The 105,190-nt window shown below is 41.5% G+C and overlaps 9 protein-coding genes across 12 annotated transcripts; 6 read left to right on the forward strand and 3 right to left on the reverse strand.

Annotated features, from left to right (window-relative positions):
* The first annotated feature begins 42,254 nt into the window (after positions 1-42,254).
* nudcd2 (NudC domain containing 2) lies at positions 42,255-44,704 on the forward strand. 2 transcript variants are annotated; one of them, XM_018756519.2, is made up of 5 exons: positions 42,255-42,604; positions 43,129-43,167; positions 43,246-43,294; positions 43,767-43,918; positions 44,192-44,704. In XM_018756519.2, exons 1-5 carry the CDS (start codon positions 42,416-42,418, stop codon positions 44,273-44,275), a joined length of 513 nt encoding a protein of 170 aa, XP_018612035.1. In that variant the 5' UTR covers positions 42,255-42,415; the 3' UTR covers positions 44,276-44,704. The 2 variants fall into 2 exon arrangements, with proteins under 2 accessions (XP_018612035.1, XP_018612036.1); XM_018756520.2 differs by lacking the exon at positions 43,129-43,167.
* Positions 44,705-45,281: 577 nt separating this feature from the next.
* ccng1 (cyclin G1) lies at positions 45,282-47,935 on the reverse strand. Its single transcript, XM_018756518.1, has 6 exons — positions 47,687-47,935; positions 46,795-47,058; positions 46,393-46,646; positions 46,211-46,289; positions 45,761-45,859; positions 45,282-45,547 (listed from the first exon to the last, which is right to left on the reverse strand). The coding sequence occupies exons 2-6, from the start codon at positions 47,056-47,058 to the stop codon at positions 45,356-45,358; spliced, it is 888 nt and encodes a 295-aa protein (XP_018612034.1). The 5' UTR covers positions 47,687-47,935; the 3' UTR covers positions 45,282-45,355.
* Positions 47,936-50,308: 2,373 nt separating this feature from the next.
* On the forward strand, positions 50,309-53,189 carry LOC114912101 (cyclin-I-like). The gene is made up of 5 exons (XM_029257234.1): positions 50,309-50,632; positions 51,368-51,528; positions 51,678-51,812; positions 52,646-52,720; positions 53,000-53,189. Exons 2-5 carry the CDS (start codon positions 51,418-51,420, stop codon positions 53,174-53,176), a joined length of 498 nt encoding a protein of 165 aa, XP_029113067.1. The 5' UTR covers positions 50,309-50,632; positions 51,368-51,417; the 3' UTR covers positions 53,177-53,189.
* A 1,281-nt stretch (positions 53,190-54,470) lies between these two features.
* On the reverse strand, positions 54,471-71,486 carry LOC108936830 (septin-8-A-like). 3 transcript variants are annotated; one of them, XM_018756429.2, is made up of 10 exons: positions 71,326-71,486; positions 67,450-67,564; positions 67,106-67,301; positions 65,343-65,529; positions 64,427-64,588; positions 63,504-63,600; positions 61,931-62,099; positions 61,538-61,670; positions 61,098-61,288; positions 54,471-54,672 (listed from the first exon to the last, which is right to left on the reverse strand). In XM_018756429.2, exons 1-10 carry the CDS (start codon positions 71,353-71,355, stop codon positions 54,507-54,509), a joined length of 1,446 nt encoding a protein of 481 aa, XP_018611945.1. In that variant the 5' UTR covers positions 71,356-71,486; the 3' UTR covers positions 54,471-54,506. The 3 variants fall into 3 exon arrangements, with proteins under 3 accessions (XP_018611945.1, XP_018611946.1, XP_018611947.1); XM_018756430.2 differs by lacking the exon at positions 54,471-54,672 and adding an exon at positions 55,898-56,594 and having other exon boundaries at positions 71,326-71,485; XM_018756431.2 differs by lacking the exon at positions 54,471-54,672 and adding an exon at positions 59,433-59,490 and having other exon boundaries at positions 71,326-71,485.
* On the forward strand, positions 54,694-55,743 carry LOC108936831 (cyclin-I-like). Its single transcript, XM_018756432.1, has one exon. The coding sequence runs from the start codon at positions 54,886-54,888 to the stop codon at positions 55,162-55,164; it is 279 nt and encodes a 92-aa protein (XP_018611948.1). The 5' UTR covers positions 54,694-54,885; the 3' UTR covers positions 55,165-55,743.
* Positions 71,487-72,919: 1,433 nt separating the features above from the next.
* On the forward strand, positions 72,920-75,107 carry sowahab (sosondowah ankyrin repeat domain family member Ab). Its single transcript, XM_018756427.1, has one exon. The coding sequence runs from the start codon at positions 72,983-72,985 to the stop codon at positions 74,540-74,542; it is 1,560 nt and encodes a 519-aa protein (XP_018611943.1). The 5' UTR covers positions 72,920-72,982; the 3' UTR covers positions 74,543-75,107.
* Positions 75,108-78,448: 3,341 nt separating this feature from the next.
* LOC108936778 (protein Shroom3-like) lies at positions 78,449-95,955 on the reverse strand. Its single transcript, XM_018756342.2, has 9 exons — positions 95,938-95,955; positions 84,141-84,956; positions 82,714-83,951; positions 82,197-82,246; positions 81,451-81,981; positions 80,453-81,010; positions 80,154-80,268; positions 79,588-79,860; positions 78,449-78,975 (listed from the first exon to the last, which is right to left on the reverse strand). The coding sequence occupies exons 2-9, from the start codon at positions 84,883-84,885 to the stop codon at positions 78,721-78,723; spliced, it is 3,765 nt and encodes a 1,254-aa protein (XP_018611858.2). The 5' UTR covers positions 84,886-84,956; positions 95,938-95,955; the 3' UTR covers positions 78,449-78,720.
* A 1,484-nt stretch (positions 95,956-97,439) lies between these two features.
* gdf9 (growth differentiation factor 9) lies at positions 97,440-100,131 on the forward strand. Its single transcript, XM_018756326.2, has 2 exons — positions 97,440-98,165; positions 98,430-100,131. Exons 1-2 carry the CDS (start codon positions 97,787-97,789, stop codon positions 99,362-99,364), a joined length of 1,314 nt encoding a protein of 437 aa, XP_018611842.1. The 5' UTR covers positions 97,440-97,786; the 3' UTR covers positions 99,365-100,131.
* A 753-nt stretch (positions 100,132-100,884) lies between these two features.
* On the forward strand, positions 100,885-103,057 carry uqcrq (ubiquinol-cytochrome c reductase, complex III subunit VII). Its single transcript, XM_018756451.2, has 3 exons — positions 100,885-101,104; positions 101,710-101,885; positions 102,626-103,057. Exons 2-3 carry the CDS (start codon positions 101,732-101,734, stop codon positions 102,718-102,720), a joined length of 249 nt encoding a protein of 82 aa, XP_018611967.1. The 5' UTR covers positions 100,885-101,104; positions 101,710-101,731; the 3' UTR covers positions 102,721-103,057.
* Positions 103,058-105,190: the final 2,133 nt, after the last annotated feature.

Genomic DNA, 105,190 nt, shown 5'->3' on the forward strand with positions numbered 1-105,190 from the left:
CCATATTCATCACTGGCACCCCAGATATTGAATTACCTGTCTTCTTCTTTCAGATTAATGATTTTCATACATACATCCATGTCCCTAACTCCAGCTCAACTATTGCCTAATCAATCACTGCAAAAATCTTTACTGTACGGTATTCTTTCTGACACGCGCCAATCATAAGTTCATATTTTTCTTGGCAAATTTCACTCAGTATTTGCCATAGCAATATTGTTTTTCAGCAGTTCCTGAGAAATCGTGGAGACATTTTATTGCTTTAACCCATATGAATTACAATACCATTTTATTTCCTGGGAACATTATCTCCTCCTCTCTGTGACACACTTACATCTTAATTGAATAAAAGCACCTTCAAGCTGCAGTGCAGTTGTTTTCTTTGGAGACATGTACTACATTTGGCAAATCAATATTTACTCCTTCCGCCAGCCTTATTGTGACCATACAGGACTCCTGCATGATGACACTATAGATAACACCATTATTTGCAGTCCCAGTATGACCCTGGTGACAAGCAGGCCACTCTCAAAGGTCAGACGGTCCTGTTCCACCATATAAAACAGCCTCCACATTTAAGTACTGCCAGTGAAAGGATATAAATCACTTCACTGCATTATTAGGTTTCAGCTGTGAATCAGTTCACTGTTCCTTTATTGCTGTTAAGCATTTTATAGTTATGTTGTCTCGGCATATCATTTTCCCTCACGGCACACTGAGCAACACTAACATGTTTTTTTCCCATTTCAGAGGTGAGTCTAGGAACAAACTGCCCTAAGCGGGGTAGCATAGTGGCACAGTGAGTAGCACTGCTGTCTCACAGTTCCTGGGTTGTGCGAGAGGGTGTGGGTTCAACCCCTGCTCAACCTGTGTGGAGTTTGCATGTTGTTTGTGTGGGTTTCCTCCTGGTGCTCTGGTTTCCTCTCACAATCCAAAGACAGGCTGTTCAGGTTCAACCACAGAGAGAGTGTGTTCCACTGATGTATGGATGAGTGATGTAGTGTATCTAGCAGTGTAAGTCACCTTGGTGAATAAGATGTGTGGGCTGGTAACACTACATAGTGTTACATCTAGTTATTTAGCAGTCGCTTTTCAAATGCTAAGCAGTGCTAGATACATTCTACACAGAGTTCATTAGAAGCCGCTTTGGAGAAAAGTGTTAGCTAAATAAATAAATAAATGTAAGTGTAGCAGGGGAAAAACACTCTTGCTATTTCAGTTCAAAAGGCTTGTGAGCTTGTGAAAGTGATTTACCATACAATTAATTAAACTTCCTTTCACACACTTGTTTGCCTCATTGATGAGTGTTAACACAGTAGCGCAGGCAAAATTGCTCCAACTATTGCTACAGCTACTATTATGAGCAGTATTATAACTAGCATGTGCTGAAACTACTACCAGTACAACAATGACTTTTTCATTATAAAATATTGTAATACTCATCTTAGTGTCATCAGTTTTGGCTCTTGGCGAGCTCATAGAATACTTCTGGGATATTCTGCCCTCCACCTGAGACTATGATGTTGAAAGGGGTGTGTCCATATTTACTGTCATTGAGTTCATCCATCCAACCATTGCTGCTGGTCCAAAGTAATGACAACCTCCGTCACATTGTACTTGCTTCTGGGATACTGCTACATGCTATTGTTTTCCTAGTGAGAAGCACTATAGAATTATCTTCCATGATCTTAACACCATCAGGTTTTGTGGTGGATTGTGTTGAAATGTCCCGAGATCCTATTTAATAAAATTTCCAGTTGATCTGTTCACAACCCCAGATCAATGACTGAGAAGGTCAATTTTAATTAGGGTGGATGTAACAGAAAATTCTGGGTTAATCTTTTTCTGTCGACAACCCAAAGTTGTTCAGTTTACACACTCACTTCTGTTGTAATGTCAATGTGTTTCACCCACATGTATAACATAGGCTGTCAGATGTGATGTCTCTGATGGCATATTAGATTAACTGAAGAAAAAATAAACTTTCATTTTACAGGTTCTGTAACAGAGGATTTTTGTGGTTGTGCTGTGTAACTACTCCTTTATTCTCACTGAAACTTGTTTGCACAAAAACACAAAAAAATATATATATATTTTGTCCTTTAAAAGCCTTTTTTTCAGTAGAGTAATATTGTGCAGCAGTTCTTGAAAGTCTGTAACCCTGTCAGTGTGAAAAGTTTGAGAACCCTGAGGGCTCATTAATTTTATTTTCTTTTTTTACATCCCAGATGTTGCCTATCAATTCCAGGGACAAACATCCCATTATCTCATCGCCATACTGCCGAAAATCACAACAAAATGTGTCTGCAGAAGGTGTGGAGAAGAACTACATTAAATAACTGGTGAAATGAAAGGTTATAAAATCTTTTCCAGTGCGGTCAAAATCTTCATCAGCTGAGCAATTTTCAGAGTTGGTCATTTACTGACTTATTACAAAGTTTTAAATAAATAACACCATTATAGACAAAAAATGCATTTAAAAGCCAGCAGATAGATGGGTAATTAAAGATGAAGACTGGAAAGCTGAAGATTGCTGGGTCTTGCTTTTGTATCTTTTTAAAGGTGCTTTACGTAAATGTCTATGCTGAAATACCCAGCTGTGGCCAGATGGACTAAAGTGTCAAATAATTAAGAAAAATAATGCACAATGTCATACTCTAATGTATTTATGAACAATTACATACTACACAGATGAGTTGGTTGGTTTGTTTGTTTGCTTGGTTGCTTGCTGGTTTGGTTTAAGCAGTTGCTTAACATAAGTGCTGGTGCCTCCTGGGTTTTTTGGGTCAGACACGGGTCGAAATCTGGTTCAGTTCATGCAAAGTTTACATGTTCCCCCGGTGTTCCCTTGACTTTTCGCCTTGTAATCCAGTTTCCTCCCTCAGTCCAAGGACATGTGTGTCAGGTGAACCGGTGACTCTAAATTACCCTTTGTGTGTGGAAATGTGAGTGAATGTATACATGATTGGCCTGCGATGGATTGGTGTCCCATCCAAGATTTATTCTGCTTCACTCCCTCTGTTTCCAGGATGGATGGATGGATGGATGGATGGATGGGGTTTTTTTACCCCATTGCAATTACTATTAAATTGATGACAGTCTGAACAAAGTAATAACATGAGATTGTTAAGCAAAACATGAGAGAAAAGTAAGATACAGCATTATTTGTACAAGTTACTCTTTTTTTCAAACATCATTATTATCTATGCTGGTTCTGCTCCAACCAACACTAAACAACATTACCCTACACAGCATGACTTCACTGACAGTACTTTGTCCATTATTATCACATTCTTTTATACATCAAGTACAAACACATATTATTGATGTGGCCACCCGCTGAGCCTGAGTTCATAATGGAAGATTTAGTTATCCAGATGTAAGCTTTTGTAGAGTCAAACCTGATGATATACTGGTTTACAGCTTCAGAAAGATGAAGACGAATGATGTCTGACTCTGCTTCTCAGCAAGGAAACTGGGGATAAACTATTTTATAAAACATATGCAATTTGCATATATTTAATGTTGTCAAGGCTATTTATTTCTACATTGTTATTCTAATGCAGTATTTGCACGGACCCCTCTGTTTTCTTAGAACAGTCATAGCAAAATATAAAAAGAAATATGTACCATACATATGGAAGTAGGTTGCATGGCGGTTAGAGATTAGTAATAGAAAGATTGCAGGTAGCACTCTACTATACATAATGTGACAAACACACACACACACCCTCTGAAACCACTTGTCCCATGCGGGGTTGCAGGGAGCCGGATCATAACCCGGCAACACAGGGCGTGAAGCTGGAGGGGGAGGGGACACACCCAGGATGGGACGCCAGACCATCACAAGGAACCCCAAGCAGGACTCAAACCCCAGACCCACCAGAGAGCAGGACCCAGTCAAACCCACTGTGCCACCGCACCACCACGCCCTCCACTTACATAATGTGAATAGATTCAAGAAGTAGTCATTTATATTTGCTGCTGAAGTTTGAAACTGGACGTTTTGAATGCCAATCTATATGAAAGTCTCACTATTCCGCAAAGCCATTCAAGCTTTCGGAGTTAACAACACTTTACATGGAGCTGGAATCTTTTAAAAGCTGCTCTCCAAAGTTCAAAGGAATACGTTGTTGAAAATATTTAATGTACAGTATCTGTGAGAGCTGTGTTACTGTGAATCATTTTATGTCCTACTGGGTATGTACCTGATTTACGTAACTGACCTTTGGAAGTTATGGAAAACAGAAGAAGCACAGAAACACATTACTACCATGTGCTAGTGATGGATATACAGTATCTCCCAGCTGGATTGTTGTAAAGCGTGCTGAAACCTTTAGGAGATATTAATCAATTATTATCGTAGCGTGTTTTTCTTACTTGACATTGCAGCATGCCCTCTAACAAATGAACATTTTCAACTCTTCAATGAGACCTGTTTATGTAAGCGTGGTGAATTCAGGACGTCATACTATACATGTCAGGTCTATAATTAACAGTATGACGTTCTGCAGCCTGCTCTGCTCCACTCGGTTTTTTAAAGCTATTGTAGGTACCTCGTGGAGAACTTACAAAGGTTGCCTTTAAGAAAAACCCTCCAAGAATTCTAAATGAGACATTATTAGCCCTAAATTTGACTTGCCAAAGCGTTCCCATGTATCTCCTCTAATCGTGTCTCTGCAGTGGCTTCCCATAGCTGCCCAGATCAAATTTAAGACCCTGGTTATGGCCTACAAATGCATCAATAGAACTGCTCCCAGTTATTAACAAGACTTGATGAACCGCTACACCCCAACCAGACCGCTACGCTCTTTCACATCTGCCCGCTTGGTGGTCCTACGCACGAAAGGTAAAGCACGGAGGTTCTCGGTCCTGGTTCTGTTGTGGTGGACCCCCCCCCACTCAAAACTGCTGAATCTTTGTCCACATTTAAAAAGGGTCTGAAAACTTACCTTTTCCAGACTCACTTTGCCCATGATCTCTTAAATTTATCTAAGGTGTAAATGTTTATGTACCATAACTTTATGATCATGCCCAGATAAGCCTTTACACAGCTACTCCTGTAACGAACGTAAATGTTTGTGTATCTCAAAAAAAAAAAAATGAGTAGGGAAGTGATCAGGAATCGTCAATATTCTGAGTTTTATGCAGCTACTGATGTGATGAACATGGTTTATATGGTGGAAAGAAACAAACTAACTGTACTCAAGAATCACACGTCTGCAACTACATCGCTCTTCCTCCTAATGTAATGCAGAAATTGTATTTTCTATTAGCTGTACGTCGCTTTGGAGAAAAGCGTCTTCTAAATGAACAAATGTAAATGATTAAATAAATTTTGCACTGGGGCAGTTATTTCTGGGTCATTTAAGAAAAGTCTTAATGGCACATGTGACACACTGAATGTGCAACAGTCTGAAAGCAAAAATATACATGCAAATCTGCTGCTTCTGAGCGATTCCTTTGATTCATGTGCTACTTACTGAGGAATTTTAAGAAGAATCAGATGGGAGTAAAATCATCCCTGCATTTTCTTCAGGTTCCATGATTCTGGACAAAAATCAACAAATACATTTGCAGAAGTAATCATGACAGAAATCCTAGCAGAGAAAAATCTGTCCTTGGACTGACTGTTTAGTGTTCTGGTGGGCAGTTTGTGCTGTTGCTGTCAGGCATCTCCTGAAAAAACATCCGGCATCTCTAAGTGGCAGGACTGTGAGCTGTGATTAGCACAGCCTCCCAACAGCAGCCATTCAGTCTGAACCCCTTGTCATATATAGTACTTGAAGAAAGCTGCCAGAATTCAGTCAATTCACTTACTATAAGCATGACAGCAGACACACTATGACATGACTGGTGGTGAATTCCAGGCTACATGATGACAAATGGTCATGGCTGGCCAACTTCTGTGCTGCACAATAAATCCAGCAAAGAACTGCTAATTGTCACATGTTAAATGTGTATGGAGGATTGTGCTTAGAATTGGTCTCCTTGTTAAGACTTCAGAAAATGATGTATGGTATTAATCTTACTCTAGAGCTGCTCAAGGCGCTTCATTCTGCTCATCTATAAGTGTACTGGTTTTCATTTTAAGCAATGGAAACCACTCATGCTTGCGACTAACCAGGCTCGTGATGTATGTAAAATATATGACCTAATTCAGTCATCATTTAACTATCATTGATCAGCATAAATGCTTGTGAATTTCATACATGTAGTGACATGCATGAGTATGCATGAGACATAAGTAAAGACATTCTGGATATAGGGAGCCATTTTCATAATGCGTCGACTCCCATTTCTTAAAAAATTCTTAATATTTCTATATTCCATCCATTCTCTATTTTAAATAGGCATTAAGTACAGTACTGCTATCCATAAAGAGAAAAGTCGAGAGATGGTGAAACACGAGCAGAGAAGATGACGCACTTTAGGGAAGGGAAGGCGCTTCCATAAAGGGTTGGGATGACAGCCATGGTCACGCTTCAGCACGATACACAATGCCTCTTGATGCCAAAGGCTTCTCAGCAGTGATGCACAAGAAGAAATCGTTCACAGCTAATTGGGACCTCAGAGTGGACACCAGAGCTACAGTAGTGAGGGCCTGGTGACTATATTAGAGCGGGGATTTGGCCCCTGTCTGTTGCACACACACTGCGAACCCCTGGTATACTCCAGCTCCAGCTCCAACTCGAGCTCCAGCCTGTTCCGCCACGGCTCCCCCTTTGCTCTCCCCTTCCCTGGAGGAAGCTTCCTGCCACAGAACAGAACACATTGCTGGCCGTTTCTGTTCTCTGTGAATGTCTTATTTTCTGTGCCGTTCCAGTAGCTTGTTAAATCACTGCTGGATCAAGTGCACCGATAGCCAGAGAACGCAATTACATTTCACTTCTGTCGGCGGAAGAAAACATCTGGGACCTACAATGAATTATATGCAGTATGTTCGTGTGTTTCAGGTCTTATACAAAAGTGCCCCAACACAGTGCTGTTCGCCCTGTAATATGTGAAAAGTGGAATGATAATAACCTCTGCAAAAGGGAGAAATAGGAACATAAACTCTACATCCTCTTGAAATAACTCTGCAACCTGGTAACAACTTGAAAGGCTTCACTTTGCATGAGGTCAGTATACATCGCATTTTACATACATAGCGTTGCTATGCATGATAGGTTCTCCCAGATTCTTACCGAAAATTAGGACTAATCCAGAAAATTTAAAGCACATTTTTCAAAGAAGGCATTTTTATGCGAAAAGGTGGCAGGAGAAATATGTTTCTCTGAAATTTGTCTGCATTTAATGTCAATTTCTGACAGAAAAAATAATAAACAGAACTTATTACATCACATTTTGAAAGCAAAGCGGTATGTTGTTCTTTAACTTCATTGGACATAAAATGTTTAGAATTCTTTACTGGATGACTAAATCATGATTCCAGTGTAGGACTGGGGAGATTAAAAGACGTGGGAATGGTACTTTGTGCTACAGACTAATCTGCAATACATTTTTTTTTTGTGTTTAGTTGTTGCTGATTTGTAATTTTAATGTCTTAGAGTCGGGGGTGCGGTGGCGCAGTGGGTTGGACCGCAGTCCTCCTCTTCGGTGGGTCTGGGGTTCGAATCCCGCTTGGGGTGCCTTGCGACGGACTGGCGTCCCATCCTGGGTGTGTCCCCTCCCCCTCCGGCCTTACGCCCTGTGTTACCGGGTAGGCTCCGGTTCCCCGTGACCCCGTGTGGGACAAGCGGTTCTGAAAATGTGTGTGTGTGTGTGTGTGTCTTAGAGTCATACAAAACACAATCCCATGGAAACGTACTACAAAGAGAGCAACTATTTTGATGTCATTCTGTTTTGGTCATGAGCAAATAATACAAACATGAAGCTGAGAAAATTATTCCCAAAACCGAACATTATTACCTGTAATTAAAGTATATACTAATGTTGCTTACAGTTTGATAATAAATTGCTTCTGTAATCAGGTTGCAATCAAGCTGCAATCAGTATGTAAGAGGGTTCTGACAGGGCTCTGATCAGTCGGAATGACTTGAGCATCAGCATGAGTCTGAAAACGTGCAAATCATTGGACCTCCTAATTCTGGAATAAAGCTCTCTCTCCCCTTCCTGATGAAAAAGAATTCTCTTTGGGATCCAATAACAGTACTTATTATAGGAACCATATTGTTTCTGCACAGAGCTGTGCAATTCTCACAGCAGCAGAGTTACTGGAGCATAAGACTGCCTCGAAAAAACATGACAGACACTATTTTTTACTTTCTACTTAAGCTCATTAGGCCAGGCCAGTGCTATTTAGACTTGGCAATCTGTATTATGCACAACAATGGATGGATGGATGGATGGAGCTGTATTAAGGCTCAACTGCAGCTTCTTGCCTGTCAATTTAATTGCTACAGATGCTCAACCACACAATAGCTCACATGTTAGAGCCACAATGGTACCATGTTAGGATTAAGGTTACAGTTATTTGCTATTTCATGTATCCAACAGAACAAAAGCATAGTAAGCATAAGAGTTATCTTCATGACCCTGAGTAAATTTAGCACAATCCCAACCAATACTGTAATAATTTCTTTACCAAGGTGTGAGCTGCATTTAAGGAGCCCCAGTAAGCTCCCATTGCTCAGAGCATGCTATCACCCTTCTCCTCTTTGTCCAGCACCAGCTGATGCACTATTTTGTTACATTGGAAAAAAAAAATTGTAGATCCATCCTTTTCTCCCTCATACCTTCTCACTTCCCAGATCAGAGGCATTCTGGCATGTTACACAACAGATCCATGTGAAAATAAAATAGTTTTAGTCCATATTTATTACATTATCTTTTTTTACTTAGCAGACTCTCAAGCAAGTATGACATTTGACACGTTTATTTTGTAGAGTACTTTGCTCAAGGGGGCTACAGCAGGAGTGGGGTTGGAAATCCTAAGCCTCCAAGTCTTTAACCATTACTTTACTCAGTAATAGTAAGATGTCAACCATTAAGTGCTACCTGTTCTGATTGTATTTTTCACAGATGCACCATGTCTCACTAAACATTACTTTTGTGTTTTCATGTGAAATTTAGGGTTTCCAAAGGCTCGCCTATCTATCTGAACCTTCAAATAAGACATAAATGGACCACTTCAAGTCAAAGTGATTTATTGGCACATAGGTAGTAAAACAGAAAACAGGGATGTCATAAAACCCTGACTGCAGCACAATGGTTCATACAGATGTGGTGGAAAGACCTCCCCCTCCACTCAGAACTGCTGACTGTTTCTCAACATTGAAGAAGAGTGTCAAAATTCATGTGTTTTGCACTCACTTCTGCTCCTATCTTTTCTGTGCTCGGTAAAGGATTACTATGTTATCTGTTTAATAATTTTAAAAAACCCACTACTCTAGCTTCTCGTGTTATATATAATTGTTTACACCGTGGAATGCAACAAATTGACTGTACTTGGGAATCCCGTGTCTGCTGCCAAATCTGATGGTGTAATGAACTTTTTGTATTGTTCTCAGAGAGCTACATCACTTGGAGAAAAGCGTCTGGTAAATAATGTAAATAAATAAATAAAGAAATAAATGTAAATACAAATGTAAATTGTGCCAGTCCGTTTACCTTGTGTTTTTCCTGAAGTGTTGCAAATGAATATCAGGCTCTACATCTCTAAGTCAGGTCACATATAACACGTTGCAGTGTTCTATAGCCTACCGCTGTGGCAGAGCAGAGCTCTGACAGAGCTCTAATAATAGAGCTGAGGGAGACTGGCGGGGGAACAATCTGTCAGACAGGAGCCAAGTCACTCGTCTCATTTCCAAACAGGTCTCACCAGATTGTAGGAGCTGAACAATTGCAAGCTCTTGGATACTTGCAAGTCAAGTAGCTCAGAAACTAAACCATTTCAGTGAATTTTGTATCAAAACTACATTGCGAAGAATAACTTTGCAATGTATAGTTTTTGGAAGACCACCTGGAAAGCTCTTTTTTTTCCTACAGACAAATATACCAAACTCCCGCTATAGAAATTGTCAGTGTTTTTAACAAAGAATTTATTTATCTAGAGTTGTCAGACTTTCTTTTTTGAACCTCTATAGCACAGTATTAAATGGAAAAGTCCTAATTCTCGGTGCCGTGGTGTCTCCCACTATTTTCTTCAGCAGTATGAAAATTCTCATGCCATACAATGGGCAAAAGTTAGCCAACTTGATTTTTTGACAAGGTAATACAATGTGTAATGGATAGGTACTGATATCTAAATCATATTTTTCACTGGTGGATCTCTACTTTGGCCCTGAAATTGACTGACTTAGGGTGACTTAGATACAATTTCTGTATAAGACTACAGTGATTAAATCAAGGAGTGGAATCTGTCATGGCAGTGAGAAGAATGCCACAGTTTTGCAAAGACAAATTTGCTTGCTTTTGAAATCTTCTGTGAAGCAGCAGGGGGTGTGAACACAGAAGTGTGAGGAACACTATTCAGCAAATACAGTGCATTCACACACACACACACACACACACACATTTTCAGAACCGCTTGTCCCAGAGGGGGTCATGGGGAACTGGAGCCTACCCAGTAACACAGGGCATAAGGCCAGAGGGGGAAGGGGACACACCCAGGACAGGACACCAGTCCGCCATAAGGCACCCCAAGCAGGATTCGAACCCCAGACCTACTGGAGAGCAGGACTGTGGTCCAACCCACTGCGCCACCACACCCCCTACGGTGCATTCACATTTATTCATTTAGCTGATGCTTTTTAACAAAGTGACTTACAATGTTAAGCTACCTACAGTTATTAACCCCTTCATATAACTGGGCAGTTTAGGGTAAGTAGTTTTCTCAAGGCTATTGTAACTAGAGCTGCTATCCAAACCTGCAACCTTTGCATCCAAAGCTTTATTTCAAGTAACATGGAAAAAAGTTTGTAGGTTATCCGAAGACAAGTAAAAACTAAGAAAATGACTGTATCTACCATGAGGGGGGCATGGTGGTGCAGTGGGTTGGATCAGGTCCTGCTCTCCAGTGGGTCTGGGGTTCGAGTCCCGCTTGGGGTGCCTTGCGGCGGACTGGTGTCCTGTCCTGGGTGTGTCCCCTCCCCCCTGGCCTTACGCCCTGTGTTGCCGGGTAGGCTCCGGTTCCCCGCGACCCTGTATATGACAAGCGGTTCTGAAAATGTATGTGTGTGTGTATCTACCATTCATTGCCCTGTATACAGTAATAGTGACAAACACAGCGAAGGCCTGGAGGTACAGTTCTATAGAAATCATATATAAATAATTAAGTAACAAAATGGACAGTACATAAATGAATATATGCAAACCAAAATATATCAAAAAAATTAATTATGAAAGCAGCAACTGACTTTTTTTGTTTTTTTGTCAAAATAGTACAATTGATGATGTAATATGGATGTGACACCAGCTTGTACAGTTCACTCTATTGCACTTTAAATGTCACAGAAGCCCAGAGAACACCCATTGCATCATTCCATTTTTTATTTGCTTTTTTAATTTTCATGTTCCAGTAAAATGCCCCCCTTAAGGCTAAGGTTTCCAGCATGAAGGCCTGATTGAATTCTGTTTCCAGCAGTGAAGTTTCACCAAAGGCTGTCTATGATAGTGTTCATTATTTTAAATCCTGATAATCATATATCGGGAAGGCTCATGCAAGGCATAAAGTGAATTTTTCAGTGTTGCACCTAGGACATTCAAATGTATTTATCAGTATAGCCTAATGAATATATCTGCTACCCTTTTATTGAGATTAAAATTGGGATGAATGAAAACTGTCTCTAAATTCAGAAAAAAAAAATCTGTTTTTTCTCCATGTTATTGGAGGTAGATTTAATAATGTAGACCATAGCAGATTAGATAAGGTAGGTAGCTAGCTATTAAATTGCTACTTCTTGCCTATTAAACTGAAGGGTTTAAAAATAATCTTTCCATAAACAGAATTTAGGCACAATTTCTATTTTCAAGTACTCATACATACTCTCTTTCTGTGAAAAGTTTGGATAAAGTTTTGCCGTAAATTTGTCCACAGAAGGGTATTGTAGTGTCTTGCTGTCAGGTATGCAGAACACTCATCTTGCCATGTTATAACAAATTCATAACGCTGCAACAAAGATATAATAAGACCCAGAATCTATGATCATACTATTGCAATTCTTAAGCCTTTGCATTGTCTCCCAAGAAATTGCAGGATGGACATTAAAATCTTGCCGCTTCCTTACAAGTGATCATGACCCCATCTGATGATGTGTCACACGGCCACCAGAGAGCACACTCCCCAGAATTATAGAAGGTTCCCACAACAACTAATCCGTAATCCCTAATCAGATCAGTCTATAAATTGACATCAGAACAACCCAGGCATGTGAAGTCTCGAGTTCAACATAGTTCTACCCTATAAGAAAAACGTTCCTGAGTCATCTGTCCTTATTGGTCTTCTCCGTGTTGACCTGTTCCTGGGTACGCTGGAATATGTATGTTTGTCAGAAGATTTGTTTGCACCTAAAGACTTGCAGCAAAAATCAGAGTAAATAAACTTTGCACTTGGATCCACCACCAACCCTTTGTGGTCATGGCATTACAGAAGATTTTAGCCCCTTATTATTTATAAGAACTCATTAGCATGTACAAGCTAGAACTCACTGTTCAGTGCAGGATGCAGGCTTTCTTGTAATTCCTAGAATAAATAATCAAACATTGGCTGTAAAGCCTTCAGTTATACTGCCCTTAAAGGATAAAATAGTCAATGCCAGTTCAGATGGTCCATTCAAATTTAGATTTAATGCCCATTAATTTTTCTCAACATCCCTCAAGTAAAACTGTTGATGATGCTGTCAATTCCAGAACCTAATGTCTGTCGAACTGTTTTTCAGCCTCTTTGTACGCTGTTCATGCTATTCTGCAACTGTATTTGTGTTAATCATCTGTGCTTTCGTTCTTCAGTTATCTCAAGCACTCATACGCCATCATAAATTTCACCAAGGTAAGCTTGAACGCCCTCACATTTTCTACTTTGTGACCCAGTGAAGACCACCTTTTGACCAGGCAGGGGACATCCAGATAACAACCAACATTTTTTCTAAGGTTTTTTGTTATTTCTGTAGAGATAGCATGCCCTGAAGGCTTGGGCTGCCAGTTGGCCTTAGAATAACACAGAATTGCTGCTGTTATATTCTGTATATTTCATATGTGTCCAGAAGAAACCTACTGAGCAAAGATGAAAACAGGTCTTACAATATACTGTATAAGGGGATTACAGCCCTGGGAAGTTTCACCATAAAACCACTCTGATATTATTTTTTTTTCTATACGTCAAATTTAGGCCGAGAGCTTGACCCATAATCATACAGTTATGGACTCCCAGATTTGGATTTGTTTTCCAAGGTCATACTACAGTTTTTTCCCCATATACTTTTTATTTCATGAAACCTGGAAATATGGAGAGAAAAGCAAATTATACTTAATTTGATGGGAAAGATGGAGCTTGCATTCTTTTTTAGCCAAAAACTCCTTCAAGGCTGCAAGAATATTGACCTGATATCAGTGAGTGCACTGTCATTAAAGATGTACAGCAGGTCTCATAGCAGGTATGTTATCAAGTCATGGCTACCATACAGAGTCTGTCACCCAGAGACGTATGGCAATAAGACAGGCTAGCAATAATACTGGTTCTCTTTTCAGAGTGACATCCAACCCTCATGTCATTGCTAATGATTTGCTCCTGAGGCTGCATTCCCATGTGCCAAAAGAGGTAATGTCACTCTTGTCACATAGACAGCTCCTGCCCTCCTGTAAAAGCATTCTGAGCACTTCCTTCTGCAGTCAGGGCACCACATCCTTTTTCTAGATCAAACGTGTTATTTGCTAAAACTTCACCTTCCCATTTCTCTGTATCCTCTATACAAGTATGAGTACTACTAGTGTCCAATTTAACAAGGTGGTGATGTGAAAATTCAGTTGAGTCCAGAGAAATTTAAAACAAACATATTAATCTTTACCTGGTCCTGTGCTTTTGCCATGGTTCCCAAACCAGTTTCAGTCCAAAGGAAATAGACATGTTCAATACAAACACCATTACAGTCCTGGTGTTTGTGTTACGCTTTCAAAATATGAAAGCTTTAACTGAATTTCCACATGCCATTTTTTTGAGATCAGAAATGGTGCCACCCCTCACCAAGTACGGCCATGAACGGTGAAAGTCTTAAAAAAAACACTGTTACAATTCTGATGACACACGTAACATTGAAAGTTTTTGTGCCTCTTTCCAGCTAATCATGCTTTGCAAATGATGTTTAAGAAATGTCTGACTTATGTTTGCTGTCTCCTCAACCCCTGCTTCCCACTCCATCTGATTCTGCCGTTATCACTCACTCAGTGGGAGTTCTGTCACTCATTTCTTTAATCTCAAGGTAAACAGCATTTTAGACATCTTTCTGTTAGCCTTATTCCTTTCCTCATTAGATGTAACCCAGAAGATTTTCATCAATATCAGCCCAAAAAAGTCAGCATTGGCTGTTGACTCTTACAAAATCAAATGATGTTGAAAAAAAATTCTCAAAATTCAGATTTTAGAATGAACATGGTTTTATATCAGCATTGCTTTCTACAGCATGAAAGCTAACAATTCCATCACATGGAGAAATCCTTTTTAACAAACAATGTCAAAATTACATGACGTATTGTTTCCCATGTATTTAATTGCTTCACAGTTGGCTTTTTATAAAAGATCAGAACTAATAATTCCAGTCTTCTATAAACGCTTAGCCTTTTGCATCACCTTCCCTGCAGTGTAAGGGATGAAAGCTTAGAGAACAACGCACTGATGACTCGCTGGATGTTAGTGACATCATCTTCAAAACAGTAATACAGAAAAAGTTAGGGTGATTTACAGCTGATAATATCCACACTTTTAAATGGGACATTTAACTTGCAAAAGATACTGCCTGCTGCTTTTATCTAAGGGGTTGTTAAAAAAATCATGCAGAGTCAAAAAGACCTTCATTCAATATAATTACAGAATGGAGCCGAAAATATTACATAAATTATCAACAGCATGGACAGGGTGGAACAACACATTGACTAGCCCTGTTCATAATGGCCACAAAGGGGTATAAAGATAATTGTTCAAAAATACATTGTGTTGTCCCATGCTGAATAATAATGGACAGTGCCCAACTGGCTTCCACAGGAGGGGAAGAGAATGTGTCCATGAGGATCATCTGGCTGAAAACCTTGCCAAAACTATTGCTAAGAGCTTTTAACATGCAAGAGCTATAGTTCCCAGTCTATGAAAATGGTTCAGCTGAGTTTAAATTCATCAAGCGCATGGCCAACTTAGTGCCTAGTATGGCAATTAGTTGTGCATTGTCACGTCCACGCTCGCATCACAATCGACAGCACCTGACACCAATCAAGCACCAGACACCGATCAGTACACGCACCCTTAAAAGACCCTTCTCAACTCCTGCTCCCTTGTGGAGTCTCACTGAGACAACCATCCCGTCTGTGCTATGTCCTGTTCTTCCTCGTCCCTTGCTTCCTGTTGCCGTTCCTCCGCTTCAGACCCTTTGCTTCATCACCTGACCACGTCCATGGATCCCCGCTCTCACTTTGACCCCGATCGACCAACTCTTCGCCTGTCCCCGACAACAAGAACTTGCCTGATCCCTTGGTTCTTGACGAACGATCCTGCACTTGAGTCCAGCCGCCCCCCCGTTTTCAGTTCCGCGTGACAGGCATTAGTATTGCCTAATATGCCTAATTTTTCAAAGTGCAATAGATCAAAAGAATTTTCTTTAAACCTAAAATTACTTCCCTGCTGGACTCAGAGAAGTCAAACATATGGGCCCTGCACTGCTTAGACCAGAACTAAGGAAGTTCTGCTCCATTACACAATGTTACTGCAGAGATGAACTCTAAGAAAACCTAGACAAGAAGTCTCATCTTCTGCACACCTCCCTGGGTGCACAGAGTAGATTCTTCAACAGTAAACTGTTCCACTTTTGCTGTTCCAAAGAGCGCAATGGCCATTAGGCTTTAAAACGAATTTTCTCGTCATGGTTGTACTGACCTCTTATTTATTGACCAAGTGCCCTTGAACTGTCGCTATTACTTTTTATTTATTTGCTGTTTTTCTACTCTTTTATGCTTGTCTAAGTGTTATACTTACTTACTCCTGTGCTGTTCCAATGTCTTCTATCACTGCTTTGTCATATGTATGGTACTGTAGCCTCATACAATTTCTTCAGAATCAATAAAGGTCATATCTATCTAACCTGACTTTCAAACCATAGTTTCTCGTAAGGTGGGGCATATATCCCTTTTAAAACCTCAGTGCTTTCTACGTGTATTGTCAGAGTCATCTATATCACACTTTACAAACACAAGTAGCAAAATGTACTGAGTCCAACACGCAGCACATTGAAACATACGGGCCAAATCATCTTAAACCCTAAACACATTAAATTTAAAGCAAAAGGAGTTTTTCAACGTGGTCTGCATTTTTGAACTCTTACTTATAGTACCATTGAAGAATCCTATTGTATTTTATATTAGAGTGTTGCGTTAGAGAAAAGTGTCTGAAAAATTAGTAAATTTAAATGTAAGATAACAGCTTCAGTCCCAGAAACCATAATGAAAAAAAATGTTTCTTCTACCATTTGCTCCAAAAGTCAACTCAGTCTAGCAGGCAAATAATTGCATCTTTTTTTATACAGGTCAATATATGAAAGGTGTAACGACAGCATAAATTGACATGAAGCATAATCATTTGAACATTGTGGGAATTTCCTTCTTTGTGAGAAACAATAAGATGTCTCCTGAAGATACAGTAATTCCCATTTTTGGAGTATAATGTTTTCCTTTTCTTAGTCTCGATGAGGCTTATGTTCTTGTAGTGTAGATGTATTGTGCTGTATAAAGGAATAGAAAGCACTACCCTCAAGAATAGCTGATAGAGTACACCGTTGAAAAAAATCATGAAATTACTGAATACTCATTCCTCAATCCATCCATTATTATCAATCACTTATACTATGCAGGGTCACGGTGGTCACCGGAAGCATATGGTGTGAATCAGGGTACACCCTGGATGGGATAGCAGCCCATCACAAAGCAATGACACACACATTCACTCATAGTTACACTGCTAGTCCAACACCAGCCACCAGTTCATGTGAAACACATTTCTGGGCTGTGAAAGGAAACTGGAGCTCCAGGAGGAAACCCACAAGAATATGCAGAGAACATAGAAACCCCATACTGGGAGCCAGATTTAAGCCATTAGTGCTACCTGCTACACCACCACATCACCCAGCAACCTGAGCAGAGGAATAGCATTATAGATTCAGTGAACACACACACACACACACACACACACACACACACACACACACACACACACACACCATCTGAACCACTTGTCCCATACAGGGTTGCAGGGAACCGGAGCCTACCCGGCAACACAAGGCGTAAGGCTGGAGGGGGAGGGGACACACCCAGGATGGGACGCCAGTCCACCGCAAGGCACCCCAAGCAGGACTTGAACCCCAGACCCACCAGAGAGAAGGACCCAGTCCAACCCACTGTGCCACCGCACCCCCTGCTCAGTGAAAACATTTTCTGTGAAAATCTGTTTAATCAGATTTTTTTTTTTGAGGAAATGTTTTTCCTCTTTTTTCCACATATGCTGAGAAATTATATGAATAAAATGTATGAATTACAATTCAAAACTGTATTCTTTTTTAATGAAATAATGTATTAATTAACTTTTCCAATTAGACATTGTGAGCAGTGTAAAGACTGAAGACAATGCACTTTACAGAGGTTTGAGAGTGAATATGAAGAGATTCACTGAGGAGACATATGTAAACACCCAAAACCCAGGAATGTCTTAAATTAAAAAAGTCATTCTCTCTCATTCATATTCATTAAACACTTGTCAAAGTCAGGGTCATGGTGCAAAGAAAGAAGAAAAGTCAAAAATCCAAGAAAAAACACAGATAATTAAACCCAGCTAAATTTAAAGCTAGCGGTGGGAAATCCTTCAGGTAATTATCAGGTCTTGGAGAAATTCCTTACTGCTCCTTTCAAGCAGAAACCAGTCTCCTTCCTCCGTGATCTCAGTAAGGACTGTTGAAATAAAGAACGTGACATGCCACTGAACAGGTTAGTCATGCTGCACTGTGGTATGTTGTGGTAACGTACGGAAACGTAGCTAAACTCAACTTGAGAACGGCATATTAAGAATTTCACAGAATTAAGTCATTTTGTTTTTTTTTTCAGAATCTAAGTCAAATAATGATTTCTGTCGTGCTTGTACCGAATCCCTAAAATATTCTGGGAAGTAAGAAAACAGACAAAGAAGCTCAGAATCTGAACAGGTAGAGGTTAAGAGGATAAAACAGCCAACCAATTCTAATAACCGCTTGTCCCGAACGGGTCTCGGTGAGCCAGAACCTATCTTGGAGACATTGGGTGCAAGGCTGAAGGGGTGTGGGGGCCACCCTGGACAGGATGCCAGGCCATCACAGGGCCACAACTTGTTACCCAGGCACACAGCTGGACAAAGGTATCAGAGCAATTGCAGGGCAAGCACCTGGCTCAAGGGCACCACAGCTCAAGCAGGGATCATACCAGCAACCTTTGGAGCCAAAGGCAGCCACTCCAACCACAATGCTACCAGTCACACCACAAGGATAGAACATATACATAAAAATAATTAACAAAAGCACCACTAGGGGTGCAGGAACGGAGAGATCAAAGAACCAGTGTCAGCAGGATGGTACCAGTGGAACCAGTGTAGTTGTGCCAACCTTCCCAGAATCATAGTGACATGTCATTTACATGTCAAGTCTCACCAATTTTGCCTTTCTATACATACCCAAAAATAGTGTGCATGTATAAAAATTGCAAAAAATATCCCAAAAAAATGTGCAAATTAGAGAAATTTCATTGCATTTCTGGCATTTTACATTGATTGATACAGGTTTTAATCAAAGCCCCATTCTGTCCCCCATGAGTGATCAAGGGTTGCATGTGCTCTAAGCATTCAGTCAATGATGTGTTCATTGGTAATAATCCTTGCAGATAAAAATATCTGGAAATGAATAAAAGTAAATGTAAATGTTTTCCAAGTTGGACACTTTCCATGTACATGTATCCTAACTATTGTGTCCAAATATTTTGCCAGTTAACTTAATTTCACAAAAGAGAAATATACAGCATTATTGTATCTTTACGTACTATGTTTTCACCAAGCTACTTTTTCCTGCACCTCTCACTTTTTTTCTATGTTCCGAAGACTGGAGGGCAGAACAGGGGACATCAGTGCAAGGGTAGTGCCTGTGACTTCTATTATACCTTTATGAAGTTAAATATTTCATTTTTCCGTATGGTCGCAACAGAGAGTGAAATGTGGAGAACATCTGGATGTGGTTTACCTCAAGTACCCTTTTCGGATCAAAGATGCCCACCATGTCCCATCCCAGCTTGTCTCACAGGAGCACCATGCCATTCTGCCGTGTGAAGAACTAAAAACCTTTGCCTGGACAGGGTACTCTGGGATTCAATTACAGACTCCAATCACCGCTTTCTCAGCTTGCCAGTTTCAGAAAATATATAATGACAGAAATCCATCACAAGGTGAAAGATGTTGGCATCCAAAGGCGCAGCCTCCCGTGGCAGCAGCTACTCAGGCCTGTCCACATGCTCGCTGTGAAAAGTCGGCTCTCCGATCACTCTGTGAAACCAGCTAGAAAACCAAACAGCACCTTCTTAATAAGTGTCTCTTATTTGCAGGTGACAACAGACAGGGCTTGACGGGGCGCTGGCCCAATGGACCCGTTGTTTTCAAGCTCGCAGAATGACCACAGATGCATATAATGAGCAAGTAACCAGCCTTTCTGAATGTACTGACCTTGCTTTCGCATCCCATACACCAAATGCGCAAAATGTAAATTTTGGAAAAGAAAATCTCACATTTATTCTTGAAGGGTTTCTCTGGGCAAAGTTTCACAGGTGCAGAACACTTTTATTTTTATAGTGTCATTAGTTTTTTATTGTGGGACTATCACATTGGCTGTTTATAGCACACGCCAAGGGGAGATGCAAGAAACCCCCCAGTATACTGTGGTAATCGCCACAACATTTTAACTCTTTCATGACATCTTCTCTATTTCTCAAATAGCAACAGACTCATATAATTGTTTAGGCTTGCAATGCCGTTATACACAGTAATTTTTCTCCGAACAAATTGTTGTTTTGGTGCTGTTATTATACTAAAGCTGAAAAAGGCTTTTTTAAACATTAGCAAGTTATGTTTGATATGTCAGAGGTCACAAATCAAACATTGACGTGAAGTGTAATGAAATGAGAATTCATTATAAGTTTAAATGACTTAAAAGGTTCTAAGTAGTGACATTTGACTAATTTGTAATGATGGATGATTAATTTGCAAACAATTCATAGGTAAAATTTTGCAACGGCAGATTAACATTTGCAAATAACAGACCTGTCGAATGTTTTTTATGTGATTGTCCTCTCCAGTTTAACCATAAGTCAAACACCTCTCATTTACCCATTGAATAAAGGAATATTATGATTGTTAGGTTCTGGTTCACACAAAACGTAATATGGGACATACAATGAGAAAAGTGGCTTTTAAAGTATCTGCCCATTTCATTCTAAAAAGTCTTTTCCAAAATATCAAGTGAAGATGTAGTATTTTTAAATGTTTTCTGGACTGACATGCAGATGTGGTCATGTTTGTTTGGGAAGAATTACGTTGCAGACAGACACACAACGCCAAAAACATAATGAGCCTACGGTGATGCTCGGAATTGCACTTAAAGGGTATGCATGCTCTTTCACGGAGAACTTTAAAGTGTCTCCCCGTGAAGCATGACTCCAAAAGAATGGCAGGCAGCAGTGGTGGATAAGGCATTTCTATCATCTCATCTGCTAATCTCACACGGGCTGGTGCTGTGGCTCTCATTGCTTTGGCTCAAAAATCATTTTCCGCTTTCAGAGGACACTGAAAAATCTACGAGAATGACTCGAAACCAGAGGAAAATTAGGGGTCCAACACTGGGCTCTAGTGTGGCAAATTGTATTCATTAAAAAAAAGGAAACATACAGTAGCATCGAGGTACAGTACAGTACAGTATGTGCAATCCTATCTGTGAAATACACAATATCTACATTACATTTTACTTTTTATTTGCCATATTTGGCGGTTATAGGTATTTGATGACACAAAATTTTCTCAATTTCTGCCCAATAAACACTTGGGTACTCTATTCCAAGACATTAGCTAATTAATAACAGGGTACTTTTCTCATTTTTATCAAAATATCTCCATTGAAAATTCAAAAGTATATACTCAAAAATCGCAGAATCGTAAATATCTTGCATTTTTACGATGATTTGAAGCTTATTGTTCTTTTTACGAGGAGGGTGCGGTGGTGCAGTGGGTTGGACCACAGTCCTGCTCTCCGGTGGGTCTGGGGTTCGAGTCCCGCTTGGGGTGCCTTGCGACGGACTGGCGTCCCGTCCTGGGTGTGTCTCCTCCCCCTCCAGCCTTACGCCCTGTGTTACCGGGTAGGCTCCGTGACCCCGTATGGGACAAGCGGTTCCGAAAGTGTGTGTGTGTGTGTGTGTGTGTGTGTGTGTGTGTGTGTGTGTGTGTGTGTGTGTGTGTGTGTGTGTGTGTGTGTGTGTGTGTGTGTGTGTGTGTGTGTGTGTGTGTGTGTGTGTGTGTGTGTGTGTGTGTGTGTGTGTGTGTGTGTGTTCTTTTTACTTTCAGTTTTTACTTGTTAATATCTGCTTGCCAGTTGTCTAACAAGGAATTTGAGAAATAAATTACAAAAAAATTCTGTCCTTGTGAAAACTGTGTGGTTTTATATTGCCACAAAAAGGAAATGTGGGACATTGGGAGAACATTGTGCATATAAGTGCATTTACATTTTGTTTTAGAGTCCTTCTTTTGCAGAGTCTGTCTACTTTGAAATCCCCTTCCGGAAGTTTAAATCCCAAAGTCCTTGAGAAGGGAAGTGAAAAACAAAAGGAAGTAAGACTTTGTATTTTCATGATTGCCCAGGTTTAAAATTGAGCTACACTGGACCTTGTGGGGCAGACGTCACAGATCTATTTTTATACCTGCAACGTGCAGATCTGATTTACTTTTAGTTTCTGAAGCTAAAGTTGCTAAGTCTAAGCAGCTTAAAACAGGCAAAATTGTACAGTTTCATTAACAAAACAGGCAAATACGCAAAACTGGAATGTTAATGTTGTTTTTCAATTTACTGAATATAAAACTTTATAATGAATACAACCGGTATCAGTTATTTTACACATCTTTTAATCACTTTGCAAACTCTAACAGAAGCAAATCATTATTCAGCCTAATTGTTCATTCTTGTTCTTATTCCCAACATCTTTTTATCTCTGCTTCTCTGAATATTGCCATATATGAGGAAAACAAGATAAGGGAGAGAAGGCCATATTGTGTTTTTACATTCTTCTTTGTAGAGGCAGATCTACCATAATAACATCCAAAACAGTGCAGTTCAGTGATGAGCATTAATTAAAAGCTGATGTGAGGGCAAAGTGGGTATTATGCTATCTTATAAACATATAATCTTCCTTTTCATTTGCAAAATTTCTAAAAACTCAGACATGCAAGCCTTTCTCAAATAAAGCAAACACACACACATTTTCAGAACCGCTTGTCCCTCACGGGGAACCGGAAGCCTACCCGGCAACACAGGGCGTAAGGCCGGAGGGGGAAGGGGACACACCCAGGACGGGACGCCAGTCCGCCGCAAGGCACCCCAAGCGGGACTTGAACCCCAGACCAACCGGAGAGCAGGACTGCGGTCCAACCCACTGCGCCACCGCACCCCCATTCATAAAGCAAACATCCAGTGCTATTTTATTTATTTATGATATATATTTATTTATGTCTAATTAACGAATTATAGCAGTCAGCCAGTTCCTGCAGTGAGACAATTTCACTTAAGAAATGCCACACGCAATGTACATTTCACTTTAAACCAATGTTTATGCTGTTTGCCTTCATGTACTGTTTATAGAGACATAAGACCAGTACAGGGTTCTAGGTTATATTTTTTAAAACTTTTCCTTAACATTATGTGAAAGGAATTGCCTTTTTAAAGCTTTCTGCTTTCAAAAATTACAAACCAAAGGAACCAGGTACCCAAAGAAGAAAAGACTCGTACAGCATGTACTTCACTAGTATTGTATTTCACTGCTGTTTCAGTTTTACTCCCATAAATGCAATAACAGCTAATCATCTCTTAAAGCTTTACATATATATTTGCAAAAGGACCAACAGTTTGTCTTGATTCAGCCCACACAGCTTTTCATTTCAGTCACGTCGGTTTAAAAACTGCAAAATTATATGGCTCACTATTTCCTCTTTGAAGAACCAAAAGAGAGAAAAAAGCATTTAAATTAAAGCAATAAAAAACACCATTCATTTAAGCACAGGAAGTATATTTGGAATTCATCAACTGCAACGTTTTCATAAACGGAAATTAGAACCTTCCATTTAAAGCAGTTCTATTTAGATTCACTTGAACATTTCACAAGCATATCGGCCTTTTTAATTAGCATTCTGACTGTATTACACTTACATTTATCATCCCTGGTATCGAGATTTGCAGAAAGCATTACAGACGTTATAAAGCTCTTCTAATTTGGAAGCAGTTGCTGAAAAATTCTCAGCCTCCAGGTTTGAGTAGTGAAACAACATCGCCCCCTAAAGCCCAAAAATGTAGTATTTTACCTTACATAAGTACGGTACATCAGCCTTGTGTTGGGACTGCATTGGCAAACCATGAGAAATGGTTAAGCATAAACACATGTATACTCACACATACAGTTTTAGGTGTTTTAGGTTTTCACTGTGCTTAGAATTGCTCTGTTCAGCCTGGGAGAGCACGGTGATCAATGAGCAGTAATGCCGTCCCTTTCGGCTGGCTTAGGGAGAGGCATCAGAATCTCGCCAGGCGCGCATTCTGGCTGAATTTCAGCAGCACTCATGACTTGTGCATTAGCAAGCTTCAAAGTACCCTGCCAATTCTATGCTGCTGTTTGAGATGTTCCTGCATCTGCGGCCATATTTTACGAGAGTAATAACCTTTTTTGCAACACTTTATTTTTCTCATTGCATACTGTAATCCTAGTAAAATTGAAATAATCAATGCTAAAACGCTACACTCAAATTATATCTAACTTTGAAGGAGATGCATGTCAGAATATACGAATGAGAACATCTATCAAGGGCGCTATACAACATAAATAAAACTGTTATATCTATGCTACTAATTAATCTGTGTGCCTTTTATTTGTAACTTCCAGGGCAGCTCATTGCAGGGTGGTTAGAGCTGTTGCCTTTGGATCCAAAAACTGCAGGTTCATCTCCCACCTACTGCTGTAGTACCCATGAGCAAGTTACCATAAATTGCTCCAGTAAAAATTACTGAGCTGTATAAATGGGTAAACTGCTTCTCAAAGAAAAAAGAACAACAGATTGTTCCATCTGTTCAAAAATAGATCATGAACTTCAATCATTTTTATGCACTCCCATTTACTACAACCAAAGGATATCAGAGGATTCACCACAGGCCGGTTCCAGGAGTACCAAAGTAGGCTTGGGCTCATCTAGATGCACAGCAGTTGAACAACTTTGCTTCCACAACACCACATTTGATATGAACTTCTTTGGCATGATATGAGAGGGGGTGCGGTGGCGCAGTGGGTTGGACTGCAGTCCTGCTCTCCGGTGGGTCTGGGGTTCAAGTCCCGCTTGGGGTGCCTTGCGGTGGACTGGCGTCCTGTCCTGGGTGTGTCCCCTCCCCCTCCGGCCTTACGCCCTGTGTTGCCGGGTAGGCTCCGGTTCCCTGTGACCCCATGTGGGACAAGCGGTTCTGAAAGTGTGTGTGTGTGTGTGTGTGTGTGTGTGTGTGTGTGTGTGTGTGTGTGTGTGTGTGTGTGTGTGTGTCATGATATGTCAAAAATATCACCCTAACACAGCACTGGCCCCTAAACAATATAAGCATTGCACTAAAGTATGCATGGCATGGGCAGACAGTATTTAAAAGTGTTATTAGCACACTACCCTTTCCATCTTAGAAGAGAAGCTGCCCAGCCCTGATACATTGTCCAAGACACCATAATGACAGATTCCAAAGTGACATGGCATAAAAGAGCATCTGCAACTACTCACAAATAAACACTCTACTAGACTCTGAAAGATATCTGGTGCATTGCTTAGCCCAGATAGCATCCTGTTGAACTCAGATGACCTAAAAAGATGAAAGGAAGCTTTCACTGCAGATATATTCAAATACTATGACTTGTATCAAGCTGCTGAGCTTGTGTAGAAACACACTTAGCATTAATTCTAATACTTAATAATAGTACTTACAGAATGCTGCAGCTATTTCATTATAATTTAATAATACGCATGCATTCTTTCAGGTTTTGGGAGTGCTAGTATTTAGATTGACGGTAGGATATGCTGCACGTCACAGTGACTCCAGTGATTTCAAGGCTTGAGCTGCTACGGCTTCAGTTGGAAAATGAAGGAAAAATAATTCTGTAGTCACTGACCTCTGTCCTACTCCATCTCTGACTGAAAGACAAACATAAGTAGCCAGTGACCTTGGAGGGAGCCAGCCTTCGAAGCGGGTGAGAGAATTGTTTTGTCTCGGTACATTATTTGTCCCCACTCTTCATGTGAAAATTTAATTAGCCTTGTAACTCTTTTCAGTCTGGAAATCAGCGTGAAGGAGCATACAGATTCACTATTCTATATGAATGACATGGATGGAGAAAGGGGAGCAATAATCTGTAAGAGAGAACATAGACTTAAAGATGCATACTTTCAAATGAGACTCTTTCTAGTGGAAACACTGTCGTACAGTTTGAGAAGGTCTCAGGAGACAGTGAGAGGAAACTCAGCGTACAAGTTCCTGCTCCTTAGAGTACTGTTAAGTAAATTCTGTGAGTATTTTTAAGTGCACGGTGAATAAAGGAAAATTAGAGTGTCACGATGGTGCAACTTTGGATAAAAATGTATTTAATGCAGTAGCAGAGCTGGTTTGTGAGGTACAGAATGAGATTTTACTTATATTTAACTGAAAGTAATAACCCTGCACTACACAGAAAAACTGAAATTGAACAAGACTGAAATGCCCAGAGTGATTTTAATGCCATTAAGCAAATAATAATAGAAAGAAAAGAAAAAATATAATAGAGCATGAAATTCTGTTTGGTTTGGAAAAGCAACTCAATTTGTGATAAGAGGAATGCAATTGAAGGTGTTTCTGAGGAAAAGGTGTTTTGTCAAAATAACAGCTTTAGGGGGAACGTAATCAAAAGTTCAGATCAGAAAGTACAAAAGACTAAACTAAGAAATGTGCCCACATTATTTAAAAAGCAAAGCAACCAATATACCAAAATCATTTTATCAATGAAGAGCATGATAGATGTAAATAGTTAGTGGTATTCCTTTATGGAGCCCATTCTAATGGGAGATATAACACTGACTTAGGGGATTTCTACAAGTTACAGGAACTCAGCAACCTCTGGTCCCAAGACTATCGCACTTCATTAATGACCTTCAAAAAGAAACTCAGAGTACAAGATTTCCTTATTTATCCATTCTTCTAATCTCACATTTTGGTCTAAAGGTTGCAATTAAATTTTAGTAAAAAAAAACCAAGTGGAAATTGAACAATCCGCACAATTTTCTAAGACGAATAAAGGAAATGGCATTTGTGCTCTTTAGCTAAATGCCATAATGAACAGAGTGGGTCTTCAGTTTGCATGTGCAACTGCAAGAAGTTTTAATCATAGTCTACAAAAAGGCCACTTTGCTTTGTTGGTCTTCCACAAGGTTCATGATCCAATAAAACAAGAGAATTTCAAACTTGAAATTAATATCTGATGTCTTTCAAGATCAGCATTCAAATATATTTAGGTCTACAGTGATAAGCACTGCATATTTTAGATGCAAGAATTTCTGCACATCAGATCTTCGGCCTTTTGAGCATGAGGTCGACCTCAGGATATATCACACAGAACACAGTGGCAGATGCCAAGATGTGAAAAGACTTTATGCAAAAATACATATTATCTTTGATAGTGCCATGGTTTGTGTCACTATTTGCAGCATTTCAAGACTCAGTGATCATCATCACTGGAAACCCAGCATTGTGTCCAGACAGAGCTAATAGAAGTACTCTACATGTCTATAACGGATATGAATGTGGGGTAAATAGAAAGCATAAATATCCATTTGTATACACAATAACTTTCACTATGAGATTAGTTATTGCAGTAGAAAGGCGGTCCAATAATGAGCTTTATGTTAGGAAATTAATTTTGGCTCAAAAACAGAGTCAAACAAAAAACTGTCCTAGTTCTAGTAAAGGCTTTAAAATAAAGGTTGTGCAAAGTCAGCAAGAAATCATTTTAATCATAATTATTTTCTATAATCCAACTGAGAAACAAAGCAAACCGTTAACTCAGTTTCTTCTTATAAATTACAAAGATGCAGACTAAACAATGGAGGAATCATAGTTTCTCTGTCTCACAGTTATAAATTAATTTGTAGAATATTTGGGGAAGACATTGGATAATTGCTTGAGTCCATGAATGGTTATCTCCGTAATTTGTATGTGTAATAAACCAAATGCTTTTTCTTCCAAATAACATGCTTGACTCACTCACAAGATGTACCAGCACCAAACAGAACCTGTCATGGGTGAATGGTTATGATGAAGTGTATTTAACAATCCTCTGTACATAAGCAGGTTCAATAACCAAGGAAGCAGCCAGACAGTCAAAGCAAAGCAAGAAGAAAGGAATTAATGTTTCTACTAATCCTTGCTAAGCTCAAAACTTCATTGGAGGGGTGGTAAATACACAGAAAATCCCACAAGTAGGTTAGGAAATTTTTCAGTGGAACACACTTTAAAATTTGAAGAGTTGTAACCATTAAAATTACACTGTAACAAGGTAGTGAGGCAGATACCATAGCAGTTACCTTATAGTGAAAGGACGTGGGTTCAAACCCCTGTTCCTGCTGTAGTTCCCTTGAGCAACATGCTTAAAGTGACTTGTTCTGGTAACAATTATCGTAGTGTATAAAACAGCTAGCTTGGCATATAAACCCAACATTACAAGTGACCCTGGAGGTGGCAGCAAAATTCATAGTAATAGTAAGAGTTACGCCATTCTAGCATCAGTGACTGGTACCACTTGGTCTTGAAGAATTCAAAAGGTAATCAGGTAAAAGTGGTTACCTGATGCCGGTTTCTAAGCACAAAGGATATGTTTGTAAGTCGTATCAGTGATCAGAACTTTTCCCTACAGGTCGAGTGGCTGCTTCCGTTCAGAAGAGAGGCGTTGAAAAGCGAGAGCCTGTGTTACCCAACAGAGTGGATTGTTAGAGCTGTGTGGCCTTTTCACCTCCTTCCCCACTCACCCAGAAGTGCTCTAAGACTAATCGACCCCCAGCAACTTGGTCCCAGATCACATTCTACCACTGTGGAACTTTCTCCATTCAAGAATGTCCACTTTGCAGCTCGTTGTTCCACCACTTTGGCAGCCAGGAGACAGGTGCTGACAGCAGGGTGGATGTCTCTCTCCCTCTGAGCCTGTGCCAGTTATCGCTGTTCTTTAACTCAACCATCAGCCATTCAAGCATGTCAAAACTACCCACGGAAAAAAAAAGGGTTAGACCATATTGGGTTTTTGGCCGAAGACTGTGACCTAGACAAAGGAAATTCTTCTGTTCAGTCACATTTCAGGAAGTTTCCAGCTATAACTGAGGGTACACTACAATCTCATAAGATACACAGGTAGAAAGTATGGGTGCACAGTAATCCAAACACACCATGGATGCTGTTGTCTCAAGTGGACTCAGATCTGACATATTAGCTCGTATTTTACTTCTCATCCTGCATGGAAAATGTAGACTCCTTAACTTTATAATTTCAGTGCATTTTTATATTCAATGAATTAATGTTTTGAGCTAAACATCTGCAATGGACAGGCATCCCCTCCAGGGTGTACACTACTTAGTGAATGAGTTCGTGAGCGAGCGAGAAAACGAGTGTGAACATTTTATATTTGTAACGGCGTCAACACCCCCGTTTGGATTATTCCATCTATCTCCATTTATACTGTGAGTGTGAATTTATTTGCATTGTTTTCATTATGGTAGGGGGTGCGGTGGCGCAGTGGGTTGGACCACAGTCCTGCTGTCCGGTGGGTCTGGGGTTCGAGTCCCGCTTGGGGTGCCTTGCGACGGACTGGCGTCCCGTCCTGAGTGTGTCCCCTCCCCCTCCGGCCTTCCGCCCTGTGTTGCCGGGTAGGCTCCGGTTCCCCCGTGACCCCGTATGGGACAAGCGGCTCTGAAAGTGTGTGTGTGTGTGTGTGTTTTCGTTATGTTCTTTTTGCCTTTACTGACTTTTTTTTTTTTTTTGCATAAGAGGTTGAATTTATACATGAACACTGAGCGTCATATAGATGTATGTTTTGTCTGAAAGAATTTGTTAAGTGCATGCTGTATAATAGGTGAACGAGTGCAGGTAGACAGCCACACAGTATTACAGAGTAATTAATGAAAGGAAACTGCCTTGCTTTGTTGCATTATGATATCGCATGTTAATTAATGAAGTTACTGTGCATGTTTTAGTGCGATTTGGGGATATTCAAATATAAATTGCTGAAAATTTTGGGCTCGGGTTCGGTTGGTGCCTGCTCTCTGGCGGGTCTGTGGTTAGAGTCCTGTTTGGGGTGCCTTGTGATGGACTGGCATCCCATCCTGGGTGTGTCCCCTCCCCCTCTAGCCTTGCGCCCTGTGTCACCAAATTAGACTCCGGCTCGCCGTGACCCCACTTGGAACAAGCAGTTGTTGATGATGGATGGATGTGTTGCCTGGTCAGTCTGGAGAACCTGAAGTCTTAGTCATGCCCCCCCAACTCGGCATTTCCTTTCTATCAGGGGCAACAAAATCAACGTATATTATAAGATGGGAATAAAAACATACATTTAAAGGGTGTTCAAAAAACCTTGGTGCACTGAGGAAAAACTAGTTGTCTTGGGTTTTTGGTCATTTTCTATTATACAGGAATTGTGCAAATCATTTTTTGAGGGCTGTGGATGGACCATTTGCTTCATTAACAGCCCAGTAAAGAAAATATTTGTTTTGTGTGAGCTGATGAACAGCAGATATTTTTACAGAAAACATCTAGTGATGGCAGGCTTTTCAGTTCATTTTGTTTTCTTTAATGCACACAATGACGTGTCTGAGCACAAACTGTCCTGTTGCTCTCCTCCTTGTGATTGTCTAGGTGACAAACAAAGTGGTTTCTTTGCAGTATTGTCCCTGCTTCTTCTTCACTTCATCCTTCTTCTCTTCACTCAGAAGCACTTACTGGCTTTTTGCTTGTAGAATCAGATTTTCACGGCACCCCCCGGGGTGTTCCGTGTCGCAGGCGGGTGCGGCGGGGGCTCGGGACGAAAGGCCACGAAACCGATGTTCTCAGACACACCGGTGGAAACATCGTGAGGAATTCTAATGAGCAGGACTGAAGCACTCGTCTGGTCCCTCCTGCCTCTGCCCACCAGGGTTGAAAAGAAAGAGACAGAGAGAGAAAAACAAGGAAAAATGGAAAAAGAGACAGACAGTGCTGGAGACAGACCAAGACAGAAAGAAAGAGACAGAATTTTCTATTTTTCCCTTTTAAATTACGGGTAATAAATGGTTGTTTTTTAAATGAGAATTCACTTCATCAGCAGATCTTCAGGAATGAATAATGCTCACTGTGCAAGTGAAGCCTGTATAAGTTTAAGAATGTTTCAAAAGTTGTGTTAATTTTTAGCTAATCAAACATCTCTGCTTGCAGTTAAATACACATGACGAAGCGAAGACACTTACTCCCCATTCCCTATACACATAGATAAAAAACATACATACATAGTTTCACTATTACATACCAACCAATGTCAAGAACCACTTGTCCCGACGAGCCGGAGCCTACCTTGGAAACACTGCGGCAAGGCTGACGGGAGAGGGGAAGCACCCTGGATGGAACGCCAGTCCATTGCAAGGCACCCCAAGCAGGACTCGAACCCCGACCTACCACACAGGAGGCACCAGCCAAACCCGCTGCGTCACCATGCCCTCTCACTATTACATAATGAACACAAATTAACATGTTGCTGAACTGTTGTTACTTTTAACCAAAGTTTTTAGACGACCTCAGGAGAATCCTTTTACACTTACGTATTTTGTAACGAGAGCTTTTTTTCAGAAATAATTACATTTACAGTGCAATTTAAGATCCGATTCCAAAATAAAAAAATAGGGTGCAAACCAACCGAACAATAAGGCAAACACGAGTTACATGGCTGTCTGACTGTGGGTTATGTGGCTGTCATTAATTAATCACATCACTCACAAAGCCATCGCCATGATCTACGTCCCAGAACAGCTTAGCTCCATCTGTGTGTTGCTATTATACATAATTTACTGACATCAACACACATCTCAACAACAAAGACAGAAGTTGTCATCATGTACACAAACGCTGACAAAAGCTGTTGTGGGATCGAGTCTGTTTGTGACATCTGCTGCTGCATTAAGCAACCGAAAAATACTTTCTGTGATTGTAATAAGTCCTTTATTCAACAGCCTTCATTTTGAGGTCTTGGACCCAGACTTTTTGAAATTCTGAATCCAGCACACATTTGCATACTTCACATCATGTACCCGAAAATATACAGAAACCAATCAAAGTAACAAAGTGAAAATTTTGAACTGATCTCATCTCACACTGATATATATAATGTGGCCTTTTTACCGCATCTCTGGTGTGTTTTTCTTCCACAGATCTGAGATGAATTTTCAATCCAAGGGACCATCTGACCTTTTATACCCTGACAATTACTTTCCATAAATAGGGCTGGCTAGACAACTTTAAAAATTTCTCCAGCTCCATTCTGAAGTGTAGGATATGTGCATCAATTTCCGTTAACGCCCAGGTCTGAGCTGTTGGCAAACACCTGGAAGTGGAGCACTTTTGTGTTCCTGTTGATTTCTCATCCCAGTACTCGCCCAAGTGCACTCAAGCACTTCCGTTTGATTGCCTCAAACTGTTGCACGTCTAACAATATTCATTTTCACATCAGTAGTTTGAGAGATGTCAGTAGACACAATAAGGACTATATGTGGTTTATCACTGCAACCAGTCCTGTCGAAAAGCTGGGCATCACCAATAAAGGTACACAGCCTGAACAAACCCTGAATCCTGGTGCTCAGGCTTTGTTGCTTCTCATATATATCTAGCAGATCTACAGAACCGAGAAGTAATTAGCATTGTTCTCTGTGACTAGCGGAGTGTGAACAAGACTAAGGCTAAAGAAAGCTGGGTAGCCCTTAGCTGGTGTTAGTCCCTTATGAGATACATAGACAGACGGAGATAATGATCTCAGTCTACACCAATATCCTCCACTCAAGAAAATGAAAAGGTCCAAAAAGAATGCTTGTGTTGGCTGGAGACACAGTTTTCTTAGGATGTGCTAATGAAGCCCGCACTGGGTATTTGAGGGCAGAGATAAGTGCCATTTGATATGCATTATAATCTTCACCCATTATAATCTTCCCCCTGTACACTCTAATCTCAGCCTCTTAGCAGTTAAACGTCATTTTGTATGAAAGGAAGAAATATATTTTCTTTATCCCAGAAGAAATCAATTAGGTCAGCACTTTACTCTTTTTTCCCCCCATATAACCATTACCCACTCGTAGGCTTAAGTTACTGGGAAAGCAGAAACTCTCACTGAGCAGACCTACCTTTCAAATGCATTACTTTCACTATAATAAACTCATATGTTTCACAGAGCAGTGCCAGTGTAGAACTGGAAAAATGCATTTGGCTTTTCGTATAAGTCAGAAATCAACCTCTTTACAGTAATAGAAGTTTCATTTGCTGAGATTAAAAAAAAACTGTTTAGTGCATTGGCAATTGGGAACTTCACCTGAATTTTGTATTTATTCACGAAAAAACATGAATACAGGCTAATGAAATATGGCAGCAGACATGCTGACTGGAAGAAAATTTTACTATCTGTTATGGTACAGAGGGTCCTGGCAGAGTTCAGCCACTTAATTTGTATTAATTCCTTCTCTTCATGTAATGTATATTCCTTGTGTTTTTCTCTGACATGTACTTTGCTTTGGAGAAAAGTGTCTGCAAAACGAATAAATGTAAACGTAACAGTTACATCTGGTCAGTTCTGCTTGCTCTTTTTTGTGTGGTAGTGTGCAGAATTTTTTATTTTCAGCGACACACAATAACCAAGATACTGTTTGTCAGGCAGATGTTTCCAGTAGGAAAGCTGATGCAATAGCGCACATTTGGAGCCGAAAAAGTGCTCGTACTTGAAATCGCTCTTTACGAGCCTCGACCACCCACCGCAGGGGCGGTGAAATAAAGGCCAATGAAATCTCTTCTATTGTACAAAATACAAATTGACTAAACTGGAACAACTGCGGCGGGGGTGCGGTGGCGCAGTGGGTTGGACCACAATCCTGCTCTCTAGTGGGTCTGGGGTTCGAGTCCCGCTTGGGGTGCCCTGCGACGGACTGGCGTCCCGTCCTGGGTGTGTCCCCTCCCCCTCCGGCCTTACGCCCTGTGTTACCGGGTTGGCTCCGGTTCCCCGCGACCCCATATGGGACAAGCGGTTCTGAAAATGGATGGATGGAACAACTGCGAGACTTATGTGAAATACCACTGGCCAAATTTGTCCATCTTCAGAATGATTGCCTTTCTCCTTACACACAGAGGGGTTAGCCTTCAGCAGGTTACCTTAATTGTGCTCATTGCATCTTAAGGATAGCTTTCATTGTCATTTTGCAAAACGTCGGACATTGCCCTGAGAGACTGCAGCCACAGCTAAGAGTAGAGGAGGAAGTCCTGGGAATGGGTCCAGCCAGAGACATCGTGTCCACAACTTCCACCAGACTCCTCTAATAAGGCAAACTTGTACTTTTGATACTTTTATTTGAGTATGCTATATCTATTATATTTGCCTTAAAACGTTCACAAGATATGAGCTGTGGAACCGCTGCTGTATAATTTGATTTTTCGATGCTTTTTACCCCCTTTTTCCTCTCAATTTAGTCATGGCCAATTATCCAGCTGTTATATCTCTGCCTTGAAGCACTAGAGCCTCGGCCACCTGGAAAGGCTGGACACAGGCAGACAGACACCTCTTCCCATGTGAAAGCTGCGAAACACCTGCTTCTTTTTATTCTGTGGGCTGTAGGCTTCACTAGGGCACGTAACAAATACGGAGCGGGATCCGTTCACAGTCCTGCAGTCCCCGTTAATTGATGACTCCGCAGTTCGATGGAAGAGTCACCGTCAGCAAGAGGTTCTGGACAAGGCGGCAAAATTTTTGGAACCAAGATATTGCATTCGGATCGGTACTCCTGGAAGCTTTAAGTTTTGGGGTCACTTCCACTAACTATCCCAATGCTAAACAATGTAAGCCTTGGTTTTATGACTACACTTTACACTTTCTGGCAAATGTAGTCGCATAGGACCATATCTTTTCTGCATCTAGGATTTTAGATCACTGTCGGTGCTCTGAACATTCAAAGAAAAGTCTTTGTTGTAGCAAAGTAAGGGGGTGGTCATGTTCAAACTGATGTTAGGTCAGGGGCAACTGAGCTCCACAGAGAGCACCAAACCCACATCAGCAACCTGTCATCCATGCAGTCAAGCAGCCAGAGAGCATTAAGGCCTTGTTTCCATCTCTTGCTGACTTACTAACTGGCTGAGAGAGAACAACAGAGACCCATCAGCGCAACTTTCCCTCTCTCACCAAACAAAGAAAAAGCTGGCATGGAGCTCGGTCACAGAATTAACACTTTCGTAGGGGTATTAATGAGAGGTGGACAACTTTCACACAAATGGACGTATACAATGAATGCGTGAAATGCATTTTTCACCGGAGTGAAGTCACATCATGCTCCGGGGACTGGGAGACGGACCACAACTGACAAGGAAATGACACACCTGAGTACTGAAGTCACAAACGCAGAATGAACGCAAGCGTGAGCCCGACGCAGACGTTCCCATTCCGAGCCACATCATGGACCTCATCGGTCGGTGCACCATCTCAGCTGATCTGCGAATACCTGATTCCTTCAGTTGCCTCTCCAGAAGCAGATCCCCAGTCTTATTTAGGAAGAAAATCACTATTGTGTTCTGGAGCACAGACTGTAGCCAGTCAGTCAGTCACCAGGTGAGTTAGCACAGGATCAGGAGGACACATTCAGAATAAAAACAAGTGGGTAACTGTGAAATTGGTATGAGTGGCAGGAGGCACACTGCCCAGAGGTGAACACTACTGGCACTGCGGGAGGGACTGGTGTGTGTGTGTGTGTGTGTGTGTGTGTGTAATCTACATTGCACCCCAGCCCTGTTGGACTTCGCCTGGCACGTAGACATGCCCTCGCACCTAGGGCAGTGTGGAATCTGGGTGTTCCGAAGAGTCAGGACTTACTCACACCTCTCAGACAGCCAAAGGACCCAAGAGGAACCAGGACTTATCGAGACGGGTAGAAAAAAGGACTGGAAAAAAGAGAAACTCATTTGTTTGCTCCCAGCACTCAGAGCTTTACAAAGCGCCAGAAATCTAAACAAACACTTCATTATTTCTCGAAGAAGCGCTCTTGCCGTTTTGCTCCTAAAGTTGTGCCGTTTTTTAGGGTTCGCTCTGGAGGCCGCGTAACAGGGCACACAAGGACAAAGCAGGCCAACGACAGAGCAGCCTGCAGCACAGTAAACACAACACAGATAGTTCACTCAGACAAAAAAAATCTTTCATGCCCATTCACTTTTCTCACGGTGACCCCCCTCCCTCAGGAATGTGCTGTGCTAGACAGGCGCCATGTTCAATCAACACACGCTGTGCTGGAACCTGGGTCTTCATAACAATATCACATCGGCAGCCTTAATGGGGGTACAAAAGTTGGGCTATTAAAACAGAACCATTACAGAAATCAAATTAATTAAATTAATTGCAAAGTTGGATCCGAAAAACCAAGCCGGAGTCTGATTCTCCCTCACCAGAGCTGCAGAGAGCAAGAGTATGTTGGCCAACTGACTTCTTGGGCGAAAAGCCTTTTTTAAACGGTCTTCTGTTGGGCAACATTGATCATGCAGTCTGCATCCTGTTTGTTCAGCTCCACATGGGAGTGACATCTGAGAAACCGCTTGGGACGTTGGTGACGTTCTGCTGCGTGACGGTTATCACAAAAAATTAACAACAATTTAAAAACACAAATCTCCCTCACTCACGTTTTATCTGTACTGCATTGCAGCGTTCCATAAAGAGCCTTAGAAATTGCTGGATGTTTGAAGTAACCACAAAAAACACAGCCAGCGTTTCTTTCCCCATAGTTCCACATCCATCGGTCAACTTAGCCGGGTTTTTTTTTTTCCGGCTTCATATAAATACAAAGGCTCACATTATCGCCCGGGGGCTCTTTTCCACTCTTTCTCTGTAAAATCACACAGTCGCAACTGTCCGTTTCCCAAGCTCTGGGACTCATCTGTCATTTTAATACGTTTTTATTGTTATCTTGTTAGCCAAATAAATAGGGGGTTTGAGTTCAGCTCTTTACCGGGGCAACGGCTGCTAGATTAAAACAAACTCGCTGTTTAATAGACTTGTCAAGGTTCTTATGTTAACATGTTATTTAAGCTTCATGGTACATTGTATTAAAATGTCTCTGTCATTATTCCCCTATTGTTATAAAGGTTATTGCATTCTAATGACCAGAGAGCAGTGATTTTCTTTTAAAATGTAGACGGGGCTGAATATCCATCTATGCCTACTCTTCGCCATCCTTGTGCTAGACAATGTTCTTTTTATGCACATCGCAGGCCCACACAAAGCAGTGCATGATTTTCTACCGTAACCCACAGAGAATTACTGCGTTATTAGGTAGGACTCGCAGAGCAGCGCAATTTCCCGAGAAAAGCAGCATTAGAGTCGCTTTGGCTGTCCCCGTGGGGTTTCCATGTCTCCGCACAAACGGCGGGAGAAAGATCCCTGCTGAAAAGGGCAAGGCTTTGCTTGGCTTGACAGAGGGGGGGGTGAGGGGGAGAGGCAGAGAGAGTGCGTGCGTCTGTGTATTAACCAGTGGATGAGACGGAGCACGGCACACACACGAGTGCAGATGAAGACGCGGGTGGGAATGCAGAAGCAGACAGAGTGACGGAAAACATTAGACAGACGTGCGTGGGGTCTGTCCACGGTGCTGCAGGTGTTTGGTCTATGTGATGCGGAAACGAAGCTTGTCGATGGCAAACAATCAGCAGCGGTGAAGAGCGCAAGAGCCTGACGCACGTTCGCTGCCATCCGACACGTGTCAAAAACACGATGCATACATACCGGCACATGTCACAGCTGACAGCGGCAATTCACAGGGACATTTTTCCCAAAGGGCATTTTCATATTCATGCTGAAAAGGCTTAGATCCGATCACATTTTCCCATGACCCATTTGGAGCAACTGTGGTTTTAAAACCATTCACATAGAAACTTGGTTATTTAAAAGCCTCTCTGGGCCTTTTTCAGCTACACACAGAAGAGCAGTTCAGGCTGTTGTATAGAGCTCTAGCCGACATCAGTCCCAACACTTTAAACTGTGTCTTTTAAAAGGAAGAAACAGATGGTGAAGAATTTCAAGAGTGTATTGCCAGTACAGTGGTTTTGCACGGCCTTGTAATAAAATATGGCAAACATAAAACAGATGGTATTCAGACAGTGCAGCTACACTTTGGCCACTTCAGCTGTCAGTGAGAAATTTCTGGCCCACGTCCTTAAACAGTTTGCTGCCTTATCAAAACTGGTTATACTTTTGTAGTCATAGGTTCTCGCTTCGTTCTTGGTATTTAAAGGGCAGGACAAAGAAGTTGTGCAGTGTACAGTCCCTCGTGATGCTACGGAAAGAGCTGCGAAAGGCCAAGAGACCGAGGTAGTTCCCAGTTTCACTCTGCAGAGATTTCCCCAGTACTTTAAAGGCATGACAGTCCACGAGGCCTGAAATTAAACCCATCGTTCCTGAATTCTCACTTTGCAGGCGTTTCCTTTGCCGATACACTGTGAAATTAATCAGACACAAAACACTGATTTATTATTATAATACACTGGTTTAAAATCCATTCAAGTCAAGAATGTTTATTTCAAAAGTCCCCCACCCATGACCCCAACCCCCTGCTCAACAGCGACATTATGCACGCCTTTGGTCCACTTCATCAGCAAATGGAGCCAAAGCAGACAGTCAGATATGCGTCTTTCGGCGTCGCCCGTATCCCACACCAGGATCCCAGCTGGTTCTCGATCGTGGAACAGGCAGTGAAAGACAGCTGTCCCAAGCGCATTTGGACAGCAGTTCCTAGAGATATGGGCGTACCTCTGGTGAGTGGACCAGGTGGACTTCCCTTCTTTTCAGCGTCAAAGGCTTTCTGCTGACCTCTAGCAGTACTGTACTAAAACCCCACTTCTGCTATGTCCCCCTCTCTTTCTTTTCCTTTTTGGAATTTCATCCCCATTCTGGCTTCCACAGAAATCCCTCCTTGATTGAAACGCCACTTATTCTTTACTTTACATAAGCCACCAACTGATTTTCCACCTGCTGTAATCCACCACTGAAAAGACTGCTGTTTTTTTTTTTTAAACATCACTGCAAAAATGGGACTGTGCTGAAAGAGTGATGATTCATATAAGCAAAGCATGAAACCAGTTTTAATTCTGATAATGTGCTGAGGGATCCAGTTGCCATGGAATCACAGAAAAAGCCACATCCAGTTTCCTAAAGAGAGAAAACTTTGGAGTCCTGGAGACTGAGTGAAACAACAGCGCATATCATCCACAGACACGCACCCCAAGTCAGTAAATTTATAGATCATTTTGATAGGAAGCGTTACCAAGCACCCTTTAAGGAAAAGGAAAGTGTGCAGTGTTGTTTATAATCGAGTCACATGGAGAACGATAGATGCTCCTGCTGCTGGAGACAGGTGTGTTAACAGGCCTGCTTTTTCAGGAAGCGTGTGCCTCTGCTTCCATCTAGTGGAGGGGACAGTTGAGCGTGGAGCTGCCAGGAGATGCTTTCTTAGGGTGCCTAATTCCCAGTCATACTAATAGAGCATTTTCCATTGTAATTACAAGCTTATCAAAAAACCCGGGAGCTGGTCACCGCTTTATATTTAAGCAGAATAAAACTGAAAGAAGATACACTGTATGCTTTTGATGTAGTCATCGATTGCATTATTTTTTTCCATTTTTCATAAATAGCTCGTCAAATGCAGGGTGACAGCGGACAGGAGCCTTTCTGAGAAGTAAAAGGTGTAAAGCGAGGTATACCCTGGACAGGACACTGCTCCATCACAGGGAAATCACGCACACGTTCATTTGCACACATAAATAGTACAGGCAACTTAGATTCCCCAGTTCACCTGAAACATATCTTCAAGCTGTTCATACAGAAAATCCACATAATACCTATAGTCACACACTAAGTGCAATTTAGAGTTAGCAGCTGACCTGAAACATGTCTTTGAACTGTGGGAAGAAACAGGAGCACCTGAAAAAACATGCAAACTCCATACAAACAGAACTCAAGAGGATCCTGAACACACAGCACAGGCAGTGCGAGGCCTCTGACCTAAGATCTGTGCCGCTTTCATTAATACGTATTTGGCTTATTATTAAGTACGGAGGCGTCGTTTATCCATGTGGTGAAGTTCCCCTTATGAAATTAATAATGTCATCAGATGAATTGGTCTCATTAGCAACAACCTTTGAGAGCAGCACCAAACTCACTCCTGTTCTCATTAACGTCACCATGAAATTGTTCTTAAATCAATCTCTGGCTGAAATGAAAAAAAGAAATGCATGATGAAAAGGGCATCATACGGCAACCTTTTGTTTGACCTGAAATTGCAGGCTGGTCACAGTCAGAATATATAAATCTTCGAAAAGGGGATTGAGGCCCTTGCTCCTGCTCCTGCGCATGTTCTCAAGACAAGGTTAGCTCGGGTGTCATCAGTACGTCATAGCACACAGTGAGCGTTATTGCAGTCAAGGCCATATCTGCACCGCTCGGCGTCTACAGCAAGTGTGAGCAGTGTACAGATGTGACAGCGTCTTCCAGCAAGGAGCAAGCTGCAGCAGGACAGAGTGCAACAATGTGAGGGCACCATCCAGCCAACCACATCCGTCCAGCATCAGGCAGCAGCCAAGAACAGATCCACCCAAACAGTAAATGTCACAGTGAAATAATACCTCCATCTGCAGCTCTGATTCTGATTCACATTTTATTATCTTAAAGTAAATAACGGTCTTCAGAACACAGTGCCTCCGCTTGTGGCTTCCTACAGGGAATTGTCAGGCTGTGCAGGAATTCAGGGGGTAGGCCTGGACTTTCAGGAACCACAGCCTGGGCCCGATGGACCTGGGACGTCACCCGTGCTACTGCCACCAAATCTGTTCTTCCCTGCACCCAAAAGATAATGCATTATCTTCTACAGAGCTTTCAGTATGCAACCATCAAAGACCTTGCATGATCACTGTCCACATGAAAATGGTGGCAAGCACATTATAGTTTTACAGTCACCTGACAGTGAGGTTAATTTGCAGGTTGCCATCATAGTGGAACCGTGCAGTCTGTTGAGCGGGCTTGTACCTTCCAAGTGGATTGTGTGGATGGGAGCGGACTGTGACCAGGAGCCTTATTCCCGTGCCGAGAGAGCAGGTGTTTGGCAATAGAATCCCAACCAGCTGCTTCCAAGTGCCTGCAGATTGCCGTTTGCCAGCAGCGAGATATCCAGCACTCCTCGAGTCTATCCTCGCACTTTCCCACAGTGCCTAAAGAAAACAATCAGCTTTGCAAGAAGAGGATCAGTGAACCAGATATCCTGCCTTACAGGCATCCGAGAAGCCATGGGCATATTTGGGAGACTAGAGTCTGCTGCTAACTTAGAAATGACAAAATTTAAGTAAGAAATGGATTCTGTGATCGAGACGGAAAAGCTGCTTGTCCTTCAGCCGTTCGATGCATTTTGAGGGCACATTGTCGCTTGCCGCTGGCATGGTGCTTCAAGACAGTTGCATGTGAGTGGTCCAGACTGTAGTAAATACCACACAGTGAGCTAGGTAATACTTCCCATCTCCTGCTGCATAAGTGGGTAAAAATTGTAAGATGATTCACATAAAAATGTGGTAAGCATTGACATAATGATGAAAAAGAAGTTAATTACTTAACGCTATTCCCAAATGCAGGGTATGACAATTCTGTAATGCAAAAGTTATTTCCGCGGGGATGAACAAAGTGTCTATGTATCTATCTTATTTTTAACAATGAACTTAAATTGCAGAATTAAATTTTTGGTTTTATCGCTGTTTAACCCATGATTTGTTTATTGAGTATACAAACAATTAAAAAGCTCTGAGAATCGAATCTAATGTCATGATCAAGCACAAGAGTGTAAAACATCAGCAGTGCAAAGGTAACTTAGCAACAGCTCCATATGCAGCTAACTAAGTCCATCTTAATCAAACCATCTTTAAATCGCAACTAAGTTCTTTGGATGCTTACATAAGTATAGTCTTTGAAATTTAATTTCTCAATATTAATTTAACATTTTAAGTTTACTTTAAAATGCTGTATACTAGTGAGTCTACCCTGATTCCCTGTGAAAATTATAGCTTGAGAAGTGTTGAAATACCATCTTGAGTCTTGGGTGCTGATCGCTGTACACACAGTATTGAACCCCAGACATGTAAATCTAATGCAATCACTCTGAGTGAGTGAGAGAAATTATGAACTAGTTAATTTGAGTATTTGCACTCTTCAGTTTAATAATTTCAAATACTCTTGAGCAAGTACACCTGGAATGTACAATATTAGTGTAATATTATATAATATTAATAATAATATTTATACATAATCACTAAACTGAGATTTCTGAAAGCAGTTACTGTTCAGCAAAACCCCTTTCGGACTAGAGGAGTTGCTGTCCGTATCAACGTCCAGTGTTATTGCAGTAAGATTTCTGCGTAACGATTGAATGACGCTCATCAACGCTACCTGATCGTGTAATGTTTGCCGACGTCCTTACCAGCATTATCATGCGCGCACCGACCAACAGGCCCAGCATGGCATGCGACAAAACTCTGATTTAACGTGGATTCATTTAAGTAACAGAGATCATTCAGCAGGTAGCTGAAGTAAGTGTATCCGCAGCGGATCGGAGAAAAGAGTGTAGCTTGTGTGCAGGCAGCCAGCCATGTCGGTGCATTTCGAGGAGAGGAGCGGAGTGGTGCCCTGTAGGACGCCGTGGGGCTCCTGGTACCAGACCATGGAGGAGGTTTTCGTCGAGGTGAACGTCCCCCCGGGGACGGCGGCCAGAGACATTAAGTGCAACCTGGAGAGCAGACACATCGAGCTGAGTGTGAAAGGACAGCAGCTCATCAAGGTGGGCTCGGCCTGCGCTGCAGGATTGGGCCGCGGTCATCTTCCTACACGCAGACAGACGCTGCTAGGCGTGTGAACATTTCTGACAAAGATTTTTTTTATTATTATTATTTGAAGCGTCAGTGGTATTGTTGTTGGTATTTAAATGCATTTTAATTGCATTGTCATAACTGTGAAGAGTATCTGGATCGGTGTCCTGGTCAGTCAGTCAGTCAGTCAGTGGTTTTGTTAAATCTTTAGCGTAAATTTAATTGTAATGTCTTACCCAAAACAACCCCGGCCTTCATGCTAAACTGCATTAATAAATGTATAAACCTCTAAATTTAAGTTTATCTGCACCCTTGTTTCTGTAGTGGGTGTGTGTTGGCCTGTGGCCCCTGTTGGGAATTGTCTGGAAACATCTGGAAACACCTGAGAGGGGTTTGGCTTTATGAAGCAGTTTGATTCTAGACTATGGAGAAAAGAGAAAAAAAAAAAAAATTCTCCTGTTTTTGATGCAGATATCTATTTTCTTTCACATAATAGTGGGGAGCCTTATGCAAAAGACGGACGCAGAACCCTGAGGTGTGGAAGTGAGAAGGCCAGCGAGGTGAAGACGCAGGGGAAGGTGAAGGACTCACTTGCGAATGTTTCTCGTTTTAGGGAAAGCTCTTTGGTACCACTGTTTCTGACGAAGGAACTTGGACTTTGGGTGAGCTGGCACTGAAAAGCAAACCTTGCTTTTGCCGTTACAGTTCTTGTTTATGTAACAGTGAGGTAAAATCAGCATTTAGTTTAATCACTTTGGTCATTAACATATTTCTGCTACATAATAATTACAAAAAATGTTAGTGAACCCTTTGGAATATCTGGGTTTCTCCATGAATAGTCCCTGGAATGTGATTTTATCTAACAAACAACTCATGACTTTTTGCATTTCCTTATCTTTATTGAACAAATGGTTTAAGTAATGAAGGTCACTGTTGGAAAGAAGCACAGAAACCCTTACATTTAATACCTTGTAGAACCTCCCTTACTGAACTGATGTAAAATATTGAAATGCTTTTTCTAGCTGCACCTGTATGTAAAATATTGCTTCAGTATATAATGAGCTTCATTTGATTTCACTCATATTTGTCAAGACAAAATATTGCATATTGTCCCTTTCATGCTTGTCCATCCAGAGGATAAGAAGCTTGTTCGGATCATACTGATGAAGACAAACCGGGAGGCTGGGAATTGTTGGCTTTCTCTGCTGGAAGGGGAGTACTGTGCCGACCCCTGGGTTCAAGACCAAATGCAGAGAAAACTGACTCTGGAGAGGTTCCAGAGAGAGGTAACCATAGCTACAAGTGATTGACAGTGTGGTTTGTCCCATTTTATACATTATGCAAGGAGTTTAGGTTTACTATTTATGTGACACATTCAGTTGCATATTAAATAGGGTGAGCTTTTTCCAGGTTCTTAGATTTTGTCAAAGTACGTTGATACATGTTTGCATCACAGTTAGTAGTAATGCAAAACTTATATTGTACATACCCTGTCCACACAAAGCTTAAGGTATTAAGCCTTAGTTGAGAATGTGTGTCAAATTACTGTGCTTTTACAGAATCCTGGATTTGACTTCAGTGGTGCTGAAATTTCTGGGAATTTTGCTGGTGGTGGACCAGACTTCTCCAATTTGCAAAAGTAAATGGCGTCAGACTACCAAGCACCAGGGTTTCCAGTTGTGCCTGGTGTGGGACTGGCAACATGGACTTTCTGGCAGCCTACTGCAGTCCAGAGCACATGCTTGACAAAAGCACTGGACATTCACTGAGGAATGATGGCAGAAGACCTTGCAATAAGCCCTCTGCTAAAGTTTAAAAAAACTGGGAAAAAGGGGAATGTTTGAAAGCATGTTGATATTGATATAAAATACAAGGGCAGTGTTTGCATTTCAATAAAGTTTTATTGAAAGGTAACTTTTCACAGCAGAACTTTTTTTTTTTTTTACTACAAACCTAGTTCCCAGACTTTTTTGAAAGCTTTAACAAACTAGGTGTGCTGACAACTCTTGGGCACTAGTAAGACACTCCAGCATCAAGAGTTTAAGTGGAATATTTCAGTGCAAGAACAATCACATTAAGAATTTTTAGCATCCACAATTTTAAATTCAAGTTCAATTTGGCTGCACTACAAGATTGTTGTAAATTGTCAGCCAGGTGACCACTGGTGTTCTAAGGCTACATTTTCTAATTCACATTGTCATACAGTGGATGTGTTCTTGAGCACTGAATATGCCACAGCTTGTTTGTAGCATCTGCGTTACAAAGAAATAGTCACCTTGGGTAGGAGTGTGCATTAGGATAGTTTAACAACCTAGGATGGGAGTTAAGGGTTTTGGGCCCGATTTCTTGGTTTCATTTTATACTAAATCACAAAACCCTGCTCCCTCCTCTTCCACATAGTGGACTGAGGACCTAGGTGGTACAATACTTCATTGCTTAAAACCATCACCAGTGCCAGAGCCTACTGAAGAATCGTGGCGCTGATTCAACCAAGAACATACAAACCTTATCCAGTTAAGGGGAAGGGGAAAAGGGGGGCAGCATAAGGGCAAGAGACTGGTCAAAATAGTGACTAGGCTGAACATTTTGGACAACTTTGTTTTTCCTCTGAAAGTAAATATTTTACCTGAAAATGATGTAAAGAGATCCTGGGGTTGATTTCTGTCTACTGCACTCAGGAAAGCCATGCAATTTCAGTGCTATGTATTCTAGCCACTATTTCCTTAGCAGGTGGCTTCTGGGATAGTTGGAAGGTGTGCAATTTTGTAGTAGCTGTGTTTCAGTTGTCTAGCTGTCCTGCCAGAGATGATCCATCGCAATTTTTGGCCAGTTGGTCTGGAGCACTTGGTGGAAGAATACTCAGCCAGGCACTTTGCAACCAGTTCCCTCACACAAAACAGATCACCATCCTTTATCTGAAAAGGAAAGCCATTCATCAGCAAAGAATGGAACAAGGACACAAGCTGCAGCATGGAACATAAGAATCTATTGTTAGTGTTACGCAATTCTTGTATAACATTTCTAATGGACAGCTTATTTCAGCCATAAGTCCTATTACAGCTTCAGCTGGCCTTAGCCAGCTAAGAGGCACATCTGGTAATGGAGCCAACTGGAAAGTAGACACTTACATTGGAATGCTGCTGGAGAGACTGCAGCACTTCAGCCATTTCATGCAGCTGTTGCTCCTGCGTTTCTAATGCCAGAATGGCCAGAGCAAGCAGAGAGGGCTGTAAAAATAGTTAATACAAATTCAGCTTACCAACCTTTTATTTAAAATCACAACTATTTTCCTGCATTACAGAATTACCTGTGGTCAAAACTAATTGCATACTTTTAAAATCGAAGGAACTGCCACTTCCATAAGTGCAGTAAAGGCTTTCATAACTGATTATGAACTTTCCACAACCAAAAATAATTCTAGTATGCAAATTTTACTGCTTATAAAGACTAAAATGCCAAAACTCAAGTCACTACTGATATGGTTTACTACTCAATCCCAACTGATCATTTTGGTACCCAATTAGTTTACAGAAGACAACTCCTTTGTAAGGTTGCTAAAAAAAGGTGGAGTATATTACCTTTACTTTAGAAAATCCAAAGGAACAGTGGCAGGCTTTCAGTTGTGCTTCTAGCCGCTCAACATTAAAAGCAGGTTTCCTAGGAACAATTGTATTTGTTACTACCATTTACAAACAAAGTAGGACTCTGCTCACAATTGAGCAAAAGTGGCAAGCATTGATTAAATTACTGAAATTCTTACTCATTGGCAACCAGCAGCTCGCATATGTAGGAGTGGTAGAGTCGAAGGAAGTGCAGAGCTGTTGGGGCCTTAACCTTCCAGTACAACTTCTCCAAGATGATCTTCTCCATACGCATCATGTCAGACACTGTAAAGCGGTTCTGGCTGATTCGTATCAGGTCTCCAGCCAGAGGAACATTTCTCTCTTCCTCTGAAGACTTCACAGCAATGTAAAAACAGCACAGTCCAACACAGGACAGGTGCTTCGGCTGAATCTGTAGAATTAAGTAGTTGTGCTCATTAATATTAAACATCTACATGACTCATTATACAGAAGGCTTAGTCACTCATAATACACCACAATTCGTAAGAATGCGGAATTTCAGATTCAGTCCCACCCCCACCCGGGCGGTTGTACTGTACCTTCATTATGGCAAGGAATCGGTCCAGTAGATTCACAGCAAGGGAGAATGTCTCAGAACTGAAGCCGAAGAAGCGGGTCAGCGAAAGCAGGTCTTTCACTGCAAAGTCCCGCAATTTCGCAGTCATCCTCAGACCATTGTCATGGGCACATTCGAGGATCCGGAGGCCACTCAGCTTAGGTTGGTACCGGCTCTCCTGCTCCAGAAGGGCCTTGAGCTGGATGGCGAAGGGCACACAGGCCTCTCCTGTCACCGTGTCAATCATCTGGAAGCAGGAATAAGATCACCACCAAAATTAAGCCTCTGCATCAAAACAAGGAGTGATATGATGTCCAGGAGGAGAGGAGACTCCAAGGCTCCATTCTTCTCCACCTTCCTAAAACACATGATCCAATAGCTTTCAGTTAAAAAAAAAAATTCAGTCAATTAACCCTTGGAAAAACACCACGTTTTTAAAAACTGCATTTATTAACCTTCGCTCTGAGCAGTTGTTTTAAGTTAGTGTCAGGGCCACAGAGAGAGAGCAGGCAGCAGCAGGCCGACATGCCGCGACATGTCCCTCCTGACTGACTGAGCGAACAGCACCACAGCTCGGTGGGCGAAGCACTGAAGTCGCCCGTTTTCTCAGCAAACTAAACATTCATGCGGTTGTGTTTCAATTACTCATTTGCTTTTAAACGTAAAATTTAAATAGTTTTAAAAGTAATTTTTAGCGGCGTTTACAACAAGACGGGCTTGTCAGCAGCAGATCGAGGACGTTTTTTTGTTTTGTCAAATCTAGGCTAGCCACTGACTGACACAGGCGCATAACTAATAAAGCGCTTCCTGCTGAAGAGCTCACAGTAAAACGTCGAAAACACGTTAAAATGAATTTGTGTCATAAACGTACTCACCTTGGCTTGTCTATTACAACTGCATCGGAAGGAAAATATTATAAATTTATGTTTTCAACTGAAGAATCACCGTCCTCGTGCAGCGATACTGTAATAAAGCTATAAATAGCGACAGACAAAATAAAATGACATAAAACGAGAAAAAAAAATAAAATAAAAGTAAGTATGAACTTCAGGTTTAAGCAATCCTTTTAAATCCCCTCCCTTTGCACACCCCGTACCCTTGGCGTACAGAGAACGTTCTCCCAGCGCCCCTTCCAATAAATACCTTCTCTCACTCTGAGTACCAGAAGATATGATTGGTCGCTCTACAAACACGCTCTCTTTCCTTGAAACATCATTGGCTGAAAACCTATAAATCACTCTAAATGCTCCGCCCTCCGAAGCTGAATCAAGAAGGTTCTGTGTGGTACGAAAGGACGAGGGCGAATGGGCGGTCACGTGACCCAGTCATACGTCCACAAAAGACGCCGGCGAGAGCTGTCCCAGTAGGACAGTCTCCTTTGTGTGGGAACTACTTCAGGGTTCCCCAAAACAACCAAATATCGTCCTGCCTAACCTCCGGGCATCCAAGCTTTTCTTTCAGAGCTGTGATACTTTACTTAACACTTTGTATTTCTTAACCTAAACTGTAGGCCTATTCTGTGCCAGGTAAATCTGTACATTTTAATAACTGACCACAGCTGTGGACAAGGTTATTGTGCATGATAAACAGTGATTTGTTATTTGTTGACAAAACACACTGATTCCACTTTTTATTATATTTCTCAAAATGAGTAGGTGGGTGTGGTGGTTTGGCCTGTGCCTGCTGTGTGGTGGGTCTGGGGTTCGAGTCCTGCTTGGGGTGCCTTGTGGCAGAGTGGTGGCCTGTCCAGGGTGTGTCCCCTCCTCTTTCAGCCTTGCGCCCTGTGTTGCCGGGTAGGCTGCGGCTCACTGCGACCCTCCTTGGAACAAGCGGTTATAGCAATTTAAAAAAAAAAAATACACTTATGTAGGTCTCTACTTTGAAATAGACTAGAAGATGAATTAAATTTTATTTATTCTTTTAGCAGACACTTTTCTGCAAAGAAACGTTATGCTGTTATTAGTCCAAGGTGATTTATGGTGGTGGATATGCTGTACTGTACTATGTACTATGATCAATATAAGTACAGCAATACATCAAGGGAAATTTAGTTGCACCATTATCCATCACTAGGCGATCACACACACATTAAGTTACACACACAAACACTACAGTCAATATAGATTCCCCAGTTCACCTGAAACACACATCTTGAGACCGTGGGAGGAAACCAGAGCAGACAGCGAAATCCCACATGAACACAGGGAGAACGTGCGAACTTCAGACTGCCTCGTCGAGAATCAAATACACATCTGAACCCTGAGTCCAGGAACAGCAAGGCACTGGTGCTGCCACTGTGCCATTAATTTCATAATTTGTCTTGGCACCAAAACATTATTGCAGACAGTTTAAACAAAAGTAAAATGGATTTTACTGTACAACTTCATACAGCGCTTGCCCTTCTTCATCACTGATCAGTTTCAATCTAAGGATAAGTAAGGAGCGATACTATGAAGCAAACAATGTATGCTAAATATGACATTTAAAATACATTATTATTTAAAATAATATTTTCTGCTACGTGCTATTGCTTTTGTACACTGAATTAAAATATGAACATTTACATGTATTCATTTACATGTTACTTATGTATTGATTTACATATTACAATTTTTTAACTGCTGATGTAAGATGGTACTGCTGTGACAGTGTTTGGGTGTGTAATATTACCAAACACCCACTGCCTCAGGCTGTGTTACGCAACAGATACATGAAACACATGAATCAATATTAGGCCATCTTAATTTTCTCTCAGTCAGGGGCATAGATATGCAGCCAAAAGCAGAATATTACCATTATTCTCGTCTGATGGCTGTAATATGGCACAAGATAGAGTTAAAGTAACGTTGCCATTGAACAAAAAATACTTGTCAAAATGAAATTCGTAGCAACTTTTACTGACGAAACATACGGTAGAGGAGCAAGGGATGTCACCTTGTAATAATATTTCACTCTTGCTGGAAGACAGGGGGTGTGGTGGCACATGGGTTGAACCAGGTCCTGCTCTCCGGTGGGTCTGGGGTTCAAGCCCCCCTGGGGGTGCTGTGTGATGGACTGGTGTCCTGTCCTGTCCTGGGTGTGTCCCCTCCCCCTCCTGTGTAGCCAGGTTAGGCTCTGGCTCCCTGTGACCCTGCATGGGAGAAGTGGTTCACACAGTGTGTGTGTGTGTGTGTGTGTGTGTGTGGGGGGGGAGCACACTTGAGTAAGGTAATTAATTACCTTGAATTTTTATATAGTAAGAATACCGAGCATAAATAACTGTGAAGTCGATAATCTAACATTATAAGTCGCCTTGGACAAAGGGTACTGCTAAATAAACGTTAAAAACAATAAACCAAATTGATATGCAGTATGTCCTGCTGGCAGACAGCCCGCTCGCTACCTCCGGTACCTCCGTAAAGCCCGTCTGACCCACTGACACACATCAGCATCCCTGTACGTGCGGCACGCGACCTTCGCAGCGCAGTGACGACACAGTGGGCGGAGCCAGGGCCGTTTAAAAACACTGCACATACAGGCAGTGAGGGTACATTTCCATTTCGCATCAGTGTCTCGTCTGCTCTTACTGTGTTTTATTACAGCGTATATCGTTCCGATATGACTTCGCGCTTTGTCATTTAGTACTTATTTATACGGGGTTGTTTTTTTTTTTTCGTATTGCTACACACAACGAAATACTCAATCCATAAGCCATCAAGAAGCTGGTGTTTAGTGTTGTTTTTGTTGTTGTCTTGCGTGGAAATGGAGCAGCGAAGGTAGAAAAACTGAGAAGACCAATGCTCTTTGTCTCGGAGGAGTCTCGTCTTTTTGCAAACGGAGTGGTAAGGCTCTTACTTGGCGTGTGTTTTGACACCGCAGCACTTCTGCCAGCCCGGGTTTGTTTACATGGCTCCGAAGAAATATTACTGTAAGGATATCCGTGTTCACGCGAACAGAGAATAAAACGCGCGTTGAGAGATGAGCTGCTCAGTTGTTCTGAAGGTTTTGTTCCTCTTCTGACGACACTGTTGCGCTGCGGTAACCAGGAACAGCTGGTATGATCAGCTTGTGAATGTGTGTGTAATGTTTTAATGTATTTTTTTTTTTTTATTTCGGTGTCGATTTGTGTGAAGTAAACTATTTTTTTTTTTTTTTTTTGTTCTTGTTCTTCTAATTTTTTTTGTAGTCAGTCTAAATAGAAAGGTGCTTCCCGTTGTATTTCACTGTCAGAACTAAAAAAAAATAGTTCTTTGGAACCGAGTCATTTTGTACATTTTTAGTGACATGGATTACATTATTTTAATTTTATATGACTGAGAGGTCCTGATGAGTTCGTGCTTTTAGTTAGAATAATTGCTTAACGCGCGCACACAAAAAGCCCTATACATACGTATGCTATAGTAACTGATGTAAACAAATGGAGGAAGTTCCCGGACTAATCCACCAGTCCAGTGTCTTATGAACTTTCAGTTTTACTTCAGAAGATACTGTACCTAAAGGGTAAACTGCTGCTGTGTAGTAAAGTGCACCTTCCTGAAACAGTGGAGCATTGTATTGTTTCTCCCCCCCCCCCGCAGCAGGTGTGCGGACCCCCCAGGGAAAGCTGGCCGCCCCCGAGCAGCTCGTCATGAGGTGCCCGGGACCTGCGGACGGGCGGCTCGCGGGGCGGCTCGCGGACGCCTTGGCTCGAGAGGCGCGTCTCTGGAAAGCACCCGTCTTCAAGAACGGCTCCATTCAGGTGAGCTGCGCTCAGCGCTCGTGCTCTGAGCCCAGCGCGTGTGTCGCTTCGCCGGGATTCATCTCTGCTCTGAGTCTGTGTGTGTGTGTTTTATTTATTTGTTTTTTTTCTCCCTTTCTTTCTCCCCTCTCGCCCTCTTCCTTCTCCAGGGCACAGATATTTTGGCGTGCCAGCAAGAGGAGGTGATTTTATGGCTAGGGAGACTGAGCCAGACTTTTTCCTTTTGTCCACAAACGTTTGCCCTTGCAGTAAGCATTTTGAACAGGCTCCTGGCATCAGTAAAGGTAAACAGAAAATACGCAACAGTAGTCCCCGACTTACGACACGCGCTACTTACGATTGCCGAGGCTTACAGTGGCTGTGCCGTCCAAATGCTTATATTGAACAGCTGGTGGTGTAGTGGTTAGAGCTGCTGTCTTTGGACCTAAAGGTTGCAGATTTGATGCCCACCTCCATTGTAGTGCCTGTGAGCAAGGTACTTACTATAAATTGCTCTGGTAAAATTACCCAGCTGTATAAATGGGTGAATAACTCTAAGTCGCTTTGGAGAAAAGCGTCAGATAAATGTAAATGTTTTATTTCGGAGGACCGCTGTTCACGAGTCACCATATTTCTTATTGACTTGGTCAGGGTGTCTGTTAGTGGTTGTGTTTTAGTGACAAAAATGTTTCACTTACAGAACATTTCATTTGTGATTCCATTGAAGTTACTTGTGTCAGTATTCTGGTGATGCAGAAAAAGTGAAAAGAAAAAACAGAAAATGAAAGTGAAAATAACAGTCCATCTCGAAAGTGTGTGTAATACCTCACTGTATTTATACTGTTATTCTATATTAGTATTATAGTAACATGAAAAATGTGTGAAATTAGTGAAAAATTATAACAAAGCCCTATGATACAACATGGCATTAATGTGTGTTAAATCATCAGGATATATAAATATTTGTATGATAATGTGTAAAGAGGTTTGTGATTTAAGATGACATTTACTTACACCGAGGTCACTGGAATGGAATCCAATCATAAGCTGAAGACTGTCTGTATTGGTGTTACCTTAAATGCTAGTCACAGATATACAAGGGTAAACCTTTTTCAAAATTCTGCTTGTTCTGTCACAGACACAGCCCAAATATCTTCGATGCATAGCCATTACATCTCTGATCCTTGCTGCCAAAGTCAATGAAGAGGATGAGGTAATTGCCTAGCTTTCTTATGAATGACTAAAACTATTTTACATCAATATATGTTCATGGGCTGTCAATGTTTAAGACACTTTAGCCATTAGTGAAGTATACATTTTATTAGGATTTGTGTCTTCCAGTGTCATTAATAATTTGCCATCACAAAGCACCCATCATTTAAAAAAAAAAAAAAAAAAAGTCAAACAATTGAATGCATTCAAAAATATGTTTATTACATTACAAGACACAGGTTAAATAAAGCTGCATTTTATTGTTTCACTTTGTTGTTAGGTGATTGTGTCTGTGAAGGACGTTGCAGTGCAGAGTGCGTGTAATTGTTCAACAGCAGAGATTGTTCGCATGGAGAGGATCATACTAGCTAAACTCCACTGGGACCTTTACTCTGCAACAGCAGTTGACTTTGTCCATATTGTAAGTAGCAGGTGTACCTCTTTTACTTTCCACTGACTCTGAAACGCTTTGGAAAAAACAATGTAACATTTGTCTTGCAAATGGAGTATTGGTCCATGATGTTTTGCATCCATTGAATTTGGCACCTAAAAAGGAATGTTTTTGACAGCCTAAAAGCAATTATTCTGACTTCTGACCTCTCTTTTTTCACCAGCTCTTTTAAAGCTGTCACAAAATGTTGGGAGTTCAGAATTATGCATTTATGGCCAAGGCACTTAACTATTAAGTGTATGCCAAATACATGTAGACACATTCATAAGTAAAATGTATATTCCCTTAATTTTAAGTACTCATTTTTTTGTCCTTAATAATTAGGGTAATTTCTAAATAGACTGACTCTTAACTGTACAAGTCAAGGTGTGGACTTGGGTGGTAAATCCTGAGTTTCTTTTTCCCCTGTCTAGGACAAAATCTCATATCAGTCCAGCATTTGAGTGTTTTCACACTACTAAACATGTAAACACATTTTCTGCTTCTATTTAAACTGAGAAGTCTGTAAGCCGGTTTTAAAAGTAAAACAAATTATTCTTTAACAAAACTCCTTCAATTTAAAACACTTGCACAGCTTGATCATCTGAACCACTGACCTTGCGCAGCTGTCAAAGCAATACTGCATTGAAACGATAGAAGGAGAGACCAATAGAAAATTAAGTCCTATTTAACCTTTTCTTTTAGTGGTGCAGAGTATTGCTAACAGTGTAAAGGAACATAGTTTAAGATTTAGTTCTGCAACATCCTCAGTTTGTAGTTGATTAATTTTTGGGTACATCCCAAATGCAAAATTTTATTGCCCCCTCAATGTATTCTACATTCAGCTGTGTGGTCATTTTTTTTCTGAAGAAAAAAAAAATCATAAATCCCCCATACCTTCGGATGTTAGAAATGTAGGATTGTGGTTACTAAAACCCAAAAACACTTTTTTCCAGATTAACAATGTGTAAACTTTTTTTTTTTTGTTTTTCTCTTTCACATACCATGGCTTATTTGCTAGACATCAAAGATTTGTAAGCACAAGACAAGAACATAGTGCACCAAGAGCCACAAGTCAGGAACAAACAATGACATTAGCTTGGGCTAGAATCCAAAGGTCGACCTTCTAGTCAACTGGTTTACAGGCAAACAAGCAGAGCACATTGCAGAAACAGATAGGGCAGGGGGCTACAAAGATGAGGATGTAGCATGAGCATGGGGTGATGTGGCTGGGTGTCCTGAATGTCCATAGCACTGGGAGGAGTAATGTTGAAGATGTGTTTCCGTCTCCATTGTGACGATTGCAGTTCCATGGCCTGGTGATGTCTGGCCACCCCCATCTGGCCCACCAGTGTGCTCAGAAGATGCCTTGCCTCCAGGCGGCGCTGTGGACCAGACAAGTGCAGCACTGTATGGCCTGCCACCAGCTCTCGCAGTTCAAAGGTTCCACACTGGCCTTGGCAATCATTACTTTGGAGCTGGAGAGGCTGACTCCTGAGTGGTTCTCTGTTTTTACAGATCTGCTAAAGAAAGCACAGGTAGGAGTACATCTTAAGTCAATCGCAAAGTCCATACCCTGTGTTCAGTACATATTTTGGAGTATTTAAATTAAAGATGGTGTAAACTCAAAACATGAATGAATGGAAGAACATGGTGTATTGACAATATGATGACCTAGATTGTGGTCCTCAAATGTCACTCTGAAGGACCTTTTCATTCTCTTTGAGGTTGACAGCATGGAGCTGATCCGCTGCAAGGAAATGGCAGACGAATACCTCGGCTGCCTCGAGTTCTCGCTCCAGCCCAGTGTGGTATACATCTTTGATCCAGCCAGCGTAGCAGGCTTTCAGAGTGACAGCACAGAGACTGCAGGTCAGCTGAAGAGGGTTAAAGTGGACAGCATGGTGGAGGAGTTCTATGATGGGTTCAAATGTCTGTACAACGAAGAGATGACAGCAGAGGACGGGGGCGAGAGTGCATCCCCATGCCCACCGCTGAAGCCTCCTATCAGTTGAGTTTATCGGGTGTGGTCTGAGCTGGTTTCAAAAAGGCAATGTAGGACTGCATTGGTCTTTTAAGCACTCTTGTCTTGGTGCTTCCTCTTAAATGCTGCATTTATAAATATACATGCCATCTGTTTTTGCATATTTCTGGGTAAACACTATTAGCATCTTAATTTCAACCTTTATGGAATTTTTTTACTGCAAGTTCATGTTTTGATAAAAGTAATTTTTTAACTGCTGATATTTCCAAAAGTTCTGGAATACCAAATTCCTACTCTTGCCAAGCCCTCATCTTTTTGCAGTATGTCAGTGTTCCTGTACTGTTGCAGAAAATATTATGGCTAAGGCTAAGAATTTCCAGTAAATGTACAGAAATGCTTCAGTAAATGAGGACAATAAGGTAAATGTAAGGGCAGCTAATCTCTCTTAAGCAATTTTATTGTAAAGCCATTATTTATTACTGTGAAAAGAATTTTTGATTTAAGTTGTAGCAAGACCCAAAACTGCATAAGCACTTTGTATATTTTTGCATAAATACTGTGAAGTAACTTTTGTTATAGTCAACATTTTTAAGTAAATGTATCTACCAGATGCTTGCTGTGTTTTTTTTTTTTTTGTGAAAGGAATTAGAAATGTTTTAGTAGCTGCATTTCACACAAGAACAAAAATTTTTCCACAACAAAAAAAAAAAAAAAAAAAAAAAAAAAAAAAAAAAAAAAAAAAATTCAAATCCAGATGCAATCTAGAAGTTTATAGAAAGACTTTATTGGTAGCAAGCAAATACAAATGGTACCATTGTTGATAGCACTTATGAGGATATGAAGATGCATTAATTAAATGGAGGGAAGGAAAATTCCAAATTTCTTCTTACTGTAATAATATTCCAAATCAATATTACATTTTCAACCCAAAGCCATGACTTTATTCAGCACAACCAATATCAAGACTGGCATTCATGAGACATTTAAGTTATGGAGAGCCAGTGAAAACTGACAGATACAAAGTGCAGATTTGTACTGATGGCACCAACACAGGTCCCTGCAAAAGCTTGGGAATCAAATAACATTGACAGCCACACCATCACAGCAGGGATATGAATAGTCAATAGGCATTACAACAGCAGGTTGGCGAAGCTGAAAAACGTCCAGTAAACAACATGATGCGCTTGCAGGAAGCTTCTGTCGAATGTCACACAGGAAGTCATGCTGTCGTGCACCAGCTTGTAGAGCAAAGATTGAGCTGAGCTGGACTGGACTGGGGGAGCTCAAAGTGTGATGCAAGAAGAGGGAGTTTAATGCTTGACACACTTAAAGTACTCAATACATGTGTCAAACCTGAACATACTCAGTCACTCCTCTCTGGGGGATATTTGGCTTTTAAAAATCTTCTAATTTAAATTCCTTCCTGAAGTTAAGGAGCACGCACTTGGAAGACTAAAGAAGCTACAGGAAAAAGACAGAACATCAGGTCACTGGCCAGCGCATTGGATCATCATAAGCTATAAAATGACTCATAAGTCAGGCTGCTTCATAAAATGCATACTAATACAGGAGTTAATGAAACACTGGTAAACAATATTTAGCATGTGTTGAACAGCAGGGACAAAGTGTAACCGGAAGGTAATCCTTGGCTACTTCTGCATTTCCTAATACATAACGCTGTAAACAAAATAGCACGAGTTTTACAAAGTGATGCAAGTTGGTCAGATAAGTAAAAGCCCTTTCAAAAATGTAAGAACTAAGTAAATGTACTATGCCTAATCCAGTAAAAGAAAGAAGAAAGAATCCACTAGAAGAAAGGAAACTCAATTCCTGAAACAGGGTTTCCTTAATTAACATCTAGTTCCTCACCAGTTATGATTATCAGGGATAAAATACAAAAGGATCATGGACCAATTAAACTTACTGCAAGAACCATTCCAAACACTGCTTTTCTTCATTCTTTAAAACAATAGAACAGGGTAATCAAAGCAAACCATTGTTTAAATACTGCAAGAAAAAAAAAAAAAAAAAAAAAAAAAAAAGTAAAATATTGCATAAAAGCACAAAATACAATATGGGCTACAATACTATGAGGATACAAGTTTTACTTTAAATGTGCCATAGCTGAAGTTGCAATAATACAGCTGACAGTCCACTTTGTAAACTGGTAGTTCCACTAACATTTGGGTTATTTAAAAGCAAGAATGGAACAATACCACGTTTTCTCTATAAGGTTAGTGTATAAATTGCATAGATAAATTAATCTGTAACATTAGCTGTTGCTGTGCTTTGTTCCCCACTGTGCTTCTGAGTCAGGAAGCAGGCAGCACAAGGACAGGTATTTGTGGTGCAGTGACTTAGAAACCACTTTGTGTCATTTTCATATGAATTTTGAAGAAATGCATTGCAAAGCAAGTCATCCACTGTATGCCATAACGATACATTGCTGATTCATGGTCAAGATGAAAGAAGATACAACCAAAACAGTTCCCTGTATTTCCCTGTACTGTGCTCATTTCTTCTTATAGTAAAACATGTGCAAAGAAACTCAAAGTGTTAAGTTTTTCATATTTGTAAGTCACACTATCGATAATATTCTTTTATCACCTTTTTACAGTTCTTTCTAACACCCTCCATCAGGAAAACTTAATATATTTTGAAATGACATGCTTCAAAACAAAGAGGGGTGCTAAAGAAGACAAAGTTGCAGTTAGAAGTTTTAAAACACCAATACAATACATGGCTCAAACCTACTGTGTCTGTTCCTTTTTCTGACTCAGTGTCCTTTTCATTGTACATTAAGAGGACATAAACTCCAGTTCAGCCTAGAGTCATGTGAACAACAAAAATGATTCTATACTACAGTAGTGATCTTTTGGCACACTTCCTCATAAGTCCTCACATCACAATACAAGAAATAAGCTCTACTGCCTTTTCCTAAAGCACACATTTTCATCTGAAGCTGTTTTGATGGTGGTTTGTTTAAAAAAAAAAAAAAAACCTACACCAGTATTGGCATGTATATCTAAATTGATGCAGAATTTCAGATGTATCCTTACATTTTGAATGTTAGCTTTTGTACTGTAGCTGCCAGCCATAATCTCAAAGCTGTAATGTTAAGTACTTTTATTATGCTTTTAAGTACTTATTATGCAATACATAAGTAGGAAGCAGGAAGTACCCAGAGAAAAGCATGCAAATTGAAGGGAAGGTGGTTCCTTCCTGAAAAACATGCAAAACCACACTCATTCAGTATGGAAAATGCCATGCCATGCCATACAATATTATATTTAAAAAAAAAAAAAAAAAAAAGATTTGGAAGACAACTGTGAGTCATGCTTCCGGAAACTTAATCACCGTTTCAATTTTGCAAGAAAGTCAAAATGCTGATGAACACACAGAATTTAAAAAAGAAAAATCAAGAATTTAAGAAAAAGGAAACAAAGTATTTTGCCATAAACATTTTTCAAAGTACAAAACAATGGCTAAATGTGTCCAAAACAGAAACATACCAAAGGCCCCAATATGAAGCAAACATCAAGTTCTGCAACACCTCCAAAGAGACTGATTTTATCTACTCATCAACCCTTTAGAGACTGCATATTCTTAGCCAGCAAACTAAGTGTTGGTTGAAGCTGCTTTGTCTTTCTCTGGCTCTGTAAACTGAAACACTCACACACACACTATTGCTCTATGTAGTACTAATAAAAATTCTCCTTTCGATATCAGTATAATTACTAATTATCTTTAAGTTCTTAAAATATACATATAAAAGACTACGATTAATATAAAACAGCACCAAGTTAACAGATGACTTTAGACTGGCATTTATCAGTGGTAAATAGCATTTCGATATATAAATACACATACTCTTTATATTACGTTATTTTTGCAAGTAAAACAAGTCAGGCTCAGTCTGGCTCAGATTTAAGACAACATTTGATGCTGAAAAAGTAGTAAATGCTTTAACACTTAGTGCTAATCTACATATACGCCAGAGCTTGACAACCTGGGTTTATGCGACACAGCATACTAAAAATGTATCAAGTACTTGACATCAATTGTGTTTGCATAGGTTCCATGAGTTCTGTTTTCTTTTATTCTCAAAATAAGCAATTATGAATGACAGACAAATCACCCTCTGAGATTAAAAAGTATATATAAAAAGTCTTCCATTGATCCTAGAAAAAAATGGTTACTCTGCCAGTCACAATGTGCTGAACTTTTTCCAATCTCAAGTATCTTTGGTCCACTTACACTATATTGTTATGGAATGTCAAAAAAAAAAAAAAACCCATTCACGTGCCTATTGATGGAAATCCGTAGTTGGCTTGGATGGCTTGTTCCCATAAATTAACTGAAAGAAGAAAAACATGATAAAATATAACAAAAAATAGATGAAAATAAACGGATTAAATCAAATATCAATCAGCATGATAAATCGTGTAGAATGAATTCAAACTTTATGTAGCACTTTAACAGAGGTGAAGTGAAGGCATAATGATGCTGGGAACAATAAATTCATTTTACACGGTGATCAAACCAAACCATAAAAGAAAGTAATGCAAGGTGGCAGGGTGAAATTCTGTAAAGTATCAGAATAGCAGCCCAAAACTCTGCATGGTCAGTTTTGTTACTGTAGAGGGCGCTACAAACACTTCCACAGCAGTTTGACTAAAGTCCAGAGTCCCACTCACTCACCCACCATGTCTTCAGAAGTTTAACAAGAATTTGTGCTTTTCATAATGAACGTTTTTAAGGTTACAGAATAAATATGTTGATATATGTCTTTTGGTGATAGAAAAAAAAAAAAAAAAAAAAAAAAAAAAAAGATTCCGCAACATTAAGTGAGAATGTTGAGTGAGAACTCACTTCCAAGTAGGACCCAGTGTATGAGCTGAGCCCTTAATAATGTTTTTCCTTTCACTGAACAGCTCCACAGCATTCCACAGAGCCATCAGCCATCATCACACTCTCCTCACCTTTTACACCACATTATCAGGCTGTGTCATCACCTCCCATGGTTATTTTAATAGATGCTATAGACATCGCCCTGGGATAACAAGCCACTGGTAGTAACTTGATGCTAAACTGACTGTCCACCTCCCTGTCAGGCCAACCTGGTTGTCATGTTTTTAATCTAAAAATGTTTTGTTTTAGTGAGGTCATATATGTAGACAGTGACTGGGAAATCACTAAATCTGTTCAATTTAAAAAATTCACATACATAAAGCTGAATTTGGCATTTATATTCAATTAACAGACCTTCTGGAGTTCAATATTCATGCTTCACATTCTGGTCCTTTTCCAAGAACTGTTCATTTCAACAGTGTGTCACCAAAACACCTTAAAGTTGGACGGACGGACGGACGGAGCTCAGCTTCTATACTGCTGATGCTTGCTGTTCCTGGAACAGCAGAGTTCAAGCTGTCAGGACAACCTGCATTCTACTGACCTCACTCTGTGATCAGAGGCGTGTGTAAAGGGGTGGCACAGGGTGGCACTGGCCTCCTGAAAATGATTGCCCCCCCAATGCCACCGGGCTACAGTACTGTCCCAGGAGTTCTAGCTGAGCTAACGCAACTCGGCAGACTTTCTGTGTCCCCCTCCGACTAGTTCTTGGCCCCCCTTATGCCACCTTATTAAAAAAGATCCAAGAATTGGCCCTGTGATGAAAAGAGGACGTCACTGCATTAATGGTAGCCCACAGTGACAAACTGTATTGGAACATGAGCTGTGACGTGACTAGCAGATACAGCCAAGGCCTAGCAGGCATGGCTCCCTGCCACGTTTGGGCCTGGAAACTCTGTTAGGGTCTCTCGGTGTCACTGCCGTGCCAACGTGTCACTAAACAGGGTTGCATCAGTCAGTCACTGCCTACCCACCGCCCCTTCATCCAGCTCACAGAATGAAAAACCAAGAGAGACAGAGAGAGAAAGAAAGACAGGAAAGGACAGGCCTTACTTTTTCTTATCCTTGTCCTTCTTAAGAGGCTGCTGTGAGGAGCCCTGTAGCGACTGCGCCTGCAGCGTCTCTGCCGCCATCTTTCTCCTGTTGAAGGCGTTCATGTCCTCCTCTAGATCTCGCCGCTTCTCTTCCAGCTTCCTCTTCTCCTCCTGGTGCATTCGCTTCAGCTGCTCAAACTTCTCATGCAGCTGAGGGTCGCATGTACATAATGGTGTTTGGAATCAGCAGAAGGCAACACTATTTCCTGAAGTACTGAGGACGTGTACTGCGGTTGTGTCTGGATTCGTGGGATACTATCCAGTTAATTCCTTTTATCATTTTCACAGAAATCCACTGATTAATTAGTATGGTATCCTTTGAAGGCAAAAAAAAAAAAAAAAAAAAAAAAAGTAATTCTTATACTTCCCACACTCTCTCCCAGTTCACACTCTTCTTACCTCTCTCTCCTTCTCCTTCAGCTCTGCTTCCGTTTCCTTGACTTTACTGACAAACATCTGCCTCATCTCCTCCTCTTTGTGCTGCAGTTCCCCGAGGAACTCCTTCCTCTTTGCTTCATATGTCTCCTGTAGGCTGCAGATCAAAATACAAGTTGTTGCACTCAGGATGAAAACTGTCACTTAGATCCAGCACTCACATTTTTTCCAAAGACATTTATAGAAGATTTAAATCATTAAAATAAGATTTTAATAAAGGTCGTATGTAAAAATTAGCTTTTGATGGTCTCAGTTGCATATGGTCATTACTACTGACAATGAATCAACTCTCGCAGTATAAGAAATGATTGTTAAGGGCAAGCAAGTGGATCAGGTCTGTGGCTTGAGATCACCTACCTGAAGGGTTGGCTGTCAGGGTCTGCATCCTTAAAGCCCATCTCCTCAAGCTTGCAGCGGCGATACAGCTCATAGTGCCGGGCATGTGTCTGTTCCCGCAGGTCCTCCATATTCACCCGGATCAGCATCTCCCGCAGCTTCACGAAGTCACAGTGGCTCTCGTTCTCCACTGGTGGAAATGACATTCAGTTCAAAGAGTGTGGTCTGAACAAATGAACACCTTGAAAGCATGAAGAGTCATTCTCAGTCGTTACTGCTTTGGGAAAAGCTACCAATCATATTAGCCTGAACATCGTCTTACATGTTAAAATACAGTGGGAAATATACAAGTGCAAATAAATATGTAGCTCTTGAATTTGGAATAAATAAATCTGTCAGTCATGAGCTGGAAAGATGTCCCCTTCTACAAGATTCTGGGGTATGGTGGAGTCAAAAGCAGTTCCCTGAAAATCAGAGATCACAAATCACATGTTTTATGTACTGGTAGGGGCTGTATGGAGAGCAACTGAAGCCATTCTGGTTCAGAGTTAGAAAAATTCCTTAGGCAAAGGGGAGGTATATCAATCAACAGCCAGCAGCTATCATGTCACAAGCAGGATATAACACAGGTGAACTGAATTTGTCAAAGGACATCACATACAGTACATCACATTCTTGACTTTTGACTTAAGTAGCATTGGAGTAAAGCATCTGCTAAATAAATATATTTATTCATGTAGTTGGCACTTTTTTCCAAAGTGACTTACAACATTATGCCATCTACAACAGCATTCCCACTTACACAACTTGTCAACTGTCTAATGGACCAATTCAAGGCAAGTACTTTCCTGAAGGATACTACAGGATGAGGTGGAATTTAAACCTGCAACCTCTGAATCCAAAGGCAGAAGCACTAATCACTGTTACCTGCTGCCCTTCATAAATGTAAAATTATTACAAGGCTACAACATAAGTAACTGGCCTCCTGAAGTCTTGCAGCCTTCATGCCACAGATGACAAACACATCCTAAACACACCCAGAGAGAAATGGAGGCTGACGTAATAAGATGTATGGTTAAAGTCTGGTTTGACAAGATTAGGAAAGAAAAAACTCAGGGGTGTGATGTGTTTAAATAGAGGTGTTCCACGAAAAGGAGCTGCAAAATCATGTCACCTCAGCGTCATGGCAACTATAGCAATAAACATGTGAACAGGCACCCCATCAGAAATGCCTTTCATAGGACTGGTTCTGATTTCCTGAAAGATGCATTTTGGAGATAAGCATGAAATGTGATCCCTCAGATATGTGTTCAGAGCATAATGAAAAAGAAACCTCTGAACTCAACACCACCAACAGATACCAAACACTGAACATCTGACCAAATACAGCCCAATTTTATGAAGGACTGAGCAAAAAAGCTATACACATTGAACATTTATACACAACTCCAAAAAAAATAAATATCTCTGCAATACTGTTAAATGTGCTAGCCAATGAGACTGAAGAACAAAGCATAACCGTCAACAAAGGGAACTGGCATTGAATCACAGGGCATGTAGTAGGACCCTGTAAGAAATGCTGGCAGGTACTCACCTTGCACTATTCCCCAGGGGTACTGCCTGGCACGCACCATCTTATTGCCCACTTTAACCTCCTCAGTGCTGCCCACCACAGCAAAAGGTAGATGAGCCTGCCAACAGACAGAGTCATGCTAACTGCTGCATTCAGGTTGTGAGGGACGAAAGCTTTATTGTTGGTCCTTTGGTGTTTTTTTTTCTCCCCAGTTTGTATTCTGTATCGACATAAGCCCGTTTGTAAGAGGCCGTCATAAACACCTAAATAAAAACCTTGTTTTGTCATTACAATAAAGATGTCCCCATTCAACACAAACCATTCTGTCAGGTTGTGCAAATGCTTCGCTAATCTTCAGATATCCACTTTTTTGTAGTTTGTCAGCAGAGAAGAAAAAAAAAAAAAAAAAAAGTGGCTTCTCATGATCTGCTGCTTGAGATAAAAACAATACTCAAAGAACTGTTTAATATCCAAACATGTAAATACAGAGACATGTATGTGTTCCAAGAACTATGAATTTATCCAAGAATTTCCCCAGAGTTATTTTGGCAACACGGGAAGAGTGCTTGTAATTTCCACACCCCATAATTGGGCAAGAGAAGTGGTTCAGAAAAGCCAAAACATGGTGTAAACAATTATCAAAGAACCTACTAGTGAAAACTTATCTCATGGTGTGTACTGTGCATCACTGCAAGTTACCTATTAATATTACAGCTTCATAAGCTGGAAATAAATCTGTACTGACAACTTGAAATGCACTGCTGAAGATCCCTTCGTACAAACTCCAGTTCAGACTCATTCAACACTACGTTTTCCATAAACTTTGATGTGGCTGAACGTGAAGCAGCGAATCGCTCCAGAACGGCGAATTGTAGATACTTTAATCCATTTCTGTAAAGTTCTCAAAAGTAGGCATTTCCAGCTCTCAGGAGCAACTGACTCACATTCATGGATGAGTTGATCTCAGAGACCGCTTCATCATCTGTGGGGAACTGATAGATCTGCACCCCATTGCTCACCAGCTCACTCATGATCTTGATCTTGAACTTGTGGAGCTCACTTTTGGAAACCGTATCTGCTTTTGCTATTATGGGTATTATATTAACCTGCAAAGAAACAGAACAAAGGACACTTGTTCCAGTCATTGTTAGGGGATTTCATTTCCATCCCAAGATTTTCTGCTTTAACCTCCAATGTTATTACATTAAACAAGGCTGTTTTTATGTTTAGTATTAAATTAACAAGCCTGCAGAGGCATTTTTTTTTATTTAATCCTAATCTACTTAATTCGTTACAAATCATTCTTTAAGTTTCAACCACCAAAAATTTGTGGATTATGTGTAGTACTGGATATATATATACACAAAGGTCTTCAGTCATCCTTAAAAGAGAGCATGAACATGCTACATTGCTTCATTCTTTAAGAGCTTACCTCAGTATTATTACTATTAATCATTATTTACTAGAGTCGTAAAATCAGAAGCCCACATGTGAATATGTTCCTTGTAAAGATGTGGATCCTATTAACAGCTTTCTTACTCAGCTTTTTTTTTTTTTTTTTTTTTTTTTAAATAATACTCACATTTAACAACACTGACTACCATCTAAGGTGTCTACAGGAGCCCTATGTGAAATCTATGAAGAAGAGCCAACAACCATACAGTAAAATTAATGTTTCAGAAAACAAGTGATGGGCAGGTCTGGGTGTAATTTCATGGCCTGGACTGGGTTTACCATTACTAACTTAATAGGCAAGTTGCCTTTTCACTTCAAAGAGGAAGTCCACAGGGTTCTAAAAGAGAGGAAGAACAAGAATGTGCACTTTCACTAGGCAGGTGGCACAGGGTCATGCTTCTTTACCTTGCTGTCCAGTTTTTTCATGGTAACCAAATCCAAAGATTTGAGTGAGTGTCCAGTGGGAGCGATAAAATAGAGGCAGATGTGGATGCGTGTGTCATGGTAGTTAAAGAGGGAGCGCTTGATTTTCAGTTCCTCCTGAAGGTAGTTTTCAAACTGTGTGTCAATGTAATCCACAATAGGCTTGTAACTGGAGAGAAACAAAAACATAGATTATAACCCATTACTACTAACATTTTTAGATTTAATATTTCAGGCTTTGCCATCTATTTTTACTCAGACTAAGGTTCCTAATAACACTAAGGTAATGTACATACTATAACCAGGGCAAGCAATTACATAGTGCCCCTTGAAAGTATGGAAGACCAATAAGGATGATCATTATTCTTGAATATTTTTTTTTTTTTAAAAAATTAAAATTAAAATACACACACACACACACATTTTCAGAACCGCTTGTCCCTTACGGGGTCACGGGGAACCGGAGCCTACCCGGCAACACAGGGCGTAAGGCCGGAGGGGGAGGGGACACACCCAGGACGGGACGCCAGTCCATCGCAAGGCACCCCAAGCGGGACTCGAACCCCAGACCCACCGGACAGCAGGACCGTGGTCCAACCCACTGCGCCACCGCACCCCCGTTAAAATTAAAATATTGAATCCTAAAATAAACACAAATGAATATGAATACACATCTAATTCTACTTACCTAACTGGTTTAATCAGTGCAACTTGAGGTTTACCTATTTCTGTACACGCATGATTTCCTTTAAAGCAACACATGGACTTGGTCATTACACACCTATTATGTCAGATGAGAAAGACTGCTTCTCATAAAAAATTTCATAGTATAACTAAGGGACATACGCGATTCCCATGCTTTCAAGCAGCACTGTACATATGTGTTTAATCAGTTACACATAACTAAGCCATTCTTTCAAACCATTCTTGCCATCCTCAGTACACTCAACTCATGTTCATGCACTTTCCATGTAGTTTTTGTTTTTTTATCCCAGGTACTTTTTCTACGGTTTTTACTCCTCAAAACAGCTTCACTTTTTGTGAAAGTTCACGTCTGCAACGCTTTATGAAACCACACACAGAAGAATCTGGTGCATATTGTTTTAGGTCTTTTTGTGGTAAAGCAACACAATTAAAAAAAAAAAAAATAAATAAAATAAAAAAAAATTAACAGAAAAAGGAATTTGAGCCTTTCCTTTTTTAATCTATTAAAAGGAAGCTCAAAAGTTAACATTTAACTGTCCTGTATTACCTTGCCCTGCACCAAAAATATTCATGGTTTTCTTCTTTATTATGTAGCTTTCTCTCAGAATCCATCGGGCATCACAGAAACAGCCCAGAAACTCTTAAAGCCCTATTCTGTTACCTGGAGGCACTTTCCCAAAACAAATTGAATTATAGGAACGTTCCAGAGTTTGGGTCAGACTGAGGGCACAGGCCTTCGCCTCTAAGGGTTACACAAACACCCCAGACCCCAACAGCACTTCAAACAAGGAATCCCCCCACCCCACCGCCAAGCTCGTACATACTTTCAAGCTGCATTAGTTCTACCACTCATTTCCTTTTCTCATTCCACCAAGATTCCTCTGATTGCACTTGTTTTGACTTTATGACCTAACAATAAACCCACCATTGACCCTCTTCTTTCAATATCCCTGATGGAGAAGAATGTTTGCGGCCCCACCACTGGAGAACTGTTTCCACTTTCCTTCAGGCTGCCTGTGTGGCGTCTCATTGGCACTTACCTCTCTTCTTTGTTGATCTGGTCCCCAAATCCCACTGTGTCCACAATGGTAAGTTTGAGGTGGACATTGCTCTCCTGCAGGTCATACGTTCTGGGGCGTAGGTACACCCCATTCTGGTAATGACTTGCTTCTTCATTTTCAAATGTTGTATTAAAAAGCGTGTTCATTAGCGTCGATTTCCCAATTCCCGTTTCACCTACCAAACAAAATCAGTAAAATAAATCAACCAAATTAGCTGCTGCATCCAGAGAAATTAGCAATTTTTTTTTTCATGGACAAAAGGTTCATTACATGCCATAGCAACCACTACAACAGACTGAGTAAGATACAGAGCCAGTGCTTACCAACACAGAGGATGTTGAAACAGAAACCCTGTGTTACCGATTTGCTGACCAACTGGTCAGGGAGGCTGTCAAACCCAACATGGCCTCCTAGGTTAAGGTTCCGCTTGTCTTCATTCTGCAAAGACAAATATAAAACATAAAAATAAACTATCGCCCAAACTGATCACATATCAGGATGAATGAGGTATATCACTGCTGTACATTCAGCTCTTGCTTAACAGGGTCAAATTGTTCCGTGAAATCACCCCATTAGGTAAAATCTTCTTAAGAGCAGATTTAATTCACATGATTAATGGGTAAAACAGCTCCTGGAACCTTAAAATCTAAATACACATCTAAATTCTGTGGAATTCTGTCTCTCACCAGCCTCTGACAAGAAAGAATGCATTTTTGACAAAGGAAGTCATCTGATTCTACCCAGACTGCTTCAGCAGGCTTCTCTGGCCACCGTACACAAGTACAATCTACAGGAATGCATGCGAGAACTTGCCCAAAAGCCATATTGCATGAACAGTAAGCCAAAAAGCTGTGATGATCTTACCAAATACTGACTTCCAATTAATGCAGGAATTTTAAACAGGAAATTGGAGGTTTTCATTCTACACTGCAAGAACCAAATCTTTTTCCTTTAAAATGAAAAATAGCCTCTTCAGATACAGAAATGTGCAGTGAGAACTGATCACAGTCAGAATGGGAACAGGGTAAATTGTGCACAGTTATTCATGCATGTTAATGACAAGTGAACAAACACGGCATGCAGTCTCTACATGGCAGATGGGCCTGTGTGAACACAAGTAGGAGGACTCAGGTGGGGTTGCCTGCTTCATTTCCACCCCAGGGCCCACTTTATCTCCATTGGGCCGTAGTGATGCAGGACCCATCAACACCTAGCCGACCATGAGCTACCATCTCCCAGCATCCTCCAAACAGACACCTCCCTCTCTTTATCCATCCTGGCACCACAGACAGAACCAGCAACTGCACGTGGAGAGGATTTCGTAATGCTGCGGCATCAAGAGAATGCACATACGCAGGACAAAACCATGCCTTGTCCACGGTCCCTGCCTTTCCAGCTGCCATGCTCACCCTCTGTTCCTGATGAGGTCATAGCATTGCTAAAAGCCTGTCATGTGCACAAGTCTACCACAAGACAGGAAAACAAATTAGGCTGGCCTCCTTCAGATACCATAAAAGGCTAGAACCACATTCTCCTTCACACACCTAATGATTTCTACTGTAGTACTCTACACAAAACTTTTCCTTCATTTCAATGAATAGCTTTGTCTCTACCCTGTATTTGTACAATGCTATGTTGGTATTTTAAATGCACGGTGCTGTAAACAAAGGCTAAAAAAAATCTGTAAGGAATAGGATCTTGCTTGACACAGACAACACATTACTTAGTATCTAGCTGTCAGAAAAATGTACTATATTTAACAGTAAACTACAATGGACAAACAAAGAAGTTGCCATCACTTGCCTACTTATGTAGACTAACTGCAGAATAATCTGCATTTTATCCTATGCTATGTGCAGAACATATACATACATAAAGTATATAATATATACAGTACTGTGCAAAAGTCTTAGGCACTTAGATGTTTCGCAAATATATTTGTTTGAGATGGTTATGTAATGTTTTCTGCAATAGTGTCAATGGGAAAGAGCTTTATTTTAGATTTCCAAGCATTCCTTTTGCAAAAAGTCACATTATTACAGTATGAAAGAAAGTACACACGCACACAGTCTGAGACCACTTGTCCCAAATTGAGTAACAGCGAACCACAGCTTAACCCGGCAACATAGGGCGCAAGGCTGGAGGGGGAGGCGGACACACCCAGGATGAGACGCCAGTCCATCGCAAGGCACCCCAAGCAGGACTCGAACCCCAGACCCAACAGGGACCAGGTCAAACCTGATGCGACCCCATTCGGGACAAGCGGTTGTTGACGATGGATGGTTACTAAGCTTTGTAGGAACTTTATTAATTAAGAGCATTATTTTTGGAAGCATTCTCACTTTAGTTTTTCCCCCCAACCAAGTGCCTAAAACTTTTGCACAGTACTGTGTGTGTATATAAAAAACATTTATATATGCATTATATAAAGCATATAAAGAAGAAAAAAAAACATGACAGAAACACAAGGTATGTACCAGGGAGTTAAAATAGTACAATTTGGTCATTTCTTATAAGATCAGTAATAGTAAGACATCCATGAAGCCATCAAATAAATAAGCATATGAAACAACTTGTCAACTGTTCTTCAAAGAGCTCAAAATGTATTAAACAACTGATTTAATAATCACAGCTGCACAGGGGACACTGCACCATTTCCCAGTATAATTATGTGTTATGTAACAACACTTGCACTGGTTTTGGCCGAAATAGTGAAGATGCCACATGTAGCATAGGGCCTTTTCTATACACAAATCAACAAAAAAAACTGCCATCAGAAAAAGAAAATGAAAAAGTCAAAGTATGAAAGCAGCTGAGTGTTTCATACAACAGTCACCAGTTCCAGTAGTGCAGAAGCTTGCCTTGAACGTGTCAAATGGGGCCTTTCTCAGGCTGTTATTCCGCCGGGCCAAGGTTCACCATCACGAACCTTGGGCCACGGAGTCAAACAAATCATACAGCCATTATTTTTACACTGGATACAGTGGATTTAAGAAACCATTCCTCACGGAACTTATAAAAAAGAAGCCATGAAATGCTTCACCAGCAAAGGCAAAACATATATTGTGGGGAAAGTGAAGGCAAAGCAAAGGCTGAAGACCTGGATGCTGCTCTCTTCTGTCCCCCCTCTGGAAAAAAAAAGGCCCCTGCCTGTGTTTGTTGGGCCTGAACAGAGGTCACACACAAACACTTGAGTGTTAGCAACCTGCTAATCTACTTACCGGGTTAACGGCTCCAGGCCAAGTTTGAGGAGCTCACGACGAGCTCAATTTCTAACACTAACTTAGGTCTCTTCATGGACAATCTGTTACTGCGCCTTCTCGAGCATTGGCCCCAGCACGCGACACTCCATGTATCGCGATAGTTTGCGACAGACTCGTGTTGTATCAAGATAGTATCGCGATGGTACACGATACAATTCCCATGTAGACCATACAGTGTCGTTTACAGTCGAACTGAACTGTACCTCGCAGAGGGTCAGATGGTCTCTGTCACAGAGTTATGACACGTAAACAGGAGTGAAACAGCGGATTCACTCTTTCGCAACTCATTTTTGAGCGAGCGACTCGTGAAATAAACCGTGACGGTCGGATCTTTTCCTTGCGTGTCCAGGACCACGGACCATGCCATGGTATTGAATGATTGAGGTAAAACTTGTGTTTCACCAACTTCTACGTCTAGTCTACTATATTCGGGCATGGCACACATGTCCAGGCAGCAGGATGCTACGGAACTGTGGAAATACTCAGATCTAGCAGTCCTAGTAAAACACATAAAATATTTCGTCAGTAATCCGAGTAAGTGGGTGATGAAGAATCCATAGGAATACCATCAACATTATCACATCGTTATAATTATTATCCTGCGGGAACGACGCGAGTGAGGGCCGGGTTATACCGCACAGTCAGAACCAACCCGACGTGCCAGGACGTCTGATACGTCAATAAAATTACCTAAAAGCCCACACGAAGTTGCTTGCTAAATTCAGTGTGATGACCACAACTGCGTCGGGACCGGCGCGGCGAGAGCTGTGGGGAAGCGGGACCATCATCCATCCATCCATCCCTCTCGCTCGCTGCTTCTGCCTACTCACTCTCTCTCTCTGCAATAAACCCGCGCCGAAAGACCAAGAGCGCCGCAGCCCTTCCTTCCATTCATAGCAAGGGAATAATAAAATAAAAAAAAAAGAACACACTTACAGAAAATACGTCTGTATCAGTGGCAGCCATTATGTGGAGTTTGATATTTGTATTGGCGAAATGGACGCGCTCTCCGTCTGAGTGAAAAACTGACACAGTGGAAGTGCTCGGCGCATCCAATATGGCCACTTCCTGGAAACTCCCACCTCGCGCAAGAATGCCATTTTCCCGGGGCCGCGTGAGGCGGGGAGCAGCCGCGCGCCAGAACCGGCCACTAACCCGGTGGAACCTAATGTGGCGTCTAACGCGTCTTTAAAACTCTGAAAACACCAGAATTCCAATGATAGGTATCGATAATTTTATTTTAATTAATTAATTTTTAATTAGTGTTCATAAAATTCCCCATGCCGCAGTGTTATTTTAGGTAAATTAAGCCGGGACACGTTGATAACTCCTATCTAAATATGTTGTGAAGTGAAATATATCTTTTTGTACGAGGCAACCGAAACTACTTGTGCATAGTTGTAACCCCCGCTGTGATTTACCGAAGACATACGTCTAATTGTTGGAATTTGAGATATCTTTTACTTTTCCAGATCATACCCGAAGGTTATGACCAGTAATTTACGTGTCTTGTACTGAAGTTTGCCAAGTGTAAATGTATTTACAAATATTACTAACGTCAATTTGCATGGCAGACAATGGTGAAAGTACATCAGTTTCAGTCAAAATGAAATCAAGGACATCTCAAAATTAAACTCGGAGCAAAATCTATTACAATTTTCACACTGAAGGTATTTAAAATGTATTGAAATGTCACCGAGTATCCGAAGATATACAGACGGAAAGTGTGGAAATTCCGATTCTTCAAAGCATACGATAAATTAAAAAAAAGTTATATTTTAAAGTGTAATTTTACTGTTTATACAAGAGAATAAAACATATCTCTAATATCCATTGCAGGTTAAGGTGAATTGTTCATTTATAGCAGCTTGTTCTACAACACACTTTACGCTTCGGTTGATGTACTACAAATAATCATGTTAATAATAATGCACTCATTTTATTTCTCTGTGAGGTGCGCGTCGCTTTGAGAAACGTGCATGTAATGAAATAAGTCGGCTTTTTTATCAATAACAAGGTGAAGGTTGACCCGATGTTTAAAGTGTGAGTTCTGTGCTCTTGGTTGGGAACATAAAAAAGGCATTTTTACACTGTGTTGCGCGTGACACCGACCTTTTCAAAATTTTAGGGAACTTGTACGAGAGACATAATACGTCTGAGTTGATGCAGGTGTCAGTTGTACTTCCATAAACACGTCGTCTTCTTCCTAGCATGTTTTTTTTTTTTTTTGGGGGGGGGGGGGGGTGATTATTTATTAGAGCTTTAAAATGATGTTCTTTCATCCATCGGCTCCTGTGATATTATTACTGAGTAGAGTACAGACTGTCAGCGCAAAGCGATTGTCCGGGATCTCCGTGCGTCCCTCCCCTCGGCGCTCCCTCTTCCCACCACGCGCGGTCGGTCGGTGCTGCGCTCGCAGCCGAGCCCTCGTCCCGGAAACCGCAGGTACTGCGCGCACATCGACCGCACGTCTCCACGGACCCGATCGGCAAAAAAACGAGCCGACGAATACACCCAGGAGGAGACTAGAAGAAGACCAGTCACATCTGAGCGATTCCTTTTGCCCTCCGTGTTTTTGACACGCGCGGACACGATGGCTTTCACTCAGGAACATGTCTTGAACTTCTTGCTGGATCGCGGTGGACGCGCGAAGAATTCCGAGCTCCTGAACTCATTTAAAGAGCGCATCAACTGCGACGATCCCGCCAAAAGGAAGCAGAACAGAGAACTTTTCAAGACATTTGTGAACAACGTGGCCGTTGTGAAGGACATTGAGGGTGCCAAGTATGTTGTTATTAAGAAAAAGTACGAGCACTTAATCTCAGGGAAAGTGGATTCACGTGCCCAGCAGAGGGAGCAGAAGAAAAATGCTGAGGCTCCGGAGAGTCTGTGCTCACCTGGCTATGACTTGGAAGGTAGAGGACATGAAAAAGGTAAGACCTTAAAGCCTGATATTGATCATCACCTGCCTGCCCCGTCAGTAAAGAGCGATAGTTCGAACATTTCTTCAAGAAATACAGCCACTGGTTTCCCGCTGCAAACCGACAGGGCTGGAGATCTTACCCCTAAGAATGCACAGACTCACAAGGAGGATAGGTTGCCAAAATACACTCGGGAGGAGCCTTCAGTAGCCCAGGACTGCAGTCCTTCTGGAGAAGAGAGAACTGGAAAGACAAGACCTGCGTTTCCCCTCGCGGCGGTAAAATCTCAGTTGGAGATGCAGAGTGGTCAGTTGCACATAAAACAGGAGAAACTGCAACCCATGATGCCCAAGGCAGAAATACAGAAGACAACCCAGAAGCCCTGTGCATTGCCACTACGATTTCCACTGCCAGAGATCAAGATTGAAGTTGTAGACTCCCTTCCCAAGAACAATGATTTAAGCAAAGACACCACAAACCATGACATTGAAAGATCTCCCAGGACCAAAAGGAGGCAGTTGGAGGGCATTGCAGGATCAAGCTCTCCACAGCTACGGAGAGCCTTCAAAACCACAAAACCCGGCGAGGAGCTCAAGTTCCCAGACACCATCCCACTAGAGCCAGCGGAGCATGAGTGGTTGGTGAGGTCAGCAGCAGGACACTGGAGTCAAGTCCACGGTCTTGTTCTGCAAGATTCCCTCCTGGCTAAAAAGAAGGACTTCATGTCAGGGTTCACGGCTCTGCACTGGGCTGCCAAAAGTGGCAACAATGACATGGTGTGCAAAATCATTGAGATAGCCAAGCGAGGAGGCATAAAGGTTGACGTTAACACAAAATCCTATGGTGGCTACACACCTTTACACATTGCTGCGATACACAACCAGAAGTCTGTGATGATGTTGCTCGTGCAGGACTTTGCAGCCAATGTTCATGTAAGAGATAACAGTGGCAAGAAGCCCTATCACTATTTGCCCGTTGAGGCATCGCCAGACCTGAGACAGTTGCTCGGAGGACCGGTGATCCCACATCAGGGCACATTTAAAGAAAAGCTGGAAGAGGATTTGCTTCCAGAGCTCCCCAAGGGCTTTAACACATTGAGTCGGCTGTTCCAGCCACATGGGGGACACAGAAGGAAGCACAAATCACTGACCGGACTGTATTCGCTGACTGAAGACATGGAGGAAGAGAGTGCTGTAAGGCGTATCAGACCTGTGTCAGATGTGTTCTTTTAATCACAGCAAGAAGCTGCACTTGCAGGCTGTTTACTGTATTAAAAAAATGATCGCTGTGTCCCTTTGTTACATACAGAACCATATAAGACAGTCATTTTAATTTCAACAATGAATGCGTTGTTAGTTATTTCCTGATTTAAATGTAGTTATTTCAATTAGACTGATTATGCAGGATTTTATTTTCACATATTGAATGTGAATGTGTTTGAATTTATGGGCCATAATTGCAGTATGTTTCTAATGTTATTCACAACAACCCGCTTTGCTGTCTCAAATATTGCCAAAGGACCCGTCTGTTGCAGATGTTTTTCTTTGCTCGCCTTCTTTGTGCTTACCATTTTTTTCTACGTGTCTTAACTTGATATGTGTTGGTCGATGTTCTGTGGAAAAGATCAGACACTGGAAATCCAGAATAAGACCTGTTGATGTACCTTACATGTGTTCTGCACAGAACAGTGTTTTAAAAAGTTTATTGTTTGTGGTTTTATTCTCTATCTGTTCTAAATCGTAATTTCTTTGCATAATCTCAGGAGGTGTATTTATCCATAAAAATTAAGAAAAAGAGGACTCATATTACACTGTGATTTATTTAATCCCAGCAAATATGTTTTGACATGAAAATAGTCATATTCAAAATTAATGCTGCTTCTTTTACTGCACTTAGTTATGCTTGTGTTTCACAGCCATTTAACTTATTAAAATCATCTTAAGGGTAGTTGTTACGGTGGAACATGGGTTGGCCTGATCCCGTCCCAGCTATAATATACAAAAAGGATGTGTTGTGTGGGTGGGGGGCGCAGTGGGTTGGACCGGGTCCTGCTCTCCGGTGGGTCTGGGGTTAAAGTCCCGCCGGGGGTGCCTTGTGACGGACTGGCATCCCATCCTGGGTGTGTCCCCTCCCCCTCCAGCCTTACGCCCTGCGTTGCCGGGTTTGGCTCCGGCTTCCTGCAACCCCGTGTGAGACAAGCGGTTCAGATGGTGTGTGTGTGTGTTGTGTGGACCGTTCAGAACTGTAATAGTGTTTTCTCTATTCTTACAAATGACCAGTTTGCAAATGTACCTGGTGAGTGTGTTCGTGCTTCTTACATCTCGATTGTATGCATGCGGTGTGGAGTCATGTACAATATTATCATGCTGGAATTTCTTTTTTTCGGTGTCTTTGGGGGGACAGCTAAATTTATAATAAATGATTTTGGACCGTAAACATTCTTCACTGGATTTTTGACTGAAAGGGGTGCAGTTGAAGTGGACAGTGTCTCACCATTATAAACTGCTGATAAAAGAGCAATAGTAGCCTTCAGTCTCATTTTGAGGTTCTGGCTGTGCTTTCCATGTGGACTTTTTTTCAGCATGTGCTGCAGATAATATTTACGATTGCATTCGTGAGACAGACTAGCTGCACCCTTAACGAACTCAAAAACAGGTGTAGAGCCACTACCCACAGCTGATATTATTGCTCAGGCTAAAAGAACAATAGTTGTAAGTGTGAAATCTTTACAGTTTTCTGGAGTTAATACAAATAATTGCTTTGATCCAGTTTGGAAAACGATTCAGAAGCATATATTTGCTTTGTCTCGATGCCCTCACGTAGTGGCAATGAAGCAGTTATAAGTGACTCAAGAGGGGAAAAAAAAACAATGTTACACCAGCGAGTGAAGTTTTGGCTGAGGGTCTTTTATGATGTCGGTACCCAGATTGAAAAATTTGTCCCCAGGCAAGGGGTGTTTCCATTGTCACCCATCTGCGAGGTGAAGGTCCAGTGAAAGGCTTTGGATAAAGACAACAAAAACCACGTGCCAACGCTCATGTTATGATGACACACACGAGGCTGTGCCAACATTAGCGCAGGATGGTTACAGCTGGGGTGGTGCTGAGCTGGCAGTGAGGAAGGGCGGATTTCACAGGCCCTTCTGTTGCCTCAAATACCATCCAGTATGTGATGCCTAAGCAGGCTGAACCACGTGAGTGATGCTGAGACACACAATGGTACCCTTGTGTTCGTGAACAAACTCCCTGGAAGAGCGGCGGCCTCTTTAAACACCGCACAGTCCAACGAAACCAGGTCAGAGGGTCCGAGAGCACCGAAACCGTCACCTTGCACATGCATGAAATCTCCAAACTAATGTCCTTCGTCTAATGTCTGCATAGTGAATTTAACATTGGGAGAAGGTAAAAGAATATGTTTCTTATAAAGAAAGCTTTCTGTGGCAGGGAAAAATAAGTGTAGAAAGACCCCGTTCTCTATTTAAACACCTTTGAGTTTCGTTGTTCTATAGAGTGCTAATGTTATGAAACGTAGTAAAACATCCAGGAAAAACTAGCTCTTTTGCTTGCGTAGGGTGATTAAATAGACATCAAAATTGTTTTTTTTTTTTTTTTTTTTGTCTTTTCTGAGAATAAAAACAAACTTATATTAAAAAGAAAATGGCAAGAATGGGTTTGTGTAAAGTACGGTGACTTGCTTGTATGTTCAAATCAATATTTATTACATTTGTTCACACTGCAAGGTTGTAGAAATGTAATTTACCTTTATTTATTTAGCAGACGCTTTTCTCCAAAGCGACTTCCAATGAACTCTACATAGTGTTATCAGTCCACATACCTTATTCACCAGGGTGACTTACACTGCTAGATACACTACTTACACTGGGTCACTCATCCATGGACCAGGGAAACACACTCTCTCTGTCACTCACACACTATAGGTGAACCTGAACAGCATGTCTAAAGACTGTGGGAGGAAACCAGAGCAGCCAGAGGAAACCCACACAGACACATTGTGTTTTTCTGCACTCCAGACTGAGACAGTAACAATAAATCTTCATTATCTCTGACAAACTCATAGAGCAGACAAGTGCTCAACATTTCAAAATGTGATGAGCAAAGATTCATCCTGGAAACTCAATTGTGCACAGTTACATTCTGGTATAAACCGTACAGATCTTTGAAAAAGGTGATACTGATGTATTTTCATGGTCATTTAAAGAAGTTGTAGGTTGACATGACTGAATGAATGAAAAATGAGAATGAAAAGACAGAAGTTACCTATTAAAGGCAGCAGGTACTGCAGTGCTTAGAACCATTACCCTGCAAGCAAAGGACCCAGGTTTAAATCCCTGCTCCTGGTTCTAGACCGTTATAACCGGAGGAAGAGTGACAGCCCTTCTGTTAATCAGATTATGAAAGCTTGAGGAGGGGGAAATGCCCACCCCCAGCTGTGCTGCTGTAGTACCCTTGAGCAAGGTACTTACCCTGAATTGCATCTGTATAAATTAACCAGAGATATAAATGTGTAAATAATTGCATACAGCAATTACAATAATATAGTAGCACAATATACAAAACTAACACTAAGTCAACTTGCTCAAAGGAATTAGCTAAATTATAAGGAAAGAGTAATCAGGAAATCATCGATCCATTTCATTTTACTACGCTTCATGGTGATGCTCTTTTCACTATGACAGCTATTGTGCTTCCCGCCTGAGAGCCAACGAAGTCAAGGAAGGAACCGGCTGAACATGATTGCAGACGTTCCGAGAACATTGTTTAGGCTTTTTTTAGATCCAAACACTTTCGCTGCGCGGTGCGCATGCCTTTCAAAAGGAATTTTCAACGTATGTTTCACTTTCTGAAGCTCGATAACTGCTAAAGTAAATAAGTAAATGAACAGTCACCCTACAATAAACAAAAACAAATTCTGCTTGTTACAACAAAATGACAGAACACAAGTTATTGCAAAAAATTCAACATTTTTTTTTTTATTTAAGCCCTTGAACAGTTTATGAACATCACAAACGTAAGTATTTCAGAGATTTGGAATATCCATTTTGTCACGTAAGGAGGATTTGATTTTTTACAGCCTGAAAGTGACTTTTCAATGACACTTCTGTAGTTAAGAAAGCGGAGTATAAAAACTAAACTAAAATAACCTTATTTTCACAAATACAGTGAAAGCAGGAGCTCCCACCTGATAAGACATTAGTAAAATAATGGATTTGTAAAGCTTATTAATATTTAACAACAGATTCTCTGTCGTGAAATCATTTAGGTGAGAATCTATGGATGACAGCTGACAAATGGAAAGCAACATCAACAAAGTTGAGCGGTTATCTTTGATGATATCCAAGAAAAGAATCAAAAAACAGCGACGTTTTACAGCTGAGTCGTGGCCCAGATGCTTACAGCGGGAGGCTGCTGCGTAGCGACTGCAGCTGCTCCTCGCCCAAGCGCTGCCTCTCATCCAGGTCCTTCTGCAGGATGAGCAGGGAGGCGGTGGTCTGCACGAAACGGCGGTACTCCTGCAGCTGCTCGGCCGTCAGGTACCGGGCCAGAATGGAGGAGACCACCTGCTCCCTCTTGCCCAGGTTGTCACGCAGGTCTTTGGCGTCATCCCTCTGTTTGCACAGCAGGCGGTGGCGGCTGTCCAGGGATTCCTGCTCAGGAGGAGGTGGAGTAGGAGGAGAACAAAAGTGGGGCATGACTAAACATTTCTAGATCCATCTGTCATGCACAATGGAATTCAGTCAGGCCCAAACAGGTTTAAAGAAAATTTGTCTTCAGCTCTGGAGAGAAAAATATCACTGACACAAAGGTGTAAATCTACGCAAGTCTGAGCACTCAGTGTTATTCGGTCCACTTGGTATGGCAGGTTACCAGAAGAGGGCAGCACCTTAGTACTATTCAAGAACCAGAAATTAAACCTTCGTTTTACTCGTGTGGTAGGGTAAATGCCAAGGAGTTCAAGTCAGCTTGTTACAACCACTCATGTGGTCTACCTCTGCCTTCAGCACATCTTTGGACTGTGGGAGGAAACCCATTCCAACAGATGCACACATGCAACCTCTGCACAGACAGAACCACATCCAAACCCCAGAAGCAAAACCACAGCCTAGGAACTGTGAAACATCTAAGTACCTGCTCTAACACCTTATCTCATGTTTCTACTTGACAGATTATTCACTATATCAGCTGCATGATAAAGATGTCCAAGACAAGTCATGAAAAGAATGCTTGTTGAAGGGCATTGAGGTCTTTGGTTGACTCACCTTCTCCTCTGCATCTGTGTGCTGGTCCACGCTGCTCAGTGCATTCTCCACCCGGGCAAGACGGGCAGAGAGGCAGAGCAGCAGACTGACTACTCGCTCCAGGTCTCCGACAAACTGACTGTAGCGCTCAAACTCTGCAGGCAGACACTTCTCTTGAACCAAGGCGGCTATGGTGTCCGCCCGCTCCCGGTTCGCCCGCGCCTCCTCCCGGAGGGCCCCCCGCTGCTTCTCCAGCTCTTGAAGACGCTGCTCAATGCAGGCCACCAAAAGCTTCTGAGAGGCAAAGAGTTCTTAAATGCAGGGCCTCAGCACTGTCTCCTAGATTCAAAGGTTGCACCAAAGTAGTGGTACATGACAGGTAGTGTAGGCATTTCCTTTGTTCAACTGGCATGACAGTACTGTTTTTTTTTCCCCCTCCACTAAAGTGCATTAGCATCCCCCACCATAAAAGATGAGATGGGATGCAAAGGTTATCAGGAAAAATTTTCAGCAACCAATATTTCAAATTTCTATTGACAATGTATATATTGAAATGCTTCAGGAGGCAATCCAGTGCAGTTACTTACCTTCTTCTCTGTGAGATCACTTCTCCGTATCTGGTCTGTTTCTTTTGTTTGGTCCTCACAGGTTGGGCAAGCACCATTAGAGAAAGCATTTATGTCCAAGCTGTCCATTCCAGACCTACACACCAAGTAGAGACTGACAATTTTATAACATCCTACAGTCACAAATACCAACATGTACACAGTGAAGATACTCTTGCTCCTACCGATGAGCTGTGGGTTTTACACAACAGTGCCCATTTCTTGTTCTGCTCCACTGACCATCTGCTTAGAAAATTATCCTCAGGTGATGACCAAATTACCTGTCCTCAGTCAGCGTTCTTTTGGAATTTTGGGCTTCCTTCCTCCTGTAATGGTCCTCCATCAACAATGTGTCCTCTGAAAGCAGCTGCTCCATCAGCTTCATAGCAGTGTTCCGGTTGCCAGCTGGGAAGAGTAAGGGGGCTAGGGATGGATCCTCTGCAACCACTGCCTCTACCAAATCCTCCCAGTGACAGGTGGGTTTGGTTCTAGCTGTGGAGCTGGCTGCAGGCTCAGGTTCGTCCACTGAAACCCCTTCTTCCTCTTCCTCCTTCATCCATCTTCGGCTTTGGATGGTCTCCTTTTTAGACTGAGGACAGCTGTGGGCTGTCTGAGGCTCAGCTGGTAGATTCAAAGCCTCTTCAGGATGATTGTTTCCTTGATGTGGAGAACAATCCCTGTCATCACTCTTTCCTGCTTCCAGGTTGATGAGCCATGAGTCAGTTTCTACTGGCATCGCTCGATTTAGAAACACCTCCTGGAATGAGCCAAATATCTCCTCCGGATCATCCACCGATTGCTCCACTGGCAAGGGCTGCACAGGAGGAGCAGCCTTTACTCTGGAAGAACAACGATTTGCTTAAACTCTGCAAAATAACTGAAAATGCACCATTTCGCAAATGCAGAAGTCCAGAATACAGATATACGAAACAATGTTTGTGTGGTCAAAATGACAATAAGGGCAATTTGAATGAAATTTAGAACAACCTCAAACATTTAAAAAAATGCTCAAAATCATTAGCATATACAGTAAAATACAAAAAAACAACAGCCCAAATCAGTCCAGCTGCTGAGGGTTATTTTTCAGGATGCCAAGAGAGATTGACATCAGTCACAAGTGACCCATACTTAGATATTACACCGTAACACTTCCTCAGCAAAACACATTTGATACAAAGCATGCAGTCAAGCCAAATTAAACCCAATAATGACCTGCTGATGCTTGTACAGGCATTTTATAAACTACAATTTAAACAGGTGTTACGTGGTATTACTGTACCTGGGACTGCTCCTGCTCTTGGACGGACTGGGCAGGTACGCAGACTTGGCCCTGTCCAGAACTCGTCTGGCTGATTCCTGAGCGTGTACTGGAGGGGACAGAGGGCTATCAGTATCGCTGAGTGAGGGAATCGAGTGTGAGAGGGACCCTCCTGTAGAAGACAGCTGTGCCCCTTCGGGGATGGCTTGGGCCTTGCTGTGTGCTCTGTCACGGCTGCCGTCCCCTCCAAGCTCCTCTCGAACGCGAAGCTGTGGGGCCGACTCTTGCTTAAAGAACTGTTTCCTGCGCATGAGCGTCCGCCAGTTCTGCTCCCGCTCAGAAAAAAAGGAGATGCTCCTCTTCTCTCTGGCATGTGCGGCAAGCCTGCTGCTAGGCTGTTCAGGCTTCTCCAAACTCCTAAAGCAAGCCAATGGCTCTCCAAAATGTTGAACCTCTGGCTCCTCCAAGAAAGCCCAACCACGGCGGCTCTCCGGCCCTGAGCCAGTCCGAGTATTAAGCACCGAAGACCTACCCTCGACTTTCTTCTGAGAACTGTCAGAAACAGAAAAAGCAAGGCTTTTAAAAGCTGGCCATTTTGCATTCATCTCACAGCAACCATATAAGAGGAACGACCAGTGAGTTCTACAGCTGGCTGACGTGACGCTGCTAAGCATGCACGTGCTGATGGCTTTCCTCACGGCAGTGTCACACAGCGGCCATTCTTACAACTATTTGACTGTACCACGTATGTACTGAATGACACTCACCTAAGCATCTCATTACAGACAGGTAAAGAGTCACTGGGGGCATTTCCACTCTGGCGGTAAACACACAAAGCATTTATTATGACTTCTCACAGAAAAAGATAAGAAAAATTAAAAACACAAGTTGAAAAGGTTAAGGTTGGTTCAGATAAGAAAAATAAAGGATTTCAATTTTGGCATACATGGTATTTTTATCAATGCATGCAATCACACACACGTACAGACTGAAACCACTCGTCCCGAGCGGGGTCGTGGCAAACCAGAGCCTAACCCGGCAACACAGGGCAAAAGGCTGGAGGGGGAGGGGACACACCCAGGGCGGGATGCCAGTCCGCCTCAAGGCGCCCCAAGCAGGACTCGAACCCCAGACCCACCAGAGAGCAGGACCCAGTCAAGCCTGCTGTGCCACCGCGCCCCCGCATGCAATTACTTGTTCAGTAATTAGAACTTTTTTGTTCAAAATGCTTAACTATATGAATACAGTTAATGCTTAACTATATGAATGGACTATGAAATATACCTGAAAGGCATGTGGAGTAGAAGCTGAACGTGTCTGACTGAAATGTTGGGGCTTTGTCTGCTTCAGAAGGTTCTCTGTAGAAGCAGATTTCTCAACTGAGCGAGGCATCTCCCTGCAGCAGCAACATTCACTGGAGATGGTGAGGCTGAGATCAGGATAGTCACTTGATCTGCTGGAATTATCCAGAAGGCGACTTGCTGAGAGGGGCCTGGTCAGCTTCTTCCTAGGTGCTACCTGTCTGCAGACAGAGTCACAGTTACATTCCGACACCTTTCCTGCCATGGAGTGTCTCTTGCTGGGAGTCTGGACGCCGGTCTGCTGGGCTTCTGTAGGTTTTTGGTCCATCTTGCGCTCCATGTATGCCTGGACGGCCTTGTGCTGGAGCTGCTTCAGCGAGGTTTGGGAAAGGCAGGAGGCTGATAGGGCACGGCCCTTGGTCTCAAATATCTTCCGTCTGGTGGCAACAAGTCCCCGTTGGCTCAAATCATCTTTGCATAGCAAATCTTCCTTGCAGCTGTCTGTGCTACCATACAGCCTATAAGTAGGTGTGTCCTCTATTTGGTGTAGCTTCTCTGGATCGGAATAACATAATTTCTTTTGTTCTGAAGTCAATCTCCTTCTGGCCCCAATCCGGGCTACCTGAGGCTGTGGGAAGTTCTCCTTTCCCTGTAAATCAAGTCTTGGACACTCTGGGTTTTCCGGTCTACGTGTGGGATCCTGTGAAAGGGAGACAAAGCTGACTGCAGAAGGCATCCCTTTGGGCTCTTGCACCAGCCTTAGGGGGAATGAGGGCTGCGGATCTGTCTTCTTGGAGGCATTGTCCATTACGACATTGGACTGTGCACCCATCAGGTTCTTCTTGGCAGAATCATTCAACAAACTGCCCAAATTCATATTTGTGTATCCTACTTCCTGGATACCGTCTAGTGGGAGTTCATTCAGCTGAATCATGCAGCTGCTGCAGGAATCGCAGCGTAGTCTGGAATCTGAGACTTCATTTGGCCTCATTTCCTTGTTATTAACCATGGCCCCATTCTCATTTTTAGATATGCACGTAAGTGACCCCATGCTTTCTCCTCTGACGCGACGCATCATTTGAACGGTTTCTCTGTTTATTTTGTCAGTATCCGTATTTCCTAAGGGCTGTCTGCTCACTGCCATTCCACAGTCAGCATTGCTGCAGACATTTGTCTTGTCTAGATTTTGCAGAGAAGATGTCATCCTTTTTCTCCTGGAGTCTAAAAGAGGGGATTCATCTTCTGGACCAAGGTAAAAAATGTGATGGCAACTGTTATGATGCCTTAAACTGCCACAGTGAGTCATTGCTTTTGTATTCTGCAGAAATCTGTTGAAAAGGTTGCAACCGTGGCTTGAGGTGCAAGGAGAACCATGTGTGTTTTGACAGTAATTCTCTCCATCTTGGTTACTCTTGGTTAAACCTTGACTCTGGATATAAACCTGCTGGTCACCATGAACATTTTCGCACCACTGCTGAACACTATTAAGGTCCCCTGTGGTTAACCTTGGAACTTCTGCATCGCTTTCTACACTATCCAAATAGCTGTCTCTGAGATTGGCCTGAGGAGACTTACTCACACCTGTCACAAAGAAATATTGTCCTCTTTGTTGGATATTGCTGTTATTGACAGCTGGAGTCCTATGCTTAGGGCCCTTATACCGTACATCTGAAAAGCTGGCGTGGTCCTTCGGAGCAGTCAGATCAAATGGTGCTGCCCTATGTCCACGGACTGGGTCAGATCTAGGATGCAGCGTTTCCACTCGTAGATCTCCCGTATCCTGACTGGCTTTGGAGTTCTCCAAATTCCTTATTGCTATGAAGCTGTCTAGACGAGCAGGGGGAAGTGGTGGGGGCTCCCAACTGAAGTGATGTCGGTCTAGAATGCCTTCTTGAGGCAGAGAGTCGCCCTCCACTGAGTGGCACCAGTGCTCAGTGAACAGTAAGCTGTGCGGGGGAATGTCATCATGACAGTACAGAGAGCTGTATTCAGGGGCACTTGAGCCTCCAGAGAAAGAACTATAAGCAGAATCACCCTTCCTTCGGTCATAAGTGAACTGGTCGATGCTGCTTGTTGACATAGCTGGAGTTAATCTACTGATGGGACACTTCAAGGGGTGACTTGTACTCTTCAGGCTGAAGTTGAAGGAATCCATTGAAACTTGAAGACAGGGAGGTTCTCTATTTTAGGATGCTCTCAAAAGAACCATAGTCATTCATTTAAAACCTGATGGAAAAAGAGAAGTTCATTATTAGTTTTATCTGTAGTAAAACATTCAGCTTTCATACGTACTACAGTGTAGTTTTTATGAGGAAATAAAACCATTTGGCAATTTTAATTGCAGTGCTGTATATGGTATTGGAATGCATATGAAAGGTGTAATGCAACCTTCCCTCATATGATGTGGTTCCATACAATGAAAAATAGCTATAACTGCTTTTTAAAATATATACACCTTTTTTCAAACAGGCTTATTATTCAGCGCAACAACTTATTTCTCCAAAGACGTGGTAATTTTAAGTCACACGGAAGGTATTTTATTCGCTGGTTATTGTGTGTTTCACTGTGTAAAGTACACGGCCGCTGTTTCAGTTGCAACAAAATTATAATAATCCTGCTTACTACTTACGTCTGAACAAATCACAATGTTGATTACAGTAAACCTAACTCTCAATTAAAATAGCAGAGTTAATATTTATTTTTAAAAACAAACTCTAATAGCATAGGGGGGTGCAGGGGCGCAGCGGGTTTGGCCTGTGCCTACTCTCTGGTGGGTCTGGGATTCGAGTCCTGCTTGGGGTGCCTTGCGATGGACTGGTGTCCTGTCCTGGGTGTATCCCTTCCCCCTCCGCCCATGTGCCCTGTGTTGCTGGGTTAGGCTCCGGTTCACCCCAACCCCACTTGGGATGAGCTGTTTCAGACAGTGTGTGTGGGTATGTGTAATAGCATTACTCATTTATTTAAATCATATAAACTGCATTAATAACAAGCATATCATTACACTCTCGGAACTGAAAGGTTTCTTTTGTGCTTTACGAATCAGACTGAGGGTCACAATGAATACTGTCCTGCAAAATTCATGGGATCAGTTCTAATAATTTGGCAAATAATTAATAGAATTCAATCATTTTAGTTGCACGCATTATAACATATGTTGGTGTTACCATTGTCATTCATAAAATCATTTCTGTATTTTAAATTTAGGTGACATCTTTTTTTTCCAAAATAAGAAATAATTGTAATTTAGTAGTAGACGCTTTAGTGAGGGAAATTCGTCAAACATGGTGCTTTCATAGAACAAAATTATCCATGGTAGGCAAGGTATGGATGTACTGTTAACATTTCAGGGAAAATGAGAGATAAAATAATCATGGCTAATCTTTACGTGCTGTTACCTCTACATAGTTGTGTATGCATTAAACACTATGCTGTGTTGAATTTCAGGCACGGCTCGTCTCATGGGGGTGTACGTAACAGTACAGAAAAGTACAAGTGCAACAGGCACTTCACATTTCCTACTGAATATCCTGTAATTTAATGCACTGAATACATTGCATATTACTTTTTATAGATCATACCAAATTAGTACATACCCCACAACAGCAAAGAGTGTATAAAGGCCAAATGACAACGCTTGAGGTTGCTGCAGAGAAAAATTGCATAAAATCCTTCCAAATCATGTTTTAAGCTCCCTTTGGAACAGAATTTAATTTCAGACCACTGTTCTTTGGGGGGGGGGGGGGTCTTACTTCTTTAATTGTGCCTATTGGTTTTCCATTAGGATGACTTCATGAAGATCTCAGCAGAAACAAAGGTTCAAGTGAGAAACGAACAGGGTATTAAGAACCACTCCATGGAAGAAGCAAAATTTCAATTTACAAAGCCTATTTCTCCTTTAATTCCTTTATTCCAGTTAAACGGCACTACTGTTCCTTATCCCTGTATCCCAACGTATTGTAAAAAAACGGCTGGAATTCAACGTTAACCCATAAAAACACTTTTAATGTTTTGTTATGTGAGTTAATCATTGGGGCACAATCAAATAAAGGAATCTAGCAAGCATTACATCAAGTCTGAGAGAAAAGAAAGAGCAGCTTCAATGCAAAATAGAACAGGAAAATACACACACACACACACACACACACACTGTCTGAACCGCTCATCCCATATGGGGTTGTGGGGAGCCGGAGCCCAACCTGGCAACATAGGGCGTAAGGCCGGAGAAGGAGGGGACACACCCAGGACAGGACGCCAGTCCATCGCAAGGCACCCCAACCAGGACTCGAACCCCAGACCCACCAGAGAGCAGGACCTGGTCCAACCCCCTATGACACCGCGCCCCCCAGAACAGGAAAATATTTAAAACCATTTTTGGATGGATTCTAACAAAAAATGTTCAACTTACTATTTTATTTTATATTTTAGATGTGTTAAGAGGTCATTCCAAAGCTTGTCTGTACAGTAGGTATCATAATACACTGCTTTCTCCACGTAATATACTGTGTGAAGGTAAGTCAAACATAAAAAAAAAGAGACTCAAGCTGCTGGCAATTTAGTTTCTGTTCGAAGGTCCTCAGAAGGGTACCTCAGATCTGACCTACAAACATCACACTCACCCTCCGGAAAAGAACAAACCAAAGAAGGCCAATGCACTTTATTACGTAGAATATCAAACACATAATGGTGGTGGCATTTTCAAGTAAAAAAACACCTTTCTAATATGATTAGAAATCAGTGCAGAAAGTGGAAAGAAACAAACTGGATTTACTTAAGAATCACATGTCTGCAGCTATGTCTCTTTCTCCTAATGTAATGCACAAATTGTATTTCTCTGAGATGTACGTCGCTTTGGAGAAAAGCGTCTGCTAAATGAATAAATGTAAATGTATGATTACAGAGTAGTTCCATAAAAGCCATACTGCACCAATTTTCATCCTCTGTTAAAATAAATCAGGAATGTCCTCCAGCACAGAAAAGGTACAAGAGCAAAGGCTTCACCATTTCACCAAATTCACAGGAAAACTGTCCCCATTAGTGGCGTTTGCGTAACGCTGTGGGATTTAGAGGACGCCACGTGAATTTCAGCAGCGGGGGGCTCCTGTCCTCATAACAGATTGCCGAAGCAAACAGCCGTTCATGTGGAAGTGATGGGTTGGAATGCAAGCGACAGAGGCCAACAGCCAGAAGAAAGAGGCAAGAGAGAGAAGTGGAACAGGCAGACTGTCCAATACACATCTACAGCTGACACATTCTGCTCCAGACCAGCCACTATTCCATGTCCAAAGAAATTAAATATAAAAGCAGGAACACCTGTTCCAATTGACTTTGCCTTTTTAACATGGCCACGTGATGATGATTTCTGATATAATCTACCTTTAAAAGTGTCCACTCTGGAGGACACATTTTTCAGCGCATCTCCAAAACTGTACATGCTGCTAATGCATGATGTACGCTGTACAGAAATCCTAGAAACAAACTCAAAAAACTTTATTGCCGACTCTCAGCAGTTTATGAACCAGGGATGAGAACGTTCTTTCCTTTGCTTTGCGAAGCACATTCATCTACCTTTCCTTTTTCCCCATCTGGATCGGTGGGAAATCGAACTAACCGGTGACTTCCCGATGCACTTATAAATAAAAAGGTTACCATAGCGACACAGAGAGAACAACTAAGCATCAACCTCCGTGAAAACCACACGGGAGATCAGTGCCAACATTTCCTTCCAGACTTCAGCAAAGCAAGACCATGCATTTTAAGTGGAAGACAACTACCAACACCTCTGAACAAATTTTAAAAGAAACAATTCCCATTTTAGAGCTCTGCAGGCTAATATCTAACCTTTGCGCCATGTATATGAGCCCCAGTTAAAGCTACAGTAAGAAATTTTTTAAATTTTAACTTAAAAACCCAATTGCATCACAAAGACTTGAGATACTAACTCTTACGGAAAGGCAAGAGAAAACTGGACAAGCGTAACTTGCCTGCAGACCCCAGCGAATCTGCTGCCCGACTGTAACAGCCTGTCTATGACGCGCGTCCAGCAGATGTACAAAGAGAAGCGCACAAGGCATATTTCTCCGCTTATAATGCTGTCTGCACAAAAAAAGGAATTCGATTCAATTCCTGGCGGGAGGGAGAGGCAGCTGCAGGCACAGTGCCGTCAAACAGCGGGGCCAGACGCACTCGCCCCCGCCCTCACAAAGGCACGTAGGGAAGGCCATTTACGACACAGGGGTCCCTTTTTAGCGACATACATCAAGTGCCTCACTCCCACAGTAAGGTCAGCCAGACATTTTCTTCTTTAAGCCTGGTCTGGAGCACATTAAAAGTTTTTAAAATTAAGCGGTTTTCAATCACCAGAATGCTGAAATGCGGCAGGATCGCGTCTACAGGGTTTCACCATTAACAGAAGGCTTTCCCTAGCCTGAATTCGCAGCTCCGGTGACAGTGTGAATACAGATGAACTCATTAAAATGAACAATAAACAGCTGCAACTAAGAGAAACACGAGACCGAATCAAATGGAAATCGTCAGCACCTTGCTTCATCTCATAGAAATGATTCAGAGGCAAGAAGCTGATTTATTAAGATTCTGTAGATAAGCAAAGCGTCCCGTTAATCATTCACGTAATTCTCATATGAAACCTCCTTTCAGTCCTGTTTTTCAGTCATCTGGCAGTGCCATTTCAAATGTGTTTTCCTTTTTTGGGAATTATTAGATCTTTCTATATCTTTGTTCCAGTTGTGATGTTTAAGATTGAAATGACCCCTGCACCTGTCATCTAGCCACATACAACAAAATACTGGGGAACCACATGAAAGAGGAGCTATTTTTACATTACACTGTTTTCAGTACACTGAAAGATCCAACAGTTCACTGGAAATCAACATGTTTACGCCATCCTGTAGATCGACAACGATTCTTTGCAGCCGGGTAAGCTGCTAGTCTGGTTTCTCGGTACGTGCTGCGAGCTCACATCAAACGCAACAATTGCAATAAATATTTCTCCAAAATTCACTTGGTGTTTTCATAAATATGAAGAAACTGACGTATTCATTCAGCTTTTACTTTTCTCAAAAGCGACTTATAACGACTTATAGGGCCAGGTAATAATTAGTGGAGCCACTTACAGTACGTACCTCACTCAAGATCACTCCAACGACAGGCGGGATTCAAACCTGGGTTCTTTAAAGCACTGCGCTACCTGCTGCTTTTCAAACACCATATCAGAGGCCAAACCTTTAACCCAACTAGTCAGTTGGAGACATACAGCAAAGGGTTAGAGCAGTCACTTAGCAAGGTGAAGCCCCCCCTTCTGCATAGACACTTACCATGTACTGATACAATAACATTTACCTGCTTTATAATAAGAGAAGAAGTTGATTATCTGTATAAGCTCCTTTTCACAGAGGCATTAGATAATTAAAGGTTAATAAAAAGAAGTACTTATGACAAGTGAGTTTAAAGACAGACAAGCAAGAATTTATAGGAATTCCTTTATCTGCTCTTTTTTTCAACCAATTACCAGTAAGAAGAATTCAGCTCATTTGTTTGCATGCGGCTAAAGTCACCCCAAAGGCAACATCGCCGCTATTCTTTCATTACCTACTGTGCACGTTGCATTGGAACTTTGATAAACTTAAAGTAAAAAAAACTCACAGCCAGATTTATTCCTTAGCATATCGATATTTTCATGGTCAAGTGGCAGAAAAAAAAAATGTCACACTAACAGAAAATCTGTTTGTGCCAGTTTTTAACATGATTAATTTTCAAATGTTTCAAGGACATTAAATTCTATCAACATCACCTCATTTCATTTTTATATCTGAAATATACCTATTGAGAAAATACTGTTAGTCAACAGTTTTAGATATATTACAGCATTCTGGTTTGTTATATACCTATCCATATCCTGAATGACAAAGCAAACGTGTTTTTAATGTGTTTTTTTCTCCCACCCCCCGAAGCAAGAATGTTATTTTCAAGAGTACTACATTAGGTTCTCTCCTGGGGTTTATGTTCTGGTCCTGCGTTGTCATTAGCAGTGAATGTGAGCGTGTGTCACGGAGCACCTTTCCTTGTTCATCAACTGCCCTCTCGCCCTCTCTGCACTCTGGTTAAACACAAAGCACTAGTTATGCGCGGTATTTGCAGATCCTACCAGGAAGCCTGTTTGAAAAGCACCCGCAGTCCAACCAGGTGACTGGTGTATATTGTGTCAACTGCACACCTAGGGCTGGTGTTCAGGACAGGATTACATCTCCTCCCAAAACACTTCCCCCTCATCTGTTGAAACCCAACCTTCAAATCAACTTCCCATCGAGTATTACATGTTTGGGCCGTGCGACACGATGTGGGTTCGACTCCCGCTCAGTCTGCGTGCACTTTGCATGTTCTCCCCATGACCACTTGAGTTTCCACCACGATCCAGATGTGTTTCAGGCAAGTGGGTGGCTCTTAATTGGTGTGTTGCACTGCTCTGCTGTACAGATGTTTGAATGACTGTAAGGAGCTTGGTGCAGTGTATCCAACGTGAAAACACGCTAAAGATGTCAGCTAGAAACTATATGACAATCACTGTGCATGGTTTTGGAGAAAAGAGAATCTGGAGATTTGGACAATCTGCTAAATGAATAAATGTAAATATAAATATCCTGAACTGTTCCGCTCTCCAGAGGCGGACAAGAGCCAGAACCGGCCTCGTAAATGTGAAGAAATGTCTCGTAAGCCGAAGCAGAGATTCGAAATGAAGCTCCTTGTACAATCAAATTCTCGTAACTGGAATGGGCACATGCTGGTGTACAGCTGTATTAGCAGTAGTATTGAACAATCATACACACACATATGACTGAAATGTTTTCCCTGCCTCTCCTTATGCTTATGATGCAAAGAATTTTTTAAAAAAAAAAAAAAAAAAAACACACAACCCTAAGCTATGACCAAATAATTGAAGAGTCATATAGCAGTGTGGCAAGAGAACGGCTCTGCTTGATGATCCAAAAACAAGTCCTTAAAAACTACAGACCCCCCTCATTCTTCTACCATATTTATTCCACTGAATTAGGAAATTTATCACCGTTGGCCTAAGCAACATTTGGTCTAAGACACTGGTGAGAAAGAGGGGGGTTGTTTGTCCCCCACGCCTTGGCGGAGTGGCAGAAGGAGGCCTTTGTATTTGCTGCTGATGGAGTAGTTGAGCCGCCCCTATGGAATGTGGACTTTAGCACCCTTTACAACAAACAGCAGCAGGGTCAGCGCTGCATTCCACTGTGCAAGGTGCTGTTGGCATTGAAATGACTGCACTCATGCAACGGGAGCAGTTGCTTATGCGTCACTGGAGGCACTTGGAGGAAGAAGATGAGATGCAAGAGTTTAAGAGAAATTTACACTGGCAAGAATTTTAAATATTACAATGCAGGTCAGCTCCAGAGCCTCCGAGTGCCATGATAGCACTGCAGTAGGGATTTAGGGATTAGTGAAAGAAGTGCTTTAGTGATAATCACAAGTCTGGGTGTATGCATGTGTGTAAAAAGTGTGTGCGAGACAGAGGGGAAAAAAAAAGTTTTTAAATTGACAACTATTACTCTTGGCCTTCGCAAATTAGCCATTTATACCACAGGATATTCTTACAGTATCAATTCAGGGTAAGTATTGTGAACAAGGACAGGATTCAAACCTCAGACCTTCAGATTGCAAGCTCTAAGCACTACATTACTCACTGCCCCAGGACCTTCTCTCCAGTGTGAATAATCATTTTCTACAATGGCAATGATATAAAGGGGGTCTAGTAGTAATTATTTACAAAACCAATGCAATAACATCCATCCATCCATCTTCTGTCCCGCTTGTCCTAAAAGGGTCGCGATGCGGAGCCTAACCCGGCAACACAGGGCGCAAGGCTGGAGGGGACACGCCCAGGACGGGACACCAGTCCATCGCAAGGCACCCCAAGCGGGACTCGAACCCCAGACCCACCGGAGAGCAGGACCCAGTCCAACCCACTGGCCACCGACATGAAAACACAAATATCAAACAGCCAAAGTCTGACTGTTTTAACTCTCTTTCTGGCACATCTAATGAACTGTCAATCTGATCCTACAATAATTCCAGTGTAGTCTTAGTAAGAATCAAACACATCTAGATGGATGATTGCGCTACAGTGCGAGATCACTAGTGTCACAAGGGCAAACGTCAAACACAGAGTGGCTCCCTCAAGCCAAGCTTCACTTTGCTGTGGGATGAGGGGAAGTTATCAGCAAACATTTGCTTCAGGAAGTCAGTGAGAGAGAAATTAATCCTCTTAATACATCTTTCACCCATCCACAAAGATATGCAGTATCTCCAAGACAAGCTTGAATGTGATTCAGCCTAAAGTTCAAGTTGACAGGGCTTTCTTTTATTTTGACACAACGTAGCCTTACACAATTCTGCTAAATAACTGTATATATGATAGGATGGATATGTTGGTCAATTCTTTATTAATAACGACTTGTCCAGTTCGAGGTAGCAGTGATCTGGAGCCTGCCCTGGCAGCAAAGGTTGCAAGACAGGGGACATCCTGGATGGGACACCAGTCCATTGCAGGCCAATCACATGCACTCATTCACTCACACCCACAATCACTCATATACATGCAAAGGGAAACAGAGTTACCAATTTACCCGAAACACGTCTGGAAGAATCCAGAACACCCAGAAGGAACCCACATGAGCACAGGGAGAACATGCAAACTCCATACAGACTGAGCCCACTTAGAAACCACAGCCCAGAAGTTGCAAGGCACCAGCACTACCCATTGTGCCACTGCACTTCCCATTAGGGCAGCATACACACACTGAACCGCTTGTCCCATACGGGGTCACGGGGAGCCGGAGCCAAACCCGGCAACACAGGGCGTAAGGCTGGAGGGGGAGGGGACACACCCAGGATGGGACGCCAGTCTGTCGCAAGGCACCCCAAGCGGGACTCAAACCACAGACCTGCCAGAGAGCAGGACCCGGTCCAACCCGCTGCACCACTGTGCCCCCCTTGAGACAGCATAGAGATGCATAATCTTTTTTTTTTTTTTTTTTTTTAAACTATCTGCATTCGCAGAAAAGTGACCCCATTAAAAAATGTTATTCAATGAATTACAATATTTGTTAATAAATTAATGCACATTTCGGTTGGTACATGATACTGTGCCAGCCAAGATAAACTCATTCTGACCGATGTGCTTATACCACACCCAGTACAACGCAAACTGAAGACTGGGACCTGCTCAGCCTTAAAAATTACACTCAACAATTTAATTTCGACTAATGCAGCTGCATTTTTCTAAGGCACGTTTGCTTTTAATCTCTTCAGTTACACTACAGATGTAAAAAGGACTATCTGCCACAGGACAATCCCTAACACAAAAGTGGAACAAAACTGGAAACCCAAATAAAAGACAAAAACTAGAAAAGCAGCCCGATTACTCAGCCTTACCAAAAATAAATGACTTCACTTTATGGAGTAAATTTCAAGCTAAAGAGTTTGGGTGAGTCTGTGCAAAAGTTGACTTCCTCACTGTGAACAGTCAACAAAGATGTATTTGAAGAACTAGGAAAATAAAATTAATGACAATTACACCTGCTATCACATCTGGATTACTCTCAATCTATGTGTATATGTAAAAAGAGGCAATAATAAGAGTCTGGTTGCCAAATTCAAATAGATACTCATTTGAGTGAACCTGAATATGAGGAAAGCAAAATGAGTTTCCATGGAGGAAACATAGCAGGAAAGAATCTGTCCAGCTGAAACCTGCCTCACCGTCACAAAATGACAATATGACTTAGTACTAATTGTTATAATTTAGAGAATTGACTTGATGAGCCTCATTATTATGCAAAATTCTGTAAAGGTATTTACTAATACAGTGCATATTTTTATGAAATTGTGTTGTTAGTGAATATCCACAGATAGATTCAAGATAAATAATGCAATGGAGGAAAAAAGTAACTGGTTAAACACCTGGTTGACAGTTCAAGTCCCAGGAGAGGCTCTTTTGCATTGTAAATAATACTAAATTTATAGTAAACAGCAAACAATAAGGGTACAGTAAATAGTACTTATAAAATACTATTTTACAGAAAATAGCTCATCCAAACAAAATTGGGAAAAGAATTTTGAATAAAACCATAAACTAAGCAAAAAATAAGGGTATAATTTTATTTAAAAAAAGGTTTTGACATGCCAACATTTTAAAAACTAACATTCATTTTTTTTAAGTAGAAAATGAGCTTCTGCAAATAAGTAACATCTCACTTATGACAATAAATGTCACACATTCTTGCTCCAGGTAACAGCAGATGGAGTTTAACCCAAAAAGTCAATCACTTCGCAGAGATGAAAAGCTCAAAGACAGCAAATGACGAATCAACACCACCTGACACCGCAGTGGTACGTCACAGAGACCATCTTACCTTCCACAGGACATAGAGAGCAAATTATCTAAATTATGTATGCATAACTTAACTAACTTCCAGACTTCATAATTTTAGAAACATTCACATCACTGCAAACCTGTAATGATCCAAATTAAAAGCATCTATGAAATGCATGAAGTCACTCTTCCAAATTTCAGTTGATGGTGTAAAAAGGTGTATTTTACATGCATAATATAGCATTTCCACACTGTCAGTATCAAATTTAAAATAATAAAAAGCGCACTAAAGAAGCACCAGAATTTGCAGAGAATGGTGCATTCTAAGTCTGTGTAGAACACATACCAAATGTACTCACGATGTATCTATGCAGTGTTAATTTCACATTTCTATACAGGACCAAATAATTAAATTATTCAAACAGAGTAAAAATGGAAATTAAAGTTCTGTATATTTAATCAAACCCTTCTAACTAAATCATTAAAGATCAATATATCATTTTCCATAGATCTGAGCTTTGCTTTCGAGAAAAGAAATTTCTGTTAAGTGAATTTGAGCTCCACTACAGATTAAACATAAGAACTGAAATTGATTTTTTTTTTTTTAAAAAAAGTGCCCAAATAATTAAAAGAACTTTTACCAAATACAATCAACTGCTTTCAAATGTACAGTGGGGCGTGTCCTTGCAGCTGCCTTGACAAAGTCGCGACAGACAGTAAAATGCTTAAGTAGAAAGAAACGTCGGAAGGGTGAAAAGATTGAATTTTACACAGTGGTATAATGTTCAATCGACCCACCTGCTCGTCCAGCTCTCACCGGCGCTCTGAACGGGCAAACTTCAACAAAGGCACCCGAGCTGCCGCTCCACCAATCAGAGGGCTGGAAAGCGAAGGGGGCGGAGCTGGCCGCTGACAGTACGCTGCTGTTGAGGAATGAGCGTTGACGAAGGTAACGGAGAAGCCATTGAACCAATCACAGCGTTAGGACAAAGTGGGCGGAGCTTAGCGTACGAGGATGGGAGCTCACCCTGTGGACCGCTCACATGCGGCGCAACATTAAGTCCAAATATTACACCAAATATAAACAAGTAATCGACTTTCCTTATCGACAGGAAAAAAAACATGCTTCAGCTCACAAAACACAAAATTAAAGGTTAGAACATCGCGCACAGAATTTATTTAACGTAAAATTCCTTTCCACATGTAGTAATCTCAACGTCCAAAAATGTAACAGTAAGAATGCAAGTCAAATTTCAGCATTATAAGCACTACAGTACCCTGCCAAAGAAAAGCCGAACATGTCCGGGAGTGTAACTGCTCGTTATGTCCTCCAGATGGCAGACATAGCCAGTAAAACTGAGTTCTCCGACAGGGTCCCAGTGGGACACTATACAGTACTGCGTATGCAAATCGTCACGTAGCAGACGCTTTTCTCTAGCGACTTACAACGGATACTATCTAGTGTTAACAGTCCACACCCCTCCTTCAGCAAGAAGACTTACATGGCTAGATACACTAGCTACTTCACTCCATACATCAGTGGAACACACTCTCTGTCACTCACACTGAATAGCATGTCTTTGGACTGTGGGAGAAAACCAGAGCACTCGGCAGAAACCCATGCAGACTCCACACAGACTGAGTGGGGCTCGAACCTACGTCCTCTCACACCACCCAGGCGCTGGGAGACAGCAGCGCTACTCGCTGTGCTACCGTGCCGCCTAACTGATTTCAGTTCAAAGATTACTGACATGTGTGTCGGGATAGAGAAAAGAGAACCCATGCATCGTGGTCTTACAGAACCAAGACTGGTTAGGTCCTGCAAATATATCAATATTTAAAAGATCATGTAGTCAACTCGCAAAGGCCGATTCAAAAGTTGCAGATTAATAAGAATTCGTTTTCGTTTTTTTTAAAAAAGAAAAAAAAAAAAAAAACCCTCCCCACTTTCAAATTAATGTTTGTTTTTGCGAAAGTGAAATACTAGTTAACCTGTGGGTTGTCCAGTCGCGTACCATGGTAAATGCGAAAAAACCATCAAACATTACAAAAGGTATTCGATTCAATTAACGGATGAGCAGAGCAAAAAGTGCCATGATGAAGTATTTTCCGTTAGTTCCCTCTCGGATAATAATTTTTTTGGAAGCGCAAATGATGCGGCGTAAATCAAACGTGTAGCGTGAGCCCAGGCTGTCCCGGCGTTTCACAGCGCCACAAATGTGGGGGAATGTGGGTTCATCAGCGAAACCTTATAAATGTCAGTTTTCCAGAAGCAGCCCAGTGGAACGGCACCCGAGACGAGTCGGTGAATTCAGTGGGAAGGCTGCGACCCTCCGTTTAGCGCCTTCGAAACGCTCAACAAGACGCCGCCAATTGTTCACCTACATGTTATACACTGAGGACATTTTCTGCGAGGTGTGCGTCGTCTTGAAAGTCGGTTAGCTTTAAACCACCCGCTTGACTTAGTAAGGAAATGTGTATATATATTTGAGAAGGCGCAGCTAGAAGTGGGCAGGTTGGGTCATTAAGGGACGCGGTGCCGATTGCGCGCACCTGCCACTTTAAAGCGCTCCAGGGCGCGCGGGCTTCGCTGCCCGAGGCTCTCTGTGGACTCTTTTATGAACCTTTGTTCAAGGATTTAGCTGCGATGGAGACTCTGATCAAGGTGTTTGTGCTGCTTTGCTGCTTTTCCGGGGCTCTTCTGCCCATCGTGTCCGGTCTCTTTCCGCACGCTTCGCCGGCAGAAGCCGCCGCCGCCACCGCCGTCCCGGACGAGCCCCTCGTCGATTCCGTCATGCCCTACTATGGCAGCAGACTGTCCCTCAAGCTGAAGGCGCTATCAGAGCAGTCCGTCGGAAGGGAAGCCCGCCCAAGACTGAGACCCGAGTCCAGATACGTGCGGTATATGAAACGACTGTACAAGATCTCCCTGAAACAAGGGAGAAGGCCCGACAGGAGCGCCAGCCATGTGTACAACACCGTGAGGTTGATCGCTCCCAGGGATGAGTGTCTGGAGCGAAGTGAAGGTATCCACACTCGCCTTGAAAACACTTCTGACACTTAGCCTAGACTTTTTTTTAAATTTAAAAAAAAAAAAAAAAAAAAATGTTCAGATCTCTTTTGTTGCATGGTGTGCTCTGTTATTGGTAAGTTTGAGCAAAGTATTTGGTAAAACGGTAAACAAATGAAAATAATGATCGTTTGGCTTTGTCCTGTTTCCTTTTCTAATAAAGAACCCAGAGGAAGGAGTTGGTAGTTCTAGAATATTCTTTATATATGGTCTCCCACAGAGTCTTCTATGCAAGATCTTTCCTACAGCCTAGACCGGGTAAGGGCTCAGGAACAGCTGCTGAAGTCCATCCTGCTCTACTCGCTCGACAAAGACCAGGCCACATCCTTTGCATCTCTCTGCAACTTGGATGTAAAGGAACAAGAACATGCAGGCCAGAAGCTTTGCTCCACAATGCACCATTCTGTCAGCTTCCGTGTCCGAAGTGAAAAAAGAAGTCGCCGGATATGGGTAGAGATTGATGTTACTACTTTCCTTCACCCTATCATCAGGTCTCAAAAGAAAGAAATCCACCTGCTGATCAATCTGACCTGTGCTGAAAATGGGGAAGAAGTTGGTGGAAGCCAGGAGCGCAGAGTGCCTATGGAACTCTTCCTCAGGTCACCGTCTCTCCTCTTGTATCTTAATGACACCAGTGAGGTGGCATATCAAAGGTGGCCATCTTCAGCAAGATCAGAAAGCTTAAGGCCAAGCCTGGTTATGAATAACTTCCTGAGCCTCTTAAAGTCAAAGCAGAAAGGACCTATGCATGGAAGACGGCGACCATCTAAAAGAGATGCGGCCGTGACAAGTCCGGTGGCCAACCCAACAGCCCACTCACCAAGGTATGACTTTCCAACTGACGATTGTGAACTGTATGATTTTAGAGTTAGCTTCAGCCAGCTCAAACTGGATCACTGGATAATAGCCCCCCAAAAATATAACCCTCGTTACTGCAAAGGCATTTGTCCAAGGGCTATGCAGTCCATCTATGGTTCTCCCGTGCACACAATAGTGCAGAACATCATTTATGAGCAGCTTGACTCCTCAGTGCCTAGGCCTTCATGTGTGCCATCTGAGTACAAGCCCTTGAGTGTTTTAATCATTGAAAGTGATGGTTCCATTGCCTACAAAGAATACGAGGAAATGATTGCGACAAAGTGCACATGTCGCTAAACCTTACTACTGAAGTTTTACCGGAATAAAACAACTTTGTTACCATGAAGTAGTTGGATTTTTGCATCTTCTCATTCTTGGACTGTTGCTTGTACATGTACTGTACTAAATTGCTTAAAATGACCATAAAGCTTTGGGGAGAGAGAGAAAAAATATCACGAGAACTTGGGAGTTTGATTTCTCTAGACAACTTTGGTTAAATTAAGGAAATGTGGAAGTGCTGATCTGCTTTTCTTTTGTTATGTCATTTCTGTCTATTGTTACAAAGTGTTGGGTGCATAAATGGATTTTTTTCTTCCCCCCCTATTAATTATTATGAATATCTAATTTTTTTCTTTTGTGTGAATTTATTTTGGGTGTTACTTTTGTTTCTACTTACCTGCTCTAACAGAACTGACCATTTTAAGCAAACCTGTTCTGGGCAACATAAGGAAATTGTAGTCCCAAGCTCTTAGCCAAAAATTTTACTGTGAATTTTATACCTGGTGACTACAGATAGTTGTCTCATGGACAATTATCCCATTCATGTCCAAATAGTTGTCTTTTAATTTGGACAACTAGATGTTCCGGCCATATTTATTATCAGCCATGAACTTGTGATATGCTTACTGTAATGTAGATTGATTAGGCTAAATGCATGTAAAAGCAAGGTATTTATGCACTGTCTATATAAGTAAATGTATGGATTCTTAACACCTGCCTTGACTGCTTCTGATGTGATACTAGCAATAGAATATTTTGTAATGTTCGTAAGAGTATAATAAAGCAAGCGCATTTCCAACTGACATTTGTCTTTGAACTTTTCTGGAAAGTGTAACTGGAAGAAAAATTTTTTTTTTTTTTTTTTTTTTTTTTTTTTTTTTTTTTTTTAAAATCTCGGAGGATATGATAAATGACACGTCCTTTGCATGGTTAGGCCTCTTCGCCCTCACGATCCAGCTTATGATACGAAGTAGCATTTCTGCAAGATACAATTTATTTTCAACTTGTACATTTTTCCAAGCGTATACTTTGATTTCTAATCATGTGAATCCCTTCTAAATTAGCTTCTTCTTGCTAAGCGTTTGCCACATAAACTATATATATATATCTGTATGAGGAGAATCTTTATAAAGTAAAGAGGGGCCAAAACAATCGTTGATACTTGACGCTATGAAAAGCAATGAAACGTACTTCCTCCCTAAAATCGTCAGAATTTCACCCTTCTGTGCAGACTTGGTAGTCCAGCTATTAATTCGATTTAAAACAGAAAAAGAGCCTCGTACACAGGTAATTACGGTACATCCCATCAAGAGGTAAGGTTGAACGTTAAGGTCTGTATATGGAAGTAATTACGGCAGCTTTCACTCTGAAATCAGCAGGAACCGTAGATATGAGTAATTACGGTAGACTTCACACAGACGCAGGAAAAGGGTCCGTGTACACTGTGTCATTACAGCGCATTTCAAATGTACATTTATCGGTGGGAGATATATTCCAGTAAATACAGCGAACTTTGGTCGTTGTCTTTAATAAAGGCCCAGTTATCGAGTGGCTAGTCGTCGTCGACTGTTTCGTCAACTTCCCAAAGCATTAGTCTTTTCGAGAGAATCCTGTATGCGCACTACGATACCCTCTCTCGTTTTGCTCGAAACGCGGTCTGAATATACTAGTAATTACGGTAATCGTCACCCGGAAGTTTAAGACGGGGGTCAACTTAGCGTAATCAGCGCCATTACAGGACCTTGCTTGGAGTGAAAGGTGAGGTTACAGTGGTTCGGTTAATAAACGTTTATTGAAAGGTATTGTGTATTTCTTGGATGTTTAAAGCTTATTATCCATCCGTCCAGTATCGAGTTGCGTCGGTAAAATAAGCTTGCTGAGGTTGATATATTCACCTGTCGCGTTTGCTGACCATCCCCACCACCAGCAGCTGGATGTGAAAGTCAAACTGAGTCGCAAGGTCTTTCCAGTGCCCTTTTCTTTAAGTCCACTTAGTAAAATCCTCTTCGATTCAGTTTGTTCCTTGTTACTGAATGCATGCGGTTTATTTTCTCTCTGGTGGTGGGTCTTAATTTCATTCATTTCCTAGTAACTGAAACATGCTTTAGTACTGGTAACTGGATCATTTATATTAATAACTATCAGTATCAGTGGCTAGTTTCGAAGAACCGTGTGTGAGCATCCCCGTCAGTCACCGGCGTGTTCACCTTCTTAGTTAGACTTAGTCCTTAACTTTTGTAAAGGAAACAGATATTATTGGTGTCCGCCGTGGTTTGTGTGTCACTCAGGTTCAGTCGTCATCTGCCTGGTTGTGTGTTGCTCGGTGAGTGTATGACCCTCTCTTCCCTACGCTACGTCCTCAGACACACACACACTACTGGCAGAATGGGCCGCCACTTTGGAGACCTGGCCAGGGTGCGGCACATCATCACCTACAGCCTGTCCCCTTTCGAGCAGAGGGCCTTCGCCAACTACTTCTCCAAGGGAATCCCCAACGTGTGGAGACGATTCCGATCCAACGTGTTCAAAGTCGCGCCGCGTAAGTACAGCCCTGTCCTGTTCGCAGGCAACAGCTGCGTGCGCTCCCGGAACTTCTTGCAACACAACACTTAGTTTGGTCTTTACTAACTACTCATTTTGGATGTGGTCCTGTTTGGGTCATCATGTGTTTGCCATAAACAATATGTGGGGAATGCAGTGCAGAGTAATGGCAAACTGCCAAATTACATTAATTTATTTAGCAGATACTTTTTCTCTAAATTGACTTCCATTGAACTCTTATGTAGTGTTATCAGCCCACACACCTTATTCACCGCGGTGACTTACACTGCTAGATACACTACTTACGCTGGGTCACTCATCCATACATCAGTGGAACACACTCTCTCTGTCACTCACACACTATGGGTGAGCCTGAACAGCATGTCTTTGGACTATGGAAGGAAACAAGAGCACCCAGAGGAAACCCCCACAGACTGAGCGGGAATCGAACCCCCGTCCTCTTGCACCACCTAGGCACTGTGAGACAGCAGTGCTACTCACTGTGCCACCAAATATTCTTTGACAGATGGGGAACAATGAGTAGTCACTGATCAGAAAAGGTTCTGGGGGACAATAACTAGCACATTTTTAGTATCCCTACCAAAAGTTACTGCATATTGTTGCACCGATTTTATGAAATGGGGAAAGCCTAAGCTCGCCTTCACCGGGTCTTATCTCACCAGTTAAGTGATTTCAAAGTAAGATGCAAGACTGACATCTGCCTTCTGTTTTTTATAGCAATGGTGGCAGCGTACTTAACCTACACCTGGGGCAATCATGTCCATGAACAAAGCAAACGGAAGGACCCCACACAGTTTGAGAAGGATGAGTGAAGTCTGGCACCACCTCTTCTTTTTTCCACTTATCAGATGTCACCTCATTTTCACCAATAAAGGAAATCAGCTTATTGTTGTTTATGTTTAGGTACAGATGTGTGGCTAAATTTATGGGAAATGGATTTTTGTCCAGTGTGTTGATGCATTCACTGTACAAGAAAAATCCATCAAGGCTTATACATGTAAACAGCACTACACTTTGATGTGTTTAGTGACCTGTACATAAAGGTGTCAAAGGATGAGACAGAGGCAGTTGTTAAACAAAAATGAATTTTACTGTACAAAATGTCAGATTTACCAAACATTTTTGTGCCATTTTATTAAAATACAGTGTGAAACAGTTACTGTATATATTCTTAATACAATACAAAAAATATACAGGACAGACTGAAGTTAATTCACTTCACAAGAATGTCTTACACTTAAAGACATGAGTATGAACTCGAGTACCTTAGATTATTCATATTGCATTCATAATGTGATACCTTTTAAAATAGTCCAGTTGTAGCTCTGTATTGAATAAGACTCTTAAACACAAAGATAACATTATAAACAACCATTAATCATACAAACCCCCATTTGGTAGTGTTTATGTCCCAATAAATTTTGAACATGAAACCGTGAACGGGGGTGTTACAGAAACATGGCTGACTATTTACATCCTGTTTTCCAGCCTTGTCCTAATTACCAATCATGGTTTTACCACTAATACCATATGGTCACATTAACATTGCTGCTGATAAACAGCAATAACAAAGTGGATAACTGCAGTCAAGTATGTGTCATACAGCTTCCAAAAGTCTCACATAGATATGACAAATCATGTTATATCAATTTATATACAAGTTAGCTATTTAGTAATGAACCAAAGATTATCGTAACACACTGATTTATACATATATACTGCATAAAAATGCAAATATTGCTTTTGTGGGATATCCGAAAATGTTTATATTAAGTCCAAATGTCTTATAAAAGGTGATAATACTGGATTATGCAGCCCTGAATAGAAGGCAACTTAAAAAGCAATAACTCAACAACCCATAATCTACAGTATGAAAAGAGGTTGTCAAACTGTTTTTACAAATACAAGTTAACAGAACTTGTATGTTATACCCATTTTAAAAGCAGAGTGAATCCTCCAAGCTGGGCAGCAGCAGTTTGGTCAGTGCTACCACAGACTGTCTGAAATGGATGGAAAAGTCCCAAATCACGTACAGTGTATAATCCCCTGCAAAGGTCTGTCCTCAGCTGGCGTGAAATGTACTACAAGCATGAGTGTTTTGATGCAAATCGCAAAAGAAACTGCATAGATTGTTGTCTACAAAATGCAGCAGGAGACTGAAGAGTTTGCACAAAAGTCCAAGGAACTAGTGACTGAAGTTACTGTGCAAAATATGGCAAATGTCCAATATCCCCAGCATCTCCCCCAAAATACCACTTGAAAACATTACAATGTTCTCTATCATCTACTGTGTCCACATCATTAAAAGTATACATAATCCCTATTCTTGTACATTTTTAAAGTTAAAGAATAACATTGTACAAAAGAACAAGCAACGCAAATGGCTTTAATATAAAATAAGTTTTAAGTTATGTTTACCTGCAATATAAACATAAAATTTATGTGCATTCAAATTTCATTTGATGGCCTTATTCTATGTAGTTGCTCATCTACGGAACAAATTCTGAAGTGTCTATTGAGAACCTAAGACACAAACATTGAAACAAATTAACACTATAAACATACATTTACATATTGTTTTACATAAACCCTGTTTTCACGCCCTAAATTTCATATTAAACAACTTTTTAAAAAAAAAAAATGTATAAAATCTATGGCTAACAAGCATGTTTCATGTGTACCTTATCCTAAATAAGACATTACCACATTAACAATGCAAGTGCATATACTTCCCTGTTATGTATTTTAATGGCAAGATTGCCAGGACTGCTTTTATTTACCAGTCTATAAAAAACAGGTGCTGAATTACTATTCCAGAGTTGAGGAATACTGCAAGAAATCTCAATGCTCCATTCAAGTGTGAACAGTCATAGGTAAAACCTTTTTTCTTCAAAACCCATTTCTACACACATCACAGCCCTAAAACTACCACACAGCTTATGATGTTCAGGACAAGTAGCGATTTACACAAATAAATACCCAACCACAATTTCCCAACTTCAGAATCACGTATAATTGTAACACTGCTGAGGATATGGGACGTGTAAGATATACATCAACTCTCCCTGGACTCAGACACTTGTCGACGGTCCCCACATAGGATAAGCTACACCTTCCAGGAGGAATTTCTGCACACAGTGTGAAGTGTTTGCCCCTTTGTTCTGGCCTGTGGTGTTCTCAACAGTCCAGCTTTTTGTTTTTAAAAAAAAAAATAATAATAATAATAATAATAATAATAATAAAATTGGCTATGCTCAGCTTTCATTCCAAGCATGATTTAAA

The sequence above is a fragment of the Scleropages formosus genome, chromosome 13 (genome assembly GCF_900964775.1).
Source record: "Scleropages formosus chromosome 13, fSclFor1.1, whole genome shotgun sequence".
Classification (NCBI taxonomy): domain Eukaryota; kingdom Metazoa; phylum Chordata; class Actinopteri; order Osteoglossiformes; family Osteoglossidae; genus Scleropages; species Scleropages formosus.

Coding starts and splice junctions, on each gene's coding strand:
- nudcd2 (XM_018756519.2), top strand. CDS start 42,416: ATGTCGGTGCATTTCGAGGAGAGGAGCGGAGTGGTGCCCTGTAGGACG. Junction 42,605..43,128: donor AAGGACAGCAGCTCATCAAG/GTGGGCTCGGCC, acceptor TTCACATAATAG/TGGGGAGCCTTATGCAAAAG. Junction 43,919..44,191: donor TGGAGAGGTTCCAGAGAGAG/GTAACCATAGCT, acceptor GTGCTTTTACAG/AATCCTGGATTTGACTTCAG.
- gdf9 (XM_018756326.2), top strand. CDS start 97,787: ATGGAGACTCTGATCAAGGTGTTTGTGCTGCTTTGCTGCTTTTCCGGG. Junction 98,166..98,429: donor GTGTCTGGAGCGAAGTGAAG/GTATCCACACTC, acceptor GGTCTCCCACAG/AGTCTTCTATGCAAGATCTT.
- LOC108936830 (XM_018756429.2), bottom strand. CDS start 71,355: ATGGCTGCCACTGATACAGACGTATTTTCT. Junction 67,302..67,449: donor TTTCAACATCCTCTGTGTTG/GTAAGCACTGGC, acceptor TTTGTTTGGTAG/GTGAAACGGGAATTGGGAAA. Junction 62,100..63,503: donor CCCCTGGGGAATAGTGCAAG/GTGAGTACCTGC, acceptor CATTTCCACCAG/TGGAGAACGAGAGCCACTGT.
- LOC108936831 (XM_018756432.1), top strand. CDS start 54,886: ATGGAGCTGATCCGCTGCAAGGAAATGGCAGACGAATACCTCGGCTGC.
- sowahab (XM_018756427.1), top strand. CDS start 72,983: ATGGCTTTCACTCAGGAACATGTCTTGAACTTCTTGCTGGATCGCGGT.
- uqcrq (XM_018756451.2), top strand. CDS start 101,732: ATGGGCCGCCACTTTGGAGACCTGGCCAGGGTGCGGCACATCATCACC. Junction 101,886..102,625: donor CGTGTTCAAAGTCGCGCCGC/GTAAGTACAGCC, acceptor TGTTTTTTATAG/CAATGGTGGCAGCGTACTTA.
- ccng1 (XM_018756518.1), bottom strand. CDS start 47,058: ATGATTGACACGGTGACAGGAGAGGCCTGTGTGCCCTTCGCCATCCAG. Junction 46,290..46,392: donor GAGCTGCTGGTTGCCAATGA/GTAAGAATTTCA, acceptor AATTGTTCCTAG/GAAACCTGCTTTTAATGTTG. Junction 45,860..46,210: donor TTGGATTTTCTAAAGTAAAG/GTAATATACTCC, acceptor CTATTTTTACAG/CCCTCTCTGCTTGCTCTGGC.
- LOC114912101 (XM_029257234.1), top strand. CDS start 51,418: ATGAGGTGCCCGGGACCTGCGGACGGGCGGCTCGCGGGGCGGCTCGCG. Junction 51,813..52,645: donor GGCTCCTGGCATCAGTAAAG/GTAAACAGAAAA, acceptor GTTCTGTCACAG/ACACAGCCCAAATATCTTCG. Junction 52,721..52,999: donor AAGTCAATGAAGAGGATGAG/GTAATTGCCTAG, acceptor CTTTGTTGTTAG/GTGATTGTGTCTGTGAAGGA.
- LOC108936778 (XM_018756342.2), bottom strand. CDS start 84,885: ATGGATTCCTTCAACTTCAGCCTGAAGAGTACAAGTCACCCCTTGAAG. Junction 82,247..82,713: donor CTACTCCACATGCCTTTCAG/GTATATTTCATA, acceptor GTTTACCGCCAG/AGTGGAAATGCCCCCAGTGA. Junction 80,269..80,452: donor AGAACGCTGACTGAGGACAG/GTAATTTGGTCA, acceptor CTTGGTGTGTAG/GTCTGGAATGGACAGCTTGG.